Source organism: Astatotilapia calliptera, chromosome 15, assembly GCF_900246225.1.
Source record: "Astatotilapia calliptera chromosome 15, fAstCal1.2, whole genome shotgun sequence".
Lineage (NCBI taxonomy): Eukaryota > Metazoa > Chordata > Actinopteri > Cichliformes > Cichlidae > Astatotilapia > Astatotilapia calliptera.
In genome coordinates, this window is record NC_039316.1 from 4,962,820 (window position 1) to 5,072,336 (window position 109,517).

A 109,517-nucleotide genomic window follows, 5' to 3' on the forward strand; every position below is an offset into this window, starting at 1 on the left:
AAAAACCAAGATTGTGACAAAATTGTTTCATATTTAGATCTATGAAAAGAAACTCCAGCACCACACATACAGAAACACATGTGAGAGAACATCAGTCCGTTGTAAGGCATAAGATATCATCACCATTACAGACATCATTACCATCATCATCATTATCATTACCTCTATGTTCACACACTAACACTGTACGACATGTGCACATTTAAAACATAAAAATATTGGTGTTCTCAACTAAAATACAGAAATCTTCCTAAAAGGCATTTGTCTAAAATAACGAATATCATAAAAAAAACCTCAAAGTGATTTATCAGCATTACAAAGTATGGGGTAAAAATCACATGAATGAATGAATTTGTATTATTACGAGTCCACTTTTCTATTTCATATGTCATAAGAAATGATTCGCGTACCTGTATTTAAAACGCTCTGAGGAGCATTTTTACTGTTTTCAGCAGCAAACAAATTCCACTGTTAAAATACAGTAAAGTGCTGTTGGTGAGATTTGCTATTGTTTAAACTCTAGTCAGTAGACTAGTCACAACCACTTCATTAGGTACACCTTGCTAGTAATGGGTTGGATCCACGTCTGCCTTCAGAACTGCCTTATCTGTTCGTGGCACAAATGCAACAAGTTGCTGGAAACATTTCTCAGAGATTTTGGTCCATGTTGACATGATAGCATCACCTAGTTGCTGTGGATTTGTTGGCTGAATCTCCTGTCCCATCACATCCCAAAGGCGTCCTATTGGATTGAGATCCGATGACTGTGGAGGTCATTTGAACTCACTGTCATGTTCAAAAATCGATGACCTCGGCTTTGTGAGTTATTCTGATGGAAGTAGCCATCAGAAGACGGGTACACTGTGGCCACTGTGGAGGCTGTGGTCTTTAAACAATGCTCAGTTGGTACTCAGCAGCCTAAATCTTTTAAAAAAGGCAGGATGGATTCATGCTTTTATGTTGCTTATGCCAAATTCTGACCCTACCATCTGCATTTTGCTGCCGAAATTGAGACTCATCAGACAAGGCAACATTTTTCCAATCTCCTAATGTCCAATTTTGATGAGCCAGTGTGAGCTCTAGTTTCAGTTTCTTGTTTATAGCAGACATGAGTGGCATGAGTGCTGTGGCCCATGTGCGTTAAGGTGTAGTGCATTCAGAGAAGGTTATTTGAGTTAGTGTTGCCTTCCTATCAGTTTGGCCATTGAAATCTGGCCATTCTCTGATCTTGATCTTCATCTTGACCATGTCTGCATGCCTAAATGGACAGAGTTGCTGCCATGTGAGGTAAACCTAATGAAATGGCCAGTGAGTGATTGAGCTTTACAGTGTAACACTGCAGCTGTTTATTTGCTATTGTAAGGTCGTTTTATCATTTCTATCGTAATCTCTATAAGCTGTCTATTAATGTAAAACACATCCTGAAGCAACACTGACCTTGCACCACTCAGTTAAGTGATTGTTGTTGCAGTCAGTACCATTAACAGCTACACTGAAGACAAATGTCGGGCTGATTCATCGCTTTAAGAGTCTTTATTGTGGTGGCCCGCTCCCAGCTAAACCCTACCACTGCTCTCAGTCACACATCAACGAGAAACCAAACTTCACACCCACAAGAATCAGGTCTAAACATAAAATAGCTGATGGTGATTTAAACGTAAGCATTTTCAGTCCCTTAAGTCCTGGCTCTTGCCAAAGAAAAAACAGAACTCTATTATAACTTAAAAAATGTACACTAGCCGGCCATTAATGTTCTTCCCCGAAGGTATCTGCATTTAAAGTCTTAGTGATCAGGGAAAGAAATAGGGTATAAATGAACCTGATTTTATTAATTATTTCCTGCCAACACACTTAATAATTTTGATCTAGTACACTGTTTTTCATTGTCATTTACTATATTTTTATTTTTTATAGCCTTTTTGACTTGTTATACTCTTGGGTATTTTTTTAAGGGAAATAGGGCAATGATGTGGTGCATGAGAAAGCTGATGGGGTATCATGGGAAAGGCTTTATTTGGCTCAACAATTCCACCGCAACTTACAGAGTGATGCACATTTCTCCCCCTTTTAGCTTCAGGACCACTTACACAGCTGAACCACATTCTTCAGTCTCCCTCTTGAATATTGCACACTATCCATCACACAAACGCACCACTTACGTTTGGCTGCATGTGACACGAAACAGTGAATTAATCAGCTTTAAATGTTTCTGATCTGATTGTTTCAAAAAGGGAGCTCGGAGTTTCTAATGGGAGGAGCTGGTGGCTTCCACCGACTCTCATCAATTAACAAACAATAGCTGTTCGAACATGGGCCTGTAACTTTATCTTCATCATAATGTGACAGACAGTGTGTCTTCCAGAGTGATTAATAGTGGGAGCTGATATTTTGAGACTGTTAATTAGATACAGTGCAGGAATAATGTGCTATATCCCTTTGGCACTGATTTACACATTTAAGAGGTATGAAAACTCAAATCAAATATTCATCAGGAAGAATGAATCATTTTTAACTCGGTTTTTCTCAGGTTTTTTTAGGCTCACTCACATCATGTGACCAGCAAAAAAACATATTAGCTTTATTAGCAAGGATAAGATAATCGCCTGGTTGCAGATTTTCAATCCATTGTCATGAGTTTTTACTCAGAGTTGAGTGAATATCGCGTAGCATGGTGTTGTATTTTAACCATGACATGCTCCACAGGAAGACGTGTGTTTCACAGCCCGGGCTCATGTGCTGTGATGTTGAGTTTTGGGATTGTTTTGTATGAAGATCGATGGACATACAGCGCTGTGGCTGTTACTGTATATCCTGACATTACATGGAGAAGACTAGCGATTTGATATTATAACAAAACTGTAAGGGAAAGGCCACAATACACTAGAAGCTAAGGCTAAAGGTAGTCTCTGATACAACATTTAAAACATGTGATAAAAAGTCCTGGGGCAGCTCAATCAAGCAGCTCACAAATTTTCCTTTATCCATATTTGGCAATTAAATCAAAGAACAATGAAAAAAATCCAACATCACTTTTATAATTACTCAACAAAGTCAACACATGTAGTTTTTATTCATTATTAATATCATTATTATCCCTTATATTTCTTGTGGCTGTAAATGCTAAGTATAATTTTCGGCAAACATAATGTGACCAATCAGCAGCCAGCGATTAAAGATTTCCATGAAGGGCAGCCTCTCGCTTCACTGTTCATTAATGAATCCATTCATCACGTCTCGGCCTCTACATGGTGTCAGCTCAAGGTCATTACTAATGAAAAAGTCACCTTTGGGGAGGTCAAAGAGGTCAAGCTGTCCGTGCGACCCACCAGCTAGCATGAGAGCGGCTTCCCTCACACATCCTGAGGAATGCCCTGGTCTCTGCAGCCTGAGGAGGGAGGGAACACAAGGCTCTCTATCATTTGGTGTCCCTGCTATCATTTTTAAAAAGGTTTTTAAATGCCCGCATGCAATTACAAATCATTCATTTTGAACTGTTGACAGCAGTCATGATTTTACTCTTCATTTCATTCAATTTGGCAAAATTGAAAGCGGAACTTGGCAGGACCCTGGTGGGGACTACCACGAGGCATGAGGGGCAAAACTAGGCTGCTTTGAATCCTGTGTTTGTTGGAGATACTTTTGCACAGCTGTTTCTGCATCTTTTTGCCATCACAGGTGGAGGTGAGCTGAACATGCTGGGCTTGGAGATAATAAAGCGCAAATAAGAGTCAATAGAAACAAGAACAGAGCTTCGGCATCAAGATAATGGCATGTGCCTATACTGCACAAGCAAGTTTAATACAGTTAAGCAAATGTACTGTGTTTGTGCAGCACAATACTTCCAAATAGACCTATCACAGAGGTTGGCAAGGTGCAAAGTGTAGTTTGCAGTGTTTTAGGTCTGCCGCACATTTAACCCAGAACTATAAACCAAGCATTATCTCTGCGGGGAGGGAGGAAAGGTAATGCTTATTTCCCCTATAGGAAAAAGCTCCAAATCTCCCCCAAAACCTACAGGATGACGGGGGAAGATGTTGAAACACTGTAAGCAGCAGCAGCAGCAGTGATGGCAGCAGCTTAACTCCTGGAAGAGTCTATGTATGCCCATACCCTCTGCATTAGAATAAGTACTGGCAGATTAGGTGCAGTACTGTGATTACGCGGTGTGTTGGATATATGTTAAAGTGGGAGGAGGGAGTCATGTGAGTGGAGCAGCAGACTTGGGTTTGTCTAACAGAACAAGCATGCAGACTTTGTTTAATGTTGTTATCCATGACAAATAACTCAGAATCCACCAGTTGCCTGGAGTGTGCTTGTTCTAAATGCGTCTAACATTGCTTCATCCCACAGTCCAAAGACATGCATGTTAGCTTCAATCAGCGGTGTCCAAACCCAGGCCTCGAGGGGCGGTGTCCTGCAGGTTTTAGATGTGTCCTTGATCCATCACAGCTGATTTAAATAGCTAACTGACCTCCTCGGCATGTCTTGTAGTTCTCCAGAGGCCTGGTAATGAACTAATCATTTGATTCAGGTGTGTTTACCCAGGGTGAGATCTAAAACCTGCAGGACACCAGCCCTCGAGGCCTGGAGTTGGACAAGCCTGGCTTAAATGGTGTTTCCAAATGGGCAGGCATGGTTATCCAGGGATTTTCCTGGTCCTTCCAGCCCTCCTTACCCTGAAGATGGACAAGCAGTTAAGAAAATGCATGGTTAACTCTGGGAATGAGAACTGAGCATTCTTGTGGAGCTCTTTAATCACACACACCATGGGTAAACTCAGCTCAGTTAGTAAAGCCGTCACTAAGCTTTTAGTCATATTACATGGTGCGATACCATAGTTTCGAATCAGGTATGTCGGATTAAACATGGCTGGATGTGTATGAACATTTACTGAGCTTAGCAGACCAGGCTCCATGACAGCTCAGTCCACTGATGAGCAGGACGTTGTCACACAAATAGAAAGCAGTGAGTTGCCAAACTCTTGCTGCCAAGATCGTGAGAACGTTCCGATTTGTGTTGAAGTCCTTTAAGGGTAACTGTTTGTTTCTGGCTTACAATAACTGTGTTAAATTTAGAAAAAAAAAAAGCTCGCTGTTCGCTATTTCTTTGACTTGCTTCTACATCCTCCGCAGTTTTATTAACTCAGTGGGGGACTGTTGGTTGTAAAAGAAGGGAAAAAAGAGACACCTACCATCAGAAACTTTCGTGAAGGAGCAGCGTAGAGGGGGAGAAAAGAGACAAGAGACGGTTAGTGAGAACACGTTTCACTGTTTTTAAGGTGATGTGTGAAGCTGACAGCACTGATGTAGTTCAAAGAAAACAGTTCAGTATGAACTATGAAACCCTTTTGAGCTACAAATAAACGCAGCAGTTTTGGGGGTAACGTAAACATCCTCACTGTTGAAACAAAATGAGTTTTTATTTTAGTTTAAAAGTTATTGTTTAACAGAATAATCAGTTATTTATCATCTCATATTTATTAAATATTATAATCAGTATTTTTTTGTACTGGAGCAGTGGTGGCTGACAATGATCATCTGTATGCTTAAGTAGATATTCCAGTAATAACCATAAATCATTTGTAACTTGCAGCATTTCAAATTAATTTAAAGTTTGTCTGTTTTTTTTTTTTTAAACTTATTTTTCTTTAAAAGCAAGGACATTTGGAAGTGAGCTCAAACATCTGAGTGGCAGGGTACATTACATGATCAAATGAACACATTTACAGTAACATGACCCTCATCCACTGGATCGATGGGATGAGAGATGGAGACGGGAACCAGTGAAAACCAAAAACTGAAGAAGAAACTGAGGTGGCGAGGAAGACTGGGGAGCGGGCAGCGAGTGGGAGGAATTATGTGAGAGTGAGCAGGAAGGAGAGGAAGAGAGGAAGCAAAGATATGAGAAGATCAAACAGGAACAATCACTGGATGGAGAAAAAAGGCAGATGGAAGGCGATCAGTGGGAGGGAGATAACACCACGATCATTAGATAGATGGGAAAAAAAGAAGAGGGCGGCAGCCATGTATGTGGAGCTGGAGTTATGAAGAGAGAGGAAACTGATCATATACAGCACAGGCTCATTAGAGGGAGAGAGGGAGGAAGCTCACACAGAGACCACATTTTCAGAGGCATTAAATGCATAGAGGAAGAAAGCTGAATCAGCCCATACGAGCATGAACTCTCAAAGCTACCGCGTATTGTGGTAATGAATAACTGAATAACAACTGATCTTCTAAATAAACAGCCGGCATTATTTCAGTCCAACTGGGAAACAGTCATCTTATGCAAACCCGAATATTCAACATGCTACCAGAGAATGATTTTTACAGTAACAGTTGCAGAAGATGTGTGCCCAGAGGCCTGAAAAACAGCGGGGATCAGTGAACAAAAACACACCGGGGGGGGGGCGCTCACTCCCACACACACACAATTACTGTACCTCGCGCACAACAAACACGCACGTTCTCGCAGGCGTGTGCGAATCGATACACTCTGGTGGCGCAGGCAGGCAGCAATTAGGCTACCTCACATAAGGACACTTACAGGGCTGTGGATAATTCAAAGGCTGCACTGAGACAATGGTGACTCTTGTGCGTGTGTGTGTGTGTGTGTGTGTGTGTGTGTGCACTTGTTCATGCATCAGTGCCTAAGGAGAGGCTGAGTTCCTGACAGAGAGGGTGGTAAAATTACCCAACCTTTTCATGTCTGTTCTCTGCATCTTTCTTTCTTTCATGTTTCTGCACGATTTATGTAAAATCCTTTGAACAACTTTGTAATCCAGAGCCACTGATTGCATCCCTTTGCAACACAGGCCTTGAAGGATAATGCTGCTATTATCCTGCTTTATTTTATTTTATTTTTGTTTTTTTCACCAATAAAAACCACAGAAAAGACCCAAACCAGCAACAAATCTCACCGAGCGCCCTGGTTTCCAGCTGATCATACAATTCTTTAAAAATGGGTCGTAATTATGTTATTTCATTTTTCGGCTCTGCCACGTCTTGAGGATGCAATATTTAGCTTTGATATTTCCTAAGTGAAATAAAATAAGTTCTGCTTTAACAGCAGCAGGTCAGTGTTAAATAACTAAAGATAATTTACTGGAGGGCATTTAGTGCAAACAGAGTAATTTTTGGAGCACATGGGAGGGCTTTGGCTGCCATCAGCGATGGCTGATTTGGGCCAGACCGGTGAAACTCCCCTTTCTGTCAGTGTAAATAAATTTAACTACACATTTAACCCATGAAATAACTCAATATAAGGAAAAGAAGTGTAATTTCAACAGTATGTCTGAGTTTTTTGACATGACAAAGAAATGTTTCGTATTAAATGAAAGAAATCTGTGCTTAAATGGTAAGAACAAAATCTGTTAAATTACAGGAAAAAGTTCCAGTAGCTCATTGCCCAGATTGTCCTGTAATTTTAAACAAAAGTTTCTGTTAATCCACAGATGATCCACAGAAAAACACAAATCAAAATTTATGCTAATTTATTTTAACCATTCAGAGGGCCAGATCGGACTCTTTACTGGGCCAATTCTGGTCCCTGGACCTTATGTTTTGCTTGCTGAAACTAACTTTAAAAGTGCATGTGACACATGTGGAGAAAAGAAAGCAAAGGGGAAGACAAACACAGACACTAGTAGCTGCTACTGACTTGCCAGGATGACCATGTCCATTCCCCAGAAGATGCTCATGATCCATCCGACCATGATAACAGCTGTGAGGATCTGAATCAGGGCTGCTGCTACGTTGAGCCAGAATACACAGCAAACACCTCGCTCTGAGATCAGCTCACTGCGAGCGCCGCACAGCACTGTGAACGCTGAGATGAAGGTGCCTGTGGGAAAAACACCACAAGTCATACTGTTACCAAAAACAATCCAAGAAGTTATTGTTTTAACAGTTCTGATGTACTTTGCTATCAAATATCTCTGCGATGTTTATAGTCCGACATGATAAAAACCTTTGAGGAGTTTTCCATTCTGGTTAATCTCCAGCGAGGCCAAAACAGACTCCGGATGAAATGAACCAGAAAGGGTTTTTTTTATTGTTTCAAATAGAAACATCACACAGGTAAATTGCACTTACACAACTTAGTGCTTTGAGACAAATGCGGATATATTGAATGCAATAAGCCTTCAACAAAATCATGTGGAGTAATTTGTAGACAGCTATTCAGGGCATGAGTACACTTAAAGGACCTTAAATGTACATGAATGTGCAAAAGTCTTGAGTCACCCCTAATTTTTTTAACATTTTAGTTCTGAAGAGCCAGATTGTTTTGTTACTTTTTAAGGGGTCTCAAGCAATAGTTCTCCAGACTTTCTGAAGGTCTTTCAAAGGTTTTCTTTGGACATTGGCTGCTTTTCCACTCATTTCCAGGAAAGTCCTGAACAATCTATGCAAGAATGCCAAAACATGACACAATTGGACAGATATAAAATAGATAATTCTGTACCAACAAGCTGATTCCCAAAGAATCAGAAATTTTCTCAGTGGAAGTTTAGCTCTCAAGAAGCTAACCTAAAGAAGGAAAACTGGAAGTATCAGTCATGGACTGACCTCCCCAGAAACCGGACCTCAACATTAGTGAAGCAGTGTGTGATCATCCAGGAAAACAGCTTTGAATGTCCTTCAAGAAGCCTGGAGAATTATTCCTGAAGACTTCTTAAAGAAATTACATCAAAGCTTGTCTAAGAGACTTCAGGTTGTGTTGAAGGTCGTTAGATCTGTGCAAACGAGGGGTGATATAAGACTTTTTTGCAGTACTGTATTTACAAAATGTTATGGTAATCCATCAAAGAATTACAGTCTGCTACAGTAGTGAACCAGAACATCTCTCTTTATTGGTTTGAAACACACAATCACGGTCATGGACAGTAAATGCTGCATTTCTTCTCAGCACTGCATCTGTACTTAATCCCTGAAGAGAGATATGAAAGATTTTCTGTGACTGCAGCTGTCAGTCGTAACATTACTCCCCGCCAGAGATGGGCAGTAACGCGTTACTGTAATCTGATTACTTTTTTCAGGTAAGGGATTACTATTGCAAAAACGGTAATTAGATTACCGTTACTTTCCCTTAGGAACGCTGCGTTACTGCGTTACTAAAACCGTGATTTTTTGCGAGAATGTCTCATGACAGTGACGTAAGCGAGTGCGACGTTCGTGACAACAGCTGTGTGCAGATCAACAATGGATAATATATCGAGTGCGGGAGAGAGTATGAGCGTGCAGCGTTTAAAGCGTGGAAGTACTGACCTTACTTTGAGTTTGATTCCATAAAAAGTGACAAAAACATTAGTGTCCGTTGTGCGTGGGAAGAAAACTTCTTTTTACAGCGAAAAAAACCCCCTGAACTTCCAAGCAAGTACCGAGTGCACAACCACGTAATGGGAAACTCACAGAGAAACACAAAAAAAAGAATTATTTTATGTTCTGGAATGTGCAGAAAATAAGTTTAAATGTTAAACAAATTTCTTCCAGTCAGAGAATGTTGCATATAATTAAATCTTTGCTTGATGCATAAAGTTAAAAGATTAAAACTAATAAAACAAGTTTTAAAAAGAGACTTTTCCATTTGATTACATTTTGTATGCTGGATTATGTAGAAAAAGTAGAATTGGGCTGAAAGATCTATTGCTTTATTACCTATTCAGGTTGTAAATCATGTTTTTAAAAAGTAACTAAGTAACTAAGTAATTAATTACTTTTGAAAATAAGTAATGAGTAAAGTAATGGGATTACTTTTTTGGGGTAGTAATCGGTAATTAGTTACTGATTACTTTTTTCAAGTAACTTGACCAACACTGCTTCCCGCTGTACTGCATCAGGTCCAATATGAACAAAAGAAGGAACTTATAAGCCTTGAACTTAAATCAGTGTCATAAGAAACACTTAAAATGTGAAAAATCATCTTTTTGTTTTAGTTTCAGGACCCTTGTCCCATCCCAATTAAGAAAGCAAAATCACCGTAAACAATGATTTTGTAAAGGTGAACAGGTGTGAAATGTGTGTGTTTAGTTAGTTTGTTTGTTTGCTTGTTTTAATCAATTTTAAATCATGCTTTTTATTTGTTTTTGTTTCTAATGTCTCTGTAAAGCACTTTGAATCACCTTGTTGTTGAATTGTGCTATACAAATAAATTTGCCTTGCCTTGCCTTGCCTAAAGCCTGTTTGGGGTTTGTTTGTTGTTTTTTTAAATTCAAGTACAACAATAGTTGTTATCTTAATATTTATTCAAACTTTCAGAAATGAAAAGTGGTAGATTACTGTTAACAAAAGAAATTTGACTCACTGCTACTGTGTAGCAGTAGCAGTGAGTCAAATGATTGAGCTTAAATGTGCAGTCACCCCCTCAGAGGCCCATTCTGGGCTAAGAAAAACCAGCACTTCATTTTATGCATTCAGTTTTGTTTTTTTATTATTATTATAGGAGCAGTTGAGAGCTGCCCAATTTCTAAGATGTTAAAAGCACTAATAGTATTAATATAACGTAGTAAAAGTAGTAAAACACTTATTAAAACAGATTTATTTACTTGTTTACTCTCAGTACTTCGTCAGATCTCTGTATACAGTAAAGATGTGCATGGAAATAAAAGCAGCTGTATAAGGTGATACAACCAGTCACACCTGAAGAGCAAAATGTTTCTCTCTGCCGCAGAGAAATAACTAAAGCTAGACTAAAGAAGCTGTTCTCTATGTTTTGTTTTGGGGTGTTTTTTCTGTGTCTAAGAGAGAGAGTCAGTACTTAAGGTTTTCCCGGTGGCAGGTACCTGGCCATTGCAGCGATGTCTCTATGCCCTGGAGAAAAAGCACATATACTGGCTGTTTGTAATAGAGCTGAAACAGGATTATCTCAATGTTCAACTCTTATCTGTCTGAATTAAGTCCAGTCGCACTCCTTATTCTGCTATCTGAAAGCCTGGAGACCATCCCCTGCACAGTAAATGCTCTGTGTGAAACTGTATGCACGAGTTTGAGCATCCACGTATACAACTCTGGAAACCTTCTGGGTCCAGTTTTTCAATGAGTGCATAAAAACTAAAATCAAAAAATAAACCTATAAACAGAAGACAAATTCCATTCTTGTGACATTTGCAGAATATAAATGCTCAGATTAAATCATTTTGCAGACTTGTGGATTTCAGACCCACAGTGTTTAAAGTAAAGATGCTGCAGATGTCATATTTTAATTAGGTCATATTTACTCACAAGTTCTTGTTGAGCTTAAAATAGCTGATAGTATAGTATTTTCTCAAAGTCACAACACCAAAGAACCTTTTTAAGACCTAAAAAAGCCTAAATTGTTCAAACAATCAGCTGATGCTCCGGCTTGCTCTCCGCAGGCTTTTTGTAAAGACTAAATACTGTGAATATTGCATGCGACATAAGAAATGCCTGGTGGGCGTTGTGTGCATCATGGCCTTGGCCCTTCCCTTTCTGCCAGCTCCATTTCTTGTCACATTGGTGAATTTCAAATAACACAGCAAGCAGAACAGGTGGGGGGAGGGAGGAGCAGGCTCTGCCAGGCTCTGCCAGGCTGCCGGCTGTGTGTGCTTTTTTTTTCTAAGTAGAAAGGAAAGGCCAGCTCATGTATAAGTTAGTTTCTCACTTTTTTCTCTGTTTCATTTTCTTTTTCTCTCTCTCTCTCTCTCTGCTTCAAAATTTCCATCCAGTGTCAGTCTCTTTCATTAACTATGCATTTGGAGACAGTTGTATCGTGGTGAATCTTTCAACAGAAGCACTGCCAGATTGTCCGAGCACATCTGATGAATCTGAATGACATAAAATGTAATATTTACTCTCACAAGGCTTATACTTGACTGTCACAGAAAAGTAAGATAAGTAAGTATATAAATTGGTGGAAAGGAAGAGATGAACCCTCATATTTTCTTTGCTCATTTCAAAGCCTCGAGCAGAAAGAGCAACAGCGGGCTAAAATGAGAGTCCATCCAGGACCGACGTGGTCTGATCAGGAGCAGAAATTTTCAGGTCACAGAGGCCACACCCACCAGCAGATGCTCTGGCTGCCTTAGGTGCTGCCCACCTCCAGACATTAGCTGTGATTGACAGCCAGCTGGTAGCTGAATGGTTACGCATCACTTCCGTCAGAGTTTTGGCATGCACAGAAGGATTTCTATGGTCTGTTTAGTTTTACTTCTTCTGCATGACTTCCAACGTCAGCGGTCTCTGTCAGGTACTGTTCACATGTGTCGCTTTCACTGGATGCATTATTAGGTACACCTTACTAGTACTAGTTTGGACCCTCTTTTACCTTCAAAACCCCTCAATTCTTCAATACTTAGGTAGGCTGTGGCATTTTGACAGGCTGTCAATCTGTCACAGGGCTAACCTGCCATGACAGCACAAATCAAGGGTGATCAGACCAAGCAGCCTTTATTGTTCAGTTGTAGCCTTAGTTTCCTGTTCTTTTCTGACAGGAGTAGTGTGGTCTTCTGCTGCAGTCGCCATCTCTTTCCTGGTTCGACATGTTGTGCATTCAAAAAAACAAAAAAAAAAAACAAAAAAAACAATTTGGAGTATTTGTTTGGCTCAGCACACCAAAACCTACAAGTTCATTCTTCGAAATTAAGAAATATTTGAATCTGAGAAAGCAGGATAATGAAGGATAACTGAATGTAAAACCAAAACAGTCAACTGAAAGATACTAAAATGCTATAAGAACTGCAGAGTTGGGCTCTTCGAATTTATCAGTGTGTCACTTTGTCAAATAAAACCACATTGATTAAATAAGTTTAAATTAAGTCAAATTATTAAGTCAAATTATCATTTTGGCATTAATGATCACTTGCCAAGTGAATATTACCATGAATCCGTCTAATAAGAGGATTTTGCATAGGGAAAAAATTATATAACTTTAAATATATTTCCAAAATTATTATATGTTGGATTAATTCTTAGATCAAAACTATCAAAACAGTAAATTGATCAGTGGAGAGCATTTTAGTCAGCATGTAATCAAAGAGCACAGAGCTAACTATAAGGAAAATACTCCGCTAAATAATTGCAGCTGGGCAAAATCTGAACAAATATATGTGCTTAACAATATACTTTGCTTAACAATATACGTTGAGCTGATGCAATAATAAAGTCAGAATAAATCTTTCAGTTTTTTGCTAGAGAAATCCAACAATCCTCTAGGTGCGAAAAGCTCTTGGCTTCGTTGTATGTCGCATGTGGGATATTGTGAGTACGTACATGCGTGTTTGTGTCTATGTGTGTCAGTAGATATTACCCAGACTAATTACTATAATTACACAGAGAACTCTACAAAGCACCCACTGGTAGTGTGGGAGGTTAATGATGGAGTGTAAGAGTGTCAAGACAGCAAGAGAAGCAGACATAAAGGGAGAGAGAAAACAGGAAGGAAGAGAAAGGACCAGAACACAACGGAGGATGTGAACTGTAAAGCTGTGTTGATTAGATGAAATGGTACTTGCATACCAACTCAAAGTAACCAGTAATCAGGTGTATCACTTAAGTATCGAGGTACTCCACCTTTAAGGCCAGTCCACCTTAAAGCTGACAGGTGGAAAGGGAAAAGCTCCCCCTTTACATAGATGTGAAACTCCTCCTTCCATTGACTATAGTTTGCAAGTCTTAGATAAAGTTTTGTTGTTGTTTTTAAAAAAAAATTAAATATTGAGGGAAAAGAGAGAAAGAAAGATCATCAGGTAGTTCAAATCTAAAGAAAAAAAATGCATTCAGCATTTTCTTGTGAAAAAATGTGCCTTAAAATTACAATTTGTTAAATCTCACCACTCGATCTCAGTAGATTGCAGTCAACTCTCCTGTACTGGGTTTCATGGGTAGCTGGTGTACGTATTTTTTTACTCTGAAGGAGGCCGTAAAACTTTGTTGAAGGAGTTTGATACAAGTCAGTAACTTATATCACAGTGATATTGAGGTGACCTGCTGAGGATATACTGAACCTCTCTGTCAGTAAGTGCTACAGTTTTTGCCACTATTAGCTGCTCTTATCCTCTTTTACCTGCTGTTAGCCTCTGTTAGGTGCTCTTAGGCTCTTTTATCTTTTGTTAGCCTCCGTTAGCTGATCATAGCCTGTTTTACCTGTTGTTAGCCCCTGTTAGGTGCTCATTGCCTTTGTTTGCTGCTCTTATCCTCTTTTACGTGTTGTTAGCCTCTGTTAATTGTTATTAGCTTATGTTAGCTGCTCTTAGTCTCTTTTACTTGCTCATAACCTCTGTTAGCTGCTCATAGCTTCTGTTAGCTGCTCTTAGCCTCTTTTATCTGTTGTTAGCCTCTGTTAGCTGCTTATTGCCTCTGCTGCTCTTATCCTCTTTTACCTGCAGTTCTCTAAAGTAGATAAAACATTGCTAGACCTGAAGAGTTAGCAAACTATCATTCAGTGTAATTAAACTGTCTATCAGAGAGTAAGTGTGCTTTTTATGACACTCAAGCTTAACATTAGCTCTTGGAATGTTAGTTTATAACCAGTGTTAGTGTAACATGATACAAAGAAACATGTTACAGTAATCGCATAATATTTTTCAGTAACAGTTACAATTTATGTGGTTACTCGTGTTATAAGGGTTCTTCAGTTATCTGCAGGCTGGGTGGATAGAAAGAAAACATATTAATAAAAAACGTCTAAACAATTAGATATGAATCAATGTATATTTCTGTGTACAATATTCTTTTTCTTTCTATCAAATGACCTCAAAAAATGGTGAAGTGGGCTGACTTAATCCCTAACTAAAAGTACCATATATTTATTTATTTTGTAAATAAGAGCAGTTGTGCACTGAACACACTGTTATGTCACCCACGTGTTAGACCAGTGACAACTGATTCATTTTGTGCACTGACTTTTAGATACCACACGATTTTTAAAATAGTTGCTGCTGATTGGGTAACACTTCTGACAAAACCACCAAAGGAAAAACAAACATACTTCATAGACAGTTGCACAGTCTTTCAGTGAAATGTTTTTCAGCCTGCAGCCATTTGCAACGCATTTTTAGGCTGAACCTGCCCCTGACTTTTAAGGAGTATCACCTCACTGGACATATTGCTTTTGTTACTCAGCGCATCTTTGCCAGTGTTGCTTTTAAACTCAAAAGTCACGGGTTATAACAAAACTATGGATAACATTCCCTCCCTTGCAGAGTAGCTAGCCACCTACTACTAAAGAACTTCAAGCAGCTTTACATGTTTTTGTGTTTGCAGCCAGTAAAGTGTTAGCAAAACAGCATGTCTTTGGCTCAATTGGCTTGCCCTGTGAACACATATTTAACATGAAACTAAGTCAAATATCCAGGTCAGCCTGTGCTTTGTCGCCCTGCTCTCTTCCTTGTCATACATCGTTTGAATTTGTTGGAGGATGACACATTCTGTCTTAGCAAATATAAAGTCCTCCGTTTAGAGAAAGCTAATGACAACAAGCAGCATTCTCGGCTCTGGTGACGAGAGAGCATGTAGCTCTCGGTTAGTCCCTCTCCAATTGAATGACCCAAGCTGGCAAGCTAACGATCTCTAGTATCTAAATTAGACCAAGAATGAACGCCAACCTGAGTGAAACAACGATTATTAACATGTACCTGTTTTTATAAAAAACATTCATCACAAACTCCAATTCTTTTTATATTCATCATTTCCTGCAAATATGATGCAACATTCTCTATTTCTGTTGGTTTTACATGTCAAATTCAATGTATTGAATGTATTCTTTATGTGACAGAATTTAGTTTGAGCGACCACTGAATACAGAATAAAGAATGAGGAAAAGCTGCCAGATGCCAAAAAATGCTAATCGAGGGTTGTTGTTTTTTTCTAGTATCAGAAAATGTAATGCAGTTGCAGAAATGGGACTGACAAAAAACCCATACACTACTGGATTATGTTTTAAATTAGTATTTTTAATGAAAACGTGTGCACTATGAGCATTAATCATGCAAATTGCTTTTGCCCAGTGCTGTAGACAAGTGAGACTGAGTGGAGTAAGAGAGGAACACTGCTAATTTTAGTGCAAGTAAACACATGAAAATTCAGACACGAGATATCAACAGAACTCAGCAACGACACACTGCAGTGTCTCTAATATTACATGCAGTCAATCTCACAGGAACACACACACTGAGAGGACTAAGTCATATATTCACTTAAGTGTTTTAAAGCTTCACACTTTCCTCTCCTCTTATGGCAAATATCGTAATGCAACCAGTGACCCGGAGTTTCTTCCACAGTAAGTGTGCGTAATTATTTACAGCTCTTGTATCAGTTTACACTGAAGCTGCTAACAGCTTGTGTGGTACTCGCCTGTAGTTTTTAACTCAGTCTCTGTTACATTGCTGGGATGATATAAGATTCTTGTTCTTAACATGTCAGCAGGCAGAGGTGGGGTTAATGCAAAGTTTAATCACGTAGGCTTGTGAGACAGAGGCTGTTTAAATCCTGAAAGTCAACACAGAGGTGTAGTCGTTGATTTTAGAGGCTGAGGAAACACGTCTGGCTAGATTTGAGCCTACTAGTCAATATCCACATGATATGTGAACTGCCTACTATGCATGAAATGGTTTGACTTTGACACCACTGTTACACAGCTCCGTGCAAAGTTTTTACACTTGATCTGTTTGCGGAGATTAAATAAATGGTATGTAACATGTTAAATATTCAGCTTAAGAAGTACTATTAGACATACTTTGTCACATTTGAAAGACTCAAGGCAGGCCGGCTGCTTTATCTCAATGCTTTTGACTCAAGGACAAGTGTGCCCCAACAATCAGACACAAAGGAGAATCTTTTGTCTTTAAACAAACCTGGAGCGGATCTTTAGGTTTCTGTAGTAATAGTGCCAGAGATGTCATACCAATAATAGTTACTACTGCGCCAGGTGCTGTATCACCTGTTATCCTGACCTGTTGTACCTTTGCATGAACATGAATGTCTGGGAGGCTTTGGCTCATGTCCAAATTCAATTACACATTTCTAAATTTTATTTTGTCGGCAGGCTGAATAGATCGAGACGCTCTTTTCAGTCCCAGTCAGTTAGAGCCAAACTACACACACACACTGCCATGCATGCATTGTGTTCATTTTAGTCAGGGTTGTCATGGCAACAGCTATTCAATGAAATGTCAATGCATTCAGGCAAACTGACACACATACACGCACACACACACTGTAAACACACGCTCTTCGATGAAGGGCTGCCGTGCTACTTTCCGCACATATTAGGGATCAATTTTGTGCTCCTGTCAAGAAAAGGGAAAACAGGTCAGCGGGGGTTTGCTGACCCTGTTGTAATGTTTGTGGCAGTCTCGAGGAGTCAACAATTCAACACTTAAAGAAAGGTGGCAGCAAACAGAGTCCTGAATGTGAGTCAAAAGAGAGGAAAATAGGAATGAATGTGAGAAAATAGTTGGGATTTGAAGGCTATTTTTAGATGGAAGTATAACAAATAAACACGGCGAGAGTAGGGAGGAGTATGAATCCCATGAGATATGCCCACTAGATCAGAGGGGGAGGAAATGTGGGGAGGGGGAAGGCTCTCCCTTGGTTATTTGGTGAATTGAGCTCAGGTATGTTCCTTATAACTGATTTTTTCCGCATGTCACCAAATCTTTTTCCTCATAGTGACTTTCACTTTATTGCTTTCTACATATTCTACTTTTTCTTGAAATCAGCTCCTGACGTTCTGCTGCGTTTGAATCAAACCACTGAACTGATGAGTAAACAGCTGTGTGTGAATGCCGGGGTGCGGACGCGTGTGACTAAATGTCTTTCAAAGCCTTATGTAGCAGTATTAATTTGTTGACAGCCGCTCATTATATCTGTATTTGTGTGTGCGCGTGTATCAGTCTGGCGGCGGCGGTGGGCTTTGTTATGTAGTGGCGATGAGCGTATCTGTGTGTCATTAGCTACCAGATGTTACATAATGTGACAAAGTGGAGGAATTAGATGGAGAAGGCAGAACAGAAGGCAGAAACACCCTTCCATTAGCTAATGAGCTGCAAACCCGGTCAATGTCTGCTTAGAAATACACACACAGCGAGACCACCGGCTTCATCACACACCTGAGAATGTGTGGGTGAACTGTGCACACATTAAAGTGAGTCAGACTCAGCTCTGCTGCTTTGTTGTCATTTAAATTCATATTTTAGTTTTCTTGTTTTGGGATTTTTTGCTACAGATTTAACTAAATGTGAAATGCCTTTAAATGTATAAAATCCTTTTTTTAAAGTTTCAATTTGGATAAATCTACAAGTACTATGCTGTCAGCTCCAGGAGCTTAATTCAGCTCTTTCATACACTTTTGTAGTAAGAAAAAACCCATTTCTAAATAACATATTAAAAGAAAAAAAATGCAATTTGTGTCCAATCATCAATTTGTGATGATTAGTTATGGATTTGTGTATCATGTGATTCCCATAACATGAGCTTTGTATGAAAATGACACATGTTGAGTGTGTCCTCAGTGAGGATGTGTCTACCTGCTGTGATGATGTAGCTGCATGGACTTTATTAACACCTGGCAGACTGAGCCCGTGTGCTTCTTACTGTAACACAATGTGTGAGTGGGGTCTTATTCTTAGCACGTTTCTCACACATTTATGGAAGTAGTCAGGAAAATACAAGCAGGGAGACTATTTTTTTCACTCCTCTGAGTTTTCTGATCTAATTCATGTAGTATTTCTTTTTTCTTTTTGCCTTTACATTTGTACACCTCGTCTTGTGAGTTTGCTGACTGTTTGCACCTGAGCCCCAAACCAAATCAAAAACCAGGTGAAATTAGAGGGAATTAGAAAAGGAAAGAAAAAGAAAGTGTGATTTATCTTACCAAGTCCAGGTATGAAGGTATTCAGAAAAAGACAGATGACCGCCAAGGGGAAAGGCATAGTGGGAATTGCAGCTCTCAGGGGGCCTTTCTTCTCCCTGACCTCCACCACCACTCCTCCACCTGCTGTAGGGCCCCCAGACATGGCTTTAGTCCCCAGATTATCATCTGTTTTGACACGCCCCTGCTCCGTTCCTCCGTCTTTCTGTGCCATCTCTCTTTTCTCTTTAGATTAAAAGCAGCTTCAGGTGAGTGGGTGAGATTTGTTTCCCCTGGATTAGGATTTAGATGAGGGCAAAAATAAATGTCAAAAATAGTTGTATCCACAGAGGATTAGCTAAATATTCAGCAGTTCATGTCATCAGCTGGCTCTCCACTCACAGCTTATGACACATTCACTGGCAAATAAACAGGAGCAGCAACAAGCTAGAAATGTGAATTTGTGGCAAAAAGGGTTAAACTGTTTATAGAAAAGCAATGCATATTTAATTTTATTTGAGATGAGATATATTTTTAAAGTCAGCTTAACAAATGTTCACACATATCCACGTCTCAGGAGAGCAATTGTCTTCAAGAACATATGAGGGAGATGCAGAGATTCGTCTGAAAAAGTAAATTTAAATCAGGGAAAAAAGTCTCAAACAAAGCAGAAGTTTCAAAATCCTGCAACTGTGAGTCCTTAAAAAGCACTGTGTCCATCATCAGAAGTCAGTGACATCGTCTGTTTGTTCCCATACATGTCCAGCATGTCCTTAAGGAAGCCTCCTTAAAATATTTTCAACATCTTCAGTAAAGTCCTCAAACTATGTGCTGCAATTTCTTATTTTCTTTCTTTCTTTCTCTTTTTTCTTTCTTTTTCTTTCTTTCTTCAGTAAAATCCTGCTAATCCTACACACCTCTCCAAGACAGAGAGCAGACAGCGCACACACCGACCCCCGTTTTTCTACTACGTCTCTCTCTCTCCCTCTCCCTGTTTTCTCTCCCTCTGTCCCCCTCCATTTAAAGGAACAGTGCCATCATTTGCTGCCTCTGAATGAAGTCGATCCATAAAGCTAATGCAAGAAATTACACACTGTTGCTTAAATTATCTTGCATGATGACCCTAAAGAAAACCTTTGCACGATTTTCCTGCAGCTTAATTCCAATCCAACTGATTACAGCCCAGTCCTTTTTGTTTACATTTATTTAATGTGTTCACACATCTCCACGAGCGCTTTATGTGAGCGTCAGATAATGGTTGAGAGAAGACACACATTTACAAATGTCCCCAGTCTGTAATATAGATAATTACAACTGATGGATTGTGTAATGATTGTGTAATTGCAGCGCTCATTTTCAAAGCTACCTGCTGTTCTTTCCCGTGAATACACAGCTGGGTTTACAGCAGGTTTACAAAACCGAGAAAGAAAGGAGAAGGACGGGAAGCTGAGACAAAGCAGATGAGGGATGAAAAAAAGAAGAAAACTCAACAGTGGAGAGCGAGCTCAGACGAAGAGACAATCACTGTCAGTATTTTCAGCTATGTAATAGCTGAAATACTGACATACCACCCCCCCACTCCTCCCCTGACTTCCACTTAATCCCCCATATCTCACTTTTCAACTTCTCTTCCTCATCTTCTTCACCACTTCTCCAGTCTGCTCGCGCGAGCTTTATTTAAACACAGTTGCAAATCTGCGAAAGCCTGAAATTAATCTCGGTCTCAGTTTTCATCTCTCTCTCTCCCTCTACATCTCTCTCTCTCTCATTTCTGTTTGGTTTCCTAGCAACCCAGGAAGCTGAAGGTAATTATACAAAAGATATTGATCTCTACTTTGTGGTCCCTCTCTATCCCCCTCCTATTTTTCCCATCTCTCCCACTAATTTCAGTTCAATCCCTACTTTTAATTTCCTCTCATCTCTGAATCACGGGCGGTGCTGTAACTGCCGACTCGGCTGTAGTTTTCTCTTTTGTTTTGGTTATGCAAAGCGGCATTATTATGTGTCTGAAAGTCCAGGACTCTCAGAAATCTGGACCGATGAACTCAGTCATCGTTGGATTGTTGAGCCAAAGGCATGTGGTGTATGCTTATTACCATGACAACATTACAGGAAAAGTAATACAGTGTTTTAAAAAAACAAAAAACATTTCATAATTTATTTACAGTGAGCCAATTGTAATCAAAAACAATTTCTCATTGTAAGAAAAATGTACATTTGAGCTACAACAGTTTAATACTACTGTTTGGATTCAGGTTATAAGGATATTCTGGCAGTTATACTCCAGTCTCTATAAATAGCTTGATGCAGATTTGTTGGCGCATCCGTGATATGAATTTCTGGTTCCACCACATCCCAAAGGTGCTCTATTGGATTGAGATCCAATTACCAGGGAGGGCATTTGAGTGCAGTAAACTCATGTTAAAGAAACCATTGTTGGATAATTTGAGATTTGCAACATGATGTGTTATCCTGCTGGAAGCAGCCATCAGAAGATGGGTACGCTGTGGTCATAAAAGGATGGATGTGGTCAGCAATACTAACCAAGTAGGCTTATTGCAGTGCAGTAGGGCCCAAAGGGTGCCAAGAAAATATCCTCAACCACCACCAGCCTGAACTTCGTGCTTTTATGTTGTTTAAACTAAATTCTGACACTTACCACCCAAATGTCACTGAAGGAATCATGAGTCATCAAACCAGACAATGTTTTTCCAGTTTTCTATTGTGACATCTGACATAAACAAGTCATTTTCACCCAGAGAGCTGCTACTCATTGGATATTCTCTCTTTGTGAGGCCATGCTCTGCAAACCCTCCAGACGGTTGTGTTGGAAATCCCAGCAAATACTCACCAGTCCATCTGGCACCAACAACAATGCCACATCAAATAAGATGTTCACCGTTCTTTCCCATTCTTATGTTCAGTTTAAATTTTAGCAGGTCACCATGACCATGTCTGCGTGCCTAAATGCATTGAATTGCTGGTATGTGATTGACTGATTAGGTATTTACATTAACAAGGAGTTGTGGTATCTAATAAAGCAGTCAGTGGCTTACACTCACACTACTGATGTAGTTTGGTTTGTTATCTTTCTTTAATTATAACAATAAATTAGCCTTCTTACAGTTCTTTTGTTTCTTACATCCCACAGCTGCATGACTCCTGTCATAGTTGAGATTGGGGAAAAACCAAACAGGGAGATGGTGAAAGCCGGTCATGGGTCATTAATCGCTACAGGAGTCGTGGTCACTTTGGCCTGTCGCTAGCTAAATCATAACACTGCATCAGCCACACAAACACTGTTTTTGAACATTTACTTTCCCATTAGTATATTGCATTCAAAATGTAAAGTAGTTTGCAATAAATAGCATTTTCCTCGCAACCAACAGGACATTATTTCACAAGTGCTCTTTATTTTTATAGCTAAAGTAGGTGTTCAGTAGCCATCTTAAAATGCCATTTTGGCTTTTAAAAGTTACACCAGGAGCTCAGAAAGATGTAGCTTTCTCATTTATCACTTCTCAAATGTAGCTGTTTGAGAAGTGATAAATGACCAACCTCAGACGGGTGATTTACAGTCTAATTTCCCTGCTGAGCACGTTAATAACCTTCTAATTGAGGGTGTCTGCAAGTAATACTTAACAGTGTGTGTATAAAATCTGCTTTGGAGGATGTCAGTTGTTTGTTTGTTTGCTATCATTTGTCTCTCTTTTTTCATTTTCATGTACCTGCAGCACACCCTGGTGTGTGTGTGTGTGGGGGGGGGGGGGGGGTGCATAGGCTTGCCACATGCAGTCACACTTTTGTCATGAACAAATGCTGCTTGAACATTCAGCTGTGTGGACTTTGACTTCTTTGTATATCTGTTTTGCTGCACACACACACACACACACACACACACACACACACACACACACACACACACACACACACACACAGAGTTTTGTTCTCTCAGGGTTTAATTTATGTTGATCCCATCTGTCAGGAAAAGCTGACATGACACACCAGCTATTTATACACGCCTCTATCTTCATGTGTGTTCCATGCATGTGTGCACATGCACGTGTGTGCGCTGCTGCCGCTGATGGCATCCCATTGTGTTCCTCACCTCAGACCGGATCACCACGGTGACTGTACACACTCTTTTCTCCCACCTTTCATCTCCATCCTTCGGCTGACTGGCTGGCTTTTATGTCTCCATGTTTTCCTTCTGTTTGCGTCTCTTAGTCGCCCATAACGCTGCACGAATTCCTCATTCAAGTGTATCACAGTGGATTGAGTTTTCACTCAGCTTTTAATGAACAAACATTCTTTTATTGTTTGGGTGAAACAGCAGGAACGTGCTGCAAAGATAGGCACACTGTGTTCAGCCCAAGGTTACCATTTTATGACTGTCATACCTCAGTGCGAGTTAGACTGCACTATTTTGTGCACAGAAGGCCGGGAAACATTCTGATGAAGTCTTGGAGACAAAATAGTGAGTGACATTTTACCTCAAACAACATTTCATTCAAAAAACCCCACAGATTGCATATAAAAATCAGGTGGACCTGCAGTAAAACATACCCTTCTTGATTCATGGTTTATTTAAAACTACATGGAGCCATAATTTACAAAACGAACATGTGTTTTACTTAGGAACTTGAAACTAGCCGCTATGACCATAAACACATCTGGAAAGCATTTACTGGGGTAGCAAATCAAGTGAACAGTAGGCTCATTTTACCATGAACACTGAGGAGTCGCCTCCTGCTGGCCTTCAGAAATAATGCAGGTTCAAGACACTTCACGAGTGGCTCACTCAGCACAAACTCAAGCCTTCTTGAAGTTATAACTTTAAATACTTTATTCTAGTGTTCACAGATACGTTGTTGTAATGATTGATTGTTGTTTGAGTTATTGTTGCTTTCCTATCAGCTGGAGTCTGGCCACTTTCCTCTGCTGCTCACTGGATATTTTTGGATTATTATCCATAAATCATAGAAATGGTTGTGTGGGAAAATCCCAGTAGATCAGAAGCTTCTGAAATACTCACGCCAGCTGAGAAACTGCAATGTTGCATTCGTTTACTTAAATCACCTTTCTTCCCTATTCTGAATTTCAGCAAGTTGCCTTGATCATGTCTACATGTCTAAATGCATCGACTTTCTGCTAAGTGACTGGCTGATTACAAAACCAATTGGAAAAAGTTGGGACACTGAAATGCAAGTGAAAACAAAATATAATAGTCATATTAAGTCATATTAAAAACAAACAGTGGGAGGAGCATTATTTAACTACATAGGGCAACTGGCAACAGGTCAGTAACATGACTGGGTATAAAATGAGCATCTTAGAAAGGCAGAGTTTCTGAGAAGTAAAGATGGGATGAAATTTGATGAATTTCTCAAAATAAAATTGCAAAGAGTAAATATCTTCAAAGATTTGGAGGATCTGGTGAAATCTCCGTGTGCAAAGAACAAGATCAAAAATCAATACTGAATGACCGTGAACTTCACGTGGTGCTGCATTAAACACAGACATGATTCTGTCATGGAAATCAGTGCATGGGCTCTCTGTCTGTGAACACAGTTCACTGTGCCATCCACAAGTGGAGGTTATTTATCTAAATTTCAGGAGCGAGACCACACCTCGTACACTCTTCTTCCAGTTCTCTGTCTATATATGCTTCCTGCACTACAACCCATTGTTCTCATTTGCGTCTCCCAGGCACACCTCCTCCTTTTAATGCATTTCCTTCTCATTAGTACGTGGGGATCCACCTGCCAGTCCCCTCTGAGGCCTTCCCCAGACCACAGCATCAGTTCACTGATGTTACAGGTTGTTGTGGAAATAAGGGGATGCTGCACAGACATGACCCAGGCCCAACTTTTTGACATGTGTTGTTGCCATCAAGGTACAAAATAAACCACTTTCTCAGTTTATAACAATATGATTATAATTATTATCCATCCATTCATTCATTCATTCATTCATTCTCTGCCGCTTATCCTTTTCAGGGTTTTCATTAAAACTTTAGAGAGCCTCCGAGGTTTTCTGCAATTGGAGGTTATAGATTTGCAGTTTGGGATAGCGAGCAGGTAAATAATTAAAGTGCGCCATGCTGATAAATATCAGCCATTTTTCTGTGCTGTAACTTTGCATTTTCCTGATGTCTGGTACTTTAACTCTAATTTCACTTGTGTAAAATTCACCACTGGTGATTGCAGAACTTGAGGCTGTCTACTTCTTGCCCTACTTTCTACAGGTAGGTCAAGCTGACAGACCTGCTTCATGCAAATTTGACAGGGCATCTCCATAACTCCCTCCTTGGCCCCTTGAATGAGGATTTTATTACCATGACAAAAGCCATGTGAGGCGTGGTTTAAATATAGCACTGATTAACAAAGCTGTTCAGCCATTTATCCCCTAATACGCTGAGCTCTTGTGCTGCCGATTCATTAGTTTGGTGTTTTGAAAACCATCATCGCAATTGCAAAGAAGGAGCACTCGAGCTGGCCCGCGTCCCTTCTGTTTTTCCCTTATTAATATGTAAAATTATTCAGCAAGGTCCTTCAAAATCTAATCACGCCATCTCTCCTGACGGGTCACCTGTGGCGTCAATAAGGCACGCGTTGTGAGCTTTTATGGAGCAATCAGATCGTACGCTCAGAAGGCTGCGCGCACTCGTGAAGAAACATTAGGGCATGGAAATAAAAATCTGGGTCTGAAACTATTTAAGGAAAATCTGGCCGGTGATGTCACTGCGCTGATGTCATCTGAGGCGTCATTCTGGGGCAAAGGGAGAATTTCAGGTCATCTTGTTTTGAAAAATTACAGAGATTTGACAGAAAAGTAAGACCGTTTTGCTTTAGTTTGTAGCTGCCCAGTGTTGTTGTTGTTATTGTTTTTTTTAAAATGTCTTCTTATTGAATCGTCTTTCATTTCAGTGTTATTTAACGATAGAAACCTCTGCAGAAGCTTGTAGCTGATGCAATCCTCATAACCCAGATGAGATTAAACAATTCGTTGTTTGCCACAGTTCATTTAGAGAAGGAGAAATTCAGCAGCGGTTATGAAAGGTTTTTAGCCTTGCCAAAGAAATAAAATAGAGAATAGAGCGACATCTGCTGGCCACAGAGATACATCACAGCCAGAAATAATATCTTATTACAAGATTAAAAGAAAGGGTTAAAAGAAAGTTTGTAAAAATAGCAATGACAATAATAATTCCGAAGTAATGTAATTGACTTTTTTTTACTGTGTGCATTTAGTTTTATTCTTTGTGGTTCTTTTTTCTTTTCTTTTCCTTTTTAAAATTTCCTGTGGCTTCATCAACCAGAAACCACATCACACTTTGATGCTTCACTTTTACTGGAGGCAATGCAGTGTGTATTAACCCAGCGAATGCAGGATTTCATTCTTTTAGATCAAAGTTCGGATTTCACAATGAAAGCAAACAAAAACAAGCTTTAGAATACATTTCATTTTATTTTTTTATTTTTTTATTTTGCATTTTCAGTATATGTTTTGCTGTACAATAGCTTATACACAGACAAATAAAAGAAAATCAATCTGAAGATTTGATGGTTTGAAAATAGATTCATACACCAAGAGATCTGCTTGGTTATACTGTTATTAAAATGTTCATTTCACACTCGGTTATGCTGATCTTGGGGTGGTGGCATTCTTCGACTGGATGGATTCAATGATTTTCTTTACCCACTGCATGGTTGGATCAGCACAGAGTTGTTTATCACCCACCGTCTTTAAGCTAAAACAGAGACAAAAAATTAATGATACTGACAACTTGTATATATTTTTTTTAAATATATCTGTAAGCATACTAGATATATACTAGTCTGCTTATTTTGAACTCTGGAGTCACTTACAGCACGCCTTCCATTGCACACCGTTTGTCTGTGTATTCGAAGCTCGTCACTCTGTTGGCTGGAAAACGTTTGTGGAGGAACTGAAAACAGCATTTTTCCGGACCGAATGTGCCTGAAAACATTATAGAGATATAAAGAACTATTAAAAGAAATCCAAGTGGAAAATTATGTCACTATATCACCGTAAAATTGTTTTTACAGTTGGCTGTTTTGTGTGTCTGTGAACTTTTCAAAATCACAGGACTATGATTGTTGCAGTAATGTTGTGTTAAGAGGCCTCAGTTCAGTTTGTCTGTATTTTTAAGAATAACAATGTCTTTCATTTTAGCTTTTGTTCATCTAAGACTTCTTTTTTAAATCGGTTCCTTTTTTGGCCTTTCAGCAAACACGATCACGCTTAATTAAAAAAAAGTTCAAATGACCAAATTTTGACTTTTGAAAGACAGAAAAGGAGGAGCAATTTGCCCTTTACGAGAAAAATAAGGAGCATGCAGTCATCTTACTGTCAGACGTAACGAGAGACGACAAAAGAACGATGCAGGCCATCAGAATGACGGGGTTCTTCATCATCATCATCTTCTTCTTTGGTGTTGTTGTCCTGCTTGTCTCTGTTTTTCTCTTCAGTCTGCTTGCTCACCTGCACAGCTCGGTGTCTGTCTTCTTTCACACAGCCCCTCTCCCTTTTATTAAGCTGATATCATATGCATGTGTACGCGTGTGCACATACGTGCATGCGTCTCTGTGCAGAACATGTACAAGGTAGCAGAACAAGTTCCATTACAAAAATATATGAGTTGCAACTCATGCAACATGCAAACAAAGTGCGGTTATGTGGTCAGCAGGGGAAAGAAGAATCGGGGGAGGAGGGCAAATGATGCTGTGGTTGAAACCTGTTTCTCTGAAATTGAAAACACAACTTCTCCACCTGAGTCACCTAATGTTGCTGTATGTGTGAGCGTATCTGTACTTGAGCATATGCATAATTGTGCATTCTGCAGATGCATTGCGGTTTTAAGCTTGTCTCATTGTTACAAGATAAGATAAGATGAGTTAAAATAAAATAAGATAAAATTACACATATTTGGGTATAAATGTGTCAGGAAAAATGTCTTAAATAAGTTGTTTCCCGGCCTGATCAAATTTATAGTGTATTTTTTAAGAGTGGCTCTCTTTCAAACGAAAAAAAAAAAATCAGGTTTTGCAACCACAACCTGTCTGCCAGCGGCTTTGTAGATTTTCTGACCGTAGTTACATCTATTAGAAAGCCTTTTTCTGGCTTATTCACAGCATTTATGACTAAACTGATGCTAATGCAAACTCTTGCTTTGAAATCCAAACACCGGCAGCACTTTATAATAATGCCACACTATTGAGCATTACTACAGTATTAGTAAGTGGTTAATTCATCATTTATAAAGCATTACTCCACTTTCTCATGCGATTTATAAATATAGATATATTATTATGACTATGATTATGACTAAGATTGTGATTATTACTAGCAGTGATGTAGTAATAGTGATAGCTGTACATGGTGTAACCCTTACAAATGGATAAACATATCTGTATTCATAACTGGCACACTAAGGAGAAGTAATTAAGCACTTACTAACACCTTACTAATATCTTACTAATACTTAATAGTGTGACATTATTATAAAGCAGCATCGGATATAAACACTGTTAGGGTGGAGATGAGTGCTGTGGGATTGAAAGGTATGCACAAGAATGGGTTTGTGATTCTAAAATGTTCCGGATTTTGTACTCGTATCCTGTTCTTAGAAGTTGTTAATGTGTTTTAAAGGTTTTTCAGAGATAACAGGAAACGATGGGATACATATGTTGTAGTTCCTGGTCCCCACTTTACTAACCTTTAAACCACAGGAAGTCCACTGCTCTCTACTGAGATAGCAGCACAGTTTAGGCAATAAATAGCCACCGAAACTCCAAAGTAGGTCAATATCAAACAGCTGCTATGACACACGAGACAAGATCATAATGGAGGTGGTTTTAATGTGTGAAGGAAATTTTAATATCAGGCCAGCATCAGCAAATCACATCTCTGCCAAGTCATATTACTAATTGTTTGATTTTTATCTCAATATTTGGTGATCACATGCTGATGTTATCGGTGTGTCTGAGCTGTTTGCACAATAAAAATGTGGTTTGGGGTTTGTATTTGTACAATATGTTTAGATACTTTGTTTCTTTCAGTATGTATAGATAAAGATAAAATATCGAGAGGGAAAATCTGAATATATTTATTATAATTTTAATGAGTTGGGGATGGAAACAAATTTTAAAAAAAGAAAAAAGAAAACCCCCCATGAGGCTGACTTCAGCAGAACTGCACCCTACACTAGCTCGAACTGAAACCTGTGGTTTGAAACAGGCAAGAGTGCATTTTAATATAAATGCATACATGTGCATGTGTGAAACCCAGTAGAGTAACACATCTGCTTCGACAATAGAATTTCACTTATTTGTAACCACCATGGGGGAAATTTTACTGTCATGTATCTAGTCACTGGATCAAAGTTAGAAGGCCTCAAGAGGGTTTGTTGTAGATGTACATATAAAGCTTGTGACCAGTAAAAACATAAGACATAAATATAAAATGGCTTTAGATGATGTCCTGTTGTTGTAGACGAAATACAGTCATAAACATTTCAGACTTTTAATTTCAGTCTTTGATGACTCAGGAACGGTTCAAAGTCTAGTTTCTATTTTTTTGGTGACGGTGCAGAAAGGTTTTGTTCCTCAGGAAAGAACTGAAAACCTGCACAAGACATGACATGACATGATATTCGAGACCAGCGAGGTTTTAACGGAAAGTCTGAAGCAGAAAGCCCGCTTGCAGATTGGATTGAAGAGGCGGGACTTGCCAGCACCACAGGTAATGAACACCACAGGTTGTGCTATCTTAACCTCGGAGTTTTCCCCTATGATTTGGTGACAGGAAAAGTCCCCATGTTCAAAGTTCACCTGAGAACAGATTTAAGTGATTTAGCCGATTCAAAGTTAAAGTGTGTGACATGATGTAACGTAACGCCATTAACGTATTACCTCGTTAGGCATCTTTTAAGTTCTGTATGATAAATTTAAAGCAAACTCAGGTTGTGTCTTATTCTGATGTTTGCAAAAGTCACCTTTTTTCTGTATCTAGCATTGAAATTTCAGCTAGATTACCTAAAAACTACCATATTTCATGAACATGATGGTACTATAAACAAATAGATTTTATGAATTTTGATAGAGTGCTAGATTGCTTTTATTTTAAAACTGAAAAAAGGTGTCAGTCTTGCAAGATGAATCCACTCTCTAGGGGATAAACAAAGAAAAGAAGAGGTTTAATGGAAGCGTCGCAAAGAATAATGCATGGATACTTATAGGAAAAGAAGAGGAATGACTGATTACAACCCAGACATGAAAAAAGATGCTAAATGGGTAAAAGCAGAGTGAAGCAAAGCCAGTGGTTTTCTGCTGAGAAAGAAGAATATAGTAAATGACAAACACAGGGACAGATGCAGGAAATCACAACATGAGTAAGGTGCTGAGTCGCCATATTTCAAAATTTTGACACCGATGTCAAACATCCTGCTCTGAATTATCTGTGGGTTCTCAGTTGGCCTGAGATACAAATTATTTTCAGAGAAGCAAACCACCAAACGACACACACCAAATTCAGTTTTTACCACTACATTGCTGTATTATACACCGACACAGTCAAACACCAGCGACACACCAGGACTTAAAAACAATCCAGGACTCCTTTGGCTTCCTGGAACATGAATTAATTTTGTTCCAAACTGGAACATGAATTTATTTTTTTATCCAAACGAAAGCGATTGATTAAAAAAAATTATCTGTATTAAAAAATGTAATTAAAAAAAAACAACAAAAAAAAAACAGATGAATGTGTAGTTTCATTGTTGGGGTTTTTACCTCACATTACAACTTGGCTTCAGGCAACTGCTGTTGTGATTTGACGTTATATAAATAAAACTGGATTGAATTAAATATATAAACGCCTATCTTAAAAATAAGATGTGTTGCTGACCATTAGGTGGCAGTGGGGATATGTAGAGAGGTGTTTTTTCTTTGCTCTTTTACATTTTTACGCAGCTCACAGTGCTGTCCAAAAGTCCGGATCCACCCCTCATTTCTTTATACTTTTCTTCCAAGAAGCCAAACTTTCTATTGCTCAAGTGCTCTTGGGCAACAGTTCTTCAGGTTTTCTGAAGGCCTTTCAAAGTTTGTCTTTGGACATTGGCTAATTTTTCACTCATTTCCAGTCCAGTCCCTCCAACTAAAGACTGACCTGTAAATCATTCAAACGTCAAAACGGCAACAAACTGAAGGGATCAACCGATGTTGTGTCTGCACATAACAGATAACTTATCAAAGAACCAATTTTACATTGTATTTGTTAGTAGTAGCAAAATATAAAGAAACAAGTCTTGATAAATAATTATCACTCAGGTAAGGAAATCCCTGAAATTTGATTATGTTCATCTGGATGTCGTGTTTTAAGTGGGAGAAACATTTTGGCACTAACCCGACTTCTTCACTGTTAGCTGACTCCACGTTTCCCCAACCTTATAAAAGGCACAATGACTGAAACTAGCACTACTGACTAACAATGGTATTTATCTTAAAAATAAATACAAGACCGTATTTACTTTTAAGGGTATTTTGTATAATTTCATTTTTTTTCTATTTTAAAAGGTACTTTAAGAAATGTTTAGTGCAGTAAAAAAAAAAGTTCTGTTATTTACATTATTAAAACTCATTTTAATATACTTGTCATAATTTGACGTAGTGTTATTATTTTTAGTACAATATATTTTTCTATGTGGATCTAGTATATTTGTAGAATTCATTTAGTTGTTTAGTAAAACAAACAATGACAATTTAAAAAATAGTGTTTTTTTAAACAGAAAATAAATGTATTCAGAAAAGTTGTACATTTATTCAAATTGTTATGTCTATAAACAGTTATAACCTGTTACTGTAATGCAATACAATAATATAATACAAATAAAAGTTTGAAAAATAAAATAATGAAAATTTAATGAAAATGAGAACTTATTTGACCCTGAAGAAGAGGTCAGAGGTGCAAAGTAATATATCTAGATATTTTAAATCTTTACGCCGTACTTTCGATGTAAGTTATAAGCAATGACAACCAATAAGTCATTAAGCTGGTTTTAATGACCTCAATGGATGTAATCCAAATTTAATGGATTGTTAACATGACCTCATTCTACACCTCTGCAAAAGTTTTATAAGAATTAACTCAAGATTTTTTGTGAGCTATTGTGTTTACAAATAGAAAGAATGACACACATGAGCCCAGTCAAGAAGAGAAAATCTTACATGGATCTAATGAGGGCTGGCTCAAGACGTGTGCACAGTACTGTACATTTTTGTTTCTACATTTGTATTTTTATTGTAATTGGAAGAAGCAGATCTAACAGGTACGATGGAGCTTCTGTCAGTACTTAATGTGACTGGTCTGCTAAAAGTTCAGTCATTCAAAATAAATGGTAAATGGCCTGTATTTGTATAGCTTTACTAGTCCAAAGCGCTTTACACATCCAGTCATCCACCCATTCACACACACATTCATACACTGGTGATGGCAAGCTACATTGTAGCCACAGCCACCCTGGGGCGCACCGACAGAGGCGAGGCTGCCGGACACTGGCACCACCGGGCCCTGACCACCACCATGCTGTAATTTTATTACAAATTACTGTATGATTGCCCAGTGCACATCCTGTCTCTCTGTTAAGGAAGAAAACATTTAAGAATCAGCATACACCCTCTCCTCTCTGCACATCCTCTCCTCTCGTCACGGTGATCTTTGACCGCTTCAGATAACGGATGCTCATTCATCAAAGGATACGGCGTTCCCTCAGCGTAGTGGTGCTCCACGACAACGAGTCTGCCTACAGGAAGAAAAAGAAATCCCACTCTGCTTTACACTCAGACATCAAACCCACCATGAGACAATTAAAGGATAAATCAGAACTACAGTGGAGCGGCGGGGACGACTGGTGGGAAGTGACTCTGAGGTAAATTTAGGCCTAAGCAGTGCCAGGAGACACCTCCGTGGGTCTAAAGATGGCAAGAATTTTATTTTTATCGCATTACTTAACATGTAAAAACAGTCGGCCAATGCGACTTCTCACACAGTAAGTTATGATTAGAATAACTGCCTGTAAAAGTAGCTGAATCAGAAACATCTGTAGGGAGCTGTGTATATCTGCCTTTAGATGATGTGTTTGAGTTTGTGGAAATACTGAAACATTACTGTGGCACAATGCATTAAATCTTGTCTGAACGTGAGAAGTGACTGCAATACTGATGTTTAGCTGCGGTCCACGCCTGAATAAATAAGACCTGCTGTCAGCAGTTGAGTCAGTCTGGTGCCTGCTGTCTCTGAAAAACATAACGTTCCCTGATATCATATCAGAGGATTCCTCATTCTGACATCTCTTATGTAACTCTGACCAAACCTTTGTTTCCACAGACAGTTTGGGTGGACACGCATCTGAAACAAGATCTCCATACAGAGAGACAGATTTAGCCACATCAATGAATTTATTACATACTTGCCATCATATTTAGCTCGTATTTGGACGCCAGAGGCATTATGATTATTAATGTCAAAGCTAAAAATGGTTTGTCCTGCTTCGCGTCAGATCAAGAAGACTCTAGTCGCACCTTGCCATTTCTATCTAAGATTCTCACAGAGAAACTTCCTGGAAGGGAATTGTTTGGGGCTGGAAATCCTGGGAAAGTTAAAAGAATGTGAAACTGATAACTAACTGATACCTGTGCCCAAGGACACTTCAACATACAGACCAGAGGAGCCCTGCTGTTTGTCCACCGGAACACAAGGGCCAAAGGATTCTGAGGTCAAAGGTCAGACTTGTTCGTGAAGAGATTTTTTGGGAAAAAAAGGCATGCGTGTGGTTGTTTTCACAGGATGTCCACCCCGTCCTTGGCTTCAGTTTTAAGCCAGGGGGGAGTTCAAGGAATGGTCACCAGGATTTGGGATTATACTCTACACATACTCACACACATAGAGTCATATATGCATACATGCATGCATATAACACTGAGGCTGCGTCCACACTACCCCGGATAAATTTGAAAACGGCGTTTTCGTCTGAAAACGCTCCGCGTCCACACTAGTGTTTTCAGTCGTTTTCACAGGGTTGTACGTCCACATTGAAACGGCTGAAATCGCTTACGTTCCAGTACTGCGCATGCGTGAAACGCAAGACGATTTGACCTGCCTCATTTCTGTCTGTCGTTTGTTTACTTTCTCTTTAAAACGTTGTGGCAAAATGTCGAGGAAAAGCACTGAGTTTTTTAAATGGACTAATAATGAGGTGGAGTTGTTGCTGCGAGTAACACAAAAGTACAAAGTTGCAAAAGCGAGTGAGAATTAAAGAATTTGAAGAAAAGCTATCGGGAGCATGTACAGACTGATATTAATCTTTAATAGGGCTGTCAGAATTGAGAGCAAACAAAACAACTGCTGTGTGATGCCCACCACTATCTTAGTTTAATTGGTCAATTGACTGTATCACATGACTAAAATGTGTCATCGTTTTCGAAAAGGCTCTGGGTTCGCTGTCCACACTGCGACGCGAAAACCACGGTTTCAAATGTATCCGCTTTGGAGAGCGTTTTCAAAACGCTGCGTTTTACTTGACCGAAAACGCCGTCTCAGTGTGGACAGAAGGCCAAAACGGAGAGAAAAAGATGCGTATTCAAACGAAAATGTGGACATGGCCTAACACTCACACACCAACTGTCATGTGACGGACAAACATGACATCAAATCATTTAAAGTGTTGAGCATTGTCTGTATTTTTGATACTTCGCTTAAAGCCATTCAGAGACTTTGGTGCATCCTTATCTTTATGTTAGAGATAGGCACTGAATGCAGGCAGTACATATGTCTGACTCTGTGATCACTACTTTAAATTCACTACCTGACAGACACACGGCTTAAAGACAAGATTTCCTGTATTAATTAAATGAATTTAAATAAAATACTCTCAGCAATAACAAAAACGAAGTTGAACGGCTGTGTTCTGTTTTGCTGTCGTCCTTTGCTTCTCACACTTTGTGTCCATGGACACCGAACGCAATTAGCAGCCGGGTGTCACCACTCGGCCGACCCGGTGACTGCTACACCCTCTGCCACACTCACACTGCATGACTCACAAGTGGATGTGCCAACTAAAAAGGGTTGGAGAGATACAGTGGGAGATCCCTGGTGCGGTCCTTTTTATAGAAAGGTGACCTATCAAAGAATTGAAGGAAAAACCCGAAGCGCTGAACCCTAAGGGTGATTTGTTGGTTTGGTTCACTTACAGGGAAAGGTGATGAAAGATTTCTGTTTTGGTCTCTTCCAAGGCCTCCATCTGACCATATGGGAAACAATGACCGATGTGTTAGAGAGTGCTTCCCTCCAACAGAGTCTCAGACTCATTGTTGAGCAGCACCGACGCTTCCTGAGACACTTCAGTTTGTAAATTAGCATTGTTTGCCAGTGGAAACAGTGACACATCATGTCCCTGTCACAGCACTATAGTGACTCCTATTGGCTGGTCAAAGAGATGATGAATATAGCAGTGTGATATAGCAGTGTGAACTTTCCACAAGTTGCGTCCTCATGGTGAATCTCATGCTTGGCAGATGAAAAGAAGCAGCTACCATGAGTATGTGTCATACAGGCAGGACATGCCTGTTTCCAGGCCAGCTCAGATCAGGAGTGAGAGGATATGCAAACCTTCAGAAACGAGGAGCACTTGGCCTCTGACCTCAAGAGTCGTAGGTAGCGTTTTAAAATGAGATCATTCAGAGATGAACATGGAGAACACAGGCCATTTTATTAGGTACACCTTACCAGCACTGGTTTGGACCTCCTTTTGCATTCAGAGCTGTCTTAATTATTCACATACTGACATGATAGCATCACACAGTTGCTGCAGATTTGCTGCACATCCATGATGTAAATCTCCCGTTCCACCTCATCCCAAAGGTGTCATGTTCAAGAAACCAGCTTGAGATGATGTGATGCTGGAAGCAGCCATCAGAAGACAGGTATTCTGCCGCACAGTTAGGCCCAAATTGAGCCATGAAAATATCATTACATAAAACCATTACAGCGCTACCAATGGCCTGAACCATTGATAGACAGCAGTGTATATTTTCCTGACTTATGTTGTCCCTGTGTAGCCTCAGTTTCCTGTTCTTAGCTGACAGGAGTGGCACCTGGTGTAGTCTTTATGTTATGTTATGTTATCCTTTTGCATTATTTAATATTGTATCATCTTTATATTTATTTGATATACTTTGGTTGTATTCAGACTGTATGTGCATACTGTACATGATGCATTTAGTCCTCAGTATTTAACTTAACTTTAACTTTTAAAGTTTAACGTTTAAAGTTAAGTTAAAACTTTTTATTCTTGTATTCATGAGTCAAATTCTTTTAAAGACCATTAGATGTTGGTTAGTAGAGATCACATTAAGGCTGCAATTCTCACGTCACCATCCTCTGTGACATATGAGATAAAGAGCATCACCCCCACCCAACGCTCTTCCGGTTTGCTCGAGTGGATGAAATGAATCCTGATGTACGGCTTCCTCATGCGTACTTCTCCACCAGATAAACATGGGCATCAATCACGCGCATCCACTGTACTCAAACACAGGTGCATGTTCATACATCACCGCTGACAGATGCGCCATGTTTAGTAGAACAAGGGGAATCAGCTCAGAATACGCTGTTCTTTCCTGCTAAAAAGACAAACAATGAACCAAAAACAGAGACAAACACATTTCAGCATGTTTTTGCCATTCTTGGAATACTGGATTCCTTCTTCCTGCCTGTTTATGTCTATTTCTGGTTCACATCCATCAGCCAGTCGTAGAAGTCCACAATTTGCAGGAAAGAGAAAAATAGTGGACTTGAAATAGGCTACACAGAGTTATTTATGTTTCTGATCACAAATTTTTGCCTGTCATATGTTATGTGTTTTTCATGATCTAGGGGTGCTTCTCACACACTAAAAATATTCACTAAAAAGAGCATATGCAGTTTGATTTGCATTATTAAACATGAAACATCCCTCTGGGTTCTTAAAGGTGATAAAATGTAAAAAGTTAACGCTTACAAGACTAACCTACACACATAATGTTAATATGAAAACATATTACGGTGAAGGATCCACGTGTGTGTGTGTGTGTGTGAGCGCATGAGAAAGAAAGGGAGAGAGTGATGGAGGTCAAGGTGCAACAGACAGGAAATGGGGGACAAAAACAGAACTTCCTGTGTGCGAGAAAAGAGAGCTGCATCTTCACTTTATGTGGTATATGTATATGTGCGTGCGTGTGTGCGCATGTGTGTGTGTGTGGTATCTTTTAGGAGAAATTTAAGTCATAATACAGAGGAATGTTTTGGCTTCCTGTCAAACATAAACCGCATACATACATACATACACATGGAAGTCTCTAGATAATAGAGTAATGTCTGTGGTCCCATGCTTGGTTTCCTGTCACTTGGAGCTCGTCTCACGCTGTGGTCCACGTCAGATACACTTGCAAAGCAATCTGGAAATGTGCCCTCATGTGCCGCACAAAATCTTTTTAAGAATTTAGTCAGAGAAGACATTATAACCAGTTAAGCATGTGTTTGGTGTTACACAGAAGGGAAAACCTCCCTGAACTGAATCTGAGATAAGAACAAGCCCCTGGAGAAAAGAAAGACAGTTTCCATACTGTACAGTTTCTTCCACCCTATTTTTTATTGGCTGGGGGCTTAAAAAACATGCTTTTTGTACATTCATAGAATTCCTTGAATGCATTTCATAGATCAGCCTTTCAAGTTTCTGGAAAAACGTATGTGAAAAAGAAAGCAAACCCTCTTAAAGGTTATACTTATCAGGCCATATTATTTATTCAACAAATACTGACCCTATTAATGCTTTTTATTTTATTATTTTTATTATTTTTATTTTTTATTTTATTTTATCCTTTAGAAAAGGATAAAAATGCATCATCAGCAAGTGTGAGCACGTCGATTAAAGTAGAAGTTTTGACAGTTTGATGAACTGAAGCATTCAGGCGTGTGTTAAGTCAATGCCAAGGAGGATAGACATCAGCAATGATCTTACAAGAGCAAGTGTTCATCAATCTAGGAAGGGTTATAAGGCCATTTCCAAAGAATTTCAAACCTGTCATTCAACAGTGAGGAAGATTATTTACAAGTCGAGAATATTCAAGACAGATGCTAATAGTCCTAGGAGTGGATGCCCCACCCATTTCACCCCAAGACTGATTGTGCAAGACTCAAAGAAACTGCAAAAAAAACCAAGAGCTTCTTCCCAGACTCTACAGGCCTCGGTTAGCATGTTACCTGTTAAAGTTCATGACAGTACAATTAGAAACACACCAAATAAGTAGGACTTATTTGGAAGAGTTAGCAGGAGAACGCTTCTTCTCTCTAAAAACATTGTGGCAACACGGCGTAGCTTTGCAAAGCTGCGTCTGAACAAACCACACGACTTCCAGACCAAAGTGACGTTGTTTTGCTATAATGAACAGCGCCACATTTGGAGATAACCAAACACAGCATATCAGCGCAAACACCTCACACCACCTGTCAACCACGGTGGTGGAAGTGTGATGATTTGGGGCCTTTTTTGCAGCAACTAGGATTTGGGTGCCTTGCATTTACCGAGTCAGCCATGAACTCCTCTGTAGACCAAAGTATGTCATCTGTTGGCCAGTAAACAGATCACATGTTACTGGTCCAAACTGGATCTTAACTACAGAACAGTGATCCCAAGCACGGCATCAAATTTACAACAGAACGGCCAAAGGAGAAACGAATCAAGATGTTGCAATGATCCAGTCATCAACTATAAGAAACCTGTGCATAAACAAATGCCTGCAAACTGTATAAAAAGGTCTAAAATTTCCTGACAGCAATGTGAGAGACTGAGAAAGTCATACAGAAAACGATGACTTTAAGTTGTCGCTGTTAAAGGTGGTTCTACGAGCTACTGAATCATTGTTTTTCACATCCTCCTTCTGCATTTCGACAGTCTAATGCGTTGTTGTTCCTCTGAGTTGTATTTAAATCATTTCCATACCTGATAAGGACCAGATGATTTTTTTATTTCTTTATGTTCTGATACACAGAACCTTAGACCTGAAAGAGGATCTACTTTTCCTCTGAAATGAAAATTCCTCTAAAAATCCACATGTGTTTGGTTACAGTTCAGTTTACTAGAATTAATCTGAGGACTTGCAAATCAGAGAAATGATGTCAGAGTCTTCTGGCTTCCAGTGTTGCAGCTATAATTGCACTAAAATAATTTATAGCCATTTTTCCAAATCTTTTCCTCAGTTTCTTGGGTGGGCGGGTGCAAAATATATACTGCACATGATTTCCTTTTTGAAAACAGAGTCAACACTTAGATAGTTGTTACACATGAGTTTTATTACCATGTCGGCCTGTTTACATTGACAGAAAAGCAGTGAAGGACAGACTTAAGTACTGCATCACCAGCATAAAAACAGCCAAAATACCGTAACGCTAGTGTTTCCACTTAATGTGTTTACACAGGGTCTGAAAACAACTTGTGAATTTGACGAGAATCCACATCCAAGTCTTTTTTTTTCCCAGTCCAATCTTGCACACCTCCGAAACTTGAGCCGTAACAGGATAACGCCTGTGCGATTTCCCAACTCGAGTTAATGGAATGCAGTAAGTCTTCTTATGTGCATTTGATTCACAGTAAAGCACGAGGGTCAGAAAACGGCCATGAGCTGGAAACATTTCGATGAAGACATGCTTAAGATTTTTGTTGCCATGTGGGAATCCAGTTTTACTTATTTGAGTTGGGTTATCTAATGATACACCCAATAAAACCTCTGTTAACAAACATGAACATGGTCCTAACATGCTATATTTAAGGAGACACACTCACACACACACAGGTACTGGTGTGTCAATAGAGTGATGGATTGGAAACATGGCAAAGAAGAATTACATTTATTACATGTATACAATTTCAATGTGTGACATGGAAAGTTTCCAGCAAAAACACATAGAACAATGTTAAATGTGTCAATTAGTGTCATCACAATAAAAACAAACGGTGCTTTCAGACTATTACTTTTGGTTATACTACATTATTTAGGAAGGTGAAGAATAACTGATCAGTTTTCAGTTGATAACCCACTAACATACTCCACCCTCAGTAGTTTTAATGTTTCTCTTATGAATATATACTGTATATACTACAAATAATAACACTGATAACATGTGGTCAGATACCATTGTACATACATACAATAACCAGGATGTGTCCACACAGAACAATAGATGCGTGTCCATTCAAAATTCAAAGTCCGACCAAAGCGGTTATTCAGAGCATGCTGTCGCGCTAGTTTCCAAACAACACCCATAATATGGTCTGTTATTATAATCTCAGTATCAGCACGTGTTAATGAGAATCATACAGGTTCCTTCGTCCAAAGCAAAAGGTCGAGCAGCACGTCACATTTAATACGAAACGCAGGCCTGTTCCTCTTTAGGATGTCGTTTTCATTCTGTTGTCTGTATGTGCGCATTATCTCAAAGTACAAGGAATGTAAAATCTTCTGGTTTACATTTAAAAACACATAATTTAATTTGGATTTACTTCTTAGAGTAAACTGAATACTAATAATCATCATAATAATAAATCGGTTTGACCAAAGGTAAAGTTTTAACAGAAAAAGACTTTATTTTTGTCTTCACATTGTTGCAATATTTCTCCTTTTTCCAGTAGTTTAGTTGAACGTACATATATGTCTTTATATTCCAGTGTTTCTTCTTTTGCACATGTCTAACACCTGTCCTACTCCAACAAGTATTCTGCTTTAATTCTGTAAAGCTGAAAGCCATGGTTTGCATTCTTGAAACACTAATAAAAGCTATTTAATTTTATAAAATTAATCTTATCTGGTTTAATCCTAATGAAGAGGTAAACGCACTTTGTTTTTTATTTTTTTGTTACTCAAAGCTTGCAGCCAGTATGCTAACAGTCTCAGTCGCGTGAAGATACATTTGAATGCATTGGCAGCTTAAATTAGGAAATTAAGACTACAGATCAGACGATAACAGCAATAGAACAGGAAGAAGACTTGAAATGAGCTCTACTTGTGTTAAATTTTTTGTCTTTGTTCTTGTTGTTGCTACAGGATGACTCCTTTTCTATTAAAGAACATTTTCTCTGGGGAAGGGGGAGGGGGCTACCTATGGGTTCTAGGGCTGAGTAGGTCATTACGGGTAATCTGAATTACATTTATTCAGCTATTTTCCTCTTGGAAGGAGGCACCAGGTGTCCAGGCAGCTCTGATGGTAGTTCATGTCCCTCAAGTTTCACCTTTATCAGATGATTGGCTAAAGCAAACTCCTCATCGTCGAGCATGCCGTCCTTATCGATATCTGCCAGCTTCCAGATCTTGCCCAGCACTGTATTGGGCAGTTTTGACTTGACCATCTCCTTCTTGGCGTTGGCTCCGGTCACCTTCCCATTGACAGGAGATAACGTGTAGAAAATCTCGTCGTAAGCAGGTTTGTCGCGAGCGACGACCCACTCCGCTTCGTCGATGCCTTCGCCGGCTCCTTCGCCGTACCCGTGACCGAATGGGCCGTCCAACGTGCCGTCAAACGCGCCGCCCTTCACTACTGCGTTGGGCCGCTGGGTTTCCTCTTGTCGGACCAGGACCATTAAGCCGGCGATGTCATTGGCTAACATGTCATCGACCGCCTCCAAGAGTTTAGGTTTTAGAGGCTGGAATTTGTTGAGATCCTGAGCTTGGAGTTGGTCCTGGAAAAAACACAAGTTTGTTTCAAGTTGGGTTATAATTTATATATAAACTATACCCTCAGCACAGATAAAGATCATTTTAAAATACACATCTGTAAAGAATGCTGATGTAGTCAATCAAATGTTCCAGAAGTATTCTATAAAATTACTTAAGTCACTGAAGTAACAATAAAATATGCTTCAATAAAAGTTTCACTTTAGTAATATTTACAATTAGGTAAGCATTACACAGTTCAAGTAAATAGCCTGGTACTTATATCACTATAGCACTCAAAGTGCTTTCTACTACAAGCCTCACTCACACAGATTAAACTATACATTTTTGTTTTCTACACTTTTACTTCCTTACTTCCTCCTTCTTCTTTTCAAACATAAAATGGTCAACATTTTATGTTTTTTCCATGTGAATTTGATGGATTTCAATGATTTTGTGTTTATTTATTTTTAGTGCATTGATACTTGTTATTTATGTGTTCAAAACAAAGATTGGATTGACAAACTGATTGATTACATTCAAAAATACTCTGATGGATGTAATATCTTGCCCAAGGATACTTCAGGAGGAGCTGGTGATCAATCTACCGACATACTGCTTGATAGCTGCACAAGTGATGTACATGAGTTAAAGTACTCAGTTAGCACTCTACTTTCAATGGAACTCTGTTTCATCCCATTTGTAGCCACAAAATATCTTAAAGTACACAAAGGAAAATCGAGTATTGTTCCAAAGATCAAAAAAAGAAAATAGAGAAACACAAAATACAGAGTGGTATACAACGTTATGAGAAGCTTATTGAAATGTACAAAATGGCCCACAACATCAGAGGCTGACAGTTCTCTGTGCAGTAAGGATTAAGATCAATCTTATATGACAATAATAATAACAACAACAAGTTAATAAAGACCAATTATCAACATTTCCCTCATCAGTTAAAGTCTCTGCTGAGTGTGTTGTACTTCAGTGGTTAGCTCAGGAAACGGTAAAACTCTGTGACTCTCTGACTGTTACTACTCTCTCTATTTCACTTCCTTGTCTTGTTTTTTAAAAAAACAAGACATCAGCTAAAATTGCAATTAACTAACGCTACTCGTGTAACTTAAAATCAGTGAAGCCCCTGCATTCATTCCAATCATGTCAAAACCTCATTTACTAAACCTTAATCCTTTGCTTCACTGCTTACCTGCATCTTTTTCAGATTCGGAAAATCTCCAGGTGATATCTGGTGTTCTCTTTCGATGCGTTTGTAGATATCTCCAAGGCTGGCGATGAGCTCTTTCTTCTTGTTCTCCTTCCCAAACACAGCGGGCATCTCTTTTTTAAGTGAGCTGATGATATAAGCGTGGACCTGCAGATTAAGAGAGTTATCGATGACTTCACATGGAAAGTATAAGCAACTGTGTTTGAATTCATTAAGCTTTTATTTGTTATTCTTGTTATAGGTGCTAATTGATGTTTATTAATTGATGAGCAGGTACTAGGAGACTAAATTCTTTATAAATTTCAGTTAAAATGATTCAAATGATTCCACTTCAAAATCGTGTCTGTTATAATATTCCACATTATGCTATAAAGCAACATCTAAGTATGCAGAAGTAAAGAGCTATATAAAAAAAAAGAAACTGTGGAAAAACTGAGCTTGGAGTAGGTAAAAACAGGATCAAGTGCAGCAAAGGTAGTTAATTGTTAACTTTTTATGAGTGGGGAAAAAAGTCACCTATTAAATGTCATGAGATTGACTTGTTCTTTTTGTTTGTTCTTCCAAGGGCCACAAGAGACACAAAGAAAAACTGATGCAAAAATGTGTGGAAGGAAAAGAAAAACATCTCTATCTGTGATATTTAACCAGACACACTACTAAAGCACTCTAATAAATCTATGAGCTCATAGAAAGTAGATAATCAGATTACTTTAAAATAAAGATTATGTGTTTTATTGTCTCGGGTTCTCCTTGTAATGATTGAATTATATTTGAGCTTCTGACAAGTGGGTAAACTGTAACACAAGCCACTGTGACAACATTAAGCTTGAGGACACTTAATATTCCATAAACCAGATTAGTCATCCACTTTACTGTTACCTTTGTGGGCATTTCTTTTAATAATTAACAAATTCTAATTCACATTTGGAGTTCACTTTTCATTACAAAAAGGGTTTTCCTGGAAAAAGTGTTTAAACAATATTCAGCAGAAACTAAACGTGCAAAAAAAAAAGAAAAGAAAATTTGTTCAGTCACCGCGGCGATACACGCATCTGGGTCTACCTAATGTCCTTGAAACTCATCACAAAACACACCAACACCCATCAGCTGTCTAACAGGAAAACTGTGCTCGACTCTCAGTGTGATAAACCTGTGCGTGTTTGACTGTGTGCACTTGTGCGTTTCCTCTGCTGTGTTTCCTCGAACTACAACAGGCAGCAGACTGTCGCCTACCTAACTTCCTGTCCATTGAGGAAATGGGAAACAATTCATTGTCATTTATCTAACTCTATTAGTTCTGCGAAACATCTCTTTCTGTCAAGGTTAACAGCTGAACAACACAGCTGAGCACAATAAATAGGAAGCACACAGATAAATCGGTGATACTGACAACTTAAACATGTCAGCATGGTGTAACAGCTCAGCACTAAATGTAGGAAATGTTGCGTAACATCTGCGTTATTTGACGTCAACTGTTTCGAACATCCTGTGTCGCAGGTGCTCCTCACCTTGGCTAGTCTTGCCCTCTTTATCAGATCATTGAGTTTTCTAAGTGCTGCATTTCTCGGTAAGGACTGGATGTCCTTAAATAAGTCCTGTTCCTCGGCCTCGAACAGCTTCCTGTTGTCAGGAATCAACAGCGGGTGGGACCAAAATGAACCGATATAGACGCGAATCACCTGTCAGTAAGGGAGACAGAACAAAAAATAAGTAAATAAAGTCAGAGGCAAACTGGACCATTCTTCACATAATATGCCATTAACAGTCCTTCAAATGGCCACCATTATGGATCATAGCTCCCCAGATATTATTTAAAAACATTAAATATAAAGTCTTTAAATACTCCTACAACCAGTTAACAATTCTGCAACCTGTGAGCCCACAGGCTAGTCAGCAAACTTTGTCTGTGGGAGCCAGCTTACGTGGATATCAGATGACAAATATCTGGTTCAAAGCTCCCAGTTGCATCTGATGGTCTTTATTTTAAGAATCCAGATCAATAAAAAATACATGTACAATTGCCAGTGGTTTTAAAAATTCAATTTTGGCTAACGCAGCCCCTCTTTTAGTCTCCGTATTGATCTGCACCAACTCAACTCAGACTAGAAAAGGAAGTCTATAATCTTGTACCTCAGCCACAGATTTCACACATTTATGTGCAGATATCTATGTGGTTGCAAATATTAACAATCAAGTGCCTAATTTCATTATTTCACTCTAAAATTATTATTTCTTCAAAGCAATCTTTAAAAAAAAAAAAATCATTACAATTCTGTGATTTTGACATAGGTGAAAGGATCAATTACAGGCTTAAAACCGTATGAACGCCATCACAGAAACCCCCAGTTTAGCGTACCTCAGGCGTGTTGACTATTTTCCCCAGTGACCACATCAGAGCACCATACACTCTCATCAGCTGCTGAGTCTCTATCTGGTCGGCCTTGTTAAGCACAACTCTGGAGAAAAAGACAGAAGAGAGCGGTGATGATTCTTATTACAAGCTACTCACATTAATATTGCATGGATGCCCAGGTACCAATGATATGGTATTTAAAAAAAGAAAGAAAATATTTGGTGTGAATTTAAGAATCCCACAGTACCTGATCTTGTCCTCATGGTTCTTTAGGGCCTTTATCACCTCTGAGAACTCATCAGAGATGTCCAGTTTATGAGCATCAAACAGTAAAATGATCCTGTCCACTCGCTCTGCAAACCACTCCAGGACAGCTGCAAAGTCATAGCCTAGAAGCGGGGAGGGGACATCAGAAGGATATCAGATAATTCGATGGGGCACTGAGTGAAGCAGATAATTGAACACACATATTTTTACCTCTCAATCCTTTACCCACATCCAGTACCCACATCAAAACCACTTTAGTTATTGGTTATACTGGTAGTCAACACAACTGAAGTTACAGACTGAGAACATGCATGCAACTTTAGAGGTAAAAGTCAGCAGAACAAGTTATGATAGGAACATCATTATGGCCTAAAAATACTCCCAAGACAAATCCAATGGCTGCAGGTCAAAGAGGAGGCATTAAAACTTATGCCCATATTGTAGCATGTTGAGAGAAAAGAATGTCTGTTTCCTGATGAAAACAGTGCTGCCAATGTTCAAACAAGGTGGCTTTTTAAAGTTGAACAATAGGGGGAGAGCCCTCAAACTACAGACTGTTACTTCCATCTGTCATAAGATTGATAATGAATAGTTTACACTAAACAAGTGCATTGTACTCGTGGCATTCTGCAAGAAAGCTATGAATAATGCTTCCTCTGTAAAACATGTAAACATGAATTAATGAATGAGTCCAACAGCAGGTGTACGCCACTGACTTCTTTGACTTTCTACTTCAGTCAAGGACGAAACGCTAGCTTACCTGAAGGAATTCCACAGGATATGAGAGGGAAACAAAGAACAAAGGGTAGATCGAAGGATTAGTAAGCTCTAGTGTTCAAACAACACTGAAGGACACACAACAGACGCAGAGTCAGTCCAGCGCTGCAGTATTTAATTATGAGCGATAACACCCAGGAGAAATCCTACGAGTAAGCAATAGTTTTAGGTTAATTCAGGGATTATCAGATGGATTTTCTTTGTAAAGCTATGCACGTAAAATATGCCTTTACATATTTAAACCTACATTCAGAGGCTGTTTGCTCTGAACATAGCAACATTTGATCTTCTGTACATAGCTGTGATAAGAAGCCCCCATTTCACATACTTGCTGCCCAGTAGTGGAACAGTTTACACTCCACGGTGGCTCTGAGTGTTTAACAAAACGTCCAAATATCTGAGTTCTTGTGTTAATGTTTACATGATGCTTCAATTGTTAACAAAAATGGGTATTTTAAGGAATAAATTAATCTCACTTGGCTAAAATGCATTCCCCAGTAGGACGTGAGAAAAACTTTAGCAGCAGCAAGTATGTAAAGCATTTGTTTCAGACTGCATCTGTATGAACAGAGCCGAGACGAGAAAGAGGTGTTAAAAGAGATATGGATACCTTGATATTTTTAAATTCTACTGGAATATTCTTCACCCAGTGCACTTCTCACGTGTTATGGGATTAAAGCAACACTTCAATTTTAAGCTGTGAAGGGGACGGTGCTCCTAAGCGAAAAGTCAAAGTGAAATAACCTGCCTACAGTGGAGGTAAGATGCTCATGAGGTCTGACAGTGATGCTAGTGTTATGCTCCTGGACTATTAAAATGTGGAGACCAAAAGTGCCCAGGAGATTATCAAAATTACAGGAATTCATAAGAAGGACACAGACTGTACATAAAGGATGGGTGTAGCCAGTGTGGCTTGAGCCCTGGCTATTGTCATAGGGCAGAAGTAATGTTTTTATTTGTTTCCATACGTGTGTGTGTGTGTGTGTGTGTGTGTGTGTGTGTGTGTGTGTGTGTGTGTGTGTGTGTGTGTGTGTGTCAAATCATAAAAAGCCCAGTTTTGAAGCTTCACACGTTAGCTGTGGATTTGAGAAACCCATCACCACTTTTACTGTCTGACCCGAATTTAAACAAATAAAAATCATCATATAAAATATGTCTGTGTAGGTTCTCAGTCATCCAGGTCATGGTAGTGTAAGGAGTTTGAGAAGAAAGCAACTGGACTTCTTTAAATGAACTTAAAGTTAGTCAAAGAAGTCCAGTCGCTTTCTTTTTAAGCTCCTTTGACAATTTTGTATTAACAAAAGACTTAAAAGTGTTCTATTTGTAAACAGAGAAGTCGCCCCCTGCTGACCATTACAGAGAAAGCAGATTCAACTCGACATTTTCTTTATTTTCAGACCTGCTGGCTATGTCTATCTTTTATATACAGTTTATGAGTGGCCAAAATAATTGCCATTATAATTTATAAGTCAGCTAACTGCACAGATAATATTAATAATAATTTTATGAAACAAGGTGAACTTTTCCCAAAGCCACGTGACAAGGCTGGTGAAGAATATGTAAAAGCCCACAAATTCTTCAGAGTCAAGGTATCATTTGAAGCCTTCTGCAGCTGGTTGTTGCCAAGATTTATTATCTACAATACCTCCATAAAGACATCTGCGCAGGCTGCTATAGCCTGACAACTCCTCCTCTGGAGACAGACACGCACACACAGTTGAGCACACACAAACACAAACACTCTTAAAAACACTGAAACAGAGTAAAAGAAAAGTGACTAAGAGAAAGAATGTGACACAGAACATGTAAATGAAACATGATGATGATGATGATGATGATGATGATGATGAGGAACTAAATGAAAAGTTAATGAACACACAATAACAAAAAAATTGCACACAGAGTCCCCAGAGAAAACACAGCTGTGCTCACTCAGCAGAGGTTAAGTTTAACTTGTATTTGTTCTTTTGTGTTGGCCACAGAGTATCCGTGTTTCACCTCACTGTGCTGTTTATTTGGTTTAACACCACGTTTTTTGGACACTTGGGCCAAAAAGGAAAAACAAGGTGAAACAGAGCTGGTGCTTGTCTGGTTCCTTTTAACAACTTCCAAACATAAATTTCATATTTGGTTAATGTTGATGAAACACTGATTTACTTCATTTCTTAACAGTAAAGCTGGAGACAACAAAAACCCTCATGACAAGCATTAAAGTTATGAATAATATCCATGCAGACCCAACCTTGGTATGAAGTAATGTCCTGAACTGCGTGACCAGAACTTTTTCGCTTTTAATCAAAAGCTGAATAAGCCTCCTGATACGTCATCTTATAACAGGACTCCAAATGTCACAGTACTGGTCGTGCACAAGAACACAATAAATACTCTCTGGAGCGGGAACGTAGAAAATTATTATATTAAAACACCATTACTACTTTTATTTTTCAAGTATTCATATAATCAGTGATTTGCTATGGTGACAGACAATACTGGATATGCCAAAAGTCAATTAGTTCAGGCTTTACTTGGGATAGCAAACCAAAACAGTGCCTGGGGGAGAAACAGGAAAATAGACAAAAGATGGAAGAAAAGAAAGCATTCGCCTTTGAAAGAAACTCAGAGAGGTGAGTGCAGGACAGAATAAATTAAGACTTACTTTAACAAAAGAACTGGAATGGTTAATGTTAGCGGTTGGTATAGCGATGCCACCATTTAGCTTTGGGAATGCCAGCCATGCCAGACACACATCCTCCTGTGAGACAGCTCGGGAACATTCTTGAAAACTTTCCACGCAAAGTTTCTCTTCACATCATCAGCTTTTTGCATTTTAGCACACATCATAATGGAGATCTGACAACTACCAGTTCGCTCTTTGTTGTAAGGGCAACATTATGGGCGTGAACGAGGTGGTAATTTGGGGCGTTTAATGTTTTCTTTGAACTGTTCCTTTTTCCACAGTGGAATGAATGTGCAGTATATATGTCTAATGACTTTAAAAAACAAGAACTGAGCACAAAGGTTTGTATTTATTTTGGATTTTCTCTCATTTATGGACTACACTGTTACAGCAGCGCTTGAATCCAGGGCTATAGTGCACTGTGATTCCTCCGTTATCTCTTCCTATGCTTCATCCTTCGTGGCGCAATCCTGATAACAGCTGGAGGACAGCTGTTGAAACCCCGTATTCATCTTCACATATTTTTGTTTTCTGTTTATGTTTTTCTTTCCACTCACACACATACACACACAAACGCCAGTGTTGTACTGACCGGCGCATCTTTTCATTGCGAGGTTAGCAGACACAAGTCGCGGAAGCGAACACACTCTGAGATGGTAATCACACACTTCTGACATGTCACAATTTTGTTCCGTCTATCTTTGGTGGGACAGTTATGAAGCTTTCAATATTGCAAGTATGAAATGTAAGACCATGGTTTTAAAGCCATGAATATGTACTGAAGTCTTTAACACTCGTCGTCCTTTATCAGGAATAACTCAAAATTACACACACCTGCTTTACTGTATATGATATTAGATTAGAACAATAGTGTCTTTGTCTAGATTTGACACAGAGGTCAGACGGTTGGGGTTTTGTTTATGTCAATCTTCCCAGAGAAAAGGTATCAAAGCACATTGTACTCTCACCACTGCAAGACTCATACAGTGGTACCTTAAATAGTTTTACACTTCTTTGGCTGCATGCCCTTCCTACTTAGCAAACAGTTCAAGATTGAAATTCCCAATCTAGCATGTCTTGTACAATACCTACAGATGATAAATATTCATAAGCATCCTCAAAATCCAATCAAATGTTTAAAAAGTTTAACCTAAAATGTATTTTATGGCATACTGTGCAACCATTTGGTTACCCACGAGTCCTCTTAAATCTGCACCTTTTTGTTTACACTATATTAAAGTTGATCCAAATGAACCTCATATAATTTTGTTTTTCTCTTTTTCATTTCCATGCGAGACTTAAGAAAACCACAAAGTTAAAAAGTGTTAAAATTCAGGCAGTGTGCACTTATGTGTGCATGTTGGAGAACAAATTCAAAGCTCATCTTTTTGTAACAGCTTCCTGTTCTTTGAAATGAATGAAGCATAATCCTCCTGATAGCAAAAGCTAAAACAAACACACGGGTCCAAAGGAAATGCTGACATTGTAGTTCAGAGTTCAGTGGGACTGGGGGGGGCTGCAGCTCAATGGATGCAGAGGATAAACACACATGCGCGCGCACATACACACACACACACCATAAACAGAAGAGAATAGAAGTTTGAGCAAATGTGTTTCTTACCTCGACTGATTCTCTGCTTTTCTCCAGACAAAATCCCTGGCGTGTCGATCACGCTGATGCTTTCCAGTACAGGGTTAGGAAGCTGAGCACACACAAACCTACACACACACACACAAAACAGACATGAGATAGAGAGAAAGTTCCAGGACACAAGTTTAAAATCATCCATCAGCATGGCCCTATCTCAGTTACCCTCTCTCCTCCGTCTGTGCTGCTCTCCCTAGTTTTATCCAGCTGAATAAATATGAACAGGTAAGTGGTCGTCTTCAATGCGAACCCTCTAAATCCCCACTGACAGACATCATTTTTTCCTGTCTCCTTTCAACATTGCTTGATCCTCACACTGAGGACACTACCATAAGAGCTTCTGCCAGTGTACTTTTAAGCAGAAGGATGGCTCTACAGAGACTGCTGGCTGTCTCTCACACAGCCATTAACAAAGAAAACCCTGACCAGTGAGCGGGGGGAAATTCAATCACAAAGGAATGTAGAGCTGCGGTGTGGATTCTCACTTGTGCTACCTCGGTCTTTCCCTCTGTGCTTGAATACTTAACTCACTGTACACACCAATAAAGACCATCATCTGAAAGTGTGAGTGTGGCCATCAATCATCTACCTGTTGAGAAATGCATTTCCAAATGCATTCAGCTTTCTGAAGGGCTTCTTGGGGTCAACCACCAAAGCATTGCCGGGGATGACTCCTTCTGTGTCGCCGTGCATCACTGCGATGAAGGAATCTGTGGTGGGTTCGGGGCCAATCCGCATGCCAGGAAAATCCTGCTCCAACAGGTAGCTGCGGGTGAGATGACAGGAAATAGCAGTTAGCAAAACAAGATGAGAGAGGAGATGTTTTCAATCACCGTGTAAGAATAAGTCAACTGTGCAAAAAGGCTTTCTAAGTATGCTGAAATAATTCCTCGAAGATGAACAAAGAACAATAGTGAAAAAGGATCAACAAGATATTACAAGATTATGATCAGCATTATAAAGTATTATAAAAAGGTTATATATACATTTGTATTAGAATGTTTGATCCAGCATCAATCTTTAGATAAAACCTAAAATACATATTGCATCTGTAGCCTCTAATTTCAAAGTTCTGCTTCATTTTGTATGATTTTTTTTTTATTCTGACTCTGCTGATAAATGAAGTTGGTCAGGATGGTAAGACGCAATTGAGGAAAAAAAAACAGAAAACATGTCTGCCTTGAATTAGACGCTGCTGGAACCAAGATTGGGGGAATTTTAGATGATCACAGACTGGATGGCTGCCACTGACCAGATCCAAAACAAGCAAAATTTAGTTTACTGGTAAACACATGGACCAATAAAGGGCTTTTGGAAAAGAGTGTTCTGATTAGGTGAGGTAAGTATGGAGGAATTCTGTCAATAAAGTGGATTTAAATGCAAACAAATATTAAAGTTTCTGTTACTTCCAAGCACAGATTTCTGCATCTTTTCAGTTTTTTTCCCCTCACTGGTTTTAAGCGACCACAAAGCAAAAAGAGGTGTGCCTGACTGTCAGTCTTGTTACCATACGATCATGGCTTAACCGCAGACACATAGTCCAAAAACAAGGCAAACTCGGGTTTTGAGGCTTTTCAAAGAGTTATCAAAAAAATTATAAAGGAACACTTTTTAATTAGAGCAGAGCATCAAGTCAGTTAAACTTCTAGGATTTTGATATGCTTGCAGAGAGGGTTGCTAATCTGTTTCAGCTGCTTTGATGCACTAAAGAGGGGAATCAATAAGAAAACCTCCGAAACAGGAATTGTTTTCAGATGAAGGCCACTGACATTTTTCCAGAACCATAGAAAGTCCTTAACCCATCAGCAGGAATGTTATCTGCTCCTTTGTGGAAGCAAAGTGATGCACACTGATGTAAATGCCTCTTACAAAACAGCCAGCAACAGACTTCATGAGGGCTCTGTGCTCACTGCCCAGCACTACGGAGCCTGATGCCATAGAATATCAGAATTGGCAGGTCGACCACTGGTGCCCTGTACTTTTTCAGAGATGAGAACAGTTTCACATTAACCACATGTGAAAGACATGAAACGGTCTGGAGAGGCCATGGAGAATGGTAAATGGACTAGTTCTTATATAGCGCTTTTCCACTCTTCTGAGCACTCAAAGCGCTTTACACAACTTGTGCATTCACCCATTCACACCCATTCGCACAAGCACAACTGACATTCATACTCCGATGAATGCATCGGAGAGCAATTTCGGGTTAGTATCTTGCCCAAGGATATTTGGCATGCAGACTAGGGGAAGCCAGAAATCGAACCACCAACCTTCCGATCAGTAGATGACCTGCTCTACCACCTGAGCTACAGCCACCCAATATGTCATACTGCCTTTAATATTATTGAGCATGGCTGGTTTGGTGGAAGGTCAGAGATGGTCTGGTGAAGCATATCCACAAAGGGACACACACACACCTCCACAGCCTAGGCAACAGCACCCTGACTGCCATTAGGTATCGGGATGAAATCCTTGGGCCTTCTGTGAGACTACACTGACGCAGTGGGACCTGGATTCCTTGTGGTGCACTACAATGTCCAGCCTCATGTGCAAAGAGTATGCAGGCAGTTCCTGGAGGATGAAGGAATTGATACCACTTACTGACCCCCATGCTCACCTGACCTAAATGGGACCTTATGTTTCAGCCCAGCACTGCCAAGTACCACCTCAAACTGCCCAGGAGCTGAGTGATCCCCTGCTCCAGATCTAACAGGAGATCCCCCCAGGACACCAGCCATCAACTCATCAAGAGCATACATTGTCAGGCATACATATAAGCACTTGGGGGCCAAGCAAACTACTGAGTGCCATTTTAAGTTGCTGCAATTACATTTTGGCAAAATGAATGAGACTGACAAATCATTTTTACACTTTATCAGGATGTCTATGAATTCAGACATCCATAAGATGATCGTTGTTTTGTTTTTAAACACATTACCCAGTCTATATCATTATAGAAATCCAGCATGATTTCCCCCCCATTGAGATCTGATCTCTTTTCAAAGAGTTCCCTTTTTTCCATGTTTTTGAACAGTATATTCTCACACTGTTTAGATTAGTGGTACTGCAGTTAGAGGGCGTATATTTCTCAAAAGTGTCAACCGATTCCATTAAAAATTTAAGCCAAGCTTTCAATTTCAATCTGAATCTCTACTCCAGCGCTATTATTTTTTAGAACTGGTTCACTGGAAATGAAAAGAAGAAAGTGGACAAAACCAGAAATTAACATTGAATCAATCTTCTGCTGCACAATCAGCCACTCTTTTTAACCACTGAATATAGTGTTATTGACATTCCCATGATCTAATTCTTGCCAGTTAGTAAGAATTTGGTTAAGAGCTTCCTCTTTGTGGAGGTCAAACAGTTAATATACAGCTTTGCCACAGGCTTGTTTAATCAATGATTATCACAGACTGCTGAAGTGAAAACGGCTTGGGAACAGGAACATTAAATTTGATGCATGGAGTGGTGTGCACAAATGTGTTCTGCTGCAAAAAAGTATCACAACTAACTCACAGCACAACTAAACTGGCCTTGTTGGCATTGCAGCTGACTTCCATTTGATATGTTTCAGATGTGAAAGGTTAAATCCTCAGCTGTGGATTCAGTGACAACACACATGTTTCAAATGAAGGCTGGTGTGTTTCTGTTGAGTTTCACACTCCCAAAAATGCAATGTGAGACCACAAAAGGAGATTTAGGCAAAGAGATTTATAGCTATAAGGGTGTGGGATGCGTGCACATTTTAACTGCTTCAAGGTGTAAGGATGGTGCCCTGATATCCACAGACATACATCCACCTTGTCAGAGCTTGTCAAAGGAGCTAGTAGTGCCTGGTGGAGCCATCTCTGTGCACACATGTCTGTACAGTGAGCTCTTCTGTCTATAAAGAGGTTGTGTAATGCATGTGCACAACTACATACATATGCACTAGTATATGTGTCGTATCACACATATAATCCATGTATGTGCACTCCAGATATATACATCTGCTCCCATCATATCAGTTTTCATTTGACTGTAAGATGGGGTTAAGAAAATCCTTAACCTCAATGATGCATCTCTTGAGTTTTAAGGATCAAAGTATATTGAAATTTACCTGTGAATGAACAGATTTAGGCACATGAGGAGGGCCCAGATTTACAGTTTATTATATTCTATATTGAAGGAAATTGTATATCCTGGCATTGGCTTGCTCTATGAAAAGTCCCCTAACAGAAAATGTGAGACCTAGAAGGAAAAATCAATAAATTCAGCCCCAAACGGAGGGAAAGTTGAGACTGCTTAACTCTGAATAACTTCAAAGGCAGTCAGACTGTATTACCCTCCATCAGCTTCTCCTGTCTTTAATCCATTTCCTGTCTCTGTCAGGCAGATATCCTTCTATGACTTTTCTAATTCATGCCGAGACAAATATTATTTTAGTAAACATATTCACTGTAACGTCTCGTTTAAATCCACTGGCTATACAAGTCTGAAAATAAACTTCTAGCAAAGTAGGGAATAACACTGCTGGTAGTTTGTAGCTTGGCAGACCATGCAAGCACATCAAACCCCGAGGGAGACCATGGGGCATGAAATGAAAGAGAAGCAGCAGCTCCATCCAAGTGTTACTCAGCAGTTTGTACATTCTGCATCCTACTGCTACAATGTCAGTGGCGTGGGGGTCAGGCTGCTGACTGGGATGGTGTCGTGAGTGGTGACAGAGGAAGGAGAAAGGAGAGCAGGAATCAGACACAGAGGAGGAAGAAGAGAGAGAAGGCAGAGATTGGAGCAGAGATGGTCCCATCTTACAGAAGGAAGTCACTAACAGCATCCACTCTCAGGCTTTCAAAGGCTTAATTGCCTACTACTCTCCACAAGTGTGTGTGTACGCACAATTGTGTGTCTATGTCAAAGGGGTGAGATGTTAGCAGTAGGACTGCAGCTCAAAAGAGGCTCGACACCCAGCTGCTAACACTTCTCACCGTCACACACTAATTTCACTGATACTCCAGGTCATGTGCTCTGACAGAACAGCAACACATCATTATGAGGTGAAGCACAAAAGGAATGATCCAGTTCAGTAATACCAGTCAAATAGCAACATATGTGCTGGTTGCACTGACTAGGAAATTCTGGGCTGATACCGATGTTTAAACAACAATTTGGTCAATTGTTTCTCAGTTTTGTTTTTTGTGTTTGTTTCTCCACTTTGGTTCCAGGGAATCAAAGAATTCCTGATTTTTAAAGACTTTTATCTCTTTAAACATTAAACCAGCATAAAACTGATGGGAGAAACAGGTTAAAAACTGAGCCAATACCAATACATGGTTGATAAATCAGTGTATCAATCTCCCTATGTGTAGTTGCAACAACAACAATGTCAAAACCATATTAGGACACTGTGTGTTACATAATATAATAACACAAAATGTCTAGTAAGACATGAAAATGTGGTCAATTAGAGAGTTAAAAAGGTTTAATAAAAGGAAAAAAAAACACTCAAAGCACATGTTTGTATACTTTTTTTCTCCATGCTGTAAAAAGCAGAAGTTAGGAGCGAGTCAAGACTTCCTGCACCTCAGGGCAAAACAGCTCTGCATGAGTCCTAACAGTGGGTTCCTACAAGGAAGCCTCGCTGCCCACCTCTATCAGTTCACAAACTATATCAGCAACAAATAGCTGCTTATTGTTATTCCACAATAATTAAAATCAGTAATAAACAATTTACCCCTACATTTCCTGAACTTTGCCTCAAGTGAACACATTTATTTGACCAATACTCATGAAGTAATGCTCATCTTTCAGTCTGACTTCATCAGGGAGAGCTCCAGAACAATGCAGTAATGCCTCCAAATGCAACAAGTCTGCCTGTGTAGGAGTCATGCCAAATAAACCCTTTATGAATCCAATAAAGCTTGAGGAGGTGTGCCTCCTCACAATGTTTTGTTCTCATTGTTCTGTGTTTTTTTTTTTGGTTGCTTTGTGTGCATAATTATGACCACCTCTTCCTCACGCTTGCTGTCAAACTGCTGGAAAAGTCAGCTTGGGTGTGTCATGCTCTCCCTCTCTCTATCATTCCTTCTTTTTTGGTAGCCTCTCCCTCATTTGTTTGTGCTTGTTTCTAAGGTTTTCTTTGCATGTGTGTGAGCAAACATACCGTATGAAGCTGGTCTTGCCAGTAGAATACTGTCCCACCAGTAAGACCATGGGCTTGTTGTCAAAGTCAGCATCCTCCAGTGCCGGAGAGTGGAACTCATGAAACTTGTAGCTCTCCTCCAGTGGTAGGAGCTTGGTTTTATAGAGTTTCTTCAATCCTTCACTGACTGTCTGAAAGACTTCCGGCTCCTTCTTCCTCCTATCATCGGTTCCAAGCCAGCTGAACATCGCTGCTGGTTACTTATAATTAGACTTAGTTATGCTCCAGATAGGTAATGATAATCAAAAATGCTAATTATTGATCAGCTAGAAATCTATGCCAGCTTACTCTGTTTGTCACTGACCTGAAAGGCTACTAAATGTGTCCTCAATGTAGCTTAAAGTGAAATATTCCAAAACTATTAAATGATCTATAACGAAAAAAAGATCTAAGTTATCAAAACCAAATTTACACTAAAGAAAATGTTTTAATAAGACCTGCATAAATATAGAGATATTTTGTTTGTCCTGAAAATGTATTTTAACACACACAATACAGGACTATTAGTGTCCAATGGTTAACGTTAGTCGCTATCCTACTGCACTAAATGGGTGGTGACACTTTTTTTGATGATATTTTAAGTCAATTTTGATTATTTATGGGCGTTACACTGTGGTGATATGTACAACGTAAAAACAAACAAAACACAAACAATCCTAAAAACAAATCGCTCCGTAAATCAATCAGAATTTAAACCTGATCGTTCAGGTTCATCATCTCAAGTCCATCGGTCCTCCCAGTCCAGTCCAGGCCACCTCTGCTGCAGAGCCTGTTTATGTTTACCCCCAGTCTACCTCAGTAAACAAACGCTGCCGAGAAAAGCCTAAATCATTCTGCTCTGACTCAACATCACATTACCGCTATTCAATTTCGTCCGAGGGCTAGCAAAGGAATCCCAAAAACGATGCACCGACAGGCTGTCAGGAGAGCCCCGTTATTGTTCCGCCGCTCCCGCTCTTCTGCTCAAAAACAAAAAAACAACACAACAACCAGAGCAAACAATCTTCAGGGACAAAGATTTTTTTTGTCGTTTTCGAGTTAGAAATAAGAGCAGACTGTCTTGCTAGCACTACCGGTTATTTTCTATAACAGCACGAGCTGAAAGTAGCAGCAGCTGATGTCCTGCAGTTCCATTTAAATGCCGAGTCGGAGGAAACCCGAGCCTGCCGGAAGTGCCCAACGGCTGGCAGCCCGACCAACCGTGGACCCGCCCAGTGATGAGAGAGCTGGAGAAGCCGGCCCGGACGACGCCATGTTGGATGAGACGAGACAGGGGAGCTACAGTTCAAACACATCGCGCCACCTAAAGGTTAATAAAATAACTTGAAATATTTGAACCTTTTCTTTCTTTCTTTCTTTCTTTCTTTCTTTCTTTCTTTCTTTCTTTCTTTCTTTCTTTCTTTCTTTCTTTCTTTCTTTCTTTCAATTATTGTACCAGAGTAACTTGTATCAGAGTAATTATAGTTTTGTATTTTCTAATTAGTTTATTGTTAATATTATTTTGATATTTTGTTGTTAATTTAATTTAATTCAATTTCCGATAGTTTCCACATTGGATTTCCCAGTTTCAGTTTAAGTTCCATTGTTTGAAAATGTTTCGTTTTAGTTATTTTATTCAGTGTAAGCTTAAGTTTGTTTTAGTTATTATTGCATGGAGGACATGTCAGAGGCAAGATATAGGAAAATCAGTATACCAGTAAGGACACAAACTCTTGGAGGCATCCAAAGTCGAGGATATTTCCTCTATATTTTTATTTTATTTTATTTGGGTTTCTAAATTCACGAAAAGAAAACCTGTAGTTTTTTATGTGTGTGTTTGGGGAGGGTCAACTTTTTTCCACATTTAGTTTTAGTGTTTAGTTCAATTTTAGTTAACTACAATAACCTTGACTCATACACTTACAAATATTTTAAATTCTCTGCTTTGTATTTAACCTGAATACATTCAAATACGTTCTTTTATTCTTCCAATCCAGAATCAGACATTTAATCACGGCCCATTCTTAAAGTAATTAAACGTGTAAAAAATGAACTTCCACAACCTATAAATTAGGCACAGAAGAAGAATTGACACGATAAAGGTTTTCAAATCATGGCGGGTAGCAAAGGTAAAGCGAATATTTCAACATTTTATTAACATGTGGGGACATACCTGACTGGTAAATGAAAGGTAGATAAAAGTATCAGCTGAGATGAGGATATTTGATATCCCAAAGCAAAACTGGAAGTTTGGATCTTGAATGATAGCGTCTGTATGCATTATATAATATTTAAGAAAGACCTTTTACCCGCTTGTGTGGTTTAAAATAATCTATATAATTAAAATATAGTAATAATTACAGTATTATTAAAGTAAAACATCATTTATCTGTCTCACAAGGGTCCTTCTCTAAATAAGTACTTATCCCAGTTTTGTTTTCAACCTTATGTCATCTACAGTTTAACCAGCAGATGTCGCTATTGTCTCTACTTTCACTTCGGAGAGGCGCTAAGCATGTATTAGGAATAGAAACAAAAGTAAAACAAAAGTATTTGATGTCGTGTCAAAAAAAATGCGATATTCATAAGTTGTTGTTGTTGTTGTTGTTGTTGTTGTTGTTGTTTTATATATAGGTTTAGAACGGGCCTGGGAGTTTGAGGGTCCTGCGCAGTATCTTTACATTTCGAATGCGCTCTTCTGGACAGAGAGATCTTGGATGTCAGAGATATTGGATGTTGTGGGATCCAATTAAGCTACTCGTCCAGTTCCCTTGCCTTGCCACTTGTCTTCACCGTCTTCTGTTCCTTCTTCCTGATGTTCCTATCACTTATACAGGAACAACAACAAAGTGCACAAGTGAATGAAAGAACTTAATTTTGTTTCACCAACTTTTCAAATCAGGACATAGAATGATAAATGTTTTAAATGATCAGGGGCGGTAAGTGTAAAGACAATGCACTAGGTACAATCGCCACTTGCTTACTTTATCCTTTACTCTTTTAACAATAATCTTTTTATCTTCTTCAAAGCTACATATTTTGAACATTCATCACATATTGTGACACCTGGAACAAAATTCAAGTTATAAGCATCTTAAATCTAAACCACATTACCATAAAAAAAATGTGACTTCAGGGTAAACTTGTAATTACATAAGTTCAGTCTAACTTTGAGTTATTGTTCCTTAGTATTCTTGTCATTTTCCATCAATTGAATATTTCTTTTCTTTCTTCAATAAAGCACACACAGGTGTCAGCAAAACCTAAACACTGAGATACACAATAAGCCAGGTTGTATTTATGTCTTTTGTGAAGTATACAGAGCTTAAAACCTCTGCAATCTCAAAAAGATAAAATGAATTGTAAAAAACAAAACAAAAAAATTAAAACCACGTAAAAACTGTCACAGTGGGTGGAGGAAGATGACTTGAATACGAGGACTCCAAAGAATTTAACAAACAAACTTAGTAATCAAATGACTACCCTTTTATTTAGGCTGGGTGCCAAATTCTGTTGAACAAAGCAAGTATCCAGTGACAGAACACACAAGGGAAGGTAAACAGATATTCAAAGATCTAAAGAAAAGCATATTGTCATGAAATTATACCTGGGTAATCAGAGTGAAGTGCGGAGAAAAAATCAGAATACACTGAATAAACAATTATATAATGACACTATACATCAAAATAATACATTACATATCAAATTTTGTGTTTTTTATTTCTATTTTATTTTATTCCTAAAAACAGTGAAAGTCATGCTGTGTAATAACACAATGGCAGTGCTAAATTTATAAAAAGCTAATTGCTGTACTTTATTCAAACTTTATAAATATAATTTTGCAAAAGCGCTTTAATGACACTTTAATGACACAAACTTATCCCAGGCTGTTTTTGCAAGGCCTGCAGTGCTTGTTCGCTTGGTTCTTGTATTAAAACAGAGACATCTATGTTAATTTATGAAATCAATCTTTTTATCTACATTTTATCTGATATAATAATTATATATAATCAGATGGTAAAAATGGCTTTCATAAACACCAAGAATAATAAGTAATGAACAATAAATACATGTCTCCTTCTTTGCAAGCTACATATTCATTGCATAGGACAAAGTAATGAATTACAGGTACTATTAGCATTACTTTTTGGGGAACAGTTCTTCACATATTCCCGTGACCCACCCCAAAGTGCCACTGCACTGAAAACTGTTTTTGCAAAATTTACTGACAACAATGTACATGTAAGTTACACGTAAATGGCAGTTTATTCTGAGAACAGCTACTACATAATGAATATAATCAGTAAGGATATGAGTGTTTAAAAACAGTTCCCAAATGCTCTATAGACATTTAGTAAGTTCCTTGCAGACTGTTTAGCGTATCTAGGAGGATTTAGGGAACAGATATCCATACGTACACAAACTTTGAGTGGGCCAGATAGAAACATTTGTCTAACCATACTTCAAAATTGTGTTATATTATGTGCATTTAAGAACAGATACTTTGGTGCCAATTCTGTCTATTTGCATAGATGCAGGCTGAAATAAAAGCTCGCACAAACCTTTTTTCCTGCGTATAAACAAGCTGTCAACAGGAGGATTACAAGCTAAGTACAACAGCTTAGAACAGATGAACAGCGTGCTTGATCTCAGCATCCTTTGATTTCTGGAAGTGTTCCTGAGTCTTTGACAGTATAATGCCTTTTTTAAAAATGTGGTGCTACTACTGGGCCCAGAGATCAAAGTCATCCAATATTGATTTTTGTTCTTCTCCCTTGTGCACAGAGACTTCTCCAGATTCTCAAAAAAGATTGATAATATTGTACTTTATTATGTACTATAGATAAAGTCTTCATAATTACACACTGAGAAACATCATTCTAAAAGTATTCCACTATTTCTAGATGTAGTTTTTTGGGCAAACCCATGCTCACCTTTTGAGAATCTTTGCCTCTGTAAGATGCTCTTTTCACACTCTATCATGTTACTGACTTGTTGTTAATGAACCTAATTAGTTACAAAATGCTCTTCCAAATATTTTTTACTACAACTTACCTTTCTAGTTTTTTGCTGCCCCCCATACCCCCATCCAAACATTGTGATGTGTTGCTGCCATCTAATTTAAAACAACCTAATAGTTTTCATGAAACAGTAAAATGCCTCAGTTTAAATATTTGATATGCTCGCTGTGTTCCATTGTGAGTAAAATATGGGTTTATGACATTTGCATTGTATACAGTGTCCTAATGCCTTCTTAAAATACAAGGGTTTAACTGGACAACAAACTATATAAAGCTATGAAACAACATGGATATCATGGTTTTAAATGAACGGTTAACCAGAGTTCATGCACCAAACTGAGTTCTGTAAATGCATTAACCTGAAACAACCTGTTTTAGATGTTATCAGTGTGCAGAATGGACGTTAGAAGTGGGTGTCAGAAACTAAATGTACCTGTTTCCCCTCTGTGTTGTTTTAGTAACACAAAGGTTAAGCTTCTACAGGAAGAAATAATTTATTCTCAGAAAGTCCCATCGAGCTACAAAGAGATGGTATGAGTCAGATGTTACAAATTAACATATTTTGGGCAGTTACAACTTCATGCAGGAACAGCACGGGCACAGAAAGAGGAACTGTGTTAACACAGACCACACTGATTTCCTTCAAAAAAAGTCAAAACAAAGCATAATTTATGCACAAATGTTCAGAAGTGCCAGTGAAAGCCTTTTGTGTACTTTGTAATGATCACATATTTTAACTGCTATTTTAAGCGTGTTGTTGGTGTTGGAATGCAGGACTCACTGCAGTAAACAAGTCTGACAAGTTCTAAATGACAAAGTGTAAAATATGTTCTGTTCAGCTCAGAACAGAAACAGCAAAAATGGAGAAGAACAAGGTAAAACCATAATGTTGTTAATACTGCAGATGGGAATACATTTGCAAGGTTCAGAAGAAGCGACAAAAGACGATATGATGGCATAATCAGATTTCACAGATTTAACCAGTTTTTTTTAACCCAAAGGCACAAAGGTAGTGGACACAAACTGCAGATCATACAACTCATTATTAATCAAAGATGTTGTCATGATCATGTACAGTTACACTTCTCATTCCACTTAACATCAACATTTCCAGTTACCGAACAGATACTGCTGTTACTGGCAGTGAAAACGAGGGATTCGCTTCACAAACACAACAGCGAAAGGTGTATAGTCCACAGTATTTAAATAAAAGCAGGTTGAATGCTTTACTCGGAACAGCATGATGGACAAGCTTTTTCTCTTAAAAAAACAAAAAAAACAAAAAAAAAAAAACTACCCACTGTAATTCAACCTTTACAAGTAAACACGGACACGTACGGTCATGCAACATCTACAATACACTGCGATCATACCCTTAAAAGAAAACACACGGGTAAAGTTTCCTATATAGGATTTTTCTGTACTTTCTATTTAAAAAAAAACCCAAACAAACATCTGATTATCTTAGAGAGATATGTCAGACACCAGTCCAGAATGAAGTGTAGTTTCTTCGTTATGTTAGGTTATGATCATATGTTGTATTATCTTCTGTCACTATCAGACAGCTACATGAGGATGAATACAGATTCAAAACAAATTACATTAAAATATACAGTGCATCTTGTAATTAAGATAAATACATATCCTTCAAAGTTCACCATAGTATGATTTCTTCATGTGTATATCAGTAGATTTTCAGCTATAAAGGTAACATTATTAAGTGAGTACTAAGTACTAAACGCTGCTTTTATCACGCACTGTATGCATTTGAATAGAGCTGAGAAACTGTATACTGGCCATGTTTCCTGGATTATCTTTCAAGAACAGGGTTAGTGGTTTTTACTGATGAATATCATCTACTGATCCATGGGGATCCCAACAAAGTCCCATTTGTTGAAAACCTTCTCCACTTCACTCCCTGTTTCCACCTGTCGTGTTCTAACTCTTTCTATTCCTCTTCGTCACTTGCTTGGCTGACAGAAACATTATCTAGCCTCAACCTAGCTCTCGTCACATACTCCTCTTCACTCCGTCTTCTACCTCTCTCTAAAAGTAGAGGTACATGCAGTCCTCTTTCATGATTGACACTAAAGTCATCTAGCGTGATGTCAGATTGGTCCGAGGAGGAGGCAGACATGTTTGGAATGTTCTGTGGGGCATAAGCAGAGATTAAAGGCACATTTTCACAGTTGTTTCCTTCCTCCACACCTCTGTTTGCCACTCCCTCCCTATGTGTGCTCCAGATCACCTCTCCATGCAGCTCTTCTCCCCTTTTTACTTCCTCCATTGTTTGCAGATTTAACCGAATGCTTACCAGTAAACTTTCAATCTGTCCATCCTTCTTTTTATTGAGCCCACATGTAGCTGATCTTGGAAAAGACTGTAAACCTGCAGATGACTGGCCATGTGTTTGCATGGGGGTTTGTTTGCATGTCCAAGAAGTGTTAGCCTGAGGAGCGTAAGCTCCACCAGAGTTAACGCTCTCAACTCTCCGGTCTCCATCATCTTGATTCCCTCCTCTTGCTTCCTCTTCTCCTTCAACAATGATTTGAGGAGCCATGCTGATACCCCCGTACTCAACGGACAAATCATCCAAGGGAGCCTCATGCCTCTGGGGCGAGTAGCTGGGTGGGGGATCCACAACTTGTAGAGAGTAGATGGGGTGTTCAAGGCCTGACATTGTGAATAAGTTTCCTGGTGGCTCAGGGCTGATGGGGCTGATTGGGATGAGGTTGGAACTCTCAGGAGGGAACAAAATAGGAGACTTGTGAAAAGAAGGTGGGTTCTGGAAATTGGAAGGGAAGGAAAAAGGTATGAAATGTTTGATAATTTACCTTTGAAACACTACTCAAAGATATCTCATTTAGGTGAAATGCAAAGCAGTAGTTTCAGTTTGCAAGTGCAATTATGTCAGTGGTTCCCTAAGGTGAATTGTTAAATTCGTATTTAAAAAAAAAAAACAAACAAACAACAACAACAAAAAAACAACATGCATTGCCCAGTTTAGCGAACCTACATTAATTAAAGTTAAGTGCTGTTTAGGTATTGAATTGCCAGTATGTTTATATGCATTTCTATTACCAGTATATTTGGACTGTGTTGGTCTTTCCCAGACAGGTAGCGATGGAAAAGGTAGGCAGCTGCAATGATCATACCAATGCACAAAGCTGGAACAACAATACCCACAGTCACACTCTGCAGCTGCTCAATCACAGGGTCTAGAGAAGAAAAAAAAAAGAAAAAGAGGGTGAAGTGAGTGAAAATATTTATTCATCCAGGGCTTGTGATGTGAAAAGAAAATAATCTAACATCTGAACCATTTCCTTGACCGACATATTTGGCTCACACAAGGAAGTACAATACACCTGCCGCACAAACACTAATCGCTCTCCAGCTTTGATATCATGTTTATTGACATTTTTTTCTACATTTCAAACAGGGAGCCGAATATTCTCATTTACAGACACGGTCACGCAATGGAGTTGTACCTTGAGGTGTGGTTATGCAGAGCCATGCAGAGGACTGGCAGTGGATTGGCATCGAGGAGAATTTCAACTGTGCAGAAAAGCAGTATTCCATGTTGTACTTCATCAGGCGGTATTTGTACACGCTGCCAACAACTGGGAAATGGTGCTAAAAACCAACAAGTGCACAGATTAGGTAGTGCTAGAGAGTGGGAAAGAATTTTGGAAAGAATTGCTGCACAAAAAACAAAAAGTTTATGCTTTGTGGGCGTAGGTTAGTTTGTCGTCATAGCTACCCATATGGAAAAGATATATATAAATCTTAAAGTTTGTATCCGTCTTGTGTGAAACTTGTATGAAAAGCATATAAGAGTGAAAACAGATATAAGATCCCTTGAAAAATTATATAATGAAACTTGTATGTTTTGGATACTTACGAAAACAATGTATGAAAGTAATGAGAAAGTGGCCACTTTCATGAGTAATCACATATAAGTTTTTACTATTTCTTTTCCATATATAAGCAGTTAAAAAAAAACTACAAAAAAAATGAAGTTGTAGTAGTTGACTCAGTGCTTTACAAGGAAGTTTTCAATACAATGTCTAGCATGAATGTTTTTATTTGTGCCTGACAATCCTGTTTTTGAAATGAAAGCAATTCAGGGCAGCAACATCAGATAGAGATTGTTTCACCTCTTCCTAGAATTTTAAAACTTTTCTTATATGCGGAGTCAAGCTACAGTAGTCATATATATTTCTACTTGATTTATACCTACCGTTTGGTTCAGATGGGTGTTGCGAACAGAGAGGTTGTAAGTCATCTCGGCGTAGAGAGTCACCATGGAAAGCGCTGGGGTGTGGTTGTTTGATGGATACCTCATCGGTCCCATCATAGTGATGGTGGCACTGTTGTTTTCAATTTCCACAGAAAGCAGTGGGGGCCCCAAAGTAGCTACAAAGTTGGACAAACCTCTATTGTTTAAAGTGTAAACATGTTAAATATGATGTAATGCTTTTGTTTCTTTAACTTACTGTCTGTCTTTGGCTCAAATCTCCTGGGTGTGAAAGCCCATTTGGAAGAAGCCCATTTGGAAGACGCTCCCCTCTCCACAGCACGAACTTTGGCATAGTAACCCTGGTTCTCATCCCACATCTCACTGGTTAGATCACACCACGTCCGGACTATTTTTGTACAGTGCTGCACTGCCTTCCAGTTCACCCGTTTCCCCTTCTTACCTTGAATTCTGTCTCCATAGCTGGAAAAGACAAAGACCCACACATTCAGAGGTGAACTTTTGCACAGGTTGAGCAGAGTTTGCTTAAAGTCACAGTCAATAAAGAAAATTAACTTAAACAAGGCAGACTGATTTTGAGATCGTGTTGCATTTTATTTCTTTTAGCCTTGCTGGAACTTTTTTTTTGTTGCCAATAAATCCCTTTGGGACTGCATCTAGGCTAGTTCTTGGGAACTATACATTTTTATTTAAATTCTAAAACATTTACTCACATGGAATATTGCACTGTGTAGAGCGTTTCATCTGCGTAATTGCCTTCTCCTGGAAACCACTGCAGCACGTTCCTCAGATTTACAGAAGAGAAGGTGACATTGATGGGGCTGGGAACAGACTGGGAGACTGAGGGGAAAGAGACAAGAGGTGAGGTGCCTGTCATCAGAATATACACCAGCTTCTAGTTGTCCTGACTGACCTTTAAACTTCCCCTGTGTTTAATGGTACTATTCAACTAGTTGTCCACATATGACCACAAGGTGTGAGCTGTCACTATGATTCACTGCCTTTCAGACTTTGTTCCACCTCACACAGTACACTTAGCTCCTTATAAATCATTTCAAGTAGGCAAACACAATAAAAGTGTTTGATTAAAGATTCTCTATGGGAAGATTATCCAGAGTACATTTTGCACACAGATCAAATAATGTGTTTTAAGCTTTGATCTCAGGATGAAAAACCTGAGTCTGTAAAGTGAGTTTACACTTAAAGTAGAGCTAGATGGACTAATACATTTTTTGTTAACAAAACCACACGTGTTTGTAGCTCTAACAGCCGCTTTCTGCACTTAATGTGGAAGAACTAAATTACAATGTGTTAATTTCTTTAATGATCTCATCGTTGGGTGCATTGTTGTAGTATAAAAGTCAGTCCGCTTAAACTGAATAAACGCCATAAAACTAACTGGACAAAATGGAAACAGTGGAAACAAAGAAACCCAGCAGCCACAAAGTAACAACAAAGAAAATAGATATTAGCATTTAAATGCAGACCTACCTGTGGAGTGCAGGCTATAAAAAATGAATAATGTGAATATAGCCAACATCTTTGTACGGAGTCGTCATGTTTTCACAAAAACAAGAAAGCAAATACTTCCAATCCCCTCGGCAGGTTCCCCCCAGTTCCTCCTCATAGTACACCTGCCCGCAGTTCTCTCGATTAAAGGAAATTAAAACCACGCACTCAAGGTTTAAAGTGAAAGAATGTAGCTGAAGTCGGAAGGGTTACGTGAAACTGCCAACCAATAAAACCCCGTGGATTCAGTTAAAGGAATCCCTGCGACCTGACAGGCTTCCTTGTTCCTTTTGGGGAAAGGAATGTGACCTTACTCGTTTGTGAACAGTTCACCTGTGAGCCGCGCGTGGGCGTGGGCGTGTCGACGTCTATTGAGATAATAGGCTACAAAAATCTAAGCTTAAGTACAAGTACTTAGTAAACAATTAGATCCACTCCAATATGTGGAAAGAAAAAATACATTATACGTGACCCATTTCCAAATAAATAAGTGAACTGTGTTTAGTTTTGCGGTGGTGTGGCGTGTGGAGGCTGTTATGTGGGAACAGGTACAGTTTCCTTAAGATGTTCCTGTGGTGTTTATCCGGATAGCAGCCTGAGTAATAAGGTGCTCCGTGTTATTTCCTTAGTCCGTTTCCCCCCAGCTAATATCCTCTCTCTCTCTCTAAATACACTGTCAAATGAGATTAGATATTAAAAATTAATATTGACCCTACTGAGCTAAACCTGGGTAACCCATTTGCAAAGAGAAAGCTGTTTTGTTTAAAGTGTAAACATTTACTCTTACTCTTCTTCATCACACCACCAATTATTCCACCACGAACCTCACGAAAGCTATAAACAAAACATGGAAAAATCAATTAGCAAATATCGAGAAGAACAGCGGGTGCTCAAACATCGTCCATTGTGACATCTTGTGGCCACAGACCTGTCTTAGTGAAGGGACAGAATTTTTGAATACAGATTTTAAACACTCAAAAATGCAAGCGTTGTGATAAATATTTGGAAAAAAATATTATTAATGTGTAACTTTATTATTTGCAAATTACTGACGTATGAGAATTACAATTTCTAATAATAATAATTAAGCAAAGAAACAATGGGGCGGAACTGTCCCACTTGTGTTTCCGTTGCACGCCCGGATTGTTTTTGCCATCGCGCTTCTCATGCGGCCGCTTTCATTCTGCTTCCTTTTAGCATTTAGCTAGATGGGGTGGTTATCGTCTGTGCTCCCGTAGAGGAGTAACGGGTTTGAATTCTGGGATGGTTCGTTGAATAATTGTCTTTTGGTTGCAAACATGGCGCTTTCGATGGAAACACAGCTTCAGAGCATCTTTGAAGATGTTGTGGTAACTTGCACCTTTGTTTACTGAGTGTCAGCCGAGCTAACATTAGTTAGCATGTCAGATAACTGTAGTAGTATTTTCTATTTACTGAACTTACTTTGGATTGCAAATGAGCAGTCCTAAATATAACCAGATGGTGTTTTTACTTTATGTCCCCAACATGAGAATTAACAGCTATGGGTGCACCGTTAATATCACAAATCTTCACTTACGTTAATGTATTTTTATTTTCTCCTTCTTTTCTTAGAAAACTGAGATGATAGAAGAGGCCTTTGCTGGGTAAGGCTGCTCTGAATTCATGTTAATAACGCCCGATATTTGCAATTGCATTGTTATTAGCTTTAAAAGGTGTAATGTTAAGTTACTGCACACTGGTAGTGCTGCTGGATGTTTCAGCAGTAAGACCATACATACACTCACAGGCCACTTTGTTAGGTGCTGGAAACATTTCTCAGAGATTCTGGTCCACATTGACATGACAGCATCACACAGTTGCTGCAGATTTGTTGGCTGCTCCATCCATGATGTGAATCTCCTGTTTCACCACACCCCAAAAGTGTTCTGCTGGATTGAGATCTGGTGACTGTGGAGATCATTTGAGTACATTGAACTCATTGTCATGTTCGAGAAACTAGTTTGATGTAATTTGAATTTTAAGACATGCTGTGTTATCCTGCTTTGCTTCAGTGGCCTGTTCTTATTTTACATTACCGGCATCCATTATGTTCCTCAGCCGCTGTAGTCCATCTGCCTTGGGGTTTGACATGTTGTGTTCAGAGAGGCTCTTCTGAATAGGGGGGTTGTGTTTATCGGAGTTGCTTTTTTGTTCCCAGCACCTCAAAGCAATCTGGCCATTGTCCTGTGACCTCAACAAGGCATTTTCCACCAGAGAACTGCTGCTTGCTGCCTTTTCTCTCTTTTCTGGACCATTCTCTGAAAACCCTAGAGATGTATATGTGGGGAAATTCCCAGCAGATCATCAGTTTCTGAAATAATCAGACCAACCTGTTTAGCACCTACAACCATGCCATGTTCAAAGTCACTTAAATCACCTTTCTTCCCCATTCTTATGCTTAGTTTGAACTTAACTAGGTCTTCTTGACCATGTCCACATGCCTAAAGGCAGTTAGGTGATGTTGTGTGATCGATTGATTAGATAACTGTATTGAAAAGATGTGGCTAACAGAGTGGCCGGTGTGTGTATATTAAAATGTATGGAGCAAAATTAAATGCTAAAATTAAGAAGTGTGTTTTTAGGATGTTTATGGACACTCCAGAGGATGAGAGGACTAAGCTGATCAGTTGTCTTGGAGCCTTCAGACAGTACTGGGGAACCCTGCCACAGGTTTTTACACACACACATACACTCCCACTTGCTCACACCTACATGGCTGAGATTTCTCAGTTGCTCCAATGTCTTTCTGCAGGAGTCTCATGAACAGTGTGTGCAATGGATTGTGCGCTTTATACACAGTCAGCACAGCCCCAAGAGGATCTCCTTCCTCTACGACTGTCTGGCAATGGCTGTGGAGACCAGTCTTTTACCACCCAGGTACACACATACATATAGTGTGAGATTATTTGACGCCTAAAGAAGTAAAATGGGTTCAAAGAATGATTTATAATATTTCCATATATTAATTTATTATATTTAATTTATCTGTTTTATGACATCCCAATAATGAGTTGTTTTTAACTGTATTTATTATGTTTGATGTTATTTGTCTAAATCATTAATCTTCGTATCTTTAGGATGGTGTGCGTGGCCTTAATAACCTCAGACAGTTTGGAGTGGGAGAGAACACAGTTGTGGGCATTAACTTTCAAGCTGATCCGCAAGATCATCGGGGGAGTGGACTACAAGGTCTCTGACACGAAACTTCTAGCACACAGACACATCTGGATCGATTCTTCCAATTCGTTTCTTCAATTCTTCGATTGTTTGTGCTTTTTTGTTTTGATTTTCAGTGGTTTTATTTTTGTTGACTGCTGCTAAACAGGGATCTCTGGCTTTTAGAAGAATATCCTACAATGTGTCATACGTTTTAAAGTCATTTTAAGCTTTCCACGTGAGACACTTGTTCATGAATTCTTTTATACTTGTTGCGTCAGGGTGTTCGGGACCTGTTGAAAGCTGTGCTGGATAAAATTCAAACTATTCCTACCACTGTCAGCTCAGCTATAGTCCAGCAGCTTTTGGCTGCCAGAGAGGTACCCATCTTTATACCTTTAAAATGAATTATATGTCATTTTGATGGTTTATTTGAATACTTTTTAGGTTTACTTATATTTATGCATGTTGCAGGTGGTAGAATATATCCTGGACAGAAACGCCTGTCTCCTTCCAGCCTACTTTGCTATCACAGAAATTAGAAAACTTTATCCAGAGGGGCAGCTCTCACACTGGGTGAGTGTTTGTGTAGCTATGTGTAACATTATATGTAACACTATATAGTCTGAATTTTTATTTGTGAATTCCTTATCATGTCTGTGCATTTTCAGCTTTTGGGCAGTTTGATATCAGACTTTGTGGATAGTTTTAGACCCACAGCCCGGATCAACTCTATCTGTGGTAAGAGGAACTGGTTGCTTCTCCTTTTATGGATTCCTGGAGATTTAAATATGCCGCTTATCATTTGAAGTGTTATTATTATTAATAGGACAGTCACTAGAAAGTGAATGAAAACTAAAAAGACAGTTTGTAGTTATTTATCTCATGTAGTCAGTCTGGTATGTACAATCATTTGTTGCGTCCGTGTGTCCTCACAGGACGATGCAGTCTGTTGCCAGTGGTGAATAACAGCGGTGCTATCTGTAATTCCTGGAAATTAGACCCCAGCACTCTTCGCTTCCCTCTGAGAGGCATGCTGCCGTTTGACAAGGTAACAAACGCGCTGGACTTATACACCACGCACACCTTTAGACGTACAGAAGTTTGATTGTGATTTGTGTGTTATCATATAGGACCTTTTTGAGCCACAGACAGGGTTGCTACGCTATGTACTAGAACAGCCTTATTCAAGAGAGATGGTGTGCAACATGTTGGGGCTCAACAAGCAGGTAAAACAACCTCATCTTCTTTTGTATTTTTCCCTTTGCCTCCATATCAAGACCTCCAAATGCCCCCACATTTCCTGCCCCCGTTATTTTCATCTTACCATCTTTTATCTGCTCCTGCTCTTGCTGTTTCCCTTATCCTCCATGATCTTTTCTTTGCGTTGTAATTCGGCACGGGTTCTTCACTTTTCTTTGCCACCCTCCTTATATCCTTCTCCCGTCACACCTCTCTTACCTTGTTTCCCTTGTAGTCCTTATAACACACCTATATAAGAACAAATGTAAAGCAACGCTGTGAGCTTGGCCCATAATGCACTGGTGTCAGTTTGCCCTGTTGGGTTCATGCAGTTTCAGCTCAGCCCAGTTCACTTAGCACAAACATCCACACAGTGTGTCAAGCTGTCATTGAATCCAGACAGTTTGGCATTATCACAAATATTTCTGTGTAGGTTCTCAGTTATCCCGGTCATGGCAATATAAGGAGCTTAAAAAGAAAAGCAACTGGACTACTTTAAGTTTCTTGAAGACGAAGCTTCTTCAAGAAACTTAAAGAAGTCCAGTCGCTTTTCTTCCGGGCTCCTTGGATTGTTAACACAAAGCTATAATCAACGCTGTATATGGATATTTCTTTATATTTTGACTTGGAGTAAATAACCCAGAATCTGGTTTATATATCTGAATTGGCTGAGTTGAAACTAACTGTGCTGAACAGACAGTAAACAACCTAGCTACCTTAGTCACCACTTTCTTTTCTGTCTCTCCTTCCCTCGCCCCCCCCTCCTCTCTCCGTTTCATCCTCTTTCTTTGTTTCTCTTCCTTTTCTCTCTCTTTTGTCCTCTGGCTGTGTGTTGTATTTGTCTGTCTCTCTGCCATGCGCTCTCTAGACTCTGAACATTGCCCAGGTATGTCCTCTTCCTGGTTGCCTGACCGACCCAACTAACCAGCTCATTGGACGCTTAGCTTTTTTTTTAGGCACACTGACGACCTGAAACTGGAGAAATGAAGAAAACTTGAAGTGGAACAAAAGGGAAACATGACAGAGCTTGAGATGGACACAGCAGGGCTCCATAAATGGTAGACTGGTGTGGTTAAATAAATATTTGACAGGTGCACTGTTAGGGAGATATTAAAGATTACCAGAAAAAGCAGTTAGTTTAATGGGAAGCCAGGGAGACTTTGAGTCATTAACTGCACATGACTTGTTCAATTAACAGGTCGCTGTGTACATTTTTTAATAATGCCTGTTTGCTTTGCATCACACCTGCACACCTTATCTCTACCTTACCTTATCTTTTTTGTATCCTCCTTGATATTTTCTGTTAATATTCAGTATATATGATCTTGGCAAAAAAAAAGAAGCACCTTGATTATAATTATTTAGGCTTAGTTAAATTAATGCTTAATGATAAATAGATGAAAAATAGGTCTGTGATTAGCCATGATTACCACTAAGCCTCTTATATTGGGGGTTGTCAGTCAGCTGAAAGCTTTCAAGCTCCAAGTTTCTCAGTAATGCTTAGTACTTGGATTTGTGCTTAGCATGTTTCTGCATAATTCTATTTACTTATTAATGAGTACTCCTCAACTTTGCCTCATTGTGGCCCAACAGACGCAGTTGATTAACATTTTTAGTTAGCAATCCTAATGTCAGCTGAGCTAACTGACACTGATCATACGGATACAGTCCAGACTAAGAGAGCTGCAGCTCCTCTGAGCCGCAAAAGAGCAAATGTAGTCCCAGCTAACAAGTTGACCTTAATTATTTCTGACTTTAAACCCTGCTGTTGACATTTCAAGTCCTGCTGCACTGCATGTATGGATGTAGTCTGGTGCTTGCCTGTTGTTAGCAAGGTCCTCCCGTGTCGGACCTGCTGCTGCTTTCTGTTGTGCTGACCGGGGGCAACACTGAACTATTTTGACTAAGCGGTGCTCTTGTCTTTGGTGATTAATGCAATTTGTTATTGTTATATTTGTTAGCCAAGAGCAAGCTTGCAAATCAAGCAATAGCTAGCCATGTGGCAGACAGTGACTACAGCAGACTACAGACCCAAACAGAAAGGTTAGTGTGTGCCACAGCAAGCGCAGAAACATTGTGCTGTACCTACAAGTAGACAAGCAAAATATTAGGCACCTCACAGGTTAACTTATCATAACTTTATTACTTTTTACATAAATAAAAGGCAGGCTGGCTATGCTTTGTTTAATTATAGTCCAGTCTGCATTTTAAGTTGATAGCTCTTAAATAATGCTACTGCACTGTGATAGCAAACTGGATTGCATTAGTCAAAAATGATAAAGTGGCTCTAATTTGTATTGCTTACATTCACCTTATTCCTTTCCAGCAAAAGCTGTAAGGTGACTCTGGAAGGTCAAATAAACTGTAACTTTGGAAAACACCAGGTTTAGCACACAAAACACAAGCTAGGTTAAGTAAAACAATGGAAATAGGGAAAAAAACTGGTTAGTGCGATGGCTAGCACAGTTGCCTCAAAGCAAGAAGGTCCTGGGTTTGAACCCCCATCATGCCGGGGCTGTTCTATGTAGGCCTTGCTTGTTCTCCCCGTGCTTGTGTGGGTTATGTCTGGGTTCCTCCCACAGACTTAGTGAGGTTAGGTCAATTACTGTATATAAACGGTCCATAGATGTCAGTGGTTTGTGACCTGTCCTGGGTGTAGGGTCTCTCACCCCATGACCCTGAGTTGGATAAGTGGAAGAAAATGGACGGATGGATGAAAATAGAGAAAAATACTGTAAAAGCACACAAAAAACAACAGAAATAGAACAAAATCTCACAACGCTTTGCAAAAAAAGAAGAAACACAATGAAAGTGTCTTTGGGGGACACGATAATGTGACGGAAGAGCCGTGGAAATGACAAGCTAACAGTAAATGGCTAATAGCAAACATGTATCTACAGTATTATACAAACCACGTTATTAAAACACACATTACCTGCAACTTTTTCTCCTCAGCTTCTTGTAAGTAGGTCTCAGTGCAGTCGTTTGCATGTTTTGGTTTTTTTCTCCCCAAAAAACACTTCTGTTGTGTTGTATACATTTGTGTGTGTGATTTCTTTTATGTTTGTTTGTTTAGTTTTTTCTCTTTCCATTATGATTTGTGTGCTTCTGCGGCGTGCTTTCTTAAGTTGCAATGCGTTTGACCTCTCTGAGCCACCGTAAAGCGGCTCATAAACCAAATAGTTCTTTTCAGGTTTGAGATGGACTGGATTTTTGTTACAGGTCAAAATAATTAAATAAGGGGGTGGCCCGTGAGGACCGCAGTGCTTTATTGCATTTGCATAGTTTGTGGTTATTGTCAGCAGGTCAGTGGAACATTTTAATTACGGGCGTTATGTTAATAAATAAGATGCTACCTGAATATATCTTCCTGAAAATGCAATTTCATTACATTGTGCTGGTGCATGATGGGTTAGAATTTAAAGAAGAAGAAAAAAAGGTTCCCATTAGTCAGGCTGTTGATCAGTTACAGTATAAACTAGCTGCTGGTTATATTGCTGGTTTTTAAATATATCACTGGGTGATCTGTGTACATGATTTATTTGTAGACAACAGATATGCCTGTGGATCTCTCTCTTACTCTTTTTCTTCTATCTGTTTGTTGCCCTTTTCTCTCTCATTCTGTGAGCATGTGTGTGTTTGCCTGCGGTGGAAGAGAAGCTGTGCCGAAGGCCAAAGCAAAGAAAAATCGGATGGTCATTTTCACAGCTACTCTTCTTCCTCCCACTCACACCTTTGTCCCTTCCCAGACCTGTTAGTCTGCATGTGGGAATGTGTTGCAGTGGCTGGTTTGCTGTTTTATGCTGTGCCTTTTAGTGCCGTACCTGACCTGTTCGTGCTGTGCTGTTCAGTCCCTCGTGTCTCAGTGTAAGAAGGGCTCTGTTAAGAGGCCTGACATGAATGTCAATGCCTGCGCTGCAGAGATCCTCACTCCTTCTGCTCTAATTTTGCCTTTTTACATGTAGAAGATGGAACAAATGTGAAGGCCATATGTCAGGAAAGTGTGCAGCTTTTTTTATGAAATCATAGTTCTTTTTAAATTAAATAACAGACCCAGCGACATGAAATATCAGCTACCTCATACAGTAGAACAGGGGCTGTGTGGATTGTAAGTGAAGCCTGTAATATTATTATTATTATTATTATCATTATTAACCCTTATTAGATGGAAAAATAAAAAGATTTAAAAACCCTCTCATTTCCACTAATCCTCCATTTCTTTTCCTTTTTTTTCTTTTTATCCCACCCATCTTTTAAATAGATGCATTTTTTAAATTCTTCATGATAGAGCATGGGTTATACTGGATATACTGGAGCCAGTACAGATTTTGAAGTGTTAAAAATTCTAGTATGGATATCCTGGCCAATATTCTTTCTATATGTTTGCTCAGACTATAATATAATTATATTAAAAAGGAAAATTATGGGCTTATTTGGCAAACTAGTTAGCTTTAGCGTCTATCTGTTTCTGAATCTTCTGATATAACAGCTACTTCTGAGCTTGTGAACCTTGTGACTGTTTCACATATGGAATGAAACCCCTTATTTTAAATCTTTTGTATGTATTAGAGCTGTAAAAGATTTCACAGAAGACCAAAACACATCTTCTTTTCTGTATAGTAACACAAGCTGAGGACCAGAATATTAAGGGATATGGGTAAATACTGGAATATGGCTACAGTCCATTGTGACAACACAAGAAGGAGATGCTGTCCTGCACGCAGTGATCTTTTTAACAGTATCTGGAATAACTGTCAACAAAAATGTTTGAATGTGAAGTAATTTATTAAAGATTTTATTTTTATTCTCTCCTATGTCTATCTTTCTGTCTTTCTTCCTTCAATCCGACCTTCCTTTCCTCTCTTCTTAACTCCACTTCTTTTTGTCTCCTTTGGCTTTTTTCCTCCCTTCTTCTCACCGTTTTCTTTATCCTGTAACACACCTCCCCTCCCAGCATAAGCAGCGTTGCCCGGTGCTGGAAGAGCAGCTGGTGGACCTGGTGGTGTACGCCATGGAGCGCTCTGAGACTGAGGAACACTTTGACGCCGATATCGGAGGAACTAGTCAGCTGCTGTGGCAGCACCTCTCCTCCCAGCTCATCTTCTTTGTGTTGTTTCAGTTTGCAAGTTTCCCTCACATGGTGCTGTCGCTACACCAAAAGGTATGAGGAGAGAAAAAGAAAAACATTTACAGCATGTTTACAGTCAGTTAGGGGCATGAGTGTAATACATGTGTTTACAGTGAACTGGGGAAGCCTCTTGGATGAGAGGTGAAACATCTTCCCAAACTTTAAGAAGCTCAGTTGTCTTTTTCAAGCTTTTGAGACGTGTTTAAATGTATGCAATGGAGTGAGTTGTAGCACGTGTCATAACATTTATTAAATATGTTTAACAACATGTTACTAACAAGGAAAAAATTAAATGAAGCAGATTAAATTCTGTGTATATGTGTTTTTAATGATTTATTTTCTCTTTTCCCTTATTTGTTCTCATCAGCTTGCAGGTAGAGGTCTCATTAAAGGGAGAGATCATCTTATGTGGGTCCTGCTTCAGTTCATATCAGGAAGCATTCAGAAGAACGCCTTAGCTGACTTCCTGCCTGTCATGAAGCTTTTTGACCTGCTTTACCCAGAAAAAGAGGTACAAGTTATTGCAACTTGTACTGTCCCATTTTTATCTTGTTTTTGTCTTGTTTTTTTATTAGATCTATGTTTTAAATATTCATCATTCTAATATTTTACTGGGGTGGTACAATAGACTAATATTGCTTGTGGTATGAGTGTCACCATCGCTTTCTGTTCCTCTTCAGTGCATTCCAGTTCCTGACATTAACAAACCCCAGTCGACCCATTCGTTCGCTATGACCTGCATCTGGATCCATTTGAACCGCAAAGCTCAGAACGACAACTCCAAACTGCAGATACCCATACCGCACTCTCTGAAGCTGCACCATGAGTATGTCTTTCACAAAGATATGCATTTAGCGATAATAAATACTTCAAAAGTCATAATTTTCCCTAAACAGGGCATACCTGGTTAATTGCTAATGTCGCCCAGAATTCATAAAATGACAAACGTCCTTTGCGGCTCTCTGTCCACCGCTTTTCCCCTTCTTTCTTTAGATTTCTTCAGCAGTCGCTGCGTAACAAGACCCTGGGCATGTCCGACTATAAGATCGCCCTGCTGTGTAACGCCTATAGCACCAACTCGGAGTGCTTCACTCTGCCAATGGGCGTCCTGGTTGAGACCATCTATGGAAATGGATCCATGAGGATCAACCTTCCCGGCACCAACTGTATGGCTTCGGGATCGGTCACTCCGCTGCCCATGAATCTGCTGGATTCGCTCACTGTGCATGCAAAGATGAGGTAAATGAGTAAAACACAGAGAATGTTTTAATTAATTTCTTCTACTTCAAATCCCTGATAGCCTGCCCTCCGGTCTCCAGTCTGATCCACAGTATTGCCACGCGTGTCATCAAATTGGCCCATGCCAAGTCCAGCATTGCTCTTGCCCCTGCATTGGTAGAGACGTACAGCAGATTGTTGGTCTACATGGAAATTGAGTCCCTGGGCATCAAAGGATTCATCAGTGAGTCTATTTTTAAAACTCACTTAAAGTTTGCACTATGTTGAATTGTAGATGTATGAACTGTTATTTTATTTGAGGAGGAGATCATTTTACTTCTTAACGACTAATAGTTGTTTGGGATTGTCACGTCATACTTCTGTAGAGATAGCTAGATGCTAGATTCTGAAGTACTGCAAACATAGCATATGGACACCTGCACTCCTTTAGGCCAACTTCCAACTCCCAAGTTGAACCGTTGTAAAAATGTAAAGAGAAGAATGTACAGATATTTGTAAAAGTAAAAAGTTGCCTGAAAAATAAATGCTCAGGTAAAGTACAGATACATGAAAATTCTACTTACCGTAAGTAAAGTATGAAGTATTTGTACTTCATTACTTCCCAGCTCTGCAAATAGCCGACATAAAGCCGTCTGAATGTGTCAGGCTTCAGAATAGTGTTATTAATCTCTATATTTATAGTATCATGAACATTTTAATGACATTTACTGAGGAAGCAGGTTTATTTACATGATACTGTTTCATTATGGGGTTTTGCAGTACTATCGATATATTGAGCTAGTAAAATTTGCAAGTGTTACAGTTTACTGGGACACAGTTACATTATTATTTATTCTCTTTGGAGCTCCAGAAACGTTTTAAATAATGAGAAACACTCTTGTCTGTCCAGGTCAGTTGTTGCCCAACGTGTTCAAGTCTCACGCGTGGGGAATCCTTCACACATTACTGGAGATGTTCAGTTACAGGATGCATCACATCCAGCCACACTACAGAGTCCAGCTGCTGAGTCACCTGCACAGCTTGGCTGCTGTGCCACAGACCAACCAGAACCAGCTACATCTGTGGTAATGTAGAAGCATGTGTCGCATATAGCTAGTTCCTGCTAATATTAGAAATTTAAAGCAAAATTCCACATTTTGTTGCTTTTTGAAGTCGAAAGATTAAATCAAAACAAATATTAAAATGCAGCGTGAGTGTTGTGTGCTCTTTTAATGCACTTTATTGCCTTTGAACTTGAAATTTGTGATGTTCCTACCATGAAGTGAAAATGATCTGAAACTTGAAAGTTATTCTTTTAAGTCCTTCTGTTTGAAATAGTTATTTGCTTAATTCTAATTATTGACTCAGGTAAACTAACTGTGGAAGACAGAAAAGTCCCACACAACATGTTCTCATGTTGTCCAACTCAACTGAGAAACAAATTAAGCACAAAAAAATGTTCATCAGGATTATGATGTAGTGAAAAAGAGTCATCATTCCTCTTTCTGTCTTTGTCCTGAAGTGTTGAGAGCACAGCTCTGCGCCTGATCACAGCTTTGGGGAGCTCGGAGGTGCAGCCGCAGTTCACCCGCTTCCTCAATGACCCAAAGACAGTTTTGTCAGCCGAATCCGAAGAGCTGAATCGCGCCCTGATTCTCACTCTGGCCAGAGCCACACACGTCACCGGTACTCACTCAGTTTTTGAAGCCTCATTTGCAGGGTTGTTTTGGGTTTGTTTTTTTTTGCTGCCCGCTTCATTTTAGCCATTGTTTCGCTTTTTGCTTCACTTCTAATCATCGTGTTTGACTGAAATCCGTCTCGTTTTATTTGTCACCTGCTTCCTGTATGTGCAGATTTCTTCACAGGGTCTGACTCCATCCAGGGCACTTGGTGTAAGGACATCCTGCAGACAATCATGAGTTTTACGCCTCATAACTGGGCCTCACACACGCTATCCTGCTTCCCTGCACCACTACAGGTGCAGATATTATGTTATGCAAAATATTCAAGTAATAATTGTGGTTTATTGTTGTTTTTCTCTGTCAAATGAAACGTCTGAATCTTGCTGTAGTGACTCCTGGACCTCTGTTTTTGCTTCAGGCGTTTTTCAAGCAGAACAACGTTCCTCAGGAGTCGCGCTTCAATCTGAAGAAGAACGTCGAGGAGGAGTACAGGAAGTGGAAGTCGATGGCCAATGAGAATGACATCATCACCCACTTCTCCATGCAGGGCTCACCTCCACTGTTCCTCTGTCTGCTGTGGAAGATGCTGCTGGAGATGGACCATATAAACCAAATAGGCTTTAGGTTTGTTATACATGAGTTAAGCTTCCACATGTATATAAAAAGTAGAGCGCAGCGGGGGAAAAAAGAAATACTTAATTAAATAATCCAAAGCTGTGATCAGCGAGAATATTACTTGTTTATGTTTCCAGGTTACACTCACTATTAAAGACACTGCTGAGTGTATTTTAATGAACCCTGTGTTAATGATGCATCTCATCTCTGTTGTTGAGGCATTTTAAATTTAACATTTTACATCAATTAACCAGGAAGGCGGGGGTGGGTCCTACACAGCATCTGTGACTAATTGATCCCGAGGGAGAAAGCTGCCTTATTGTGGGATGATGAGCTAACTGCTGTTTTTTGTGGGGGGTTTCCATTTCTTTTTTGGTCCCTCAGGGTCTTGGAACGTATTGGAGCACGTGCACTGGTGGCTCACGTGCGCACATTTGCCGACTTCCTCGTCTATGAGTTCTCAACGTCAGCTGGCGGGCAGCAGCTTAACAAGTGCATTGAAATACTCAATGACATGGTCTGGAAATACAACATAGTCACGCTGGATAGACTCATTCTGTGCCTGGTGAGGACAGACGGAGAACTACAGGATTATATACTGTAACAAAGACATCATTGATTCTACACTTTTTCTTTGCCCATGCTGCAATACGATAAGGGTCCATGTCTCTGCCTTCAGGCGATGCGTAGCCACGAGGGAAACGAGGCTCAGGTTTGCTACTTCATAATCCAGCTGCTGCTGCTGAAGCCCAATGACTTCAGAAACCGAGTCAACGATTTTGTCAAGGAGAATGCTCCCGAGCACTGGCTGCAGAACGACTGGCACAGCAAACACATGAGCTACCACAAGGTATACGTGCGACAGAACACGTTCCATTAAAAGTTAGTTCCACAACTGTGAGACATCTCAAAAAGTCAAGTTAAATGTAGAAATTAAATCAAATCTGTTTTAAAATGACCATTTCTTCCAGAAATACCCAGAGAAGTTGTACTTTGAGGGTCTCGCAGACCAAGTCAACCCTCCCATGCAGCTCCAGCCTCAGTACCTGCCAATCTACTTTGGGAATGTGTGTCTGCGCTTTCTGCCCGTTTTTGACATTGTCATCCACCGCTTCCTGGAGCTCCTTCCTGTCTCCAAGTCTCTGGAGACGCTGCTGGATCATCTGGGAGGGCTGTACAAGTTCCACGGTGAGTAGGGCTACGAGGAGGACTGTGCGGGTCCAAGATGAGGGGAGTTGGATTCACTAGGACGTCTTAACGCATTCTGAAACAGGAAATCCCAGGCAGCTCATTCAGTGGGAGAAATGTTTCATCACTCATCTAAGTAACTTCTCCAGTCATCCACTTATCAGAATCAGCTTTTTGGGATAAAAAAGGGAAGGTGAACTTTGCCATTAATTGGGGATTTGTATTTACCGCTGCGTTTCTTTGCAGATCGCCCTGTGACCTACCTGTACAACACCCTTCACTACTATGAGAGACACCTGAGAGACAGAACCAACCTCAAGAGAAAACTGGTTCATGCCATCATGTCTTCACTGAAGGTAAACAGAGAAGACACATTCATTAATTCATGTATCTGAATAGCTAATGCGCAATTATTGATATCAGTGTAACGTTTTATTTTGCAGGACAACCGCACTCCAGGCTGGTGTCTCAGCGAAACCTATCTGAGGTTTGGCATGAATGCCCGTGAAGAAAACGTGTGGATCCCTGATGACACCTACTACTGCAAGCTGATTGGACGCCTTGTGGACAATATCCTTCATTAATCTATCACTCTTAACAACAAAAGACCAATGTCTGGTCATGGAAAGTCATTGGTCTTTTGGGCTGCTGGAAAGTATATTTACCTTACCGCTGTGAGTTCTTGTCTCCCTTAATAGCTTTAAAGAGGGATTGTATTTATTAATCCATCTAAGCTCATTTTATTGCAGCCTCGGGGGTTGTTAAAGTAGAAAAGAGTTATTAAAAACAAGATAAAATCGGTTGGATGGGGTTCGTGTGCTCCACGAAAACAATATGCGTTTAATTAAAAGTGGAACAAGTAAAACATCCGTGCTTCCATGAAGGCTGTTTTCTCCTCTGGTGATTGTTTATCCTCCTTAGCTTTTACCTCACCCATGGCGGGAAAGTCACCGGGTCCTTTTCCCAACTGTGACTGGAGGTTCAACGAGTTCCCCAACCCTGCGGCCCACGCCCTGCACGTCACCTGTGTGGAGCTGATGGCTTTGGCCGTGCCAGGAAAAGATGTGGGAAACGCTTTGCTTAATGTTGTGTTGAAAAGGTGCAGTAAGCAAGCCATGTGCAATCACTGTAAAGTTTATGGGTCTCATTAGGCTTAAATGGCATCTTTTTGGAATTAATAGTGTTCTGTAGTGTATGCAGAATATTTTAATGATCCCTAAAATCATCTTCTCCGTTCACCTTTTAGTCAGCCTCTGGTCCCCAGAGAGAACATCACTGCCTGGATGAATGCCATTGGACTTGTGATCACTGCACTTCCAGTAAGAAAAATACTCTGACTTTCAGCTTTCACCATAAACTGATGTTCAGATTTTGTCGCCGTGACAACCTGTGATCTCCTCTTCAGGAACCATACTGGATCGTTCTCCACGACCGCATCGTTTCTGTGATCAGCTCTCCGGCATTAACATCGGAGACAGAGTGGACAGGCTATCCCTTTGCCTTGCTTGACTTCACCGCCTGCCACCAGAGCTACAGTGAAATGAACTGCAGCTACGTGCTAGCATTAGCACACGCCGTGTGGCATCACTCATCCATCGGACAGCTGTCTCTGATCCCCAAGTGAGGCGCTCTCCTTGTTTCTATCCTGTAAGACTGTTTCTTTTTGCTCTCCTCATGTCTTTCTGTGTCTTTGCGTAGATTCCTGTCAGAGACTCTGAAGCCAGTCGTCAAGACAGAGTTCCAGCTGCTGTACGTGTATCACCTGGTGGGGCCGTTCCTTCAGCGCTTCCAGCAAGAGAGGACGCGTTGCATGTTGGAGGTACACTTCAGACGTTCTGTTTATCTTACATGAAAGATATCATTTAGTTTTGTCTTTCTCCTGGTGGATTTTTGTACATTTTGCTCTGTGTTGCTATTTCAGATTGGTGTTGCCTTCTATGAGATGCTGCAGGCAGTTGACAAACACTGTCAGCATCTCAGCTACATGGACCCGATCTGCGATTTCCTGTATCACATTAAATACATGTACACTGGAGACAGCGTGAAGGAGCAGGTGAGCTTTTGACGGCTCCTTGGAGCATAGCAGTGTCACAACAACAATCCAATCCAGTTTTATTTATAGGGCATTTTTTATACATGCAAATTTGACAAAGTGCTGTACAAATCACCAAAACACCACACACAATCAGTGAAACAATAAAAAAACAACAACAATAAAAATAATAATATATTGAAAGTAAGAACACACCACTGTCGTTGTGAGTTAAAAGCCAGTTTGTGTTGAGTTTTTTAAAAATGAGGAGATCATCCTAAAAGATGGGCAGGGAGATCATTCCATAATTAAGAGATGATTACTGAAAAAATGGTCCATGTACCTCAGCGATCTTGAGCGAACATATGCGGTCAGCAGCTCAGACAGTACACGCGTGGTCATCCAGGAAAGGTTTTAAAAGCAAATAATAAAATCTTAAAACAAACAGGGAGCCAGCGGAAGGAGGCCAGGATGGGCGAGCACTGGTTAATACAAGCTGTGGCATTTTGGACCAACTGCATGCGAGCAACGGAAGCTTTGATTTATTGTGAACTCGCTAATAGTGGATACAGGAACAGGAAAGTTCCTGTCATTTAATTGTTTATCTGTTATTGCCAGTGTGGGGAAACAGTCTTTATCAATAAGAAACGCTGTAAAAATGATGAAAATACAGTTGAAAGTTAAAAATCTTTGCACTCCTTCACATTTTCTAAAGTTGTCCAGTGACCGGATTAGCATCATCATCAGGGGATTCTGTCCCCGAGGCCTTATGTTTGATACCACTGCACTAGAACCATATTAATATTATTTATGAGCCCTAAATATTACCCTCTAAATACAGTGCAGTTATCAGCATTGCCTTGTTTAATTGCACTGCGAAGGCGTGCATACAGCATTGTTTGTCTGTAAATATCACGCTTGCTAATGGAAATTTCCCTGCAGGTTTGAATAAGAGGCCTGACTGAGGCAAGGGTTACCCTGTTTTCTGCTTTTTTTTTTATCCACCGTATACTACTGCAGCTTAGATTTGTGCACAAAATTGACCTATTATGTTGCAGATGAAAGCTTCCAGAAAACGGAACTGCTGCAGAAATTCAAATAAATCCAAACAGAAAGTCTCTAAATATAATTTGTTTGGAGAAATGATGACATGCCAGTAGGACTGTGTAATTATGTGCACAGAGATTAAAAAGTGTGCTACCCTTTGAATAATAGATACCCTAAAATCTGCAGTAAGAAGATGATGAAACCATCATCATGTAAAACAGGGAAAACCAACTGACAAGAAATCTGTGGCTTTTACACACATTCTGAGTGCATGCTGCTCCTCAAAACACAGTTGCTGTTTTTTTATCTCCATTTATCCACTCATTCATTTTTTTTGTTGCTTATTTGGATCTGAGTCACATGGGCACAGATGCCCAGACCTCCCTCTTTTTGCAATGTTTCCAAGCCACCTGTCAGATGTAATCTCTCCTTCATGTCCTGGGTCTTCTTTGGAGCCTCCCTCTGGTGGGACATGCCAGAAATATCTCACCTGATCAGATGCCCGAACCTCAATCTTCCTCCTCTTGATGTGGAGGAGTGGCGGCTCTACTTTGAGTCCCTCGCAATCTCTAAGGCTGAGCTCAGACACCGTTTGGATGGAGTTCATTTCTGGTGCTTATATCTGCAATCTTATTCTTTTGGTCAGTTCTCACAGACATAGGTGAGGGTAGGACCGTAGATGTACAGCTTCACAACAGCAGGTAGCCTCTGCATGGATGTCAACACTGCACAAGTCTGTTCCCCTCTCTCGTGAACAAGACCCATCCATCCAGGGGTTGCAAGGGACCTGGAGCCTATCCTGTGTCAGTGTGAAAGAGAGGATACACTCTGGACAGGTTATCAGTCTGCCACCAGACTAACAGACAGACAACCATTTGAACTCACATTCACCTGTGGGTAATTTAGAAACACCATTTAAGCCAGGCTACCTTGAGAGAAACCTTGCAGATTCCAAGCAGAAAGGCTGTCATGGATTCGAACCCAGTACCTTCTCTCTGTAAACACCAAGATCCCAGAGATACTTAAACGCCTCCATTTGGAGCAACAGCTTACTCCTGATCAGGAGTGGCCACTCCACTCTTGACCAATTGAGAATCCCGGCCTAAGGCTCAGAGGCACTAATTTTCATTTTCAAGTGTTCACTCTCAGCTGCAAACCTCACCAGCGTGACCTGGAGGTTACCGCTTAAAGAAATTCATCATCTTCAAAAAGTAGAGAGGCGATCCTGAGACTTCATCTCTTGGCTGGTTTTCATCACTTTTTTGCCGTTTTAGTTTGAGCTGAGGTGCAATCCCAGAGGCGTGCCCGACTTTATAAGAGCAGGTTTGTTCCAAGCCACCACAGGACACAATATGCTGTGTTTTTGGTGCAGTAATTCTAAAGAAGCAAATGTGATAAATACTGATGTGATGCTTAACTGGTAATTACAAAGCACCTCTCTGACACAACCTAATTGCCTTTCTTGTTTAGTTCCTGCTTTTAGCTCTGTCTACATCACTGTATTCACTTCTCATCCTTTATCCTTCCACCTTTTTTGTGCTTTGTCTAGGTGGAGAAAATCATCATGACTCTGCGTCCTGCCATGAAGCTGCGTCTGCGCTTCATCACGCACAGCAGCAAGATAGAGACGTCATCCTCAGCTGCCAGCGCTGCCTCCGCTTCCTCCGCCTCTTCCTCCTCCGCCACCCCGCAGCCCCCTCCGTCCACACTCTCATCCTCCACCGCTGCCGCCTCGCCCTCCCCCTCCTCCTCACAGCACACACACACACCTATGTAGGTGGCCTTGCCAAACACAAACACACAGTAGCGATCATAACTATGAACTTAAATTTTGTTCGTTTTATTCTCATTTAGATATTTTGTATCTCGTGTGTTTATAAACAAGGCCTCCTGCAAGAATTTTGTGCAAATTATTTTCAAAATCTCAACTTATGACAAAGTTAAGAAGAAAAAACATTTGTTTGTTCTATGTTTTTCTGTTCAGGAAACTCCATAGACTGAGTTTGACAAAATATTTAAGCCTTAACATAACAGACAAAATGGGTCACAGGAAAACAGAAGATTTTTTGTGGCGTAATTTTATCGTATTTTTCTTTGTAGACATTTTTTATGTTGTACATTATTACTTCATTAAAAACGGAGGCAAGTTTTTAAAATAATGGATCTTTGTAACAAAAACTGTGTATTTCTTTATTTAGACTGTATCCTCATAGTCTCAAACCGGTGATCTTTCATGTGTTCATGTATCAACCACTTCACCTACACATGGATCCACTATGTTACTGTAAATATAATAACCATGCATATTAAGGTTTTTCTAAGAATTATTCAGTCAAACTAAAATTTTGTGTTTTTTGTTGCTCCTCTCATGTTTTTCATTTGTTCCTGGGCAGGCTAGAAATACCAGAGATTCTGACAGGTCAGCTCACCCCTTACTCTTACTGTGGACAAACACCTGTTTAGTAGGTGAGCCCAAAGCAATATACAGGTTCTGTCTGATGCAATATAGTAACAACCAGCAGGGGGAGCCCAGCATTTACAGTTGACATCAGTCACTTTCCTCACAGATGGAATTAATGAAGGATGGAGGGAGTCATACATTAGGAACCTTACCTTACCTTGCCCCATTTGATTGGTTCCCTTTCTCAATGCCAGAGGATATGGAAAAAGCACATAAACAGGTATCCATTAAGTTTGGTAGAAAGTCACACTCTGAGCCAGTAACACTTTGTATTCTGGCAGAGAGCTGGAGCTGGGAATTTTGCCATTTGACAGTTGGCAGTAAAGCTAATGGTTAGACATAGACTCCATTCCAAATCCTTGGGGTATATTGTTGGGTCAGTAAATCAAATTATAATTAAATTGGTGCCTTTGGATGTTGGGCAGTGGCGAGGGTAACTACATAGTTTTACCAACTATTTTTACTTCCCACTGGAGAAGCTGAACTACAGCAAAGCTGATCAATGGAAACATGTAGTTTAGATTCCTAAAGCTGCTTAGAGGAAGTAGTTAAATATTAGTTTACATCATTTATTCAAAATATCACAGAAAACTACCAACAAATGATATTTCCTTTTATGTCACATTGTAGTTTTAGTATGTGTTTATGTAAATCATCATGGAAATGTATCCAACTGCAAAATTGAGTCAGAAGTAGTGAAGTCTTATTCTCTAATGTCAGTGTTCATCTCTGATTATTATCCCAAATTTGCTGTTATATGGCACGTGGATAAACTAAACATCGTTCCACTCAAGAACAAACGTAATATACTAAAATAAAAAAGGTCACACTGGTGCTGTAAAGTGTAACATATTACAAAAGCACCTTAAAGGAGTGTGTTACTGCACTTGTGTGTTGAAAGTCATAATGCTCTTTGACCCACAATCTGGAAGGATGTTAATCGTGGTCATCAGCAGCAAAAAAAGCACGCTTGGACCAAATGCAGTTCCTCAAATGGCCACTTGAGGTTGGCTTCAAAACAACCCAACAAATGACTGACGTCCTGTCTGCAAGGCTTCACTTTAGTTATGTGTCGCTTGCGAACGAGACGACTCTGAAATCTGATTCTTTGTAGTGAACAAGAAGAGCTGAATCTTCAGACGGTCCTGCTCAGCTGGCAGAGGCGGGACTTTATCTTGATGGTCCCCCATACAGCCCCCCATACATGCAAAGACAGACAAGGACCATACCATTGTATGAAAGAAGGAAGGGGAGAGACACTCTGAAAACAGCGGGTATAGTGCAAAGGTACATTGTCCATTGTGGAGGACAATAGGGTTCAAACTATTGGCCAGGCTTTAAACTCCATGGAAGTTCTCCACAGTGGTGGTAAATGTTTATAAAAACACTGATTTAAAAGTTGCTTATCAACATACAAACCATTAGGCTACAACAGAAGGCCTAGAACTGAAGAGCCATTTGAGCTGGCTCTTTGAAAAGAACCAAACCTCTCATCACTACATCCACTAAATCAAGATTTCTCGACTGTGTTTATGCCGTTGGTGCCTTTTGGAGCATTTTAATGCAGCTCTTTAATAATCGCCATGGCAGTACAAATAAACAATCAGCTCATCCAAGAAGTGTAGTGTTGTTTTTGTATGAACTTAGCGCTAATTAGCAGGTTTCCAGAGACGTGGGAAGAGCCGAACAGGTCTGCACAGCTGAGAAAAATCATAGCAAAATGAGCATAATATTTGAACAGCACAGCATTAATTAAATCTGTGCTCATGAAGTACACACACAGGTGAGCAAATTCATTATGAAACCATAAATAAGAAATTTGTCAGTTTTGCAAAGAGATCCCTTTACACACAACTCCCAAGAATATGCATTAAGCCTATCATGTCCCAGTACACATAATATTTTAATATGTTCAGGCATAATATGTTCATTCATGCAGCTGGAGTCAAATTTATTTCTGCAGGAATCATATTAATGTAAAACTGCTCCTTAACATTAATGCTAAACTCCTTGAAGGCAGCTCATAATAAGTCAGAGCTTTACCTTCATCTGGATGTACGATCCAAATCCAAATGTATCTTTGAACTCGGAGTCTTAGGAGATATATTTCCTCATGAGGGGCACTAATGTTGCACGTGTTAAAAATATCTGTGGATATACTGATCAGGAAGAGGTGTGTGCGTGTCCTTTGTGTCAGGGTGAACCGTGAGGAAGTTTTTAATTGACGCTAGCTGGAGAACGATCACTCGCATGAGGCCAGTGATACTGGTAAATTTTAGGATGGAGCTGATCGCCCTCTCATCACTGTTTGAAATATGTATAGATTTTAAATGTTCAGCATCTGTTACATCACATTACCCCCACCATGAAATCCTTGACCTTGCTGTCACTGTAAAAGTGGTATTTATAGTCAGCACACACGCACCAAAGATGAACGCCGGTGTAAAGTTGCACTTTAACCTTGAACGCCATCAACCATAAAGATGTTGTCAGCAGGTAGGAGCCAGTAACTGCACAAAGGTCAGTCTGGTCCGTTTTCTCTCACACTTTGCTGATTCACTTTCTCACCAGTGCTTACCTTAGAAAGTCTTGACACAGGCTGCAGTCTCACCCTGAGCCCTTCGTGCTCACTTTGAAGGCTGTCCTTTTGCCCACACGTAGAGTATTTGAATTCTGATTGAAAAAAAACAGTGTTTACACAGATCGATAATCAATCACTCCTGATTATCCACTCTCAATTACATTGCATTGTCACTAGGTCAGCTGTAACTAAATTACATGAAGATTGTGCAAGCTCTTTGTTAATTACATTAGAGACTTGAGCATCTCTTGTGATTTCCATTGTGGTGACAGCGCAAAGTCTTATTCATCCTCCTTGTGGCTTTAGAGAAGAATGTCTTTGTGTTGAGCAACACGGATTTGGCTTTTGGAGACATGCGGCTTGATGTCATTGTTCCTCTTTATGAAAGTTTCGTGTGTACCAGGTCAGCCGTGACCTAATCACATCACCATTGGTGCCATGCACTCCGGGTGTTTAATCCCATTCTCCTTTCTGTATGTATGAGTCATCCCATGCTCTCCCTATAAGGCCCTCGCTGAGATGTAGGTCAGCGTATGTGCTGCTGGGCCCGTGGCTTACCCATTAAACTCTGGCCCTAAACACAATGTGGCAACACACAGGCCTGTAGATGTACTTTGGGAGGGGTGGGGGTGATATCACAGTGTAGTCAAGTAAAGCTGTCATTACATATGTGTCTCAGCTCTTGTAGTGTTACGTGGGAAGCCAAGGTTTAAATATAGCATGGCAGCATATAACGCCTATGCGCTGGGCCAGTCTACAGCTTCATGTGTCATCCTGTATCGATTCTGGATCCACGTATTACCTCGGTTTGATTCCTTTAACCGTTCGTGAATCTTCTCACGCTAGAAGTTTATTATTATTGTTATTAATAAATAAAATGACATGAAAATCAAAATAAGGACTCGTATTTGTCACCTATATCTCACCACTGGGTGAATTACGATGGAATCAGTGTTTCCCAAAAAATTAAGCCAAATGATCTTAGCGGCCCTCTCAGTTTGCATCTCATGACACAGTAGTATTGATTGCCCTGATATTTAGTACTTTATTTACATTATGACTTTCAACACATGTTCCCTTATGGGATAATTGTAACAATGGGTGAATTTATTTTGTGTCATTATCAGGTAAAAATGTACATTTGTCTAGCTATTGTACTATAGACTTTGCTGCAGCTTACTTATTTGTGTTTAGCACTGATCAGCATGCCAAAATAAAATAATGAACATAGTAAGAGAGTGTATATAATGCTGGATGTAGCCACCATCACATCACCCATTGGTTAGAGACATCCTTGACCCCTGTTTCAATCCAGGGGGTCAGTGTTGACATTGTGGAGGACTATAAATACCTTGGAGTACACGTTGACAATAAACTGGACTGGGCTAAAAACACCACAGCACTTTACAGGAAGGGCCAGAGTCGTCTCTATTTTTTGAGGCGACTGAGGTCCTTCAACATCTGCCAGAAAATGCTGAGGATTTTCTATGAGTCTGTGGTGGCCAGTGCGATCATCTATGCTGTTGCATGCTGGGGGAGCAGGCTGAGGGTCGCAGATGCCAACAGACTTAATAAACTGATCCGTAAGGCCAGCAATGTTGTGGGGATGGAGCTGGACTCCCTCAAGGTGGTGTCGGAGAGGCGGATGCTGTCCAAGATAAAGACAATGTTGGATAACACCTCCCACCCACTCCATGACATGCTGGTCAGTCACAGGAGCTCGTTCAGTGAGAGACTGAGATTACCGAAAAGCACCACTGAACGACACAGGAAATCATTCCTGCCTGTGGCCATCTCCCTGTACAACGCATCCACTTAACACACTGTTTGCTGCTACAACTACACATGTTTCTTTTCCAAATATTTATTTATAAGTGACTTATGTATGTATGTATGTATATATATGTATATATTGTACTATTCTTAGTTAGCGTATTGTCTGTCTTGTCTTAATGTTGGTTTAAAATGGAGCACTGTAACAAAAAATAATTTCCCCCAGGGATCAATAAAGTATTCTGATTCTGATTCTGATTCTGTGTTAAAGGATGTAACGTACACTCACAGCGTGGTCTGACACAAACGCTTACCTCAAAAACATCTTTTATTTCTAAATGTTCCTTTTAAACTGGATCAGAACTGCTTTTAGTCTACCATTTCTCAATTATGGTTAGTTACTGTTTCACCTGGCCTTCACTGTTAAATTACCATTGAAGCACTTTATCATCTACTTTTAGCTACTCCTCCATTTAACACCAGTTATCTATTAATTTCACCCATTTCTCCACTGTGTTTAAATAACCTTTTTGTACTCTTAGCTAGTCATTCAACCACACATTTATCAAATTTACAAACATTTTATTCATTTTTTTTTAAATTTATTTATGAAATAAATTCTTTATTTCTTAGTGCTAGCTATACTTTAGCTAGCTATTTTTTGACATTTATGAATGTGGTTTTATCATTTATCCTTTCCATTTCTACAGTTTATCCATTTCTTTCAGTGAAATGTCAACCACAACATTCTGATTATTACAGTTTTTTTCAATCGCTAACAAGCGCCTAGCCATACTTCAGATACTTTTTCTAAACTCTTAACACAGACTCACACCTACAAAACACAATTGGCCAAATGGATAATTTTCTTCTCAAAAATACATTTTGTTAAATATATACTAACTCTTCATTTCAAAATAGAACACATCTTTCTCTGCACACACTAACTGTACAAAAACACTATAAATCTGACTCAAAATGAAATTAGTCTGTCAAAGAATAACACTTGTTTTCACTTCACAAGGTACATGCAGTCAATCAAAGTACACCAGGTTTCAAAATACTGGCTATTATTGACATTACAAAAACTGCATAGACTTTTATGTTTCAGTTTTACAGGTATTTGCATGCGAAACATGCAATCCACCATTTTGACACCAGAAATGTCTTGGTTGGTAACTGTATGTCCACATGTACAGTAATGTTCACATTCAAAAGCATTCCAGTAAAAAGCAAACAAGTTTATGTTTCTTTACTGTTTACTACAGGAGGTACAGTAGAAACACAGTATGATAGGACAGAGAAAGTTTTACAGTATTGCTTACAGTGAACAAAATATCCATGAAACACACAAGAGCATTCTGAACAAAAAAACAACAGCAAAAAGCCAAGATCAAAAGGGGGGGAGGGGGGCTAAAAAAAGGCAAAAACTTTGCATCTAATCTCTGCGATCTTCAGGGTTAGGCCACATGTTTTCATCAACATCACATCTGATGTTATCCAAGTCGATGCACCTGGGATAGAATCGCCTGGTATGTCGGATCCACCCTTGGCAATCGTCAACTGTGATGTCCCTGGAGCCAGCATCCATGGCTTCGAGGAGGGACATCTGGTCATGTGGCTGATGGTCATAAACCTTCCACCTCCATGCAGAAAAGAACTCCTCTATGAGGTTGAGGAAAGGTGAATAGGGTGGAAGGAAGAGACTTACCAGTCTTGGGTGGACTTCAAACCATGTTGTTATTGCTTGCGAGTGATGGAAAGCCACATTGTCCCAGGTAATTACAAAGGTCCTCATGTTTTCACCCTCCTGACCTTGCTCTGGAACCAGGCGCTGGTGGAGATCATTGAGAAAGGCAAGCAAGCGCTCTGTATTATAGGGTCCAACCTGACATCTGTGAAGGAGTAATCCTGCATTTGCAATTGCTGCACACATGGTAATGTTTGCCCCTCTCTGTCCTGGCACATCAACTGTGGCCCTTTTTCCAATTACATTTCGTCCACGTCGACGCCTTTTGGCCAGATTGAATCCTGCCTCATCGATGTATATGAATTCATGAGGGGCCTGGTTGGCCTCCAATTCCATAACTCTCTGAAACAAAGTTTATGTAAGTCATGTTATTACTGTATACCATACTGTACTGTAACCTAGTATTGTGTAGGTTACCTACTTGCAAAGTGCAAAGCTTATAGAACTGGACATTGGATTGAATATACACTATACCTGGACATATTGTCGTCGTAGCTCCTTGACCCTCTCACTGTTCCTCTCAAAGGGAACAGTGTAGAGCTGCTTCATCCGCACTCTGTGTTTGGACAATGTCCGCGTAATGGTTGTGAGGCTGATTCTATCGATATTGTCAAATATCTCATGGTCCACCACAATTCTAGTTTGAATTTCACGCAGTTTTATTGCATTATTTGCAGTAACCATTTCTACAATGGCAAGCTCCTGATCATTACTGAGGAGCTTTCCTCTTCCCCCAGAGGGTGGAAGACGTTGCATTCTTTAGAAAGACAAAAAATTCAACATATGCATTACTGTATGACCATATTGACATGTCAAGTGAGAATAGAAACAATCCATGTAAAATGCAATACTTACCTGTTGGTTTGTTGAAAGATGCGTATAATGGAGGCAACTGTTGACCGCCTCAAATTGGGCTGCACTCTTTCACCAGCCTCTCTTAGTGAAAGACCATGGTTGATTACATGGTCAATGATAGTGGCACGAATTTCATCACTGACTACTGTTCTTGCAGCCCTTGGAATGCCACCACCACGCATTCTTACACCTCTACCTTGCCCTCTCCTTGGGCCTGCTCTTCTCCCTGGGCCCCTTGCTCTTACTCTTCCTCGACCAGACATTACAGTGTTTGTCTTTTTTTTGTTTCCAAAAACATCACTCCTCAAGGTCTTGCCTTATAAACCCCACTGAGTCTAAGCCAGAATGGAAGAAGCTGTCGTTGGCCCAATTTACCCAACATAAATCAGCTGTGTGTCAATTATTCAATTGTTTGTTTATTATCAGCTGAGATATATTTTTGATATTGATATTGTTTTTGTACTGATATCATTGCAGAAGCAGAGGTTTTTATACTGTATCTACGGTTTGGAATATTGTTTTTGCTATTGTGGGATGTTGTGTGTTAACATTCGTAAATACTACAAAAACAGTCCATAATTTTGTTGGGAGGTATAGCTTGTCTGTTAAGAAAATGTAAGCATTGTGGAAATGTGTTCACTGACTGCATATTGGGTGAACACGACATGAAATGTAAGAATGGTATGGCCACAACAGACCGATGCTGTGCTAATTGTGTTTAGAGTTTTGCAAATGTGACAACTGTTTGGACAAACGCTTGTTAGTGACTGGAAAAAACTGTAAGTTAATGTTAGTTTATGTGAAATTGTGAATGGTCTAGGTGAACATCAAAATTTGCTGCCTACATTATTGTGCTGTATCTTTTTAAATATAATTCAATTTCAGCTCATTAAATGTTTATTTATATAGTGCAAAATCACACAGTTGCCTGTATTAGAGAGAAACCCCAACAATCAAACAAATCCTACGAGGCACATGCAACCTTAACTTTTCAGTCTAATCAAAATAGAAGAGAAAGTCATGGATTTCCTAAAATGTTTATTCAAAAAACATACACAACACAGGCTATTGGCTATAAAATGCTAATGCTACCCAGTTATATGCAAAGTGTTGAGGCCAAAGTGTGACCCCGACCAGCTGCTGGGACACAAACTTCAAGACAAGAGCAGCAAAGGTAGGTCAGAGTGATGAGTATTATCACAAACTAACCAGCTGCTATTACCAGTTTTAATTCACTTAATTAAATGCATAATGGATTTAATAATTAAATGCATTTATATAAAGTGTTGAATTTCTGTTATTACTGCAGCCCTCCCGCATCAGTTTGACTAAGTTGACTAAAAAGTTTTTACCGCTGAAAGTTGCTCCACACACTTCACAAAGTATCTTATTGTTCCTGAACCAAAGTGCAAAATGTGTCCACACTCCTCCCAAACGTTGATATATTTGTCACATTTATAATAAGCATGGGAGCTAGTTTTGTCTTGTAAGAAGTTACCCCTTCCTTTTTAGCCCCATCATTTGCTAAAACGTTTCGGTTGTTGTTTCTCATTGAACTACTTGGTTTGACTCTTAAAGGGTTATGGAAGATTTCCCTGTACAAAGAAGTTTCATCACAGTCTTGTTTTTGTTTCCTTGCCCTTCAGTCAGAAACATGAAAACACAACCGTCCGCGCGGCCTTGTATTGTCAACGCTCAAGTCTTTGCGTTCGATTACTCTTTATTAATGGGAAGCTCTGAGCTAAACACACACACGCAGACACAAACGCAGAGCACTCCAGTCGCTCACGTACAGTTGCCATGGTAACCGGATGTATCTGGGGACGCGAGTATGCTCGTCGCTTACTTGCCTCTCTGACCTGAACGGCGCACACGAGTGGGTGATGATCTCTTAACCCAATCGCCGTGAATCTCCTCTGAAAATTGTATTTTTCTGACAAGGAGCAAAGAGTTCGGGGAGAGGAGGAGACGGGAGCCGAGGGGTGAGAAGAACAGAGAGGAGTGGTAGACTGACAGAAGCAGCAGTGAAAGGTGTTGATTGTTGTTTTTTGGCACAATGTCAGAAATCCCACCTGTTACACGAGAAGGACTCCGATCGGAGTAGAAATCAATGTGCTGTTTATCTTAAACTGAAAAAGAAAAGTGTGTGGTTAGAGTACCCACAGTAGGGAGAGTAATGATGCCAGAGAGGAAGCAATTATTCCTGACCGCACAGTAATTAGGATTATCGTGGAGGACAATGACATATGGACGAGGAGAATGAGAGCAGCGTCCGGTTCAAATGAAAAATCACGTCATTTTTTGGGCGGGCGATTATGAAAAATAGGCGTGGAGCCTCAGTTTCGACTTTAGCGAGATAACTTTATAATTGCAGGGCTGTATTACTTACAGTAAATACTTATTAGGGGTCATTAATTTTTGTTTGCCTTTAAAAAAAACCTCACCTGTTCGATTTTATTGGTCTTGAACAGATAAACAATGAATATAGAAAAAGCAGAGACATAAACCTTCCCAGCTATATGCAAGCTGAAACTGCTCGGCTGATTGCTGATTGCCACTATGTGTCACCAGATAATTAGAGGTACTGTTTTCCAACATTTGCACAGGCACAGATGGCCCCTGAATAAAAACCTGCCCTTTTAACTGTTATAAATCTGAGGAATGAATATTGAAGACCAGATAATCACTAACATTGTTAAGGCTTATTTTTATACTGAACTGACGCAATGACCGGTGCCTTAATCATCACACTTCACATTTCTGGGCACTCACTGCTGAGCAGAAAAATAAAGTGTATTTCAAATGCTAAATACTTAGTGGGGGCTCACTTTGGACAAAAAAAAAAGTACCAGTGACGAATTTCGGTGACTGTAAACCATTTAAATTCACTTTGATGGAGTCCCACTTGCACAGCAGCATGTGTATTTGCGGAGGACGCCAGATGGTAATCGGTGTAAGCGTAAAGCGAGTGGACAGTATTCTCATCTTCATCATTCCCGATTAAAGAAACAGACAAACACTTTCTTCCTCCTCAGTTTTCTACTGTTGCTAGGTGAAAGCTTCCCAAGGACAAACTGAACATTTTGGACAATAGGAAGCAGCAATATTGTGCTGAAGAAATGGTGATAATTGGAAAGACTGAATCTCCAGAAAATTAGTATTAAAATGCACCGTGGCGTGCCATTTTAGCTCACTGGATAAAGAAGGGTACCCTTATGATATTAGGCTAATGCAAAGACCGAAGTTTGAATGGGCCCTGAAGGCATTTACTGCAAGGTGTTTCTCCCAGCTTTCCTGTCTTCTCTTCTCACTGTGGTCTCACAATAAAGACTAACAAACATTTGAGAAGTGTGGCTCTTTTGTCCACATGTCATTTAAAAAAATCATTTTAAAAGCCTTTTGAGGGTTATGTCTCTGTTCTTACTTGTCTTTGAGCTGAAGATGTTTTAACTGGAATGTTTACATTTTTAGGGCTTAAATTTAGTGGAGTGATTTCCTCGACTAACATTTTAGCCAGTACAAGCAGCTGTAGCCATTAGCAGTCTATTAGGCTTTAGCTCCTCTTATTTGAGGATGCTTTTTTAACTGAATTGGATGTCTCGACTGTTTTTATGGTATTCCTGGAGCACTTTTAATGTCATTGTCTGATGTAAAAATCAATTGTTATTAGTGCTGTCACCGTTAATCTCGTTTAAATAACGCCATGCGGTTAATGCCACAACCGCATTAACGTGCCAAATCTCCAATAGTGATTTAACGCGGATCGCCCCGTGCCTGGGGCTGCATGGCACCAACGCGTTAGCGCCATGCAGCCCCTGGTACGGGGCGATCCACGTTAGCTTGCTAACGGAGATTTAATGCGGTTAATGCGGTTATGGCATTAACGTAATTTTAACAAGATTAACGCTGACAGCACTAATTGTTATGACAAAGACTACATTCATCTTTTATATGAAATGTAAGTTCAAGACTTAAGAATGTCAGTGAATGTCATTTGTAACAGCGTGGACACTGGGAAACATGGATGATCTGATACCATCGTGTTGGTGTTGTTCCTGGAACAACATTGAGAGTGACCAATCACATTGTTGTGACGTTATTCGTTGGCGCGCCAAGCCATTCGTGCATTTATGAAATTCCAATGTTGCAAGGACAATATCAATTCTGCTTAGTGTTTATTAAAGGGTTAGGGTCAGGGTCCGTTGATCGGCGGAAAGAGGCGGTTTCTCGCAGCTTAAGTACAGTTTTTTGTTTTACTGCGGTTTTTCCCGAAGTCGCAAAAGTATGACGTCACAACATTCTGATTGGTCACTTGCAATGTTGATCCTGGAACAACATTTACTATCCGGTTGTTCAGTCTGACGTCACTAGCCGTGTCTGGGTCTAAACTCCGCTGCAGGTCCATATATCAAACGATCACTATGGCATTACTGAGAGTTGAAAAACTGTCTAAATTCTTTCATCTTTAATAAAAATGATCAGCGTTCTGCTCTACCAGGTGTAACAATTGAGTTTAACATCCAGGCATCCATGAAAACGGAATTTATGACATTTAACGGAGTTAGAAGTTAGCAGGGAGTTAGCTCGCTAGCTTCTATCTAAATACAATATAGCATGTCCTGACTGCGGGGTTTTGGAAACAAATTAAAACGTACAGCTCTGTTATCACTTCCAACATAAATGAAGACAGAAAACTAAACAGCAGTGACGTTTGTAGGGTTACTGAAGTTTGGCTAGCTGGTATATAATGATGTGCTACGTGACCGCTAGCGACACAGCTATGTTAGCATAATATAAACAAGCTAACTTTTTTTCCACTTGATAAAAGTTACCGTGAGTGTTCTCGGTGGTCAGGAACAAATGTAATCGCATGGCAGGATGCTGTAAAAGGACCAAACTTCAGCCAGGAGAACAACTGAGATAATCCATCCACAATACGAGGTTAGTCATTCATATACTGCTGCATGGGCTGGGCTGTAGTTACATCCTAAGGTTTTAAAAACTGAGCTTAAATAAATGATTAGCGGTAATAAAAGCCGAGGGAGGTCAACAGTGATCGCTGACTGTTTTAGGAGCTTTTTGAGATCAAATAGAAGAAAATACATAACATTAAACATGTTAACAACACAAATGCCATATTAAACGCAGACTACTTTAGACCCGGAAGTAGGATTCGTCGCGTCATCACTGAACAACCGGATGTTGATCTGGGAACAACACCAACATAACGATATCAGATCGTGCGGGAAACACTGGCCGTCTGTGGCTCCAGAAGTTTGTCAGCTGATTGGATTATTTGTGTGTTTGGGCACATTTGTCTGTCTTGATCTCATCTAAGCTTATAAAAGCTGCTTTTGTAAGTCAGCAACTTTTGAGGGAGAGTGGAAAGATTAATATTTCTGCTCTAATCTGTCATGCCTGCATGAAATAAACCGAATTAAATTCAAAATATAAGCAAAAACCACAAGTTATATCACATATATTGCTTTGTCTTGTAAGATCTGCTGCTGCCGCCTCACGCCAGGTCACTCACAGTCATGCCTGGTCAGTCACAAACAAGCACACAGTGTTCAAATTAATTTGCTGGTGACATTTCTCTGTGGTGTAAATTAGAGTCGTTATTAGCGCAGAGTCAAAACAATCTTTACTTGAGGCCGGAGGGACATAAACAAGGCTGCCAGATACTCTATGTGAAAGTGAACCGTCAATAAATCTTTTCTGTCACCTTCCTCTTTCTAATCACCTCACACAAAGATGCAATGACCAAACGTGCACACATGCGCATTTTTAACTCTGTAAGGTCCAAATGAGACAATAAAATACTGCTGCCTTCACTGGCTGCAGGAACTTTTCCACTGGATTCATGCAACATGATCTGTTTCACAACATTTTCTTGTGTTTTATTTTTAGAAGCCCGGACTTTCATGGTTGCCATCACCTATACATTTTTTTCAAAACCTCATACAAGTGTCAGACCATGCCATCAGATGTTTACTCGATGGCACGTCTATAAAACTTACTTAATTTGTAGACATGGTCACACACCAACTTAATCAAATGTATTATTTTACTTTTGTAGATTGTATCTGATTCAATGAGAAGTCTGTGTGTTTAGCTTCAACAAACTGCTGCCTTAAAAATAAAAAATCAAGTAAATTAAATTAAGTAGAAATTTTTATCATTGACTTTTAGTATGTTCCTATGTCGGATTTAATTACCCAGACGGATATCTTTATGGGAACTTTATTTTGATTAATTTATTTAGAAAAGACCATAACTGATATAATTTGCCCAAACGTGCACTTCCAAAAAGACCAGGCTGAATCAGTGACTGATTAATGTTTTATCCTAGGTCTCTCTTTGCTCTGTACTGTCTATGTCTGCCCTCACCCCACCACATATTAGTGGAAGATGTTTACCCTTCCCTAAGCCTAGTTTCTTCCTGTTAAAACAGTTCTTTCTTGCCACTGTCATTAAGTGTTCAATCAGAGGGGGTCATCTAATTGTTGGAACTTTCTCAATATTATTGTAGAGTCTTTACTTTACAGTGAAAAGTATATTGTTGTGAATTGATGCTGTATATAAATAAAATGTAATTTAATTTAATTTAACGGAGTGTCCCTGACATAACCAGAAATGTCAAACATATGCTTACAGTACGCTATATGAGATTTTAAAAGAGTAAATACTGGGCATAATTTCATCAGAGAGACAGAATCATTTCAGTAGATGCGCATAGATAAAATCTGTCTGTAATATTAATATAAATAACTGACTGGCCATATATGTAACGGCTTTAAAGGTGTCCTGTGCATGTAATCAGAAACCAATTAAAATCACAGATTTTTAAAAAATGAATCCACAGAAAGCAAATAACCATCACTGGCATGTCTTGGTACACATAAAATGCAGTTGTCTGAAGTGGCTCTTACCACCTTTAACATCTTTTAAAAAATTATTCTCAGGCTTATTATAAATCACACAGCCATTTTGACCCTGTCAGTATGCACAGTCCTTTTTCTATTAACGGCTAAATTCATATGACAGGCCTCAAAAAGCCTTTTCCCTGCTGCTGTATGAAAAAGTTCAGTTCATTAAAATGAATGTTGTTTGTTCACTCTGACCCAGCGGTGTGCTTTTTTATCCTTGTGTGTCTGTATGATGTACTGCAGATAGCCATCATGTGTTTGTGTTGATTCACTCCATCTGTGGTGAATGATGAGCCCACTGCTCGGATGCTTTGATGAAAAAAAGAAAAGAAAAAAGAAAAACATCGCACCAGCTGTGACTGTGTCATCGCTAAACCTGAGTGAAACCTGGTCAGGGAAAAACAGAGGAAATGGCACGATTATCTGAGAAGATGACCTCAGGATTAAAGTTTACACGCACCCGTGTGATGAGTTATAGTCACATCTGTGCTGTGACGGGAAAACCAGAAAGTATAAATCAAACAGAGCTGAGAACACAGATATGAAATATGGGTACATATGAAAAACATGACTGAAGGTGAGTCACAACTGAGCTGATTATAAAAACCATCGCAGAGGCTAACGGGTGAATTACTGTTTGTTTTGTTGCTAAAATTTAAAGCACAACTGCAATCTGGGAAACGTGTTTGCATTTGACCCACCTGACAGCAGGTGTTTATCACGACAAATTAACAGAAAATGGCTTTTGAGGCAATGTAGAAAGAGTTTTTACAGTTTGACAAGCACAGTCCATTGTTTCCAAAGCTGTGCAGCATGTAGGTTGACAGAGTAGTTCATCACAGCTGCCGTTTGCGGGTGAACAGTTTCACAGTGTTACAAATACCTGTTCCACAATGTTGTAGTATCACAATAATACTGTACTACTGCAAAATGAGAAAAAAAAAAAATCAGCCTTTTAGTTTACATTATGAAAATGTAATAAAACAACTATCTGCAGAATGAATGATGCGTAACCTGAGCTGTCCTAACACAAATGACTAACATTTACACATTTAGACAGCTTACCCTTAATATAAGGAAACACAGCTGTTGTAAATCAAAGAAACATGTTGGAACAGCTCGTCAGATTCGCTGTTTTACTTTGTCGAAGTAGGCGGGGTGTTTTTGCTGAAATTGAAGTTCAGCATGTTAGCGCGGGGACAGTCTGCAGACGGCATGTCTACCTGCAGAGAGCATCTGTGGTTGATGGAGGCAGTGTACAAACCGGTCTGCAGGCTACTCCTTCTTGTGCTGTTCTTGGTTCTTCAGAAAAGGGTAAAGTTATACAATTTATTATTTATAATATAATGATGCTGAACTTTGGGTGGTGGGGCCCCCTGTGAATTTTTGCTCAAGTCCTCGACAGAGATCTAGAACCATGAGTGTTTCTGCTTACCCTTGGCCACTTCTAGCTTAGCTTCTAGCATTGCCCAATATTGCTTATGTACTTTAGGAAATTCTATATATCGACAGAGAAAATGGGCTAGAGAATCAAAAGAAGGTAAAATCTTTTTCAGTTTACTTATATTTACATTTTTAATTAATATTTACTATTCATATATAGAGTGATGGGCTATTTCTAAAACCACTTATTACCCACAATATAATGAATTTGTATTTTGTTGCCTTGTAGCGATACATTTTATCTTTCAGTCTAGTTGAGTAGATGCAGCCACAATCATGTGGAAGACTGCTGGCTTGATAGTTGTCAATCAACACCCTCCAGATGGAGAGTAAGCCACAGAGAATCAAATCTAAAGTCAATGCATCCGTCTACCAGGAGATTTTAGAGTGTTTCGTGCTTCCATCTGCTGAAAAGCGTTATAGAGATGCTGACTTCCTTTACCAGGAGGACAGTGCCAAAATTACTACCAAATGATTTGTTGACCATGTTATTACTGTACTTGACTGGCCAGCCACCTCATATGACCTGAATCCCACGGAGAATCTACAGAGTATTGTTACAAGGAAGAAAATACAGACGAACTGAAGGCTATCAAAGCAATTCTGGCTTCAATAACACAGCAGGGCCACGAGCTGATTGCCTCCACACCACACTGTACTGAAGCAGTAATTCGTTCAAAAGGACCACCAACAATGTGTTGAATATATAACTAAACATGTATTTTGAACTCATTTTTGATTGCTTTTAGGAAATCTTTAATAATTTGAGGTGCTTGAGGTAAGCGCTAATCATCAGCATTAAACCAAAAGAGGTTTGAAATATTTCCTTTATGTGCAATCAATTCAGACTTATTTACCCTATTAATTTTAATTATTTAAAAAAGACTTAAAGTGCCCCATAATGGCTCATAGAAAATAATAATCATCACTAAGAAAGCATTTTATAGTTTTATGCATTGTGTTGAAGATTAAATAGCAAAAGAATGAGAGTAGCACAGGATACCATGAGGTATTTATATTTATTAATTTAAGAAAATCGGTTTGTTCTATATCTGTAACGAAAATGCATGCCAGTATTTCTTTAGCCAAAGCTGATCTTTTGCACTTAGTGTCTAACTGCTGGTGGGTTTGGTAAGTACATAATCCAGAACTTCCACCATCCGTCAGGCTCTAATCGTTGTATTTCAAACATATCACACACAAATATGCTGCTGTTTGAAGACAGGCCTGCAATTTGTACTTGTCCTGGTGTTTGACAGATACAGTGCCACTGTCTCTAACAGATCCTGTTGATCCATATGTGGGTAAGTGCAGGAGGGTTAGCTTGTTCATATTCCAGTCATGTTTGTGTCACCTTGCAGCTGAGGCTCTTCACCACAAATAATTCCTCTCTGTTCCTCCTCCTCCTCCTCCCTCTGAACCTCATTTTCTTAAAATTAATACTGCGATAATTGCCCGCTTTCCGCCCACAGCCTCAGTGACACAGCTTTTTATGTTCAGATTTTATCATTGTTATTACAGTATTTCACAGAGTGTGTATATCTGGCACTTCCAGGCTGTTCATTGAAGTAGGGAGAAGTGAAGGGAGAATTAAACAGGATCCACAAGATGATGATGGAAAGATGGCTTGAAAGTGCACATGCACTTTGTTTTAAAAACACACTGTCTGAATGTGTTCAGGAAGGCAGATGGTGCCATGGCCCGAGACTGAAATAGAAAGAAAAAAAGAAGAAGGATATTTTGTCTTTCAGAGCAAGCAGAGAACAACCCTGTGGGCTTCAGAGAGTGTGCACACAACATGTATACACAACACAGAAACAGCACATTACAGTTAATGGACACTGGCCACATTTCTTTTATTGAATTATTTTTTTAAAAGCTCAAAATAATAACATTTATAGGTCGGGACTGTGAACCCCAACCAAACCCGATCTGAAAATGGCTTAATTATCAAAGTGTCCAACAAAAAAAAAACTCCCAAAAAACTAAATGCTGGATCCTGCACTTCCCAGAGTGCTCACAGCACAACCATATTAGACCACATCTGCCTGGTGAAAGCCACAAATATTTCAAACTCTGTATCTCAAGTTTGTGACTCATACTTTCTCATAAGTCTCATGCCAAAGCTGTGATTTGTAATTCATGGCACTCCCTCAGACGCCAGAGAAAAGCTCAGTAATCCTCAATGACCAGTAAAGTGATCTTCATGTTTAACTCTGCAGAAGATTTGCTAAAATGATAGATCTACCTTAGAGTTGTTTTAATTTAATCCAATTCCAGTTCTATTCTATTCAATTTTATTTATATAGCGCCAAATAATAACAGCAGTCACCTCAAGGTGCTCTATATATTTTTTAAGATAAAGACGCTGCAATAATACAGAGAAAACCTAAACAATCAGACAACCTCATTTGAACAAGCATTTGGCAACAACAGGAAGGAAAAACTCCCTTTTAACAGGAAGAAACCAGAACTAGGCTCAGGGAGGGGTAGATATCTGCCATGGCCTGTTGGGGGTGATGAGAGAAAGAAAGGATTAAAACACACTTTAGAAGAGAAGAGCTAATGATTAAATGCATGGATGTGTATAAACCCATAGTGACTGAAAAAAGATGAGTGAAGAAGAAACACTCAGTGCATCATCTGGTCGTTAAGTCTGACCACATTAGCCGTCCAAACGCCACTTCAGGTCCCAATGTCAAATGAACTCTGCGGCATCACTGAGAGTTAAAAACTGTCTAAATTCTTTCATCTGCAATAAAATGATCAGTGTGGAGGCTCTACCAGGTGTAACAATTACGTTTAACATGCAGGCATCCATGAAAACAGAATTTCTGAAGTTAAACGGAGGTTAGCAGGGATTTAGCTCGCTAGTTTCCATCTAAAGATGAGATACCATGTTCTGATTGAGGGATTTCTGAAAAATTAAAAGGTACAGCTCTGCTATCACTTCTGACATAAATGAAGACAGAAAACTAAGCAGCAGCGATGTTTGTAGGGTTACTGAAGTTGGGCTAACTGGTATATAATGATGTGCTACGTGGTGGCTAACAACACAGCTATGGTTAGTATAATATAAACACATTAGCACAGTGAAGCTGGAGGATGAACGCTAACTTTTTTCCACTCAATAAAAGTTAGCACTCGCATGGCAAGACGCTGTTAATGGACCAAACCGAGATAATCCATCCACAATCAAGGTTAGTCATTAATATATTGCTGCATGGGCTGGGCTGTCGTTACATCATAAGGGTTTTTTTGGGGTTTTTTTTTTTAAAAACTGAGCTTTAAAAAATGCTGCTGATGAGTGTGGTAATACAAACTGAGCAAGATCGACAGTGATCACCCCCTTTTTTGGGGGGCTTGTTCAGATTAAATAATACAAGATACAAAGCATTAAGACATCTTAAAAACATAACAGTCTTAATAAAAGCAGAGTAGTTTGGACCCAAATGCAGGGTTCATACGTCATCACTTAACAACCGGATTGGAAGCCCCCGGCAGCTTAGGCCTATTGCAGCATAACTAAGGGAGGAATGAGGATCACATGATCCAGACCTAACTATTTGCTTGATTAAAAAGGAAGGTTTTAAATCCTATTTTCTATTTACACTGAGAAAAGATGTAACAACTGCATGCTGGAGCTCACATTGTGCAGAAAGCCAGAAGAAACTCTTGCTATGCTCTTCAAGGTTAAATGGACTGAAGGAACAGCCCAGGTGGTCACAGGGTTCATGAATATGCAGGAGCAAGTTCTATGAATGATTTCCGTTTCTGATGAGCCACAGCAGGTACGAAGCCCTACTTCTAACACTTTGCAGTAGATGCTATCATTGACCTTGTGATGAGCTGACATTTTGCAGCAGTGAAGTCACACTATGAAACGTTAGTACTGACAACCCAGAAAGTCAGGAAGAGTAGTGCCCTTTACTCTCCTATTTGATGGGACTGCAGAAGAACAAGCTTTCACATTTACCCCGATGTGAAACTCTGAGAGGGCCGTAAATGGGTGACAGCCGAAGACAAGATTTCGAGAGTGTAACTTTAAGATTGCTACACTGATTATTTGAGTCACACTGGATGGTGATAGAAACATGCCCTCCATCCACCCTCAGCCTCACAGTCACACTTGGCTTTGTGAGTGCTGGTGAATCACACAGTATGTGCTGCCATCACTGTACTATATCGCATACAGGTCGGCCGATGACTGAATCATGGAATCGGTTGTGCTGCATTACTCTGTGTGATTCAGCAAATTCGCACATCATGAGGGAAGCTGTGAAGTAAAAGAGCTCGGAGGGTTTCCGCCGATAACACCCTGGTGACCCCGTTTTACAGAACTCTTACGGACATTTTCCATTTATTTAAAGATGATGTAAAAAAAGAAAAAGAAAAAAGGAAAGCTCAGAAAAAAAAAGACTTTAACAGTGTGTACTTTACTTATGTGTATGTGCTGGTTGCCTGCCTTCCTAGAGATGGAGCGTCATTAATGTAAACAAGCAATAAGGTTATTATAATTTCATTATGAATATTATTTTGATTGAGTGCTGGAACAGAGCTTTGAATCGTTTCCAAGTCACGTATTGACCGTTGTTTTGTTTCTTGATGGCTCCAAAACTCAGTGTCCGGCTATCTGCCTCCTACTGATCAGTAAGCAATTAAGCAAATATCTAAAGAGAGCACACACAACCACATCCATACGGTTCATTGCCTCACCTTTAAAGCTACATCAGGGGTTTCTTTGGCCTTGCTTTCCCATGAAGCTAGAGAAAAGAAATACAGTTGTCAAATCCTTCAGGTCTAATACAGTACTGTGCAAAAGTCTTGAGCCATCTCTCATTTCTTTATATTTTGTTTCCAAGGAGCCCGTGTTTCGTGTAACTTTTAAAGTGGTCTTGAGCATTAGTTCTTCAGGCTATAAGAAGGTCTTTCAAAGTTTTTCTTTGGACATTTTCTGCTTTTTCACTAATTTTGGTGATTCCCAAAAAGCTGGCACATTTCAGCATGGTGTGCAGGTTGTCTCTAAAAAATTTGAGGAAACTGGACAAGTGGAGGACAAAAGATGAAGTGGCAGTCCTAAAAAACATCATCAACAAAAACAATCCGCAGTAGATGAACACATACCTAAAAGTTATTTTCTTAAGAAATAGGAAGACTCTGATGTGAGGACTTGAGAGATTGAATGAATCAGGTGAGTCAAGATTAAGAACGAGTGGGATGTGGCTATTTCCGAGTGACAGGTGGGTTTCTTGTTAAACAGTTGGTAGCCAAAGAATTTGATCTTGTTCATTTATAAATCAATGGGCACCATTAGACTGGCTAGATTTATTCTGCTTCGTAAAAATATAACTGGAGAGAGAAATCAGCCTTTGCACAGAGATTTAGTTGGACAGGTTCAAATAGAACAGACTCATGTTTGAAAGCCACCAAAGTCACTCTAAAGTTTCAAGGTGTAAGTTGACATCTAACAGGTGAGAAACTGTACATTCAGACATAAATGAAAAAAATAACAGGGGGCAACTTAAAAACAGCTTGTCACTAAAATAACAGCAAAATATGTACTTCAGTGTACTATTAGAACATCAGTTTGAAGATTCCCATCACTTTGCTGTTGTTTCTAAACAAATACCAGTTGAATTTACCTGTTTGAGTTGACGTGAAGTACGTTTTCCATTATAAGCTTGAATAAGGATGTTTGAAGTGCTGCGACTACAATAAGCAACTATAAGTGAAAGATTTGTAGCCTATAAGCCTATTTTATGTGGGACGCAGAGTCCTCTCTGCCATTACATGAAAGACCTTAGTTACCGTTATTGAATGCATAGCAATACAATAAAGGGAGATAGTGTAGAGATTCATGCCCACATTGTCCTAGTGCTTCATGTGCATCAGCTTTGAGGTGGTTATATTTGTAAACAGAGCCTTTTCTCTCTATTTCAATCCTTCCTCGGTTTCAGCTGAGGCAAAATAAAAATCGTGTGTGGGTGTGCTTGGGGTGTGAAGGGCCTGTGAATGGTAAATGCATAATGGTAAATGTTATTTTCAAAAGCTGAGATGTGCACAATTTAGCAGTGATGCTTGGAAAGCTGATAAAAATAGAAACATTGCTTTAAAAGGATTTTACATTCTTAAGAATCCTGATTCAAATGTTTTGCATAATGGTGACTGGTTGCTTTTTGGATAATGGATTTTGGTTTTGCAAGAGCAAATTGTGGTGATTCAACAGACAAAATTTTTGCTCCAAAATGTTTCTGGGAAAAACTGGGACCTTTTACCGCAAGGACACCATATTATCTATCGGTTTCAGTCATGCAATGCAATAAATTTTTCTTCAGGGGAACCTTTAGTGTTTGCATTAATGTTACTTAGGCAAGTACCATAAATCTAAATGGTGAAGCAGATCAAATATGACCCTGTAGGGCAATAGCATGTTTGACAACAGCATGACCATGTAACCCGCTACTTTGAAAAAGGCTGCTGAGTAAAACTCGAGGAACATGAAACTAGAGCCCAGGGTGTTCATCCAGCCTCTAAACTCCTCAGATCAAAATCCCAGTGACCATCAGCGGGATGCACTGGAACTCAGCAGCCAGTTGCCCAAACCCAGAGTTTCAATTGCAAATGCACTGGTGGCCTGGATGGAGGCAACCTGTCACCAAATAATCGCAGACTGCTTCAGGCTGACTGCAATCACTCTCAGGTAGATTAGCAACATGCTGCAATCAATCACAGTAAGTGTGGGACAGTGAGTGCAACTCATCCGCATCTCCACTCAGCTGGTTTGCAACCGGTTGTCAAGCGCCTATGTCATTTTGCAGTTAAGTGACCATACTGCAGAAACTAAATCACAATTTGTGCAGGAATTTCTATTTTAGATCCATGAAGTTCAGGCTTTGCTCTGAATGCAAATAGTTAATTTGGGAAGTTTTGTTTA

The 109,517-nt window shown here is 39.5% G+C and overlaps 6 protein-coding genes across 8 annotated transcripts; 1 reads left to right on the plus strand and 5 right to left on the minus strand.

Annotated features, from left to right (window-relative positions):
* Positions 1 to 993: 993 nt before the first annotated feature.
* Positions 994 to 20,975, minus strand: stum (stum, mechanosensory transduction mediator homolog). The gene is made up of 4 exons (XM_026142853.1): positions 18,829 to 20,975; positions 7,660 to 7,842; positions 5,192 to 5,200; positions 994 to 3,385 (listed from the first exon to the last, which is right to left on the minus strand). The coding sequence occupies exons 1-4, from the start codon at positions 19,037 to 19,039 to the stop codon at positions 3,351 to 3,353; spliced, it is 438 nt and encodes a 145-aa protein (XP_025998638.1). The 5' UTR covers positions 19,040 to 20,975; the 3' UTR covers positions 994 to 3,350.
* Positions 20,976 to 26,265: 5,290 nt separating this feature from the next.
* Positions 26,266 to 27,660, minus strand: LOC113006601 (C-C motif chemokine 3-like). The gene is made up of 3 exons (XM_026142667.1): positions 27,179 to 27,660; positions 26,676 to 26,787; positions 26,266 to 26,557 (listed from the first exon to the last, which is right to left on the minus strand). The coding sequence occupies exons 1-3, from the start codon at positions 27,249 to 27,251 to the stop codon at positions 26,446 to 26,448; spliced, it is 297 nt and encodes a 98-aa protein (XP_025998452.1). The 5' UTR covers positions 27,252 to 27,660; the 3' UTR covers positions 26,266 to 26,445.
* Positions 27,661 to 39,192: 11,532 nt separating this feature from the next.
* Positions 39,193 to 57,955, minus strand: ehd3 (EH-domain containing 3). The gene is made up of 8 exons (XM_026194376.1): positions 56,657 to 57,955; positions 51,104 to 51,280; positions 50,488 to 50,585; positions 45,393 to 45,534; positions 45,149 to 45,248; positions 44,301 to 44,471; positions 42,775 to 42,939; positions 39,193 to 41,593 (listed from the first exon to the last, which is right to left on the minus strand). Exons 1-8 carry the CDS (start codon positions 56,881 to 56,883, stop codon positions 41,066 to 41,068), a joined length of 1,608 nt encoding a protein of 535 aa, XP_026050161.1. The 5' UTR covers positions 56,884 to 57,955; the 3' UTR covers positions 39,193 to 41,065.
* A 4,616-nt stretch (positions 57,956 to 62,571) lies between these two features.
* il20ra (interleukin 20 receptor, alpha) lies at positions 62,572 to 68,362 on the minus strand. 2 transcript variants are annotated; one of them, XM_026143319.1, is made up of 8 exons: positions 67,445 to 68,362; positions 66,667 to 66,793; positions 66,192 to 66,415; positions 65,936 to 66,111; positions 65,184 to 65,328; positions 64,777 to 64,913; positions 64,010 to 64,480; positions 62,572 to 63,844 (listed from the first exon to the last, which is right to left on the minus strand). In XM_026143319.1, exons 1-8 carry the CDS (start codon positions 67,491 to 67,493, stop codon positions 63,644 to 63,646), a joined length of 1,530 nt encoding a protein of 509 aa, XP_025999104.1. In that variant the 5' UTR covers positions 67,494 to 68,362; the 3' UTR covers positions 62,572 to 63,643. The 2 variants fall into 2 exon arrangements, with proteins under 2 accessions (XP_025999104.1, XP_025999103.1); XM_026143318.1 differs by having other exon boundaries at positions 62,572 to 64,480.
* A 233-nt stretch (positions 68,363 to 68,595) lies between these two features.
* On the plus strand, positions 68,596 to 87,150 carry med23 (mediator complex subunit 23). Of its 2 annotated transcripts, XM_026194895.1 has the most exons (31): positions 68,596 to 68,811; positions 69,056 to 69,087; positions 70,066 to 70,153; positions 70,236 to 70,360; positions 70,561 to 70,672; positions 70,921 to 71,019; positions 71,114 to 71,215; positions 71,311 to 71,380; positions 71,578 to 71,690; positions 71,773 to 71,868; positions 72,750 to 72,767; positions 76,836 to 77,042; positions 77,377 to 77,520; positions 77,690 to 77,835; positions 78,003 to 78,248; positions 78,329 to 78,471; positions 79,138 to 79,312; positions 79,750 to 79,913; positions 80,081 to 80,205; positions 80,328 to 80,533; positions 80,909 to 81,089; positions 81,204 to 81,374; positions 81,496 to 81,712; positions 81,959 to 82,068; positions 82,156 to 82,282; positions 82,646 to 82,811; positions 82,959 to 83,031; positions 83,118 to 83,332; positions 83,411 to 83,531; positions 83,634 to 83,765; positions 86,341 to 87,150. In XM_026194895.1, exons 1-31 carry the CDS (start codon positions 68,761 to 68,763, stop codon positions 86,566 to 86,568), a joined length of 4,203 nt encoding a protein of 1,400 aa, XP_026050680.1. In that variant the 5' UTR covers positions 68,596 to 68,760; the 3' UTR covers positions 86,569 to 87,150. The 2 variants fall into 2 exon arrangements, with proteins under 2 accessions (XP_026050680.1, XP_026050681.1); XM_026194896.1 differs by lacking the exon at positions 72,750 to 72,767.
* A 5,863-nt stretch (positions 87,151 to 93,013) lies between these two features.
* Positions 93,014 to 95,227, minus strand: LOC113006568 (uncharacterized). Its single transcript, XM_026142619.1, has 2 exons — positions 93,831 to 95,227; positions 93,014 to 93,698 (listed from the first exon to the last, which is right to left on the minus strand). The coding sequence occupies exons 1-2, from the start codon at positions 94,110 to 94,112 to the stop codon at positions 93,045 to 93,047; spliced, it is 936 nt and encodes a 311-aa protein (XP_025998404.1). The 5' UTR covers positions 94,113 to 95,227; the 3' UTR covers positions 93,014 to 93,044.
* Positions 95,228 to 109,517: the final 14,290 nt, after the last annotated feature.

Bases quoted from the DNA above. Each gene is read 5' to 3' on its own strand.
- stum (XM_026142853.1), bottom strand. From the start codon at position 19,039: ATGGCACAGAAAGACGGAGGAACGGAGCAGGGGCGTGTCAAAACAGAT. The intron at 7,843-18,828 runs GTAAGATAAATC...TTTTTCCCACAG, and splicing joins TACCTTCATACCTGGACTTG to GCACCTTCATCTCAGCGTTC.
- LOC113006601 (XM_026142667.1), bottom strand. From the start codon at position 27,251: ATGATGATGATGAAGAACCCCGTCATTCTGATGGCCTGCATCGTTCTT. The intron at 26,788-27,178 runs GTAAGATGACTG...TAATGTTTTCAG, and splicing joins GTCTCTCGTTACGTCTGACA to GCACATTCGGTCCGGAAAAA. The intron at 26,558-26,675 runs GTAAGTGACTCC...TCTCTGTTTTAG, and splicing joins TGTGCAATGGAAGGCGTGCT to CTTAAAGACGGTGGGTGATA.
- ehd3 (XM_026194376.1), bottom strand. From the start codon at position 56,883: ATGTTCAGCTGGCTTGGAACCGATGATAGGAGGAAGAAGGAGCCGGAA. The intron at 51,281-56,656 runs GTATGTTTGCTC...TCTCACCCGCAG, and splicing joins GGCAAGACCAGCTTCATACG to CTACCTGTTGGAGCAGGATT. The intron at 50,586-51,103 runs GTAGATGATTGA...GTGTGTGTGTAG, and splicing joins GGAAATGCATTTCTCAACAG to GTTTGTGTGTGCTCAGCTTC.
- il20ra (XM_026143318.1), bottom strand. From the start codon at position 67,493: ATGTTGGCTATATTCACATTATTCATTTTTTATAGCCTGCACTCCACA. The intron at 66,794-67,444 runs GTAGGTCTGCAT...CTTTCCCCTCAG, and splicing joins TTATAGCCTGCACTCCACAG to TCTCCCAGTCTGTTCCCAGC. The intron at 64,914-65,183 runs GTACAACTCCAT...TTTCTTCTCTAG, and splicing joins CTGCATAACCACACCTCAAG to ACCCTGTGATTGAGCAGCTG.
- med23 (XM_026194895.1), top strand. From the start codon at position 68,761: ATGGCGCTTTCGATGGAAACACAGCTTCAGAGCATCTTTGAAGATGTT. The intron at 71,216-71,310 runs GTGAGTGTTTGT...GTGCATTTTCAG, and splicing joins AGGGGCAGCTCTCACACTGG to CTTTTGGGCAGTTTGATATC. The intron at 82,069-82,155 runs GTAAACAGAGAA...TTTATTTTGCAG, and splicing joins CCATCATGTCTTCACTGAAG to GACAACCGCACTCCAGGCTG.
- LOC113006568 (XM_026142619.1), bottom strand. From the start codon at position 94,112: ATGCAACGTCTTCCACCCTCTGGGGGAAGAGGAAAGCTCCTCAGTAAT. The intron at 93,699-93,830 runs GTATAGTGTATA...ACTTTGTTTCAG, and splicing joins TACGACGACAATATGTCCAG to AGAGTTATGGAATTGGAGGC.